The sequence below is a fragment of the Lates calcarifer genome, linkage group LG4, assembly GCF_001640805.2.
Source record: "Lates calcarifer isolate ASB-BC8 linkage group LG4, TLL_Latcal_v3, whole genome shotgun sequence".
Classification (NCBI taxonomy): domain Eukaryota; kingdom Metazoa; phylum Chordata; class Actinopteri; family Centropomidae; genus Lates; species Lates calcarifer.
In genome coordinates, this window is record NC_066836.1 from 23,231,290 (window position 1) to 23,375,468 (window position 144,179).

General features: G+C 39.2%; 1 protein-coding gene and 1 long non-coding RNA gene across 2 annotated transcripts; one reads left to right on the top strand and one right to left on the bottom strand.

Moving 5' to 3' along the window:
* Window positions 1-10,418: 10,418 nt before the first annotated feature.
* On the bottom strand, window positions 10,419-86,989 carry LOC108896679 (cadherin-12-like). Its single transcript, XM_018695906.2, is given in 15 exon segments — window positions 10,419-11,316; window positions 21,162-21,413; window positions 27,271-27,328; window positions 27,330-27,386; window positions 27,550-27,662; window positions 31,339-31,475; window positions 34,303-34,556; window positions 42,381-42,473; window positions 42,475-42,569; window positions 42,695-42,862; window positions 45,076-45,195; window positions 53,695-53,864; window positions 55,711-55,835; window positions 68,383-69,030; window positions 86,809-86,989. Coding segments are annotated over 14 exon segments (2,562 nt in total). The 5' UTR covers window positions 68,689-69,030; window positions 86,809-86,989; the 3' UTR covers window positions 10,419-10,702.
* Window positions 86,990-94,962: 7,973 nt separating this feature from the next.
* Window positions 94,963-114,636, top strand: LOC108896686 (uncharacterized). The gene is made up of 4 exons (XR_001963150.2): window positions 94,963-95,145; window positions 98,523-98,757; window positions 111,684-111,767; window positions 111,911-114,636. It is a non-coding gene; the product is annotated as an uncharacterized LOC108896686 (long non-coding RNA).
* Window positions 114,637-144,179: the final 29,543 nt, after the last annotated feature.

Genomic DNA, 144,179 nt, shown 5'->3' on the forward strand with positions numbered 1-144,179 from the left:
TGTCACGTACCACCCACCTAATATTGTCACAAACCAAGCACACATCCCTCCAATGGCAACAACACTCCCCAATGTCAGGGGCCTCCCCCAGCAGGATAATGTTCCCACCACACCACAAAAACTGCTCAGAAATGTCTCAAGGAACACGACAAAGCCAAAGCTGTTGACCTGGGCTCCAAACTCCCCAGATCCAAATTTCAGTATCCTTGATACCTCCCATTTATGTACAAAATAAACAACTGTGGGGTTATGCTTACTGAAATGAAATTATCAAACCTATTGATGAAGAGTTATTCTAATACCTCAGAGAACGGAGAAAGTAAAGACACAGGCCTGTAACTGGTAAAATTATGTTCATCCCCTGCTTTATACAATGGGATAACTTTAGCAATTAAATGGAAATGTACCTGTTTGGATGGACAAATTACAGATATAGGTCAGAGATGTTGGTGCAGCAGTAAAGAGAACCACAGACTGGCTGATTGGTCAGGCTGTGACATCCTAAATGCTCATACACTGTACAGGTCCTGGAAATAAACAACACTGCCATCAAGTTATCCTTCACAGGAGATGAGGCCATTGAGTCTGTGCAACCAACTTAGCTGCTTATATCCAACATGCAGATCTACCAAGTTGTTAGTATGGTTTAAAGGCAAACTGCCTACAGCGATGTGAGCTGTATGTGCACAGTCCACAACAAGCAACTGGAATGCCAGTGTTTCAGCACGCAGTATTTTTCATCCACTGTGTCACAGAAGGAATCTGATGTGGAAAATCCAATGGTGTGCAGACAATGGTGCGTGATAAGGAATGACCATGATTTTTATCTAAGGCTAATAGCCACAGATAAATCCAGGTCAGAGGTCAAAATGCATGCACTCTGTCAGACCACTGGTACTTTCTTCCACTCTGTGATTATATCCTACAGTATCCATTTGAGGACATCTTGGTATATATTGCACCCACTTGGCATATGGAAATTCAGAAAGGCGTGTGAGCTAGACTATGTCAATTTAACTTGTGAAACCAGTGAAACATGTCCAGCCAAGCCTTAAGTTCCAGTTTACAGCATTATTCAAGAAAATATCACTGCACAAGCTTTCTGGAAAGGGTACCCCAGCCTTTCAGTTGAGACAGACTGAATGTTACTATACAGTACTCAGTTACAACAATTTTCAAGTAAGTAAATTGAGTTAGAATGTTTGATATGCTCATTGAAATCCCACAAGATGTGTTTTAATTCAGATCAGGGAAATGTTTTTTTTTTTCCTACAGTAGTTGTAATATAAATAAATATATTTTAAAGCACTGTTATTTTATCAGTTACATAAATTGAGTTCAGGTGTTAATGTTATTATAGCAAATACGAGTATGATCTAACAAAAAATTGAATTGACAAAAACAACACTCCAACTCCTTATTTTAATTTTGTGTTAAATATGCAGAATATAATATCAGCATGTGTTACATTGTGTGTATTTAATTGGAAAAACAAATTGAGGAACATTTGTTAAAATTACATGAGCAGTATTTCTGTTACATGTGCTTAACACCTAAAATAGTGTTCTGTGAACTCCTTTTAAAAGTATATATATTTTGCTTTCAGATAGTTCTGTAATTACAAAATATGGACTTTGTGATCCCAGTGCCTAATAAGGTTGCGGCTGAATTAGTCACCTGAGGACGTTATCAAGTCAACACAGATTTCATTTTCCCTAAAAGGGAAGATGGACAAAGCTTTAACTGCTATTCCTTTTTTCTACTTGAAAAGCTTCAAACTGTATTCTGAAAAGGACTTTAAACCCAGAAGTGAAGGACCGAATGACTGAAAGAAAAGCCACCCAGATGCTGAAGTCCCATGAGATGACCATTAAGGTATGGAGGTTTGCCTTGAAAGGTACAAAACAATAGACATCAAGGCAAAGGCACTCATTGAGGATGAGTTGAGGATCCACTCATCCACCCAAACAATGTTGAGTTTACAGACAAATTTAACCTAATTTTAAAACCACACATCAATAGGACAGTAGAGCAGGGATCATAACATTATATTTCGTGAAATGAGAGACTGTATTTACTTGTCCATAATATTGGATTGCACCCCTGATGCTAGCCACACAGCAGTTATCAGTAATCATCAGGACTGTCAGTAGAGGCCAAACAAAATAAAGAAGCACTTCATGGGCTTCCCTGAAGCTGAAACATCAACAGGGAAAGATTTAAGACCTGAACACCCCCTTTGAAGACTGTAGGGGGCAGTGACAATGGGGCAAATATTCAACAGTGGTTGAAGGTGTACAGGCCAGACTGCTTGAGATAAACCCTTGAGCTTTATTTGTACCTTAAACTTGATGCTGGCTGATATAGTATGAAGCTCTGGGGGTTAAGGATCTACAGATGGGGCAAAAACAAGTGAGGCTCATCCGCTGGCTGAGGAAACTGGATCTTTCCAGTCTTCCATCTGCTCAGTTGTCTGGTATGGCATCCTCAGCAGTGTCCACCCAATGAGTAGGCCGATGCAGTCAGTTGCCATGCAGGTGGATGTGGCACTGGACTTGCTTGATAAGACAAGAGCTGGCTACCAAAATGAGTTACTAATGATTTTGTTGGGCAATAAATGCTTTCATTTTCTCTTTCAGTTAAGTTTGACTAATTTTGGGGTTTAAGTGTCCTTCCAGCTGGTTTCTTGATCTGCTATACTATTATTTATAGGAATGATGAAAACATCTGGGATCTGATTAACCAGAATTATCCTTTGACCCCTCTGTCTTCTGTTGTGTGTGAATTCACTCAGTTGTACTAAGCTCTCGTGCAGTAGTGTGTGATCTGACAGACATGTCAAATCAAGCTGTGGTCAAATCCGCCGTCATTAATTTATGTGCTGTGAAGCTTCAAAGACATAATTATCATAAATACAAAGTGCAATGATGAAATGTATGTGCAATAACAAAACAGAATAAGTATGTAACTAGCGAAAAACAGAACATAAGTCAAGAATAAAAAAAGCTGATTTAGCAAATAGTAAAAAACAAAAAATGGTGCAGTGGTGAAAGCTAGCTTTATTGTGGCTGAAGAAATCACCTGAGCTTCAAAGTTTTTTTCAGAAGGTGTATTTTTAAAGTCGGTGTATGCTAAAGGTATGTGAGCAGGTGTGCCCTGATCAGAGACAGAAAGAATCTGAGAACTAGTGGAAACTCTGGCTGAAGAACTGCAGAGTTCTCTGGCTTTTTCATTAACTGTTGATGAAAGCACTGACAATACTGATAAAGCGCATCTAGCCATTTTTAAGAGGCCTGAAGGCAGAGCTGTCTGTCAGTGAAGAACTCTTGGATTTGGCTGCCATGCACTGGACGACAAGGGAAAGGTGGAGAGGTGGAGAAGTCCATAAGTAAAATGAAATTACCCTGGGAGAAGTTGGTGGGGCTTATTACCGATGGCATGCCTGCCATGTGTGGTGAGAGAACTGGCTTGGTTGGACTGGTGAAAGAGAAAGGCATAAAAGCAACTGCCACACGCCGCTGATAACTTACCTTTCAAAGCTATTTATTAATTAAATTATTACCAAAATTAATAATTTATCGCAGAGACAGTTATGTCAGTAATATGAGAGTAGATACATTTATATAGTCTTACAGTTACAACTGGCCCTTTGAGGTCAACCACAATGATGTGGCTCGGGATGAATTTGAGTTTGACACCCCTGCCTGAGGGGATTCTTACCTTCTCTGAACATTACTCTTTTTGAAATGGTGTGCATATTTTTGAAGACTTACAGTTTATTTAAAGCTGAGGCTGTTTGCATAATAGTAAACCTCTGCAGCACTATATCACTGCAGGAGTTTTGTCTTTTTTGTTGGCTTCTACCTTTTCATGCAGCTGAGTGCACTGTGCTTCATCTACTCCTCAGTGAAGTCAGTCATTTTCAATATAAATCCAAAGGTATATCACATCCCATAAATCAGTCTTTTTCCCATCCTGACATGTTCTGAGTGGAACAATCATATTGTGGCCATAATTTACCTGCTAAATCAAAATGAACTCAGGACTGAATTGACACTATCATGCCAAGATGAGTGTTATCCATTGTCACAGCTGAGATCAAGGCTTGATAAAGTGAAGGTCATCTCCACTCTCTGAGGCGATCTGTTACGCCATAGCAATCAACAAAATCTATTTTCCATCACAGCAGCTGCAGAGGAGAAGATGGATTCGATGCACATAGACGGGTATTGATTTGGCAATTTCCAAGAGACAAACAAAATGGCCTCTCAACTGTTTAACAGTTTTTTTTTTAACTGTTGCCTCAGAGTAATGTCTAGGCCCCAGTGGGAGTTTCATACACTTTTTAATCACAAATGAATCCTCTATCAGTTTTTAGATAGATGACACCATCAAAGACTGTAAGCTGGAGTATTAGTGCAAGGAAGTGGAAAACATACAGTATATTTCTGAAATAACAATTCAAGTCATTAAAATAAGAGACAACTGCAAGCTAGTGGTCTATTCACAGCAGTCCATAACTGGTACTGCAGGGCATCTATGTTTCATTATTATTGCAGTGCAGTTGGTGTCTTTTCTTTAAATTGCACTGTATAAGTTCATTTTGTCAACCTTAATATCTTAAGTGTGGAGCAGTAGCAACTCTCTTTGTCCAACTGCTCCAGTGGAGCTGCTCAGTCACCAGTAGATAAAAGTGTAGATGTGCAGCCTCCAGGTGTCAATGTGAAACTGAGTGTGATCAGGTCGTTCCTGAGAAAGAGAGAATTGCTATCAACAGTACTTCCCTGGATAATAAAGGTTAAATAAATTAAAAAACAAAACAAACAAAAAAGTCACCTAGTCCAACAGTGCAAGTCACTGATATGTCACCATTAATTTTTGGACAACAATGGAGCTTTACAACAAAAAGAGAAATCAGGCTCTGGACACAAACACACACACACACACACACACACTATAATGTTAGTAGAATATTCAATGTTGGTTTGAGTCTTTCATGAGACTTAATAAGTACAGTACAGAATATCACCAGGCTCATCTGTGGCTTACCCATGTTACGGTGAGTAATTAGGCTTAAGTTAGAGATTCTTTAACTTTATCCACCAAGCTGAGCCCCATTGTCCCAGGAGGGGCCCCACAAACACAAAGAGGCAGGAGGATACGGTGCGTTGATCAAGAGTTAAGGAGTCAGTATTCTTGCAACCTGAGTAGAGACCAAAACATATCTGGCAAAACAAATTAGTAGATGAATCTGTTTCATTAGAAACAGTGTATGATAATTTCCCTATGTTGAACAGAACAAACATGAATATTTTCTCATTGCTAAGCACACAGACTACACTCAAACCTAAGTAATTGTAATGAAATATACAAATTAAAGTAGCCTATGCTAAAACAGGGCTGACTAGTCCAACTATGGTGCCGGCTACTGCATGCACTCAAAAGTGACGAGCATCAGGCCTAGCACACCCAGTGAGGCAGCTTAGCAGCCAGGCATAAGCGGCGCAAGCAAAGCAGTAAAGCAAAGCAGCAGTTTTTCTCTGCACTGAGCAGCTCTCCAGTTAAGAGTCTCTCAAAAACAATACGCTAAATTAATACAAGTAATGCAGGAATGAAAGCAAAATAATTAATAGCTGTAAAGCATACATACCAATCGGCAGCATACATCACCCAAAGGGGAGGTGTGCTCTGCACCAGAGCAGCAGTAGCGGTGGGAAAACCCAAACAATTACAGCCAGGGTAACAGCTCCCGATCCAACCGCGCCAGCATGAGGTTTGCAACACAAATAGCTACAAGCAGATGAAATAATATGCAATCAATAGAGAGTAAAAGCTACTACAACCTGTGGCAGCTACTGCTACATTACCTGCACCGGTGGCAACAGGAGCCAGGAAGCGAGACGACCAGGAAGTGGGCGGTCAGTGGGACCAAAGAGCAAGAGGGGGGTCAAGATGGAGATCGCACCGATTTATAATGTGTCCCCAGCTGCTGATTGGTTGATGAGCTGAAGTGAATGGAAAGGCAGCGAATTCACCTACATTAGGAGCAGGGACGAAACTCACCCTGCTACATAAAAATAAAAACACTATAAAAAATATATGTAATACACACACTGACACCAAACACAAAGAAAACATTGCTTTCTTTTAAGTACCAGATAGAGTATGTTACTCTAACATGAAAGTTACCTGATAGAATTTGTTATATTATTGTAGCAGGAAAAGCCATCATCTGCTCCTAGCGGAGGTGAATCGACTGCCCCTTTTTTACCTTCTTGTTAACCAACCAGCATTCTGAGGCACCTTATAAAGGGACGAGGCGCTCTTCCTGGCCCCTCTCTTGCTCGTTGGTCTCGAGTCCTTCTTCTTCTTCTGGGTTACCTCGCTCCCGTCTCCGGTCTCGCCTGGCAGGTAATGTAGCAGTGGCTGCCTCGGTCATGTTGTAGAGCATGGCACAATTCACCGTTGATCACCGCTCATTTTATTTGATTACAGCTGATCGGGCTGCAGCTTGGTGCCGGTGTAGTGTCTGGCAGGTGTGCTCTCTGCCATCTATCTGGGGAGCCTCGCTGCTGCCGCTCGGGTACAGAGCATGCCACCGCTGCTCCAGGTAATAGACGCCTAGATCGGTGTGTGTGTGTGTGACCTGGCTGCTCATTATGCCTGCTTTGTATTACTTCATTAGTTTCCTTTCTTTGACAGACTGAGCTGGGCAGCTGTTGGAGCAGAGAGAGGAACTGCTGCTTTGCCTTGGCGTTTTTTGTTGGGTTCCCAGTTTCATTGTCCCTTGTTTTATTATATTGTTTAATTATTACTGGGGTTATTTTCTGAGTTGGGATGATTTGTGTTGTTTCTGTTGCATTTGTGCTATTTCATTTTCCTTAATTAATCTTTGGTATATCTGGATTATTTAGGTAATTTGGTTAGGTCATTTGTATTTTGATACTAATTTGTATTTATGTTAATTAGTTCTTTTGAATTTATTTTCTTTTCTAATTGTGAATTTAGATTATATTGGGCAGCAGATTTTGTTGAATTCTTGAGTTTGTAATTATTGGTCTGCCCACCTTTTTTATGTTGATTTGTCTCCTTGGTAAGTTTTGCTTTATTTGATTTTCTTTGAGTATAACCCCTTTTTATTCATTTTGTGTTTCTTTCTCCCTTTCAGTTGCTGAGGGCTGAAGGTGGTGGTCCTGGGGTCCGAGGTGGTGGTTTCCCCTTCCTGTGTGCCATGTGTTTCCTGGGTTCCTCGTTCCCCTTCACTACCAGGTGCATGTGTGTGCTTGCCACGAGAGGCTGGGGTGATTCTCTTTGTTTTTTGGTTTATTTTGGGATTTCTCACCCCCTCTGCGACCCATTCTCCCCACCGGTAAGCCCCCCCCCCCATTTTCTTATAGTGCATGTGTGGTGGTTTTAGTGTTTCTGTTTATTTTGTAATAAAGTATATTTTTCTTACCCTTAGGACGGACCTGGGCACCTTATGGGCTCTACCATCACCAGCTTTTTAGTTTCAACTTTCCATTACTGGTTTGGTGTGGAGGGGAGGGGCAACCAGGTATATAAAGTAAGACTGATGCAAAACGCTCATGCACACACACACACACACACACACACAAATGACATTATCAGGAAGTTAAGAAAATGTTTCTCAGGCATGAAATAAACTGAGCTCAAGTTTAATGGGTGATGTATTTCCATGGTACTATTCATATCCAATTAAATGTGTGAATGTGCATGTGTGTGTGTGGCCACCCTGCAAAGTGATCCTCTGCACTCCTTAAGATCCATACTGTGCTCACTCACATGACACACAGTGAAAAAGTGACTTGATTTCACCAGGTGACCAATTAAGAGGAAATACATAGACCAGTGGGGGGCCATGCATTTCACACCTAGGCCTTCACTGGTGTCCTACCTGAATTAACCCACCTCTCAATACTGTAATCATGATGTTACGGCTGTAGGAACCATCAACATCATACAGAAACACAGTATAACAAAACTTTGCATCACAGACAGACATGTCATGTAGCCAAGATAAATGCCATTACTGAAGCAATGCTATAAAAACCCAATGAACACAATTCAACATACATTTACTCACCAAAACTGCTGATTATTAGACAAATAAAAACAGCTTGTGTCGAGTGGACATTCTCAGCCCTACAGTGAATTAAAACTTCTCTGAGAATTACGACTGAGCAGACTCGTCTTCCAGCGTTAGCCTCCATAGATAGAAAAGGACTTATTGTTGGAACTGAGACGCACAGATAACCTCTACAACAGTCACTGAACTCTTCCTCCTCCTTCAGCCGTTGTGGGTTGAAAAAACAGCTATTAAATCTATGCTAACGTGTTAGCTTGTGCTAGTAGCTATAGATGTGGTTTGCTAGCTCTGACCAGTACGCTCTCTGACTGTCCAATCAATGACATGAAAATGTTGACATTGTCATAGGCCTGTTAGATGGCCTTGGTCTCACCAACTCAAAATCTGATTGGTTAAAGGATCTGCGAGGCAATAGTTTCATTGTCATTCATTTTAGATTACAGGGGCCTGCACTGTTGATTCTGAAGGCAGATTTGTTTTAACTTGGCAACACAGAGCTGAAATCTGATTGGATAAAAGCTCTAACATAAACAGACTGTATTGGAAGCAGCACAACCAAGAGGAAAGCTGTGAGATGAAGAGAATAGACTATTGAGAACTATTTAATACATATAGTATGAATGGAAGAAATCTGTATATATGAACACAATCAGTGATTGTGACAGTGTTTAGACATCTGTTGCTCTTAGTTTTCTTAATGATGTTTTCTTTCTGTTGCTGTTGAGCTACATTTACTAACCTCAACAGGGACATGAGGGGTTGTGGCCTTTGAGCTGTTGGGAGGCTTTTAATGTCACCTACCTGCACAGGTTGTGTTAAGTTTCACCAACATAACTGATATTTTTTTTAAATAGCAAAAAAGCAGCAAGTGGAAAGTTTTGAGTGAGTAGCTCAGCCTGGAGGAGGTGGAGTACACATTGCCAGTCTATCACAGGGTGGTATTCCATGAACACATGAGAAGGACGATCATTTCCGTCTCCTGATTTGATTTGAATTTGCATTTAAACATTCAATAGTCAGTTTTTACAGAGCAGAAGCAGTGTATGCACATGCACAGTTATTAAATAATAAATGATAGTAGTTTTATTCCATATGTTGACTGTTGCAGTGTATTTATCTGTTGTAGTTTATTACTGTTATCCATTTTGTTCTCTGTTTCCTAAGGCAACTGTCAATTACATCCGCAGTCCATATGTATCCATCTGTCTGTGTATGTTTTGTTTTATTACAAGGGTACATTTCTATTATAATGTAAATTGTTCTCATTTCAGAGATTAATCTAAAAGATAGGACATAGAGTTCCTCTCTGTTGAAAAGCTGCAGTGAAAAATCATTTATTTCATTATGTAGCAGATGTGTTTCTATTCCTGACATTCCCAGCATCGTTCAACACAGGTCATCATTTGGCCCCTGCACATGGGACAATTAGATGTACAGTCTATTCCTTATATCACCAGGCTGCCCTCTCTTCAGTTCTCCAACACTCCTCCCTGACAAGCCTGATCAAATGAACTTATTCTCAAAATGTTAATAATTCTATGTTCTTACTACAGATGTGTTTAGGTAGTAAATGTTACAGTAATGTATCAGGTGCCCTTTATACTTTTGTCCCCGCCTCTCAGACAGCCTGTAAAAGTTGGTGGATGGAAGTTAAATCAGTCACTTCACATCATCACGTTTTCACAGTGTTGACAATTTGTGCTGAGCTCATTGCTGGTTCACCTCTCACTGGCAACTAAAACCCATAAATATCTGATGAAACCCATAAATATCTGATCATTCCTATAGAGGTCTCAGGTTCATGAGATTTTCTGAAAGGATGTGAAACTCTGAGAAGTCTGAGTTTCATTATGTGCCCATGCAAGGCTAAGGCATCTTGACCAAACAGGAGCAATTAGCGCACAGTTCACACATCAGTGTCATGTGACCTGTGACAGAGCAAGAGTTTTTTCAAATCATGTCAAGCCCAGATATTTTGAGCTCTATTTTAATCTCCCCTCTTCTGTTTTTTCTGGTGACTGACATTTCAAATATTATTACCTGAAGATTTAAAGCAGCTGCTGAGCAAATGAAGGTGTAAAACAGTTCACAGTTCTCTAATCTCAAACCTCATCCAAGAAAATTCAGCTAAATGTGTTAAGTGTCCAACACATTGTGGTGGAGTTGAGATCTACTGACCCAGTGACCACACACTGCCGCCCTAAATGATCCAGCATAGCTATAAAAACAGCATTTCATTTTCTGGTTGAACCACTGATAGGAAATCATTTGATGAGACTGAAGGATTTTATAATGAAATCAAAATTTTGGTTGAAGATATTTTTATTAAGTAACATGAATTAAAATACATGTAAACAAATAGTACCTCAGGCACTTTGAGGAGCTATCGCGTTTACCTTCTCACACACCTGTGGCTAGATTCTCTGCTGTCCAGTTAATTGGCCCACAACTCTACCTCACATGGACAACTTTCTATAAGGTCCTCACATCATTCTAATCAGTGCCTGTCACAGTAAAAAAAACAGTAAACATGTCTAAAAAAGGAAGCTAATTTCCACCTGGCTGCCCAGTGTCTCTCTGCTGCTCAACTTCCTCTCAGCTCTCCTTAGACGGAGTAGGTGGCTGTCTGTCCAGGATGCTGGCCAGTGTTTTGAAAGGCAGTCCCCAGTCACTGAGGGAGCTGAAATCCCCTGAAGTGTCAATTGCCAGTGACTCCTCTATGGAGCTGAGCGAGCCAGCCACAGAGCCATCACCCTCATAGGCGTAGGTTGCCAGAGAATCATAGGGCGGAGCAGAATAACCCTGCTGACTCTCCTCCAGCCGGTGTTCGATGAACTCCCGGATCATTTCAGCATCACCCTCAGTCACTCTGCCATGGGAAGAGAGCGGGACCTTGTTGTTGACGGTGACGATAACACTGGCGGTTTGACGATGAATGTCAGGCGACCTGACATCATCGCAGCGGCTGGTAAGATGCAGCAGAACCCCGTCACCATAGCCGTTTTTCTCCATCTTGGAGGTGCTGCTGTGAGTACTGGTGTGCTGTGAGTGTGTGTTGCGCAGAGTGCCCATGTCGAAGGCATGAGTGTCCGCCTCACCGCCACCCTCATCGTCGTAGTGGATGACATTATCACGAATGTCCTCTTTTGATGTCATCAGAGTCTCTTTCTCTTTGTGGCGCCTCTGGCTCATGTATAATGCTGCCATAACTGCAAGACACAAAGAGAATGAGGTGATGGGTTAGTATGAAAAACTTGTAATAAATCTGGCCCCATCTGTATTTAGTTCACACAGCTCAGTTTGTCAGGCTGTTTTGGAAGTCTGGTTTTGGACAAGAAAATGTGCTTCCTATACATTTCAGTTTAACACTCTGTTTTAAAACCCCAACGTACAGCTGTTCTATGTTGTTTTTATTTCAGCAGACAAATAAAAAAGCTGGTGGATGACAGATTCTAGTATCCTGATGGTAGGGTCTAACAGGGTGACACTCCCAGGTCAGCTCCAGGGTAAACTGCTCTGCTCTCAGTTGGAGTCTGCATGCAAGGGATACAAACTGCCAAAACTATGCATGAGCAGCTTTGAAGATAGTGAGAACAGAAGTCTTGCTCCCACAGATCTCAGAATTCCTCTTACGGGCACACATTAATCACACTGACACTAAAGTTCTGCTGTATTTGCTTTCCTGTCAATGCACTCTCTCACATTTTGCCATTATAATACGCAACCCTACAGATAATGTGAGGGGATGTATTGGGTGAAGCTCAACACAACACTGAAATGCCAGTCATCACCACAGAGATACCTACTACACCAAAACGTTCTCTTGTGTAGACCACTCTGATTTTGTTCTAGCATTTATGTAGATGTAAGAAAATCAAAATTATTGGAGCTAAGCACTTCTGACGTGTCATCAGTGTGACGAGGATGATGATATATTGATGTAAAAAAAAAAAGGCACCAATTCAATTCATTCAAGTTTTTCAGTTTTTGCAACCTGATATATAATTTTCTTCTAAAAATAGTTTATACAAAAATTTAAAATGATAGCAGATAAAATAAATAAATAAATAAGAAAATTACAGTTGAAAAATAAATTGTAATCCCATCGCATGGATGGAGTTCAGTCATGGAGATAGCTCAGTTGTCACAAGGTAGTAGATTCACAGAATCACAACTTAGCTACTGCCATGATAACTGAGTGAACACCATCCACAGAGGAATATCTTTATATGAGGTTGAAAGCCCTGGTAAAGATGGTAAGTGGAGTTTTGATTTTTTTTTTTTTTTCTGTTTGTACAGCCATGTCGTGGGCACAGGGCTTGGTCACTTGAATGTAAACCTGTCATTTCAGGCCATGTGCTAAGACTGTGTCACATGACTCTTCAATGTGACTCTTCAATGTAGCTTAATACCCATAACTGTGGGTCATAATGTGGTGCTTGCACCAATGACCAATGGGGTCATTTAATATGGGAGGACAGTCTCTTCTCTCAGAATCAGCTCTGCAGAATCTACAACTTTAATGTTAAGTCTGTGATTAATGATAACACTGTAGTAATAAAGTAAGTAATAAAGTTGCTGAGAAGTACATTAAGACAAACAATAGGAATGGCACATTTCTTTAACCTCTGCCAGTATTGCAGCTAATTGAACCATTAGAACATTTGAGAAGCTGGCTCATGTGAAACCGCCCCCAAAACAACCTCTGGTAGATGGGAAAGAATGTGGAAGTAAATCAGTAAAAATAATCTATTGGACCTGGAGGAATCAAACATTTGAGCATGTGAGAAAAGTTATAAAAAGAGCTGATTCACCCAGGTCAGTGCTGTGTAAAGTGTATAAAGATCCCTGAATTTAGATCTACATTGACTTAATTATTATAACTTTTTTGCCACTTAGAGCCAGTGGAAGAAGCTGTAAACAAAACACATTATTGAACAGTTATCATCTTATGAAGCTAATATGGCAAATATGGTGGCAAATAGTGTATCTGGTAATGTCAGTCCAGTGTTCACTCTCCTTTTTTGTTTAGCTTGGTTTCCACTAAGTCCTGATAAAAGTCTCTGGCTCTTTAGCTTCTAAATGTTGCACCGTGTCCACTAGTTACCCACTAACTTGTCTGCTGTTTGATGATAAGCAGGTAGAGAACAGATGGTTTGTTTGAGCTTTTTCATCTAAAACAGTTGAAGAAGGTTGATGAGAGCGCTGAGAGAGGGACACAAAACAGTAAAGTGTCAGTTGTAAATCCAAAACGATGAGACAGTGAAACAGGATGTGCAGAGTTGGTAAAACTTCTCTGTGTGTTCATCATATACGTGTTGTTGATTGATCGTGTTACAGTAAAAATACTGGTTAGTACAGCTTTAAATAATTAGGAAATGTTTTCAACACAAATGAAAAGAAAATTAACAGGAAGTCCAGATCATTAGTGAGTGTAGTGACAAACTGTGATTTCCTGACATACAATAATGTGTTGGTCTCTTGGAACACTTTTAGTGCTTATTTTATGGGACACATGGATGGTAGAAGGGAGACAACCTGCAACTTAGTTGTGGGTTCAAACCATAATTTGTTGGTGGGGAAGCTTGTTACTCATGTGCTACTGGTTCATCAGATCACCTGTGCCCTGAGGGATGGAACTGTGTAACATGAACATATGTGCTTTGCTTCACAGATCTTAATGTTTCCCTCACAGGACAACACAAACCAGTTTCTGTGTGTTGTGTCTTGGGATGATTTTTGAAGCAACAACCAAAGAAAAGCCACACAAACGGATTAGTGAGAACAGAGGGCTGCTTTAGAGACTGTGGTCTGTGTCAGATACAGCGCACAGAGCAAAACAGGCTGCTGTGGATTAGTCTCAAAACCTCGGCTCATTCAATAACAATGACCAATCTTGCTCATGAGGCATGCATGAATTTAAAGATAAGAACATTATACACAGCAAGTCAATATTTGACACAAGCTGGCTTGTTTCAGCTGCTTGGGATATGAAAATATATAATATGCCTGGAGCAGTTATAGAGGAAAGATACATTACCACCAAGATACATTACCACCATCACAGAAAACAGGAGTGTCATCTTTACATCCTCACTGACAATTTGCAACTTGCAAAAGAAGCATAAACCAACACACAGGTCATTAGTCCCTGGCTGTCACTTTTTCAAAAAATCAAGATTGAAGGAATTCAAAATGACCCCATAATTTGTTTGAATTAATTCGAATGCGCCCCCGGCCCCCACACACCCTAGCCTGCTCCTTCAAAACACCACATCATTATTTTTGTCACTTTATTAACTTGCTGCTCTGGTCGTCTCTGCTGCTTCCCCTGGCTCACTGGGACGGTAAGCTAGCAGGTGAGTCCGCAGATCCTCTCATTGCACACCACACACTATAAGAACAAAACTGTGTCTGTCATTATTTGTTGTCATGTATGTGGTCCCTCACATTTTCAAAATCGGGTAAGAGTTTAGTTGTCCTTTAAAAAGTCAACAAACAACCTTATTTTAATCCATGACTTTGCGATCCATGGTGCAGAACCCAAATTACTTCTACATGCTGCTTCTTAAGCATCAACTTCCTGATTGGCTCTCGCCCCATTCCAAATAATAATTCAGTGTGTGCTTGGCTCCCCTTGGTGTACTCCCCGCACAACAGGATTTTTGGTCATAAATATTGAACATGTCTTTTGAGCAGATCAGGGAGAGTAAAATCACTTTAAACACACCTCACACAACAGGAGAATTTGGCAAGATAATCTTTAGAACCAACCGATAATTGGTCCTTTGCTGACTTTTATCAGGAGGGAGGATTTGGGCCCGATTATCTTTTGGTGTGTACCCCACTTTAGATGATGTGATGTCGTGACGGCTCTTTTCGCAACAAAACAACACTGCACTACCATTAGCTTTGTTTACTGATGGTTGGATGCACATAGAGCCTGCGGATGTTTGAATTTTGAATAAAAAATGACAGCCCTAGCCACTACCCTTGGATACAACCCGCTGGCAGGCATACAGGAACTTTGTTGTCATGGTAACAATAATAAACGTGGTCAAAGAGGTGGAATAGAAAGTGCAATTCAGCAAGATATATCCAATCATCAAAATTTAAACCTATAATATCAAGGATAGTCATGCATTTTATGTTAAATAACATTGAGGACATCATTTAAAATTGGGAAAACAGAATGGGCCAAAACACGTCTAACTAGCAGCTCCTCCCACCACAGATAGTGTGGAAATTAAATATTAGAACTCTTCTTTCTGTCCTGCCTTTCTTTTCTCCCTTTAATTTGCTTACTCGAAGATCTTCTCCTCCACTTCAGATAAGAGGCAGATTTATTTGCCCACTGTGTGTCCTGTCCTCTGCTATATAATCAATAGGAGCAGGAAAACAAAGGCATCTGCTCTAACTAGACAATCAATGAATTTAACTGCCCTGTGAGGGCTCCCCTACCTGACTAATACTGCCTCTGCTACTGCTCACTGGAATATACCACAGCCCCATTAGGCAGCTGAAAACACAAACTGTTTTTTCCCCCTAAAAAAAAAAATTTAAGTCTTCAACAGAAGTCTTCAGCAAAGTTACTTACTTTGAAAATGTCTGGTGAAGAGCCAGACATTTCTTCCTGTTGGACATTAAAATTCTGGCACAACTTTGCATTTTGAAGATAGATGTACCTTGGTTGATCAAATGCTGTGCATTTTACCATCTTGATGATGTTCTAGACACAGATCTTGTTTCCTTTGTTGACATGCATAATTCCTGTTGTCTCCACGTCATAGCTAACACAGCCAGCAGAGTGGATTCTACAGAAAAAATAGTTATGCAAGCCTTTTTGGACTCTCACTTCTAACTCATGACGTGAGAAACAATGCTATGGTATGGAATGGTTTGTCAACCCATAAATACCAGAAATATTATCTGACACACACATTGTGTCTAAGTAAGGAATTTCAGATCCTTACATAGACTGACTTTGCTCAGCATTAATCCCATCACTCTAATCAACTGAGCTGACTAAAACATTAATACCCTACCTATCAGTCAGATGCTCAGCCAAAATAAGTTTTAATACCATGATGAAAACCATAATGAAAAGTAAGTACTACTGCTACTTCTTGCTAATAATTGCTGCCCCCAATGTATTAGTTATGTTTTACCCTGGTTTACCACTAGTCTCCACTTCCAGCATCATCCAACCACAATATTTAACACATTCTGTAGATCTTACTCATGCTCCACAAGTAAGATTATGTTATCTGAATCATAATTCTGCATGGTGTTGCATTCCCTGCAGTAGACAGAGTACAGTAATTGATTTAAGAAAGGACTGTGTATTGGACTAAGGTCAGTGAGCCAATAATCAAATGTGTCATGATCCATAGATCATCTTTTTCCCCCATCTGCTGCTGAAAGTTATCATTGGACAGCCTACATGCAGATGTGGTTTTATACCAATCCCCCACCCCCACCCCCACCCATTAGAAAACCAATCATGGGATCTGTGAAGCAGATCAGTGCACAGAGAAAGAAAAACAACAACAGCCCTTTGGGGCATGTGCTATAGAAACTAAACAAGGTCATAGTGTAGACTAGGGTTTGGGTTAATGGGGGCTGCTGGTATGTACTGGAGTATTGATGTTTCAGCATGTTTGGCTCTTTGGGAGACTTAATAGAAAACTGTCTTGTGTCTGCATCGGGGCTTCTCTTTTTTTTATAAAGTATTTGCTGTTGGAGGAAAGCAAAACTTACAGTATGGTACAACTGAGGATTGTTAAAAAAGCATAGCTCCAGAAATAATAATAGAGGCACTGCAGTGGGTCAGAGGGGGATTTGAATGCAAGGACACACAGTCTGCAATGTGAAAAATCCATCCACTGAAATCCATGCACTGTTTATTGACTCCCTTTGTTATTCCACTTACGGTCAATATTCTGGTTGCTGGAGCATGTAGGAAAACATACAATCAAATATACTGTAGAATAAAAAGGGCAGATCATTGTAAAATCATGCAGTAGTTTCTGATTCAGCAGGATCAGCAACAGTGCTGTATTGTGCTGCAGATGGAGAATAACACTGTGTTAGCATCAGAGGAGAACACTCTTACTGGATACTTATTAAAATCTCTCCAGGCTTTTATAGCAGAAAGCTGCTATCTGACATGAGACAAACATACAGAACCTTCCCAGACAAAGAGAGCAAGAAAAATATTTTCAATCTATTTGCATGTAGTTTTTGAAATGTATAATGTCTTTTTTTAATAATACCACAAAAATCTGTTTTAATACAAGAATTTGAACGAGTGTAATTTATATTTTGTATAATTTATACTCCACTGTGGTGCGCTGTCACAAAGCGCAAGCTTCCAATTCAACTTCAATTGCTGCAAAATCCTTTAGCCACCACACAAGAGCTAGCTGTTATCTGCATCAGTGCTAATGTATGTTTGAAGTGTCAGAGAGGAAATATACCACACTCAGAATGTGGTTTGGAGACCAAAGTCCTGGTGGCCATGCCAGCCACCCTCAGCACAGTTGGTCCGTGGTACAAACTATACAAACTTGGGAGTAGCACAGCTAAAAAAACAAAAAACAAAACAAACAAACAAAAAAAAAAAACCAACAGACCAGAACTCTCTATACTAGAATGTTCAGAGAGGGCTAATGTAATGGCACCATTGTTTATTGACAGGAGTCTCTGATTTTGTGCTCAATATCATCTCTGTGTTTTTTGAGATGTTAAATGTGAATGAGTGTGGGCTGTGCAGTGCAGCAAAAATAAAACGTACTGCTGCTCTATTTGTTGTTGACTGCCCTTTGGATTCAGTCAGTCAACCTTGAGTCTGCTCAGAACTAGTCTGATTGTTTTCAGGTCTCTCTTGGAATGTCACATATAGAGCCATTCATATATTCTAATTTCTACAGTTCTACATGGATGAAACAAAACTGCCCTGTGTATTCAAAAACCCAAGTTTTTGTACTATAGTACTGCAGTTTATATAAACTTGGGTATCACATTTGACCATCTTTTCCCTCAGGAAGATAAGGCTGTAGCACTGATTGTTGTTAACTGCTGAGATCAAGGAACTAAGTCATAGAAAAAAATTAGATGGGCCTTGAAAACACAAGCAGTTAGGAAATCAGAAAGGTTGTAAACCCCACAGAACATTGCCACTCAGACTGTTACTGACCCAGTTCCTGCTTAACTCTGACCTTCAGTACTGGCTGAAGATTTGAGCGCAGTTTTCCTCTGCCATTTGAGGCACCCACTTTCACGTTTACCTTCAAATGAAGGTGGTTTAGATTGTCTGGATAAAATGTTGGTTGGATGGTGGCCGCTTGTTCTTTTGTTTTTTTTTTTTTCTTTTTCTTTACCAGATCTCAGAAACTACTTTGTTGAGAAGAACAGTATTATAGATGCTACAAAATACAATGTAAAGTCAAGTTGTAATAAACCAAAACAGTGCTTTAGAGAGAACCTAAAGAACCTCAGAACCTCAGTGCTGAGTTCCAGAAACTATGTGTGACTCTATCTGCCCAATCATGGACGTAGTATGAGATTCAAATTTTAGTGTTTGATCTCAGGTAAGAGGGTTACTCAGTCTTATTAACCCCATTTTAAAAGACTAAAAAAATCAGCTTTGCCTCTTTTACTGTTGATCCAGAGAAAGGGCAGGTAGGCCATACCTCTTTAAGCTTGGGTTACTGTAACTTCAGCAGCTGTTGCTTTTTTTTTTTGTTACCTAGTCTTATAACCAAGACTAGGTAACAAAAAGTTACCTACGGTGGCGTCTTGATAACTTTAGGTTTTTGTCCTAAAGAGTCGCCAAAGTTTGGCCCCACTCTCTAAGGCCTTTCTGAGTCTGAATGTCACCTGAAATTCTTAGAGAACACATTTCTAGCTGTTTCATAATCCTGACAGAAAACCAAAGGTGAATTAATCAGCTTTTACATTTAGAGCTGCTTTGCTTTAAGTGCCTGCCTCAGGAGTCAGTCATCTTTTAAATCCCTGCTTAAAACATTCTTTCAAATTCTTTTCTGTCTTTTTGTCCAAGTTTAATCTGGTTTCTTTAACTGTTGTGGCTTTAATACTGTCCTTTTTTCTATTCTATCCTGTCTTCCATATAAGAAGCTCCACCACTTCACCGGCCAGAGAAATGATCACATCAAATGCTGACATGAGTTTAATAGATTTACTGACTGACAGAACAAAAAATAAGCAATGACTGATTAATCATTTTCTGGGTAATTTATCAAAGTTGGTCGTACAAAACAAGCAATGTAATGTAATGGGACTAATGAGTCCCATTACATTTCCCAGGGAATTATGATGGGCATTTTCACTATTTTCAGATATCCTGCTGACTAAATGATTCATCAGGCTGCTCTATTATGAAACAGGTTCCTCCTGATAGTCTTTTATTGTCTGGATCTTTTTTTCTTATCTTGGTCCTCACCACCGGACAGTTATTCCTCCCCAGCTCACTCACTGCTGTGGTGTTTTTGCCCTGAAGGTAACAAGAGCTAACAGGAAGTTAATAAATCAACAGGGAGTGCCAAGTCAGACCATTCCCTAAGGAGGACACTAAGCTTTCCACAAAAACATACTTACAACCTACTACTTTTGGATACACCATGTTAAAGATTGTAACACTTCATAAATAAACACCACTTCGTTTAAGCCTCCCTTCCTCTTCAAAGTGCTTCGCTGCCATCATGACATCTCTGAGGATATGTCTCTTTCTGAGGCATGAGAGGAAAGTGGATGTTATGTGTTAGCAGCTATTAGCCCATCCTCCCTTCTCTTTTTTATGTCTTCTTTCAGTTATTCAGAGGACACCAAAGAGAAGGCACAATGCCCTCAGGAGGCTGCAATTCTCCTCTGACAATCCATCACTCAAACACACACACACACACACACACACACACACACACACACACACACACATACACACACATACAAAACACAGGGTGAGTCAGATGTTAGGTCAGAACTGCTTTCAAACTATTTTATATGTAATTTAACATACATATGTCCTCAGAGAAATATGTGCACACACACACACACACACGATGAAAGCTGTTTACTGCAGCCCTGTTTGTTTTCAGAGTATCATTCTCTGTTACAGAGGCACTAATTTAATGACATGATAGAATAGAAAAAAAGAAGGAAAATAGGAATCAGATGCTCTAAATAAACACTTAAAAACCTCCCTGTGATAATTAGAGGCATGCCATGGGTTGTTGGTGCCCTCTAGTGTTACAATGGATTTATAAATTAACTGGTAAAACACCTCTGCCTATTCTCATCAGCTGTAGGCTGAACACCTTTAAAAATAAGAGTCTCAACCATAACAAGAATTTAAAATTCAACAGACAAACTACCAGAAACATTATCATGTCACATCATTGTGCAGTCACTCATCCCAAAAGGTGTTCATAGAAATTCCTTACAACACCAGGAACACCAGGAACACCAGGAACAACAGCAATACACGGCACACACTAACTGTTAAATAGTTAACGTGCTGACTGGCAGCTTTCATTTAAAGGTGCTTCCATTCACATCAGATGAACTGTGTGCATTAAACATTTTATACAAAAACTCACAGTTTCAGAGGACAGAAGGTAATTTGAATTAAATTATTTTTTCTCTTTTGGCCAGAATAATTCCAGAACAATAATAACACTATAAATTAGTTTCATGATATATGACATTCTCACAGCCAGACTATGAATTGGCACATAAAAATGACCCATCATCTATAATAGTAAATTATAATGATGCAGTACAGTGTATGCTTAAGTAAATGTTGTGCATTAACAGTGTTTAGTTTTACATACATGTCAGTCAGCAGTCAAAATGATGTGTCACAGTAAATACTCCTAAAATAAATTCCAGTACATCTCATCTCTCAGTTTGAGACTGAACCTTAGCTGAACAAAAATTGTCAGATACATTATATAACATGTTGGTTTTACTTTTATAAGCAGTGTTTTGGTGTTTGTATATACCACTGTGTTGTAGTCATGCAGAAGGAGCTTACCTATCAGCAGAGCTACACACAGCAGAATAGCCATCAAAGCTCCAGTGCTGAGGCCCACTGGCAGGAAGATGGCCTCAGCTGAACATGTGAGCAGTGAGCCTCCCGCCTCACAGGAACACACTCGGATGGTGAGGGTGGCCGTGCTGCTCTGAGCGGGGTAACCGCTGTCTTCAACCACAACAGGAAGAATGTACAAGTCCTGCAGCGTCCGCTGGAAGCCTGAACGCCGAGTCACAATGCCAGCGGTGTTGTCTGGAAACCAACAAAGGATGATGTAACATCACTGACAATATCCTTGAACTGTTCATTGACTGGCTGCCATCTGAGAAGTCTGATCAAACCTCAAAAATTATACCCACAGACTGCTAAATGTATAGAGCATAAACACTGTGTTACCCATGAAGGATGGGGCTGGTGTTACTTTATATGTTTCACATTGCCAAGAAATTTGATGGAATACCTCAGTACTGATTTTCCTATCTGTCTCCCTGTAAAAACGCCCAAATTCAGTTTATTTTATTTTATTTTATTTTATTTTTTTTAGAAAGCTCAGCTGATGAATGTAGTTTATATTAATATGGTAATTATACTTTTGTGAGTTTTTGGGGCATCAGTCAAAATAAAGTATCTACAGTATCTGTGTTCATGGTAATAAAGAAACATGTCATAGTGCAACAATGAAGTTCTACCACTGAGTAACAACATATGTATGTTTGTAGTATTTTTTTTGTTTGCAGTAAATATATGTCATTTTGGGGAATTTGGAGAAATGACTGATGACTCTGTCATTCTTCTTGAGACGACAGTCTCAAAAAACTGCGCTATTTCAAATATCAGCCAGTGTCTATACAACTGCACCAGCAAATACATTTTCTAGGAAACATAACTGCTGGATTATGTTCATAGGCAATCCTTAACAGACAAAAGAAAATGAGATTTAATGCACATTTTCATCTGCTCCTGTTACACAAATATTAGGAATTTGTTGAGATTGACAGCTGGTGGAACTAATTTGAACTCTGCTGAGTCCTGTGCTGTGTATGACTCCTAACATACTGTAGATGTAGCACTTTGCCTATAAACAAAAATACAGCCTGTAATTATGTTATTTATCCCATCATGATTGGGAAAACAGTTTAATAGTACATAAACATAATTTGCAGGAGACATAGTTGTAAGTTGTAATACTACCTTTCCAGTAGAAGAGTTCTTGTCCCAGACATTAAAAAGAGTTTCTCAGAGCTGAAGGTCAGTATATCCCCAATCTCTCACAGGCCTACTCTCCACCGTGCTACAGTATTTCACTGTCAAACTACTGCTTGTTCTGTATCTCCTCAAACTAATGCTTTCCCAGTAGGCAACACACCTCCATTTCTTAGCCTGAAGCAGGTTATTTAGATTTCAAGACACGCACTAACTGAAATAAGAGTGGTTAGAAGGTCGGAAGTGTTTGTTTAACATGAGATTTGCTCAGACTAAGGAGTATATTTGTAGAAAAATGGAAGAAGATAACAACATAATATATAGAAATGAATGCTTAACACTCTTGTTCTAGGATGGTGCAGGAAATCTGATATCAATAAGAAAATGCCTTACCTTTGTAATATTGGCAATCATTTGTATTGAACATGTTACTCTGAATGCTAAATATTTAGATTTGGTAACATGGTACAATCATTCTACAAGACTGACAACAGAAACATGACTGTAGTCAGATTAAACGATCTGATGGTTCAGATTGTTCAATACCTGAAAGTTTTTTCTGTGATTCTGATGTCTTCAAAGTATCTATGGCGCAGAGACAACCAACAAGAACAACAAAATTGGAACCGTTACTGGAACCGTTTATGTGCTATTTATTTTCCCTTTGACAAACGTGAGCTGTGGAAGGTGTGAAACCTATCTTAGTTTAGATGCAAACATTCAAAACAGGCACTGTCACAGCAGACAAACTGACAGAGCAGCCATATTTATATCATTTTGTGATATAAAAGAGCTTCTTTCATGGCAGTGATGATGTACCCCTTTTCTTATGTGACACACTGGAGTCCTGTATGATGTGTTAACATTTCATATTGGAGCAAAAAGAGGATGTACAATTGAGAAACTACACATTTAGACACTTATGTGTGTGTGTGTGTGTGTGTGTCAGAAAAGATCCATTCTACCCTCGCTGAACGGAGATGCAGTCTGACAAAGTAGAGACCATTAAGGCACCTTGTTCCTGTTCCACACACACATACACACACATACGCTCCTAGTTCCCCTCGGTGGCTGCGGGGCTGTGTGTCTGACCCTATCAGACGTGATGCTGTCTGTATAGGTACAAATATACAAAAATATAACAATGCTTGTTGGTGAGGTGTTGCAGGGGAAAACAGGAAATGTCAGGGGAGGACTTGTTAAAGCTGATCATTCCACATCAACATTCAGAGGCAAAACAAACACATTCTTCATGGAGCAGTGAAAGAAATGTGTATAAGAGAAAATGTTGAATAGCAGCAAGTATTTCCTTTTTGTTTCAATTAAACCTTATAGAAAGGCTTATTTGAGCATTTCAACTACCATAATTGGTTGTGCCCGAGAGAGGGAAGCTTAGAGAAGTTGTTATCCTTGTTGCTGCACCAGTACCTCCTACTGGTTTGTTGCGACCCCTGCATGTTAATTAGTGGAGCTATCCAACTGCTGAAGCTCATCACTGGCAGATAAGAAGAAAATGTGTTTTAGGCTTAGCGCACATCTGTCTGCAGTTAGCAGTGACACAGACTGCAGCACAGATGGACCCGGACATTTCAAACTAGGGGAGAAATGGAACAAATTGGTAAAATAATATATCACAAAAAGAAGACAAGAAATGGAAAGGGATGTACGGAAAACTCTGTGTTTGTGCCTGCTGACCCTCAAAGTGTGAAATTAGACAACCCAGTCCAGTGTGTTTCAGTGACCTATTTGGATTTGCCTCCCTTTCCTACATATATATTAGACCACCCTCTCTGTGAGTATCTAATCCCATAGCTCCACCCAGGGCTTGAGAGCTATCTTGCAAAGGTCTGTTTTTTCTTTCAAGCACTGGGCTCACTAGCATCATGTCTAATCTCAGAGCTAAGCATGGGAATTGCTCTATTGTTGGCTGCCTGTTGTTAACTAGCCTGGGTACAGTACAACACAGGACTGACTGCAAAACCTGTGCTGACAGAGGGATCTATACCAATTGTCTGCAGGGAATCTGCAGATGAAGGAAATGTAAGTATTTATTTTTTTATTTAGTATATGATTAGTTCCTTTAGTCATTTAGCACTACACTGTCATGCTCTACCAAATCAGCTAATGTGTTGAGTGTTTTTGCCAAAATGTTCATAAGGTCAATTCCATCTTATCAATACTCTTGAATTAGATGAGAGGAGAATGAGAATGACATGTTATGAATTATGGAGGGCATCTCATGACCTATAAGGGAAGCTATGCTTTACAACCACTTGTAATTAAGCAGACCAGTGTATTGTGCAGTATTTAGGTAGGTAATAAGATAAGATAAGATAAGATAAGATAAGATAAGATAAGATAATCCTTTATTAGTCCCACAATGGGGAAATTTACAATAATGTGTGTGTTGCTACTATTTTAAGCCTAGAGACATGTCTTTAAACAAACATGAGTATTGTTTAGGTTGAGTTTGATTCAGTTCCAGAGGTGCATATCTCCTGTGGTACTGACTGTTTAGGTCATGCAACTTGGGTGAACCAGTCTTGAGTGAACAGCTCTAAGTACTTCACTTCACACCTGGCATTAAAATGAGTCTCCAGCGACTAACTGTGATCTCACTTATTGCTCTATACGCAAATAAATGTGTATATCGTTTCTGTTAGCAAAGACCAAATGCATTGTTGTTTTTAACCAGAGGGGGGCAGTTGTGATGGAAATTGAAAGAAGAAGAAGAACTCAGAGCAGTACAGACTGGGTCTGTTCTTTGGTGTGTTCCACGCAAACCAAATCGTCCAAGACATTTGATACATCATCAATATATCTCTGTGGGCTTTTTGAAATGTTTATGTACTTTGACTTACACACAGGATGTCAGCTACGTAGGTCCTTCAGTGTGGCCCAGGACATATTTGCATACACACTGCTAAAAGAATGTGGTCATATGCAGAGACTAGCAACAGAGCTAACTGCATCCTCAATGCATCATAGGTGTATTCACACCTGTACTTAGAGCTGTCCACGTATGATCAGATCACCTGAGATGCATGTGAAGTTTGTCTAAACAGCATTTTGATACGCCACAGTGCTACTGGTAAAATATTTGTAGACTGATGAAGCTCAGATTGAATTGTTTGGGGAGAATATATAGCATTACATATAGTGTAAAAAGGGCTCTGCATTCCACAGTGGATGGAGCATCTGATTTGGAGGCTTTGCTGCCTCAGGGCCATAACTGAGGAGAAAATGAATCCCCAGTTTTCTCAAGGATAATGTCAGGGTGGCTGTCTACCAGCTGAAGCTCAGTGAAAGCTGGAGTATGACCCTAAACACTAACTACAGAATGACTTCAAACAAAAGAATGCACTGTATGGAATGGCCCTGTCAGAGCCCAGACCTCAACCCAACAGATATGCTGTGTAAAGAGCTCAGACAGCCATTCACACCAGACATCTTGAGAATATGTCTGAGCTGAAGCAGCTCTGTAGAAGGAATGGTCCAAACTTCCTTCTGAACTTTGTGCAGCACTGATCCACAGCTATTGAAGAGCTGCACTGTGAGGGGGTTCAACCAGTTATTAATTGTGTGATATTAGCTGAAGCACATAGTGTGTGTAATTGTGACCTGAATGCATATCAGATCACATTTTATGACCATATATCTCAAAACAAAATTGTAAAATCTTGGTCTTAGTATTTTAGAGAATTTCCAGTGGGATCACCTTGTTTAAATGGGACTCATCCCATTTGGAGAATTTCTGTTTTTTATTTCTTAAGTTGAGTTAACTGCAATTTAGGAACAGACTTGACCTCATTACCCCAAAGCTACTAATGCGTTACACCATACCTACCTACAGCGTTTGTGTGTGTAGGCTTAAGGCCACACAGTAGGCTACCATGTAGTTGTTATGCACTACTTCATAAATGTAACACTCTCTGTTTTCATGGCCAGCATGTCTGATGATGAGCTGCAGTGGAAGGACAGTTAAAAAAAAGGGAATTTTATACTAAAAACACAGTAACTGTGAGAGATTGATTTGCCTAATTCAGACAGCTTAAGTCTCACGTTAGCTTTAGATAAACTTTGAGATACATTTGGGACAGAGGAGAGAGACAAGAACAGGGAGAGAGAGAGTAGGGGAATGACATGCAGTAAAGGTCCAGCCAGAGTGGGAGGCGATCCAGGGACCAGCTGCTCAGGGCACTAAGGTCTATGTGATACACGCCCCAACCATTCAGCTCTTTTAAACTCAGAATTAGCTTTTAAACCACTAGTTTCACTCAGTGACACAGGGGCAAAGGCTCAGCAGCAGAGACATGCTCTGTAAGGATCATGATGACTTTGGAACTTCAAAGCTGCAATAACTGATTTTCTTGACCTTTTTGGGGCAGCAGAAACACGTTGTGAACAAACAGTGACATCACCATTTCAGTTGATATGGCAAAAAAGGTTGCTTATTTACAAATTCAGCTGTTAGAAACATTAGCATTTATTTGGAATCATGATTCTCCCTATCTGGTGATTTTAAGGCCAGTGTTCCATCTCTTTTAGCTCTGTTTTCGATCTCTACAGCAACTATGTTAACCAGCTAATCAATAGCTGTGTCTGTCAACTGTTTGGTGCTGAGCAGGTGTTGCACAGTGGGTCTTTAGAGGTTTTATTTCTGAGAACAGCCAAAAATGACACTATGAGAGCAGTGAGAGTAAACCAGAACAGTAAAGTTTTGGGCTGGACAACTAAAGAATTACCTGAAAATCCAAGGGGAGCTATAGATTTGGGTGCTAATTCTATTGGTTGCCAACCCCCTCTCACATTGTCATTTGATACGTCCTATTATAAAATATTATAAAATAATAATATAAAACTGTTTGTAACCATCTTCTTCCTTTTATTTCCCCATGAAACTTACTTCCAAAATCTCGAACAGTGAAGTTTCTGTTGCGGAGCTCCTTGGGGGTCTTGAAAGAAGAATCTCTGGCCGACAGGAGGAAGGTCTTTGTCCACAGCACTGACTGTCTGGATCACCTGGTCGGGCAACCAACAGAAAGAATAAGCATAGCAATCATAATGCAATCATGGTACCATAAGTACCTCAGGTAAATATTTAACAAATAAAGGTGTAAAGTATTCCACACATATAATCAGGAGATTCTGTCCAACCGACACAGTTCAGATTACCTGTCCAGACTTTAGAGTTTTCACAGACGAAGGTATCTGAAGGAACAGCCAGCTGAGGAGGGAACTCATTCACATCCAGGATGTTGACTGTCACTGACACTTTGTTGAACAGCAGAGGGTTGTCTGTAAAGGTCAACATAAAATCATACTGTATATGATTATACAGTCAGTGGCGCAGTATAATGTATTCATCCAACATCATGATGGACTCTCATAATGACGTTTAATTAGTCTCAAAACCTGCTCACAGAAAAACCATGCATGTGCACATGATACCAGTGCACAGTTTAATACAGTGAATAAATGTACAGGGGCATGAATTTTCCATATTTTTTCATGATATGACTGATATGACTTTCAAACTCATGTATCTGAATTTGCAAGCTAGTGTCATAGCAGTCCATGAATTAGTCACAAAATGTAATATTCGTGTACATGGGTAGTAATTTTTAATTGTTTTCTTGACAGTAAAATATTGGCTTTTATTATATATTACACTTGTTTAGGGTTATGTTTAGACACAGACAGCAGTTGGTTAAAGGTTAGTGAAAGACTGTAGTCTGGTTCAACACAGAAAAGTTCCCAATGACTTCAGACACAGTGTTTTTTTTTTTTTTTTTTTTTTTTACCAAAACCACCATATTTTACTAACCATGACCAAAGTGCTTTAGCTGCCTAAACAGAACCATTGTAGATGCAAACCCTGCTCTTTCAATTTGTAGTGTGAAAGTCAGGCTCACTGTCCATGTCCATGTACACAAATCACTAAATTCAATTTCATGCCTATTTCAGGACCTGCCTTTAGAGTAGGTTGGAGCATGGCCACCTAGTCCAGTTGGTGGCAGTAACACATCTCTACAAAATAGTATTAACATGTATACGACTACTACTAATACTGGGGTACATTCTGGACAGCCTATGTTTTCCCAGTGACTTTGTGGAAATCCATGCAAGCCTCTGTGCTATTTCTCAGTTTTCCAGTGCATTATCATTTTCTGAAGCAAAATTTCATGTGTTGCACAGCTGTTTCAGCCTGCTATGCTGGTGACGGTATCTCAGCTTTTAGTATGACTGACACATGTTACAGGTATTTCTATGCTGCTTGTGATGAAACAGAGGTCATCTTAGATAATAAAGAAATTGAATCAAGAGATTTGAACACAGATATACCCAAAACAATGTGGCACATTGAGAGACTAAAAGGTACTTCAGAATGAAGCTTTCCTCTGAGGGTTTGGGTCATTTAAATGAATAATAAATGTATTTTTGTTCTCCTCTCCCAGTATTACTGGTGATGTCATCAAAAGATTTACTGAAAGGGTGGACTGTTATGAACTGTTATTTTGAAGCTTCTCTGTATGAAAGCTCAGTACAAAACAAGATATGACAGTAATGACTGGATGGTAAACTGGACTCAGTAAGAGCATGTCCATGCCAAATGTTCAGTTCCTTGTTACCACAGAGCTCATCCCTTGATTTTTCAGCTATATCAAGACTTGATTTGGAGATGCCTGTGCACTCTACTGAGTCTTGATCTTAATTAATGTGGAGGAGCTGCTGTTGCAGTGTTAAACAGTGTTATGTTACATTTGAATCTGTAATGTTAAGGTAATCTTGACAATTCAATTCAAACAGAGCTGGTTTTGGTAAAACTTCTGTATTATAGTTTATTGTTAACAGTCACTTAGTGTATTAACCACAACAATATCAAACACTTAACCAAGACATGTTGGGTTTTACCAGATTGGTTTGTCAGATATGTCAAAATATGTTTTAATAGCTTGTTTATTCACTATCAAATATAAATGGTTGTACATGCTGTGTTATTCAGCCAGACCTGAAATCCTGTTGCTGTGGTCTGCCTGGTTGAGCACAGTTGTCACATCACTTTTGGCCACTAGATGGAATCAGACACTTAACAAACATTTATATGGGTCCCCAGCTCTGGTGTGTGTGTGTGTGTGTGTGTGTGTGTGTGTGTGTGGTGTGTGTGTGTGTGTGTGGGTGTGGTGTGGTGTGGGTGGTGTCTGACCATCATCTCCAACACCTGTAGATAATCGTGTCCAGTCATTTTGCATCATCCTGCCATAAAACTCACACAATCTTGTTTCTCAGTCTATAACTGACTGTGACGGAGTCAGAGGATTTACCATTGTTGTTCTGTCTAATGAAGAGGGTTGGCAGATTTGTGGCAGCCCGTTGCTTCCTCAAGAAGCTTACAGGAGGAAATCATATGGTGCACACACAGTGTGGATGAGTTAAGCTGCTTGCTCAAATTTACTAAATTTAGTTTCCACCACAGTTACTACAGCTGCAGCTGCACTCCATCCAAACGTGCAGTAAAAAGGGGGAGAGAGGAGCGCAGCCAAATTCAACTGTAGTCAGAGTGGATCTTTGCATCTTTTAGCCCATTTACTACAAAACATCCTTTATTCACCTGCTGATAAAGGACATGTAGTGTGGTCAAAAGCTCCAGAACAGCTGTTAAATGGATCATGGTGCTGAGACAGTTGAGACATTTCTATGATAACCTTCTATGATATGATTCAGAGCTAAATGCTGGATGTGTTTTGTCTGTTTTCTGTTTCAGGCAGCTGTTGGTTCCTCATCATTATCTTCCTCAGCGCTCCATATTAAAACTTTGCTGTAGTTATGTGATCCATTACAGTGAATGTGTGAACAAATGCATTTCCTCCTGGTATTAAGTCAAATAATTCAATCTATATCTGGATATTTTACCTGGATAATATTAGTAAGTGCTGATGTCGTCTTGATTCTGCTCATGAAGTGTTTGAATCTCATAAGTAAATTTGGTAGGAGCAGTTTCCTTTGACAAGCGCTCTATAGATATTAATGGTGTATAGTACCAGTCATTGAGATCATGCTTGCTCAAGAACACATGAGAAGGATCAAGCTGCAGTGATTGTGGACCATGTGCTCTACTGCTGACACAGCATCCTATTAAATAAGTTTAGAAATTGAACTTAGAAAAAAACTGTGGAGACATTCAGGCCTGTTTATTTGTTTTGTCATTTTTTGGGTCTCTTTCATATAAACATGAACAAGCCTAAAATTATGTACTACTTTCACAGTTGCTCAACCTGATGGGTTGAGAAAATAGTGGTTGGATAATATGCAGATGGACAGGCGGGGTTAATTTCATTAATGGAAAATGGAAGATGAGTCGATGATGTGACGTCAGCAACATCATTAAAGACGAAATATGACCATATTAACATGTAATATCGTTGACAAAAAAAGTTTAAAAAATAAAAACTTTGCCAAAAACTTTTTCCCCTAACAAAAAAAGAGAGACAACATTACACAGAGCATTTTGACATGATCTAAATGTTCTTTTTTGAGCATGCAGGAAGAGAAATATGGAGCAATTCAAATCATTTTTCTGGTGATTCTGTACATTAGCAGAGTGACCATGAACACATTGTCAGCTGTGCCAGACTAGACCTAATTATGCATTTGTGAAGGGAAACGGACATGACAGCAACAAAATAATATAATATAGTAATAAAAGTTAAGTATGGAGTATTATCAGGAGAGGAGCCTGCAGCCATAAAATCCTTAGGGAGAAAACCCCAGACTGGAAGAGACACGTCATCCTCCACCACACAGAAACTGAGCTAACCTGACGTTAAGATGTTAAATAGTGTTACATAAGTTTATAAAGCTTTATCCAACATTATCTATCAGCATCTCACAACAACAGGACACTGCTACATTGCTTGCAGATGGGGTGTATTCTTGTTATGAATGCTCAGTCCTCTTGTTGTGGAATACTTACTGACTTTGGTTGCCACCACAGTGATATTGTGCTGAACAGCCGTCTCTCTGTCCAGATATTCATTAGTGGAAATGGTTCCCTCAACAGTGTCGATGTCAAAACAGCTGTCAGACTCTGTGTGCCATTCCAACGAATACCTGCAGAGATGAGACCAGTCCACGTGAGAGGATAACCAGTTAAAGTGGTGAGCTGTATGCTCTGTCATCTGAGCACCCGGGCCACAATACAGAAGACTTTTGTCACAGGAGAACCCATTAAAAACAGCCAAGTCCTAGATTCATTGTTTTAAGCACCAAAGTAGAAAAGCAGTTTGGTGTTTTGAGGATCAGTATGAGACGCCCACAACAATGACCCAACACAAGTACAGTTGTATTTATTTTTAAACCAGGGTTCATATGTATCAAACTTATAAGAATTACACTACAGAGGTCTCTAAGGCTTTGTTCAGACTCCCAGCACAAATCATTTTTTTGCCATATCCAGAATAGGGATAGATTATCGGCGCCGATATTCGGCATTTTGACGCATATCAGCATCTGCCTTTTTTTAATCCGACAGCCGATAGGAGATCAATTTAAAACTGGGTTATTTTGGCTCTGATGCAGCCGCGCCTCTCTGTCTGCAGTCACTACTCTGTCTCCAGCATTGTCCCGCCAACAGCACCATCTGATTGGTTACGCACAGACCCATGCACGGTACAGCAATCAGCAGTGAAAGCTTGCACAGTGCTCACACACATGGTGGAGAGGAGAAAAAGTTTTGCCTGGTGGAGAAGCTCTGGAGAGCAGATATATGTTTCTTTATTTACTGTAGAAAACTTCAGGGAGCTATTTATTTGTTTAAGTTTTCATTTAACTTTATAAGACATGCTGCTGAGCCTGGGAGCTCCCTGCACTTTTTGTATTTGAAAACAAAGATGTCTATTGTCTAAGATAAAAAAAAAACCTTTAACATGTTGCAAATCTGAAAAACTGTTTAATAAACATATGCTTAAAGGCATTTAGACAAAGTTAAGTGTTGGAGTTTGTATTATTCAAAATTTTGACGCCAATATTTTCACTTTTACTGCAAATGAATATCGGCTCCAAATATCGGTTATCGGCCTCCTTGACTACTAATAATCAGTATCAGTATCGGCCCTGAAAAAAACATCGGTCTATCTCTAAGCCAGACACATATGCAAAATGATTTTAGAACAGCCACATGAAATGCGATTTTTGCAAATCAGATCCAAACCACATTTGGAGGTTGTTTGAAATGTGATTCCAATCAGATCTCTACAGAAGGGTCTCAGTCCAGACGCTCAGATTTTCACTCATATTATGACACACAACAATGACATCAAAACCAGGACTCTGTTGACAGACTGAGTTTTCTCCACTCTGTTCTTTTAGTTCCTTGCCTGCACCATGAGCTGCTTATCCTGCCTCTGCCTCCCTGGTCTCTGCTCGCCAAGCTTAAGTCTCCTGTGCCATTCTCAAGAAGCACTGGCTCCAGTCACCTCTCCTCTGCTGCCCTCACCTTGTTCCCAAACCTCCAACCACAAGCCCCCGCCCCTCACTCCAGCCCCCTTACTCACACTCTGCACTTGTGTTCACAGAAAATTGTGTGTGTCTTTGCCTCTGTTTCTGCATGGTGGTCCTTAAAACAAAACCATGACACCAGGAGAACAGGAGGACCCCTGTCCTGGTTATCATCCAGGGAAAGGAAATGAAGAGTGTGAACTCCTACAGTTGAGATCAATAAATGATTTGTTCTTGTTCTGGTTGTCTACTGTATTAGTCTGTGAGCTCATTGAAAGAGTCAAATTCCTTTTATGTGTTGGCCAATAAAGCTGATGCTAATAGAACACAAAGTTGTAGCCATGATAATAGATAATACTTCAAATGTGTTGCTGCAGAAGCTACAAATTCCTAAAGGATGCTTCACACACATCTTCAGCCCAGCAAGGTGAGGACCGAGAGCAGAGTCTAACTCTGTTGCTGAGTTATGGCGAATAATCAGAGTCAGAGGTTAGTCAGAGGTGTTTTTGCAGAACATTATGATGTCACATTGAAACTGGCCTTTAACCTTTTGGATATAAAGTGTCATCACAACATTATTTTATCCTATTAGACATTTGTGTGGAATTTTGTCATAATTAATGTATGAATGTATGAAAAACCTTTGACCTTTGACCGCCAAATTCTAATCAGCTCATCTTTTAGTCCAAGTGAATGTTTGTGCCAAATTTGAAGAAGTTCCCTCAAGGCCTTCCTGACATATCGTGTTTACGTGTTCAAAACACGTTTGATGAATAGACAGCAGCACCGTCCCTGACTGCACACAGCAGACTGAAGCTATCCACCCTGTGCAGACAGTTGACAAAACAATCTCACCATTTAACTGCTCTGTTCAAATTTTCATTTTTAGAGCATTTTACTGCTGTTGTTCACTGTTGCTTTCCATATCAAGAATGAACTTTCAGTCTGTGGGTTTGGTTTGGTCTCACTATTTATTTACAATATAATTATAACTGATTACTGGTTACTTTTCCATCTGTCTTATAAACCAAGTGACTGTAATAGCCCTGAGACAGGGTGATTTACACCTTGAAAACAGGAACATATTTGGCCACCTACAGCAGAGCTACTTTAACTAACTATTAAATATTTAACAGAGTGCTCACATTTGTCTACTTTCAAGTAATGCAAACCTTCTGAGCTGGTTTGGGACAATGAACCCATTTTACATAATTGAAATCCACATCTTCCTGGGACCCTTGTTGAAGAAATTCTGGAAAATTAAAAGCTGGCATCCCTGACTGTAATCAGTACAGTCACAGAGAATATTTTATGAGGCCAGGAAAAAATATTGTTAAATATTAACACTAAATCTGAATTCTCCTGTGTACTTTGACAGCAGCTACATGCTGAACAGGGCGCTGTTAATATTGTTCCCACAAACTAATGAAGAGCTCGTTACCTGACAGCGCTGCTGCTGGCGTCCAGGTCGTGAGCTGTCACTGAGCCGATGATGGTTCCAGGAGGAGTGTCCTCGTACACATCCATAGAGTAGGAGGTTGTGGTGAAGACAGGAGGCTCCTCCACGTCAAGGACACTCACTTTCACTGTTGCGGAGTCCTTGAAGGGCCCCAGGTGGAGGAAACGGGAGTCCAGCTGTGCGTTGGATGCCTCGACCTTGAAAGTGTATGACTTTTTGGTTTCATAGTCAAGAGTCTGCAGAAACACAAGAATAAAGGAATGGAGAGACACAGAGGAATTAAACAAGATCATAATCATAATATACTGCATCTTAACTATCTTAAATAACCACATATACTTATTGAAATAAATGTATTTAACCTCATTTTGTTTCATCACATAATCAAAAGGTCTGGTCTAACAGATGATTTGCATCTCACAATACTTGCTAATTATCCTGCAAGAAGTTCATCATGTATGGAAAATAAAACAGTGTATGTCTATGAGACTTATACTACAATAGGTGCACAAAAACAAACAAATAAACAAACAAATGGATAAATAGAGTTTCAGGGGTCTGCACTGCGGTGGACTGACTGACTTTTGGTGCAAAAGAATTATTCAGAAACACTTGAGAAACCTGCACAACAGTTCATCAGGACTCTGACCGGCCTCTCTCCTCTCTGTCACCATCACATTCTACACACTCACACAAAAAAATCTATATTTTAATTTCTGCATTTCAAGAATGATGCCAGGATAACCTGCCTTATTGTTGCATAGCAACCATGACCGCATCTTGATGATTAATTCCTCACAGTAAAGACTTCAAAGGGCAGAATATTTGGTTATTGATGTCCAATCACTCAGATGAATGCACCACTCACTGATTGATTTGGACACAAAGAAGGGTCGATTTCCATTCTTCCCCGTGCTTATCTGTTTGTGAATGCACAGGAGAAAGATGGAGGAGACAGCACTTTGATATGGAAATGTAGCCGCAAACTGTACCAAGACACATTCATATACATATCAAACTCAGTTTGTCTCATGATGCTGAAGCCAATTCACATTCCTTCGCTTGACTGTTCTGTACTGTATATCAGAAAATACAACCACAAGGATGTTTTGGCTCCACTGGAATTCTACTTACTTGAAGTGGAAGAGTCAACTTGAAGATGAGCATCAGGCCGACGCTACTGCTATAAACACTGCTGAGGAGGCTTCTCAAAGCATCTTTACACACACAGACACAAACATGTGCACACACAATCCCCAGCCTACACTAACACACATTTGACTCAAGCTTTCATCTACTCACTCCCACTGACCTAGTGGGAAAGAAACATGCTGTTGTTTCCCACAATGAAGCATCTGTCTATCAGCTCTGTTGATAGATAATGGAAAGGAGGTGATGAGAATGTGTGGATGCGTCTGTGCATCCAAGTTCGTGCACCAGTGTGGATTGTAGTGTGGGAACCCTGTGCATCTTTGTGAATGTAAGTTAAAATAATTCCTGGTGTGGGCGCTGATGTCTCACAGCAAGAAGGTTCCAGATTCAGACCCCAGTTTGCCCGAGGCTTCTCTCTGCGGAGTTTGCATGTTCTCTGTGTGCCTGCAGGGGTTGTCTTTCCTCCCACAGTTCAAAGACATGCAGGTTAATTGGTGACTCTAAATTGCCCCTAGGTGTGAATGTGGGTGTCAATGGTTGTTTGTCTCTATATGTCAGCCCTGTCATAGACTGGTGATCTGTCCAGGGTGTACCCCGCCTCTCACCCAGTGTCAGCTGGGATAGGCTCCAACTAATGGATGGATTTTTGGGGTGTTTTATACATTCAGATAGTTAATTAAACACATATAAAGAAGCTGTTGATGCATTTATATACTGTGTACTGGATATGAAGAATAACTGGATGCATCATTTGGACATACCTTGGCCAGTCATATTTTATCAGTTTCATACAGTATATTTGTCGACCAATAAGTAACAAGAAATATATAAGAAAAAATATGTTTGTACTAATTTAGAAGAGTAGTCTATTTTTCAGCTGGAAGTTGTGCCACTTATTTAATACACAAAGTTGAGTTGTTTTCATTTAAATGAGAAATATCTTAATGCCTTCTCTAGCTTGAAAAATGTAACCACTCCTGTGAAAAGACTCCACCCTGTCTGATAATGTCAAACCAGAGATTTGTGGGTAGTCTGACCAAACCCCCTGTTAAAACTAAAAGATGAGGCACGTGACAAGACGCCGGTCTCTCTGAACTAAACCTCAACACACTTGCTGGCTGTGCGGCTGCCAAGACAAGTCTCTAAGGATGCATCGTAGAGCAGCTGAGAAAGTTTCTGAAAAGAACCAAGTGTAGTGCTAATGTCCTTTGAAACGCAGGAGTGACTACCAGTAACACTTACTTGGACTCCTGTGGCAAAAAGAGGCACAGAGTTGTTCAGTGGATTTGAGTGATTTTGAGGGCTCTTAGCTCAGAGGCTCGTGCATTATTCTGTCTAAACCTTTCCCTCACTGAGAGTAGTAAGGGCAGATTAAGTACATGTTTTTTCTTATGTAAAACAATTAATGCCACAATGTAAAAATACTCGTTTCATTCAAAAATCTGTTATCAATACATGCTTTGTAATAATAATAATTCTATTTGATGAGATTTGATAGATTTGTGTGAACCCTTTGTGTAGACCCCTATCCCCTCTAGAATGTAGTAGAGGTATAAAGTTGCAGAAAATTGACAAATTCAGGGTTCAAATCCAAGACCAGAGCTCAGATCCTAAAGCCATTATGAGTTAAAAAGCTTCACTGCAATAAAAGCACATGATAACTGGAATCACTAGTTTGCTCATCTTCCATGAAAAAAGATGCCACCACTGACCACAGAGCTTTGTTGCCAACTGGGACATTTCCTACAGGTTGGGGATATGACTCTCCTGCAGGGTGTGAGAGGTTCATATGTCAGATGAGCCCAGCTTGTGGAACATGAACCCATTTTGAGTTTGAATTCAGTTTGGTCCAGCCACAAGAAAGATGCTCTGTGCTGGAGCGTGGACCACCGGACACGCATATACTTTAGCACTGGTCCCAAGGCAAGATTCTCACTTTGTGTGCAGCAGGTCCTGGATTCAAGTCCTGGCCATGCATAAAGTAAATGGTAAATGGCCAGCAGCTAACAGTGGCACATTTTCCTTCCCCATGCTTTCTCTTAAGAAACTGAGCAAACACTGTGTTTTTGCTAATCTTGTAATTGTGTTAACTCTCACTACACATTGTCCTCAACAATGTTGTCAACAAGAGAAAATGATAGCATGACTTGTGTTGGTCAAGACAACAGTTTTAGCCACAACATGAAAAATAATACCACAATATTTTAAAAACAAGCTCACGGCAGTTTATAATATATATGATTATATAAAGATCTTGTGACAACAGCCCAGACCATGGAACGGCTCAACCAGTCAGATGACCAAAATGTCTGACCTGAACTGTTGGTCATTTAGGGAGTTAATCAGGTGTCACCCTTTGCTAACATGCATAGCCATATCCTACTTTGACTGATGTTGTGTATGAGGTGGGGACTGGAGACTCGGTTCTCTTTCAAAACTTTCGATATAGTTTTTTTGACCATTTTTACCACTGTTCAGAATTGAAATGAGAGTAAAATGTGCGAGTGACTGTATTCAGACACTTAGTTTTTCTGAGCACTTGCCAGCTACCTATGCAGTTGTCATATATAGAGCCTTCACCTGTTTCTCATTTCTAATCTTTCATTGTGTCTGGTCTTTATCCTTCTCAACTCATTACAGTAAGCCAATCCTCTTAGAATGGGGGACTGCCTGACATACAGCAGAACCCCTTAACGTAACAGTGAAAAGACTTGTAGGAAAAAGAGCAGGGCAAAAAAAAAAACCTCATCCCAATGAATTTGCAAATAGCCCAGCTACAGAGGAATTAAGCGTTTCTTAACCAACCTGAATTCATCTAGTGTAGACCAGTGACTTGATTAAAAAAGGGGAGTTAAAACCTCTCCTGGATCAATAACATTCACTGTGTTTCACTTGGCTGCCAGAATGACTTGTGAGGTTAAGTGAGGGGAAAGGTAAAGGGAGGAGTGATGATTGGCAGCGAGGAAGCCAGAGAAGATTTAACTGACTGGCATCTTGCCACAGACAGTAGAGAGAAAGAGAGTGGGGAGGGAAGAGACCGAGAGAGGGGAGTAGCCAGCCAGAGATTAGTGTCTGATAGAGCTGTTATACACAACCTTTCACATTACAATAACTACAAGTTGTATTGGTCTGTGTCTGCAACCTGTGTGTCCATGTCTATGTTTTTATCCAAACTGCCTGAAGCTCTTTGCAGTGTTTTTTTCTCTGTGTCCTGTTGACATGGTCACGGTCCATTGGCAGTTGTGGCTGTCAAAACGACAGAGAGACATCTTAACAAACAGACAAGGAGAAATGTGCTGCATTTGTTCTAACTCCTGCCGTGGCTTTATGGATTTTGGCTGCTGCACCGCAGCTCCTGGGTTAAAGTCACTCTCTCTGACTTAAAACAGTGTTTCCCCAAATGTCAAACTTAGCTCTCATGTAATGCCATATCACCTGCATTAACTGATTTTGGTTTGCTGTGTCAGCTGGCTATTATCTTCTGTCTATCTGCTGTTTGGGGCTGAGCAGTTGGTGAACAGTGGAGGAGAGGAAGGCTGTCTTTGAGAGACATATTGGATAAGTAACCTGAAGCTGTCAGATTAACAAAGGATCAGTGATTGAAGTAGAAATATGATTTGGTGAGGTTTGGTGGTTCATCCATTGTTCGCCGTCATCGTCAGCAGTCATCCTGTCTGACTGGACGACTGCAGTAAACAGACACAATTAAATCTAATAACACAACCTAATAAATATTTAATTGGCTGCTTGAGTTATATCAGAGACACCAGCAGATATCACTGGATAAATAGGCCTGATCATCAGTTCAGAGTGTGGCCTGCAGTCTGATGTATCCTGTTACTCACTTCTGGAATTAAAAAAAAAAAAAAGCCTCAAAGATGATTTCATCCTTCACTCTGTTGTGTTCTTCTCATGCTTCAGTGATCTGCAAGTTAACTAGGATGATTATTAAAACTGATCACATTAATTCCCCCAAAAAACCTTTAGCCTGTGAAACACAAACCAGTATGTTAACCTCACCGTTAGCTGAATCTTTTTCAACGGTGACTGATGTTTTCCTTTTGAACAATGAGTCAACCAACAAATGACAAGTTCCTCAGGAGTTTAGTGCACATGAACAAGCTGCACATCCTCATCATGTAACCTTGTTGGATTGTCATTTTCTTTTTCTATAATAAAATTTCCTGGGGGAGAAATGCATCAGGTATGTCCTCAGAAGTCTGCGTCTATCTGTGCGCTGTGTTGCTTTGAATCCTGAGATCCACACAAACACAACAGCACTGAGACCTCAAATCAGAGTAGGTAGAAACACATTGTAGAGAATCTATATGAAAAGGCTTTTATACGGCATCAAACACTGTGAAGTCTATGTGTGTAAGTTGTGTAAAGTGTTCTCTCCAGTGTGCAACTCTTAGTCTCGTATCTTGAGATGACTTCAACATGATATTAAAAATGATAAGAAGCGTCAAAGCTAATACCTTTCTCTCAGTTATTCACAGTCTTGTCTATTACAGTTTCAACAGGCACATTATCTGCCTCTGACTTAAATGATTTTGTTGTAAAATATGTATACATATGTAACAACAGAGTCTCACAATAATCCACTTAATTTCTGTTAATCCACATGTGAAGTTACTATTAGGACTTTTACTGTCACTCAGCCTTTGATTCTCAGTTGGACCACTTCAGATGAAAACACACCAATACTATAATACAATTAGCAATGATGACAATGAATGTGATGTAAAGTAAAGGAGTGTGTTCAGCAGCACAGGTAGAGAGCTGTGGTTTAATGATTCATTCTCAGATGAAGAATGGATGTTAATTCGGTTGCTTTATGAGGAACTCAAAGAGACTCTCTGGCAAAATGTAAAGTCGTGGCCGCCATCAGTGCAAAGTGTTTACACAGTGTGTGTACTCTTGATATAATTAAGGCAGAAGATATGCACAGAGTTTTGAAAAACAGTTTGCTCAAATGTTTCACAATAGTGAGTCATCTTCTTTTAATGCTTGACAACTGCCTCTGTTTAAAACAATGAGCTGGGACAAAATGTCAGCACTGAAAGCCATGGACTTATGACTTATCTCATTTCTAAAATAAGAGACATAGCTGGCAAAGTTTGGTGCTCAGAAAGTAGCTGTCGTATCTGTTCTGATTTAGAGGACAGTCTGAAATAAAAGCCTCTGCAGCCCTGTGATGTTAAACTGCATGATGTGATATGACATGTCCGCTGTGTGCTCCAGTGTGTGTTTCTCTGTGGGTGTGTATGTGAGTGTGATATGAGATGGTATCCTTCTAGATGGAACATTTAACAGAGTTTAAGCTTTGCTGAGTCCTTAGATGACTCATTTTGGGAGAGCTGTTCTCTGTGATCTTATTTCTTTTTGAGGAGTTAAAATAAGTGAAACTGAATCCACCAGGAACAAGTATTGTATGTTTGAGTTAAGTCTTACATAAAAGAAATGCAATACTTCTGTTCTCCACTGTGTCTCTTTTCATACTAAAAACAGGAGCAGTAAAAATGTTCTGCCTTTAAAATCCCATTCTAAATGAATCCCCTTTTCATCTCTGTCCTCTTGCCTCCTCTCCTTTGCTCTTCCTGCTTCCCTCTTACCTTACTTTTTTTTCTCTCCGTATTCCTCCACAGATCTTCCATAATCACGGAACCCCAGTGGCTGACGCTGCAAAATGAAGCCTGGTTTGTGTGCACGAGAGTGTGTATTAGCATGTCTCTGTGTGTAGTCTAATAACTTGGTTCAATGGAAGGTTAAAATGCAGAATGATTGGGGTCAGAGCCAGATCAGCACATTCCTCCCACTCTTAGATCACTGACAGCATATCACAAGTGAAATGCTGCTGATTGCAAAATTTGCCTTTGTGTTGTTTTTTTTTTTTTTTTTTTCATCATGGGACAATAGAGACTGATTTTGAGAAATTAAAATATTTGTTGTTGCTTTTTCAAAGAAATGTGTTTTTTCTCAGTCACCCATCCCTTTAAGCTGTGGATCTGCAGATATTAGACACAGACATATTTTGCAGGCTGACACTGTGTCTTTATATTTGTACAGTAGATAATATAATATACTATAAATGTACCTTAGGGAGAGAGAACCAGGCCTTTATTTGAAACTGGATTATACTAAAGATTGGCCTTGAAGTAAAATTGATCTTATTTTAGTTATAGGCCTAAGTTTGCACTGCTGCTCAATAATAAAATCATTCAAATGGAAAAACCACAGGGTGCCTTCTGTTGTTAAACAATCTCAGGAGTCTCAGTGTAATCATTTGTAACTGACTGAAGTTAGTGCTGACAATGATCGTTAATGTAAAGAACATCGAACAAAACAACAGAGTGGAACAAGAAGGAGCAGTAACACTGTGATGTAAAGCTGCAGACCTTCAACTCCTCAATAAGAAAACAAGCCAACCAGCCGTCTTCTCTGTTGTATTTGTGAGTGTCGCTGCCCCCAAAAACTCTGGGACTTAACAAAACATACCCGCTGTCACCACCAGTATCAGGTGTAACCAACCAGAACTAAAATCTAAAAAAAAAAAAAAAAAAGTCAGCAACAGTGTGGCAAGTATAACATTACTGTGTTGTTGGACTGATTAATGGTGTGGAGATGGACATCATACTGAATTTCCATATTATGGTACAGATAATTCCACCCCTGGCCCCCTATGTGGGCTGTCCTGGGACCCCTCTCCTAGCCTCTTCCTCATTTCTCTATTATTTGAGACTTGGTCATTCTTTGAGAATATCTGACCCAACAGGTTATAATGTGCACTGCAGTTGAGTTTACATACAGTACATCAAAAGGTAACTGCTTTTGTAATTGACCACGTAGCTGCATTTGATGTATGTCAGCTGTGATGAGTGTGTGCAGCTGGTAATGAGTGTACATACCTTTTTCAGGACTACGACTCCCTCTTGACTTTGGTCATCAGAGATGATGTCAAACATGTTGCCCTCATCTCCTGGAACAATGGCATAATCCACAGTTTGCGTTACTGCCAGCATCCAGATCATGGGCCCGAATCCGACCCACTGCTGAACCAACTGATGCAGACTCTGGCACCCGTAGATGGAAAATACCTGAGACAGAGGAGACAAAGAGAGAACATGCAGACTAAGTTTATGCATCCATCTTCACAGACAAAGCAATCAGCGATTCACTGACCAATCCAAACAATCAAACATCACTGTTGAGATGTTCTTACTCTTGGCAAAGCGCGGTGGGTTGTCGTTGACGTCGCTGAGGGTGATGTTGATGGTGGTGGTGGAGGCCAGCCCCCCCAGCTGACCTCCCATGTCCTTGGCCTGGAGAAGAACCTGGTACTGCTCTTTCACCTCACGGTCCATGTTGGCCAGTGCTGTCCTGATCACTCCTGGAGGAGGAGGAGGAGGAGGAGGAGGAGGAGAGGGGGATGTAGAGGAGTGGTTCTTTTTAAATATTTAGCCTTTCATATAGAGAAATGGACAGACAGATATAAGAGATTCTAGTTATAGCCTTCATTAGTCCAACACATTACATTATCGATATTACAGAATTAGGCCTAAGTGCCTTGTGTCTGTCAGCAGCATTTGATGAGGACCAAACCAGTACAGAGATTAAAATTCAAAACAAGACACAAAGCAAAGAGAAGAAGGAGCAGCACTGGTTCAGGCAAAGACATTGCCAGATGCAGCACAGCAGGAGATAGGACTGAAAAATGTCCTAAAGGTTCCTGAGACCAGGTGAAGGACTTACTGTCAGTTGGAGCAAAGATTTCTTGGTTTCATCAAGTGACTGCAGATTAAAAGCAACAGTGCTCCGAGCAGCTCAACAGAGAGAAAACGATATACAACCCTGAAGTCCTTTAACTTGTGCTGTTTTTACTTTTTAGTGTAAACTTTATTACATGTGGATGACTCTACCAATGATGCAACTGAAGATGAAATATTGCAAAATTCATGGTCAAACATCATAATGAAATATTAAATAAATTGCAATGCCTCCTAACTGAGAAACAGTCTGCTTTTACAAATGCCCTAAGAAATTTAAAGTATTGACTTCATTTTGGAAACAAAAAACCACCATGGTCCATGGAACATGGTTATGCAAAACAGTGATGTGATACTCAGACTTGGAAATAAATTCAGTGCTGTATGCTGCTTAGATTGTGCCAATTTAAGGATTACCAGGAGAAGAGGAGTTGAATGGGATTGATTAAGAGACCAGTGACAATTTAACTGAGAGTACTTGGAAAAATGTCTGCTGGCGGCAGCGAGATGCCCTGGCACCTATCTGCTTTAACACACATGCTGCACTGTGAATACAAGGCAAAGAGATACTGCTGGAAGCCATTCAATTGTCAATTGTCTAAGTTAACATTAGCTAGTGTTGTGCAATATTGGTGCTGTAGGGGAGCAGAATAGAGGCACTGAGGCAAGGCACTCAAAAGTGTATGCAAAAAAAATGTCACATCCTTTGGAAAATTCATCCTTTACATAGAAATCATTATATATATATACATATATATATGGATTATGCTCCCACCGGACCCAAAGGATCTGCTACCAATCTCCCGGTGCCAGGAACTACAGGAAATCTTACCTTGGGCTCTTTGTCGTGTTCCTTGAGACATTTCTGAGCAGTTTTTGTGGTGTGGTGGGAACATTATCCTGCTGCGGGAGGCCCCTGACATTGGGGAGTGTTGTTGCCATTGGAGGGGTGTGTCCTTGGTGTGTGACAATATTTAGGTGGGTGGTACGTGACAAAGTAACGTCCAAATGAATGTCAGGACCAAAGGTTCCTCAGCAGAACATTGTGTTATAACGAGATGATCGATGTTATCCACTTCATCCACCAGTGTTCATAATGTTATGGCTGATCGGTTTATGTGTATGTGTATGTGTGTGTGTGTGTTCTTTTTTTCCTTTTTAAATCACTTCTCTGTCCTGAATGGCTCATTTTTTCAGTTCTAGTTCTCCACTGATTTTATGCAGATTCTGGCAAAGTTTCATGTCACACTCTGCCTACTCAGACGAGGTCAAAATGACATTGTACTTTTACTGATATTATGCATCTCTAACTCATTTTGAATTGAGAGATTAAAATTACAAACCGTGAGTCCAAGGTTAGAGGGGACAAGGTTTGGTGGCTTGTAAAGGTCCCAACAGGAAAGAGAAACTGGATTTCTTTGCTGATGGATTCCAACATTCTTTTCTCTCACCAGTAAAACCACCTTTGTTTCACTGATGCAATCTATACCCATCAAGAGGCTGGCTGGTGAGGCATGCTGCTCCTCAGGGTGAAAATGAAACATGACACTCCATGTTCGGGGTAATTATTGCTCAGTTGAGATGTCTGTTAAAGAACTGAAAATCTTTATGCCCTTTTCAGTGTTTGTTTTAGCATTCAGGTCCAGGGCTGAGGAGAAACTCTCAGAGCTACTCGCTGTGGCTCATGACGAGTTGAGTTTCATGCTTTCAAGTGAGTACAGCTGGGAGTGTAGGTTCATGCAGAAGTTACAAGTCTGTAATACTGTAAGAGCATCTCTGGCTTACTATGGAAAGTGTAATGGAAAAGATGTAATGTCACATGTTGTAGTCCTCTCACCTGTCTTGGGGTCCACAGAGAAGTAGGGTTGTCCGTGAAGGATGCTGTAGACGATCCGTGCACTGTTGCCATATGTGGGGTCATCTGCATCTGTGGCAGTCACCTGTGTCACATAGGTTCCTAAACACACAGACACACCACACATTAATTAGAGACTGTCCTGTAGAAAGCAACCCTATGGGTTGTCTGTACAGCAGCTTATTAAGTCTTATTTGCAGGGGATCTCTACAGGTCATAGTAATTATAAAGGAAGTAATGGAGGAAGTCCATTTTAGAAAGAGGTTGAAGTGTTGTTTCTTTTATCTATGACAGTTCCACAACCTAAACCTGTGTTTATTAATGTTACTATATGTTACACCACTCAGGCTGCGACGGTATTGGTGTAGAGAAAACGTTCACTTTTATTCTTCTCCAGCAGGACTAATGGCAACATATAGCAAACTGTCGAAACTGGGTCGGACACACACACACACACACTCTCTGGGCGCTGTCTCACAACTTCAAGAAAAAAAAAGAAAACTTATCCTCCTTCTTCTAGGCTGGCAGCAATTCACCACAGATTGTTTTTCTCTGCCCCCTACTGGCGGGTGTAATTGCACTCACTCTGACAGCAACTAAAAATGCCTGTATATTCTTAAGTGACATCTTAAATGAATAAAACTAATAACACTCAGGTGCTACAATCCTCCCCTGCAAAATAAATGTTGTCCTCAACATTGACACTAAGTTGCAGTACAATTTTAACTATGGGATATAATATCAATACTTAACTTATAACAATAAAGGTAATACTCTAGGTTTAACATAACGTAGTGACAACAGTTTTCCTTTGAAAGTTACAAATAAGTAAATGGTTTAAGTGCATTTCAATAGGTTTTACCATAAAAGTGCATTGCTATTATATACCATGTGATCACATCACACTCTACTCTTAACCAGCACCACAGTGTTTGAATTCAGGAATAATCTAACTCTAAGCAATTGTAACAATAGCACAGTACTACGTTAATGCTCTGAAACAAAAACATTTCTGTCACTTCACTATACACTCCATGGAGACTTCTGACTTGTATAGATACGCATGTACCAAAAATATTCCATTTACATTATTTCTGTGCCTTACTTAATCCCAAACTATCTAGAGTATAACTAGAACTTCCCAAATACCTTACTCAGATTTAAGTAACATCTGGAAAACAATTTACAAAGCATATTTTTGCTTGATTAACCAAGTAAATGTAAACAACAATCACATCACAGTAGTTAACTCCACATCACATTCAGTTCTCAAATTCACATTTGGGTTTTTTTTTTTCTTTGTTTGTTTTTTCCCCACACTTTGTTTATCTCATTAACTCTTATTGTCCCTTTACATTCATAATGGACAATGACCACTCAGTTCACAAACAGTCCATGTCACTGTGTCCATTCTTCACAGAATAATCTGTAACAGTCCATATTGTACCTCAGTTTTTCAGTAGAATCCGGCAGGGACAAGAGTTGGACAAACCAGATGTGTTCCAAACATCTGTGAAGGTAGCCAAGGCACACTGTATTGTCCATATACCGGTGCCAATGTATTAACATAAAGTGGGTTAGTGTGTAATCCCACCACCCGATGAGTAGGTTGGCCTAATGATTCATATGTCAATGTCTCCCTAGGTCTCCTTTCTCTCTGTGACCTGCGTGGTTGTGTGTCAGTAGGCGCTGGCTCCTGTGTGCTGGGCAGGTCAGGAGACTGAACAGTTTGTGTGACCTCTTGAGTATCAAATCCAGTTGTGACATTTCCAGTAAAGTCATTGTACACCAGCGTTTGTGCTGGAGTTTCCATTCTGAACTCCGCTGCTTCAGCATTCAGTTCAGGCTGAGGTTCTGTTTCAGGAGTAATGGGAGGTGCAACATTTTGCTCTTCAGGCTGGTGGTGATGGTGCCTCAGTCTACAAGCCCAATAGCATTCCTCTACATCAGAGCTCTCTGAATCCTCCAATGTTTTACTTGATTTATTCTCATTTAGTCTCTTTCTTTGTTGAATTTGAGGCTTTTGTCCCCCAATTAAGCTTTGAGCTGGTTCTTGAAGTTGCAACGCGTTACATGGCATCAACATGTTGCGATGGAGGATTCTGCCCCTCCCTGTGCCACGTTCAGGTTTCACCTTCTAGACTGGGCTGTCTTTCCCCTTTTGTGAAACCACAATGTGTATTTGGTCCTCCCAGTATGAGCGCAATTTTCCTGGTCCCCCGCGCTCTGACATGTTCCGAACAAGGACCCTGTCACCTGGGGAAAGTACTGAACTTTGTCTCTTTTGGTCATAATACATTTTTCCTCTTGCTGTAGTCTTTTTGATGGTTTTGGATGCAATGTCATATGCTTCTTTCATTTGCTGCTGCCATTTTTGAGCATATTCCTGGTGTGAATTACATCCTTCCTCCTCATTTATTCCAAAGATCAGATCAATTGGCAAACGGGGATTTCTACCAAAAAGCAAATAGAAAGGAGAATATCCTGTTGCCTCACTGGTTGTGCAGTTGTAAGCATGTACAACTTTACTCACATAGTCACTCCAGTTTCCTTTTTTCTCCTCATCCAAAGTCCGCAACATTTATAACAAGGTGCGATTAAATCTTTCAGCTGGGTTCCCTTGTGGATGATAAGGAGTCGTCTTCGAGTTGTTCATTCCAGTGTATTTCTGCAGTTGTCTGAATAACTGGTTCTCAAATTCTTTACCTTGATCATGATGTATTTTAGCAGGGAAGCCGAATTTGAGAGAAAAATCATTAAAGATTTTTTCTGCTGCTGTTTTGCCTGATTTGTTACGGGTTGGGTAGGCTTGGGCAAACTTAGTGAAGTTGTCGATAATCACTAAAATATATTCATACCCTCCCCTGCTTTTTTCAAGGTGAAGATAGTCTATAGAGACAATTTCAAACGGTGCTGTTGCAGGTACATGACACATAGGGGCCCTGGTATGTACAGTAGGTTTTTTCTGAATGTTGCATTTACAAACTTGGGTGATAAAAAACTCAATGTCTTTTTGCATACCAGGCCAATAAAACCTCTGTCTAGCCAGGTGTACTACACGTTCAACCCCCAGGTGTCCCATTTCACAATGAAGGTACTTATACACAACTGCTTTGTACTTTTCTGGAAGCACAATTTGAGTACAAGTTGCTGTTTTGCGCTTCAACAGACCCTCTTCAGAAACATACAGTCTTTTCCATTCATGTAAGAGTTGCTTGGTTTTATTTGTTTCCATACCCGTGATCCTTCTGTCTGGCTTTACTCCAGATGCTTTCAGTTGGAGTACATGGGATATAACAGGATCTTGAGACTGTGCTTGTAGTAACTCTTGCTGTGTTACTTTTATGTCTGGCTGGTTGTCTGCAGCGAAGTCCTGAACATGTGGGCTGCAGGTAATGGCTGAAATCCAGTCCATTTCATGTTGTTTTTGTGTGACAGGAAATCTGCGTCCGTATTTATTTTTCCTGGACGGTACTTCAGTGTGATGCTGAAGTCGGCAAGCTCAGACACCCAGCGATGTCCGGTCGCATTCAGTTTAGCTGTGCTCAAAACATAAGTAACAGGATTGTTATCACTGTAGACTGTTACAGAGGGGGCATAAAACAAATAGTCTCTGAACCTGTCTGTAACAGCCCATTTGAGCACTAAAAACTCAAGTTTCCCTGAGTGTAAGCGGTAGTTTTTTTCTGCTGGTGTCAATGTTCGTGAGCCGTACCCAATAACTCTGAGTATGCCTTCCTGCCTCTGATACAAGACTGCTCCCAGCCCTTGTTCTGAAGCATCAATATGAAGAACAAAGGGATCTTCAAACCTTGGATACGCCATTACAGGTGGGTTAGTCAGGACATCGACTAGATAGTTCAAAGCTTTCTGGTGACTAGTCCCTCCATCACAACCTCTGCTAGTTTCCCAACAGTTTCTGCCTGCCTCCTACTCTGCACCCTCTTGCCCAATGTGTGTCACTGCCGCACTTGAAACAATGATTGCAGTCCTTTTTGTCCTGCTGACATGCTACACATCGTCTCTTTGGCCTCTTAAAAGCAGTAGGTGGAGCTTTTGTTTGGTCGTCATCAACAGTCTTTTTTCCACGCTGGACAGTTTGTACAAGGGATGCTACTTGACCTGTTAGTTCCCTGATTGCTGTATTACTCTCCTCCATTTTTGTAAATAAGGGGTTCTCTTTAATCGGTTTGGTGGGCTTAGCTGCAACTGATCTCTAGTTGACCATTTTCATCATCATCTCTCTCTACCTGTGCTCAGACTTGCTCTATGAGTGACTTTATTTGTGCCTTTAATCTTTTGAGCTCTCTCATTTTCATTGTACTGAGCAATTTGCATTTTCTGCAGAAGCAGCTCATCACTACTGTTCTCATCCTGCAGATACATCCTCATTTCAGCTCTTATGTTATCATTTGACAAGCCTGTCATGATAGACTGAGAACATTGGCTATGAACTAGCTCTCGGTTATATCTTAAGCCTGACTGGGCACGCAGATCAAGTACTCGAACCAGAAAATCAAGTGCAGTTTCACCAGGTCCCTGCGCAGCTTTTGACAGTTGTTGGTACAGTACAGTTGCATCCTTTTCTGCATAGTGGGCTCTTAGTGTTTGTCTAAGAGTAGCTAGGGTGAGATCTGTTTTCCCCTCTAAATAGCTCCTCAATTTCAAGCCGTGATTTACAGCACGTATCACAGCCTCCATAATTTCTTATCCTGGATAGCCTTTCCTTAAACCACTTTCAATCTGGTGTTCAAAGCTGCTAAAACTCAAAGTGTCTTTTGCCGTCGACTCACCAACATGTCCATTTATCCTGAAGTCTTTTCTAAATCCATTTGAAGGCCAGCAGTTGTTGCTGATGGAGTTTCTGCCTCTGTTTTGAGCCCCCTCGTCCTGCGTCACCTCGCGGGTCACCGGTGTCGCTGGTGGTGGCAGAACCCGTGTGCAGTCTCCGTGTTGTCGCCCCGACACAGGCTGAGCCGAACGAACCGTCTCCTCCTCCGCCTCCTCGGCCGCAGGTGAAGAGAAGAGTGGCGCCGCTCCCGCGTCGTCGGTCTCCGCTGGGTGCTCCCGCAGGGCCTCGAGTGTGTCGTTTAGCTCCAAAAGCACAGACATGCCTTCGTCTTCCCTCTCCAGAAACTCTTCACGTTCACGTTTACAATGTGCTTAACGAGTGCGCGGCGAGTTTTATTCTTAATGTCCTCCGAGTCTTTTCCCGCAATTTTACAGTACTCACACACTCGGTGCAGCTCTTTCACAGTCAGTCCAAACAGTTCAGCCTTTATTTCCAAAAGGAACTCTTCTCGGTGCTCCGACATTTTGCTTATAACGTTGCTGAATCGTCGACACTTGGAAAAACAACAAAGCGAGACGATGTCGTACTAGCTAAACTTCAACTGTAGCTAACGTTAGCTCACGCAGTTGGCGCTACTCTCACACCTGTCCGACGTTACTGTTTTTTCCCGGAGTTGAAAAAGTCCTCTGCTGTGAAGTAACATTCGTCGTTATCTCGGTGGAACCTCCAAATTGTTACACCACTCAGGCTGCGACGGTATTGGTGTAGAGAAAACGTTCACTTTTATTCTTCTCCAGCAGGAACTAATGGCAACATATAGCAAACTGTCGAAACTGGGTCGGGCACACACACACACACACACACACACACACACACACACACACTCTCTGGGCGCTGTCTCACAATTTCAAGAAAAAAAAAGAAAATTTATCCTCCTTCTTCTAGGCTGGCAGCAATTCACCACAGATTGTTTTTCTCTGCCCCCTACTGGCGGGTGTAATTACACTCACTCTGACAGCAACTAAAAATGCCTGTATATTCTTAAGTGACATCTTAAATGAATAAAACTAATAACACTCAGGTGCTACATATACATCTGGTATATGTGCCTAAACATCCCCTGTTGTCCTCTGGTTGGAGGACTTGTTAGTTAACTATCTTGTTTGTTATCTTAGTAGTTTTTTTTTTTTTCAAGATGATAAGATAAATATCTCGTTTACATGAAAAAACAAATGTGTGTCTGAATCCCTCTTTGACTTTTCATCAGCAGTGAAATGTCTCGAAAACTATCAGATGAATTGCCATCTTTAGTTTATGATCAAATACCTGCTAAAACTAATGATACTCCCATCAGCCCCAGCTGTACTGTGTGTTTAGTATTACGCAAAGGTTTAACAGTGTGAACATTACATTATATGTTAATATACTATTTAGTTAAAAGTACCACTGTGGCTAAGTATAGCCTCACAAAGCTGCTAGCATGACTGTGAACTGTTAATTTCTTTGAAACTGGCTGAAAATGCTGTCAACACTTGGTCTTGACTCTAACTTTAGAAAATAATTACAATGATCATAGATAATGACTCATTAGTCATTGTCCAAATGCATGGCAGCTGTAAATAGCATGTTTCACACATGCAAATAATTGTAATTGAAAAGTCAAAGCTTAAACTGTCATTGACTGTCATTTAAAATTATAGAGGTGCCCTCTGTTTTTTCTTATATAGCCTATATTTTTCTCATCCAAGTGAAAGTGAGTGGCAGTTAAATATTGTGACCTTCATGTTCTGTTGGAGAAAGCCAAGAGGCACCTGAACAGAGATTTATGCTCAGCAACCCATTCTTGTCAAGAGACAATGAGCAATGGGGAGAAAGGGTTCAGTTGATGCATGTATGAGGAGAAGATCACAGCAAGGTTTGATTAAAAGCAGAAATGTGTGTGGAGATATGGGTATCACACACTCATCCCAGATGAAAAGCATGCCAAGGAGTTTTTTTCCTGTTATTATTACACAGCCTCTATTTACTGTTGATTTTTGTCAGTCAGTTATCGCCTCTGTGTATATAGGTTGTCTTTTTATATGTTAAATTGATTCAATATAAATCAAGACACAACACAACATTGCACTGCATTGCCCTGACAAAACAAATGAACGTGTGCAGTATGAGACACATGTTCAACGTATATCAGAAACTCTATGAAGAGTCAGCAGCACCACAGAAAACAGTTCAACCACATTCTTTTAACCTGTCTGCATCTATTCTTAGCAGTCAACTTCTCATAGATGGGATTATGTTCTTATCATATGGCTGCTTGTTTGCTACCATAACTAATCCACTATACAGTTTGTTGGTTTATTTCAGTGTAACAGAGACATACAGGGGTCAAGCTTGTGTTCTGTCAGAGCACTTTGGGCCTCAGCTGAAGCATTAACAGCTTAAGGCCTAAAGACCTTGACTGTTAAATTACCTCTCAGTAATGGTATTTAGCAGACAGATGGGCTGCTAAGTCTGGCTTAGTGTGTTGTGTGTGTGTGCTCACACACTTGTGGATGTGTGTGCCACAACTACAACTAACTATGTCCAAGCAGACTGCAAAGTGAAACTTAAAATGCAAGCTGAACAAAACAGCTTAGTGAACAACATTGTGTATATGAATTTCAGTTGATATGTAGTATAGTCTACATGACTCCATTAACTCCAGCTTACTTTTAAATACTTGCTGAGTCTGTTACAGGTGTTTCTTTAAAAAATACTTCATTTTGCAGATGCTAGTTCTTGTTACCTGCCTGCCTGTCCACCTGTTAGCTTGGTCTTCATCACTACTTCTACTAAAGTAACTTCACCGTTCTGCCTGTGTGTCTGTGCTTGGGTTGTCCCTGCAGGATACCTCAACAAATACCAACCAGATTCCATTAAATTTATAGTTATCATGGTACCATGAGGATAAATCCCAGTGCTTTTGGTGAGTCTCTGACCTTTTATCTAACACTACCATGGTACCAAATAAATATTGCTAAGAATTATTTTCTGCACAATCAATGCTTGATTTTTTCCACCTTCATCCCCAGGTCAAATTTTATACCTACATGAAATTTGCTGTGATATTTGAGAGAACAAATCCTTCTTTTTATGACTTTCTGATATTTCTTTTCTTTTCTTTCATTTTGGATTCATTGATGCCTCCAGCACCTTAGTAGAGCTGTGGTCATCCTGCGTATCTCACAAAAATGATCAAAATCTACTGAGCAAATTTCCACAAATTATAGAACTAATTTTTGACTGGTTTGAACTTGTGTTCTGTATGTGGACATGTTATCTGATCACACTTTGAATCTCATATGATTGAGCATTTATGTTACTGTAAAGCATCTTGATTCTGCTAGGATTGTGATTAAATCTCATTATGCAAGATGAAGAACTGGTGGAGTCGTCAACAGAGTCAAGGTCAGTTCAAAGGAGTGAATGCTGCTGTTTGGGCTTTACTAGATGAAGGATTTGTCTGCCGCTTTTTGATGTGGCAAAAGCAGAGAGATGACCTCTCAACTTCTTATAAGACTATGAAATACAGATGTTACCTACATGATATCCAGACCACCTCCAGACCTGGCCTCACAATGCCTTGCAGTGATTTCTTCACATATTAACACCTTATAGCAGGAACATGTTTTCTGTTCTGCTTTTTGGGAATTGAAGTGGGTCATTAAATATTTATTCTCTGTAGAATATAATGATACAGTAAAGGAAGGCTTTATGTAAGCTTAGTAAGACTCCTGTCATCATCTCATCTCAGACTCTGGCAGTCTTACCTGTTGGGGACATCTCAGGGACACTGCTGCTGTATGGTCCATCTGGGAATCGTGGCTCATTGTCGTTGATGTCCTGCACTTTGATGATGAACTCAGACTCTGGCTCCAGAGGGAGGCCAGTGTTGATGTCAATAGCCTGGGCTTTCAGTGTGTAGTAGGACTTTTCCTCTCTGAAAATATGATACACACACTGATGTTAGTATTCCCATGATGTAGTCAGGCATCTATTGCGTGATATTTAGGTGTCCACATGGTTTTGATGTCAGCTTGTGTTAATGCCCACACTGTAATGCCCACACAAATCATAAAAGACACTTTCTTAGTTTTCTGGAAGACCTAACAAACAATATGCACATACCACACTCACATGAGCACACACTTGACATAAGTGTATGTATGGTTATTCAGTGGATTGGGGTCAAAGGTGACAAGATTAGATAGTAGGACACTGGGGGATTAATTACATGTTCATATTGTCATGCTAACTCACCACCTCCTTCCTCTACTATTAACCATAAAGTCCTCTTTAGTGTGTTCACTGTTTTGTAGTGTTAATCTTTAAGATATATAACTGTATATCCTATAAAGGAGTACACCCAATGGTAATGCAGTGAAGCATAAAAGCAAACAAAAACATTTTTGATTACTTGATGAGAAGTTGATGAGTAGTAGTGTTGAATTTTTTGTTCATCTTAAACACAGTGTACTTGTGACACATACAGACATGCCTGAAATTGACACCTGTACACCTCACTGAAACAATGCTCTGTTCTTCCTGGGAAGTGTTGAAATTGAAAGCTCTTTTATCACACTGACCTGCATGCATTTCTATAGAATAAAACAAAGAAGCTGGGGGGAATTACATCAAATAATATGCCATTAACCTGCATAACTAGCTAATGTTCATCATTATACTAGTTGACTAAGTAACCTTAGTTTGCAATCTAGCCAAGGTTAGCTATAGAACATGCAGCATGTGCACATTATTGTTCTGAATTAATAACAATAATATTAATAATAATCTTGTACCAAGTTGTATTTGATGAGAGCCATTCTTTTAAAAGTGCAAGTGTGCGCAGAGTCACAGAGTCAGATCATCTGAATACAGATTGATCTATAGAAAAAAATTCAAAATGTTTGCACTGATCCATTTTTAAAGAGTGATGGCCAATAGGGAAACTCTAACACTTACACCAGCAGTGTAACTCTGGTAGAGCTGCACCAAAAAAGAAAGAAAAATGATTGACAGTTAAAGGAACAGAACCAGATCCAGCTCCTCTCAAAGAGCTGTAATTCCCACCACTGAGCTGAGTCACAGAGAAAGTGAGCAAATATGGGATAATAACTGTTTGTGTTATTTTGCATATTAGTACACTGCATGTAAAGTATAAGACCTCACAGAAGTGGAGACTTATTTAGTCTTATTTACATACAGCAAACAAAAATTGTGTTGTACAATTTCTCAGTCTTCTTACAGATGTAATGGTGTGTGGTGAAGGCCTGAATTGGTCAGACTATAATCACTGTGTTCATTTTAGATAAAGATGTGTTAGAAGCCATGAGGTGTTGCTTTGTGTAATGTTGTGAGAGTGAAATATGATTCAGAATACATATTTATAATTTCAAATCTCATCAAAATTTTATAGTACTAGCAGACTATCAGGGCTTTAACTAAGAGCACTTGAAAAGTGAATACCATTTGTCATTGTCTTCACAAGCAGTCATTGCTAGTGGAATAATTCACAATAATTCACACAGAATTGCTAATAACCCATTCAAAGACTAGCAGCAGCATGTGCTGTTACACACTCTGCATGAGGGGTGACTGATGAGTTTATGGCTCGAGGTAGACAAAGATGAGAGAAACAAGCTCCCAATACATGAACATGCAGTTCAGCTCTTTGAGTGGCCATGCAGAAAGTTTCAGTATTTCTGTTTTGGGTATTTGAAAATTGCAAGTCAGCTCTGTCTGGCCACAGTATTGCTGTATTGTTATTATCACTGATGAATACTGACCTGTCAAGCCCCACCAGTGCATGTATATCTCCTGTAATTTGATCAATGGTGAAGATGGACCCAGCTCCTTCTCCTGACAGAGTGTACTTCACTGCATTGTCTCCATGGTCCATGTCTGTGTGGAGCTGCAGGAGGAGGAAAATACAGATAAGACTCCAACTGTAGCAGCAATCAGTCACAATAAAACATAATTTAATAACAGGGTCAGTGTCACTGATAATAATGTGCAAATGAACATGTAAAACAGAACCTGTGTTGTTCGATAAAAGACTTCGGTAAAAAGCACACACATTCAGTTTACACATTATGTTGATGCTGGATACATGATATGTGAAAAAAATACAGTTTTATAAATTACAAAAAATAAAGTCAAGTCAACTTTTATTCATATAAGCGCCAATTCACAACAAAAGTTATCTCGAGGCATTGTACATATAGAGCAGGTCTACTCTTTATCCCCAACAAATCCCACCATGAGCAGCACTAGGCGACAGTGGCAAGGAAAAACTTCCTTTTAAGAGGCAGAAACCTCGAACAGAACCAGACTCAGGGTGGGTGGACATCTGCCTCGACCGGTTTAGACAGAGAGAGGGGGGTGGGGGGTGGGGTAAATTCAGTTGTCAATAATAATGTAATAAAACTCATTTTCAAACTCATCATTTGAAATAAATGTTATTGACTCAGAGGAGAAGACCTCTTTCGCTATCATTGGTGTCTTAATCAACGGTGAGTGTAGTGTAGTTACATACTGAGACTGTTACCTTGGCAGAGAACTATGTTTTTCATTACCTGGTCAAAGTAAAGCTCTTTTATAGACCTAATTATGGCTTATATATTTTCATGATCAGCTTCTTTCTTCTTTCTGCAAAAGTAAAAAATAGTTTTGTTTATTGCACATTTTCAAGATTGTCCTACTATAGGCAACCAGAGTCAGGTGATGTAATATAAAGACTGACTTTGGGAAGCACTTATTCCTAAACCTAACCTCCATCAGTTTTAGGGTTTGTTGTTTCAGACGTTCAGTACACCTGCCACTACACGGGCACTATTTCAGGAGACACTCCTGTGGGTCATATCATAGGGTAGAGACAACGTTATTACTACACAATGTGAGTCAGCTGTAGATATGACTCACACATGAATAAACATAAACAGTCCACAACGTGTAAGGCTCACCATATATATATTTTTCTTTTGTCTCTGGTTTCACATGCAAATTCATCTGCTCATCTTCGCATGTGCACACACACACACATATATGGTTGATTGTGAGATTGTGTAGTCACACAGTTGTGTAAAGTCAATTCAGGTTGGAGGACTTGTTGGACATTGTTGTTTGTGGTATTGTTCTTGCTTTTGTCACTGGTTTTGAGGTGGGTGGGGCTCCCAGTATCTACCCTGTATTTTCAGAAATACTGAGTAACACTGTACCTACATTTTAGCACCAATAAGAGCCAATAAGTATTTTACAGGCACTGGTATTATGGTGGAAAACACACATTGTTATCATGATTTTTAGTCCCTAGTATGGAAAATTTGAAAAAAAAAAAAAAAAAATAGACCTTTCACATCATAATGCAGATTCTCTCTTTAGACTTTCTGTTAAAATGTGTAGAAAGCCCAAGCTGAAATAACCCTGATGACAGTGAATCACTATCAAGTTTCTTCTCTCTGAAGACATTATATAACTGTTTTCACAGCGTGAGTAGAGCTCGTCCTAACTGGCAGACTTAAGCCTGTTGTGGGAGTGAATGTCTGGTCCCCCAACACCATACCTAGATACATAGACTTAGACTAGACTTTATTGTCTAAGTCTAAGTCTCTAGGTATGGTGTTGGCTGACACACACTATTCAGCAGGTACTGTAGTGTTAAGGAGTGGTTAGATTAACAAATGGATATAGATGAACGCAGGATGCACCAATCTGAGAGGTCCTACAAACTCTACAGTTGGCTGATGACACAGTCTGCAGTATAATAAAGACATGATCTGTCTTAGAGGCCTGAGCTCCTCAATACAAGGTATTAATAGCATTATACACCAGAAATGATATTAAATCACTGAGGTCTCTCCACTCCATCTGGCTGAGAGCTGAATCCTCAGAAATCATCAGCAGGACAGCACTCCACTTATATGATTTATTAATGAATGTTTCTGGCAGACATCATTCCCCAGTATGCAAACCAGCTAATGTTTAATCAATGTGAATGCTGTCCTGCTGGTAATTATTAACACTGGTTTCAGGCCCTATGAAATCATTCTGTTGATGGAATGAAAAGAAAAATACAAGAAGTCTAGTATTAATTATGGCATGCATTCAAGTCTTCCTTGAAATTGTAGTTGTTCTGTTTGTTATTATTATTTTTACATTCAATTACTATCACATTACATTAGTTTGGTATATGCTTTTGTCCAAAGCAGCATCCGGTCCTTGTAAGTGCTTCATATCCCTTCAGCACCTAACCTCATTAACTGCTCCTAAAGTAGAGACAACAACTTTCTGAAAACTTGAGCTGTCTCACTGAGGTGAAGAGGTTTGTAAAGAGAAATGTCTCTCAGTGTTGGGGGAACATTGAACGTCAATGACAGTGTCATGATCTGAGAGGTTTTCAACAAGCAGGTTTGTATCTTTATACCATAGATGATTATAGAGTTCATGATTTTTTATTTACGTTTTACCCAGCTCCTAAATACTATCTCCACTGAACAATACCATTTCTAGATTATGCAACACAATATGTAGACTAAACAACACAATTTCTAACATTAATCATATTGATCATTTAAAAAAATACTAATTAACTATACTCAGTAAGTCTTTACGTCCACAAAAGAAACTTCACCAGAAACAGTAATCTTATTAATGTGAAATTTCAAAGTGAGAAGATCCCCAACAGTGAATTCATTATATTTCTCTGAGAGGGGGTCCTAACACTGATGGGAAAGTTAACAACTAACTGACCAACAGCCAGTAGGATCCAGATACTAATGTGAACTGACCTGAATACTGATGTAATTCAATGATGATCCAGTGGGGCTGACATGCTGATGTGAAAGTTAATAAGGAACAGAGGAAGACTGACTGCAGGACTGACACACATTATAAGGAGCTGAACGTTACACAGTCCTCTGTATGAGGTCAGTGCAGAGGAACTGCTGTGAAATCAAAGTGACACAGTCTAACATTAGCTCATAACCTCTGAAATATTAATTGTTTAATATATATTTGAAATGGGAAAGCATACATCTGGGATGCAGAGCAGTGGTATTTGAGAACACAGTTAGTCATGTAGAAAATGTTTTTTACTGTCGTCAGGTCGCTTGACATTTGTTCTGCATAAGGAACTTGTGTATTTCCAGAGCAGGGCTGGGTTCTACAGAGGTCTTGGCAGAAACCTCTGTGCTGCTCTAACTTCAGCTGCAGACTTACTGACTGAAAGGGTGATGTTACCTGGTCACTAAACTCCAGTCAGACTACTTAACAAAGTCCTAGTGAAATAGAATCCACAAAGTCCAGTTTGAGTTACAGATCAGAGAATTTGAAAGCTTGTCTGATGTCAAAACACTCTGTATTAAAACACTAAAACACTATGTATTTCACTGGCCAGCAGAGCATCTTGTCAAATAATATGTTGCACTGCAGCAAAAGTTGAGCCAGGTTTCTTTTTATTTATTTATTTATATACTTTGTGTTGTCTGTATTGACTGGCCTCATTCAGGTGAATGAGGAGGCAGCAGTTTTCACTTACAATTACATTCCCTAAAACATCTTCAGGTGAAGATGATCATCAAATCTTAGAAACACACACACACACACACACACACACACACACACACACATTCAATTTCACTGGTGATTTGTGCAACAGTTATCCAAGTTTCTGTTTCTTCCTCCTCTTCCTCTTCTCTAATATCTTCTATGCCACTTTGCAGATGTGTTTTCAGTTTCCTTATTATTCTCTTTTTTCTAAACTATAAGTTGGAGGAAATGCCACTGCTTGATTTGAAGTTTAAATCATGTTTAAAAGTTTTCTTTTGTACAGAAACAAATAACATAAGGGGTAATGAGCACTTTACAAAACTCTCATTGTCATTTGCAGGCACTAGCTCTTTACTGCTGCTTTTGGAGGAACATATAAATTAAGAGAGTTAATAGAAAGGCTCATAACTTCTAAGATTTTTGGTTGTCTTTGTTTGAACACACACACATACCACAGGCACCTGCACACATGCAACAGCTTTTATTTTATACTGATAACCATAATCAGATTTGATATCTTTACTTAACTTGATATGTTTAATAAATGAGCCCACTGTACTTGGTGTGTTTTCACCTCGTTTATGATTCAGCTCATATGTCCATCTGTCACTAAAAAAAATAGAAAACCATTTCTACAGGGCACATATTATACTGCCTACTGCACTGAGTGTGTATCTAACCCTGATCTATTTGTATCCCTGTTCTATATTAATACACATAAACTAAAAGGCATCTGTCTCACGTTTTCACAAGTTTTCTCTGTTGCCAGCGGACCATGTCCATGAAGCAAATCCAAGTTTGTGAACTCCCATTGGTAAACTGAATTAGAATATGTAGAAATTATCTGTAGAGAAATTATAAATTGTCAAGAATTGTATATTAACAAATGTGTGCACGAAAAAACTGCATTTTGATTGTTTTAGTAATAATCCATTTGAATCAATGTTCACAGTAACTATATGTTGTAGCAGTGAGCAGCACTCCCTTTGACTTGAAAAGAGAGAAAGCTATGCAGTGATGAAGCTATGAAATATGAAACAGGGAATTAAATAAAGAATCTAGTTTAGTCAAAGACTAAAGAGGAGCTACTCCAACCATTTTCACACATGAAGATAGATACAACACATTTACACACAAAGTTTGAATTAAAACATTAATAAAAGATGTGGGTGGGGACAGGTGTGATGAATGATCAGACTGCACTATGCGACATGTAGATTTCAGGGTTATTTTTTAGGTTGACCCACACTTTAAAGTCGGCATATCTCTTCTGCTTGATTCTGTTTCTTTTTAAATCTGTCTTATAAGATTATCAACTACACCGTCAGTCTACTGCCTCTTTAAAGAAACACTGATAAGTTCATAGAAGACATTTATCATTTCTAATAGAAAGGGAGAAGTAAGACATTAAAATTAATATAACGTTGTGCTTGTTAACGCATGAAATGAGTTTTTTTTATATGAGAGGCGTCTTTCATAAAGACAAACCCACAGAGAATTATTAGCACACACTGCAGTTGCCCTCATCTTTAGGGAGATCAACTTTTAGCTCTTTTATTTATTTTTTGGCCAACAACTGCTCTTTGCTGTCATCATCCTAATTTCCTTTCACAACAAACATCAGTTAAACTGACTGTCCACTTCCTGCTTGTGTGATTTCAGAGACAAGTTCTGAAATTCCAAAGTCTTTCACTGAGCTGAGCTTGTTGCTCTCCTTCATATGCTGCTGTTGTTGGTTCTGAACCCAAATACTGCAAAGTTGACTTTAAGAGTAAGAGTCATGCTTACTTCTGATGAATGTGGATAACCTCACAATATGCTCCATAGTGGTCATTTTCTTTAGCAGTCATGCCGCACAGTGACAGATGGAGGTGTCACTGCAAAGGTCAGGCAGACATATGTAATAAGGGCAATGAGGAGATATATCTCCAACCCAAAAGGCCACAAGAGATGCACACACATGCAGCTGGCAGATAAACATGAGTTCTAACTGACTGCAGCAAATCAGTCAGCTCTGCAGTGTTATAAAGGGAATATTCAAGATGAAGAGAGTGAACTGAGCCATGACGTGACTTTTCACTTTTGTTGTTATGTTCCAGTGTATTTATGTTATTCCTGCTGTATGTTTACATAGACTGTCCAGTAAACATCATTTGAAATACAAGGTAAAGGACAGATTATAAAAAGATCAGAAAAGAATTAGTGTGCATACCTTTTTGATAATCAAAGAGTTAAAGATCATCCGTTTCAGACACCCATGGTACATTCTTCAACATGTGTGACCCCTGACAAGCAAAAACTAAGCATAGCAAGTACTGTAATTTAATAATCTAATAATTTTAGGTGTATTTTTTAAAATCATAATCAGCATATGAATTCTTGTTTTATTACCTCCAAAATCCAAGTGGATATTTGTATCAAATCAAAAGAAATTCCTTCAAGACATTCCTGATAGTTTCCCTCATCCACATCCCAGCATGCAAAGCACCTTTGGCTGCAGGAGCCATTTTGCTTGCAGAGTACTTGTACTTTAATCAGACTGAGATCAGATCACATTCCTACTACTCCTGACTGCTTCATATAATTACAACCTGATAACAACAGCCTGAATGGTCTTATTCATTGGTGATGACCAGTGATGAAAATCCACACACATAAACAGACACACACATATGTACACACATTTACTTTAAACCTTTCTAAGAGGAAGTTTAATCTTGTCACCAACAGTGACTTGAAAGGATAAGGGATCTACACACAAGCAAATGACCACAGTTTATACACTTTTACGCACACACACACACACACACACACACACACATACACACTCCTGCTAGACTTGCACTTTTGTCACAGATGACCAGAAAAGAAGAAAAATCCAGGGAGCTTCCACCTCAACCTAAGCCCAGGATATGTATTCAGCTGAGTGTCAGTATGAGCGTGGCATATGAGTTTTCACAGTGTGTTTCCTGTCACAGTAGAGTGAATCTGTTCTGCCTAAAGTGAAGTAACCCTCCCTGTACAGGTGTTTATGCAGTGGAAGAACAGTTCTGAGAGTTCTACATTTTATTCTTCACAGTTCTTCACCTCTCTTCACTCTTCTCACTCTGTCCTGCTAGACGTCACCTGCCTGCCCACTCATTCAAAATAGTTCTTTACTTTCAAAATGAAAAACTCAGCGCTTTGTTATGAACACAGGTACCTGCTTACTCATTAAATTATCCTATCAGGCAATTGTGTGGCAGCAGTGCAGTGCACAAAATCCTGCAGATCCAGGTCAGGAGCTTCAGTTGATGTTCACCTCAAACATCAGAATGGGGGAAAATGTGATCTCAGTGACTTAGACTGTGACGTGATTGGTGCTGGTGTGAGTGTCTCTGAAACAGAGACAGAGTTTTTACAGATACACCTTGCTGATGAGAGAGGTCAGAGGTCATGGTCAGACTGGTTGGAGCTGACAGAAAGGCTGCAGTATCTCAGATAACCACTCCTTACAACTATGGTGAACAGAGAAACATCAGAATGAGCAACATGTCCAACCTTGAGGTGGATGGACTACAACAGCTGACGACCACACCAATCAGTCATGGTCTGAATGTTACAGTCTGTCTGAGTATTGTTGCTGACCATGTTCATCTCTTCATGGCCACAGTTCACCATCTTCTAATGGATACTTCCAGCAGGATAATGCTCCATGTCACAAAGCTAAAGTCTCAAACTGGTTTCATCAACATGACAGTGAGTTCAGTGAACTTCAGTGACCTCTGCAGTCTCCAGATCTGAATCCAGTAGAACAGCTTTGGGATGTGGTAGAACAGGAGGTTAGCAGGTTGAATGTGCAGCTGACAATTCAGCAGAAATGACGTGATGCAGTCATGTCAACATGGAGCAGAATCTCAGAGGAAAGCTTCAACATCTGGAGGAATCCATTCTACAAAGAACTGAAGCTGTTCTGAGAGCAAAGAGAGGCCATGGTCAGTATTAGTATGGTGAGCATACATTACTCTGGCTGATATTGTTGTTATTGCTAGCACCTTTTACATGTGTTAGGTAACAGTAAGGTCCTTACCCACATTTAACTGTAGTGGAATATTTGTTTAATTCAATTAATGTTGTGGTAAATAATGTTATTTTGTTCAACACACCAATCAATACAACTAATTCTTTAGGGGTTTGATGTCAAGAGATGTCTTATTTTGCTCTATTATAGTCTCCATTATAGTTACCATGAGTCAGTAACTGTGCCTGAACAAATATCTATATGTTACTGTCCAATACTGTATTGAAGGTGTGACAGACTTTCAGATTTTAGACAATCACCTTCTTTGCTTGTGCCTGAAACAGGTACTGTTAACAAGACAGTTCAGGTGTAGCAGCTCAGACACCCCATTGGTAATGAGGGGAAACGATAATTCACCACATATGTAACATCAACATCTTGACAGCTTGAGATAAATTTACTGTGTGATGACCTGGCTGTGCTGTGGGAATAAGCTGAGCACTGAGCACACAGAGGAAGCTGGGTTCTCAAAGACTCGTGTCTTTCATTATGCTTTTATCACATGACTTGTTAACATTCACACATACACTCCATCTCCCCCACCTGTCACAAGGGAACATACACATCTATTTATTTATTTATTTATTCATAAAATTGTGATTTTATATGACCATGCATGAGGCGTTACATGTTTTTCCCTCCCAGTCCATGTCTCCTAGAAATTCTGTTTCTTAACAACTAAACTGCAACAGCACATACTGTGGACATTTAATCTCTGGCTGCATTATGTTCAGTGATATATGAACATTTGAAAGAATGAAATTTTACACTTTACACAGCAGAGTTGCTAGGATTTGGTTGGGGTGGTCAAATCAAAGACAGGGATTCAGATCCAGAGTCCAGTCTGTGGTTAGTTTTAGGCACAAAAAAGAGACTTTGGTTAGGGTTAGAGAAAGATTGTTTTTGGTGAAATGTCTGCAAACTGTGAAAAAACAGATCATACTGCAGTCACTACAAGTGGATATTTTACTGCTACATCAGATATTTTGGTGGAAGACTAAGGTGTTTCCATTAACATGTCATTGATATTCAGTATCAAAGTATTTGCACTTGCCAAATCAAGAAGGTAAATTAAGAACATATCCTCATCACGTTAAAAGAAAGCATAATGTGGTCGCACATTGGATTTTAGTTGCAGAGATGCACAGATTTTAGGAGACAGCATTTGCTGACTCAGAATACATATACACAGCTGATCATTTTGCAAACCATGCTACTGTGCTTACAGAAATTTAAATTTTTTTTTCTCCCTCCAGTGATATGAAAGTCTCTTAATCTTAATATTGATTTGTTAACAATAACAAAATCATAATAATGATAATGTCAGCCATATCCTTTAAGTTTGCATTCATATTTGTGACCATTACATTATTGTTTTAAGTGATATATAAATCAGCACTCTAACTGCATTTCCACACAACAATGATGCAATATTACATATGACATAAAGTAAGCCAGACTTAGTGCTTTACAAAATGAGTTGATTGATTTTCATGCCAAACAGTAATGATTAGAAACCAGTGGCAGTCTGACACAATTTCATAAACCAAAACTGTTTGAGCTGTGGTGTTCCTGTTCACCAGTCTAACAAGCAGCAACCAGTTTTCTGATTGGCTGTGATTGTGACACACTGTCACACACTGACTAAGGCTGAGTGAAAGAGATTGTGCACCTCTGTGAATACCAGAAAATAACATAAAAGATCATTTTCCTTTGCATGATAAAACTTTCTCTACTGAATATAATTTGTTTGCACAAAATCTCTATGCTCATAATATCACATTGTGCACTGAAGAATAAAACTCTACACATGTTCACGTCAGTTTCCTTTTCTCTAGATATTAGAGGATTTAAACTGACAAAAAAAAAGAAAGAAATGTAGTCACTGCAGGTTCTTGACCTTTGAACACATAAGGCTTTATATGACTTCATTACCCACTGTTTTAGCTTGTAGAACATCTGGGCTTGATGCAGTTCAGTGTTTTGGGCTATTATGTTGTTTTTTAAACATGCAGTGTAGCAGAGGTTTCAGTAAAAGATGTTCCTTTATGTGTGTGGCCTGTTTGCCATTAGAAGTAAATGGTAATTGATGAGACAAGTGTTTAGGTTGTACCTACATGGTCCCGGCAGGACTCTGCTTAAAGCCTCTAACCTTGCCTGCCTCCACAGATCCAGCCAAAGGTTTTAGCACTAAAACCTCTGACTGAAGGTCCAAGTGGTATAAGGTCATCTTATTCCTTCTGCCCCCCTTCTTCCCCACAGCTCTGCCTCATCCTGTGGTAATAAAGCTGTGACCCTGCTATTAGCACCAACAGCAGATTAATCAGGGGCCCCCGGGCACAAGTCCTCTCTGGCTGGGCACAAGCAGAGCCTTTATTATTTGGGTTGACTGCCTCTGACCCTCGCACGTGTTCTCCCTACTGCCTGTACTTATGCCAGCAGAGGACTATAGACCTTAGAGCAGTTTGCCTTAAGTACTCTTTGCATTCCAACTACCACAAATGTATCCTAGAGCATTTTTTTTAGTTGTGTGAAACTTATAAATACTCCTCAGCCTAAAGATCCCATATTTGTGTCATTTTTTGTGTTTAGAGATCTCAGTTCATGGTGCTGGTTCATCTGAAAAGTTCTTTTGATGAATCTTGGGGTTGGACCAAAACGAGGCTTCTCAAGAAAGGAAGCTAGTCCAAACCATACGTCACTTACTGCAATATGTGAGGGAATATTTTCTTTTCTTAGAGTGCTGTGTACAATATGTTAGGTGTTGCAGACTGCAAAGCTACGCAGAGATGCCTGTGTAGCTGCTCAGCTGTTTCTGTGTTTGCATTCAGTTGCAACAAGTGTAATGACAAACTGTCTGTCAGTTCATGATGCAAACATTATATCACTGATGCAGCAACAAAGTATCTAAAAAGTTTGATAGGAAAGGGGAAGTTGATCAAGAACAGAGAATGGACACAGAAATGTGTTCCACAATCCACAATGATACACAAATACTAAATCCACAGCTGATAACACCTTGTGCTTCTTGCCCTGTTGGGCAGGTGAGATGATAAGATGGTTTGTAAACAAAGTCACAGGTTATATAGATGAACTAAATCACTTTATTTGGGTCTGTGTTATATTTATTTTAAATCCTGAAATGTTTGTATAGTAATGACCATATAATGAAAAAAATGTTAAAAAGTATGAAAAAAGTATTTGAAAAATATGAATTCATTATTGATTCATAGTGTTGGTAAAAAATATGAGAAGACATCACAATACTTGCATCAGAACTACCTAAACATTTATTTTTTTGTTCTGTGTGAATTCTACACACAGTGTTTTTCAGGTGCACTGTGCTGAAGAAGAACAATACTGTCTGTTCCCCAGTATTTCATCTGCATCAGATTCACATTCAATTTTAATACAAATCAATTATTTAAGTTGTTTGGTAGAGAAAATACTTGACTTGAGAACTGTTATTTCTTTGTGAGGGTCATTTACCAAAAAGGGCGACATCAGCAGTGAAGGTACTGATCTGCTGATCTTGTACATAGAGAGAACTCAGCTGCTGATCAGACTCTGTGGACAGTAAGCAAACATCTGCTGTATGTTGTGAGTAGCCTTGGTTTTAAAGTGTTAATTACTGATTGTGGCCTGGATCATTGTGCTATGCTTGACAGGTATAGGACCTACAGACTGCTGCTGATTATGAGAGCACAGCAGAACAGAATAAAGCTTAAGTCACCTCTGTTTCAGAATAATAAACCTAACTTAGAGCTGACATTATCAGGTTACCTGAAACCTAATTTATACCATCAAGACAACCACAGGTGAACACATTTAAAGGGACACTTGGATCATTTTACTAGTCACGGTCAGTAGAGCTCAGTGTGTGAAAACACTGGTTTAATGTCTTCTGTGGCTCTGGGGGAGTTTTATCGAGTCGAGAAAAAAAATAACCCTGATGGTATATGATGAATACATTTGGATAATACAAAGAGAGGAAATTTACTTAAACTGGGAGTATGGGCTTTGAAGTACTTAGATTATGACCAGAGAGGGAGGATAGGAAAAAAGGATTGCAATTCTACATTTCTGAAGTACTAAACTACCAGATGTAGAAATACAAATGGACATTATCGTGAAAAACAGTTAATTCAGATTTTAGTAATCTCACAACTTAGAAATCAATTCTGCGCACAGAACTCTGCTGGGAGAACTAATCCACCCCACCCACTCAGCCATGAACAATATGAACAGTAAGTCAAATAAACAATAAAAGAAATACAACACAGGAGGAGGAGGGTGGGGTAGCAAAGCTCAGCAGTCTGCTATCAGCAGAGTAACGGTGAGATGTGTCTGGTTATGATGACCACTCTGTGCAAATGTATGACTATGATTGGATGTCACCAGGCAGCTGGTAGTCCTATGAAACAAGCCACTGATTGTGAATGAATGAAGTAACTGATGCCAATCAGAACCTGCATCTTCTATGCTCTGCCTGAATTAACACTATGCTCCATTAAGCAGCGCCATCACAACTAGAACCCTATTTTGTTCTGACTTGGTCACTGCTGTTGAACCAACTGTTGAAACCAACTCATCACTTCCAGTATATTACTTACATTAAATGTGTTTTAATGCAAATGAACTGATTAGTTTGATGGTTTGCCATTCACAAAGATGTAATTTACAAGAAGAAAGAGAAAGAAACTGCTGATAATTCTACCAATAATCTTTTCTAATAGGCTATGGACACTGTTACACTACAGAAAATATTGTACTAAGTCAAAGTGAGTGAAAACCTGGTAAATTGAATACATGTAGAGTATGAAAAGCTCAGATATGACAAATATGTTCCTACCTTTCCAACATATTGTGGTTCAGACCCCATGTACTCCTCCAGGACAAAGAACTGGTTCCACACCCATCCTCTTTTAATACGATGGACCCTCGACCTCCCATGTCTCCTCAGCCTCCCTCTGCCTTCTAAAGATGTCACTTCCCCCGCAGACCCCCTCACACTCTTAGTTCCAGTTGCTCCCCTGGGTGACATCACTGCACCCTTAGTTCTGCTCTGGAGCTGAGCCTGCACAGGGATTTGGGAGCTGTAGTCCAACATGAAACAAGAGCCCACCAGAAACAGAGTGACATATTCCCTTGTGATCATCAGGGAATATTACTGTTTAAAAAAAAAGGTACTGAAGAGTTCAGAAAGCTGGCTACGTCCAGGTTGGAAATGGACATACATCCAAATTTGGATTTTAATTCCAATATTCCAATATGATACAAGATGACGACAGGGAGTCTGTTAATGTGGTGTCCTCGCTGAAGTGTGTAAGCTAGTAAAGATCATTATGCTGGGTGAGAGAGTCTCTCCACACTTTGGTTTGATGTTGGCTGGAAAGGAGTTATGTTCAGAGTGAAGTTTTAAGTCCGGCTCTGTGATGTTGGAAGTCGACCCCAAACCTCTTCTCTTCAGCTCAGTTTTGTCAGTCGCCAGCTGAAACACCTGCAGGAAAAACAATGAAGATAATAATGTGTGAGTGTGTGAAAGCTCATCCTTGACCTTGAAAGTAGAAGTTTCTAAAAGAAGAGAGAGAAGAAAAATATTTTCTTAAGCAGCTGAAGTTCGCTTAGCTGCTTACTACCAAACATACCACCATTTGTTATCACATGAGCAAAATTACATTTTTGTGTTCAATTAAGATAGTTTCCATAACAAGTGAGTGGTTTTTGTTCCAAGAAAAAAAAAAAAAAGTTTGACCTAGTGAACTGTGAAATTAAGCCTTGCAGGCTCCATTTTATATTTGGAGAGCAGAATTAGAGGGCAGCTAGCTGACATTTTGGTCTCATAGGGAAGACATGTCATCTTAAGTCAGAAAACTGCCACATGAAACACTTGATGCAACACCCACTCCCCACATTATCATAATGAATGCAGGACATCTGAGAGGTGATGTGAAGTGTTTACTCAGCCTGAATGATTGCTCTCATCTCTGCAGTCATTGTCACCAACACATCAGGCCAAGGGCCAAGGACCTCAAATCAGATCAGAGCGCTCTAATTAGAAAAAGGCTTTAGCATGCAAGGTTGGCAGTCTTGCTGGATTAGTCTGACAGCTGATGCATGGTACTTGCACGTGCATATGCTTTGCTCCTACAGGGCACTTTTTGAAGGTCTCATTATTTGTATCAGTGACGTATCAGTTTAATTGGATATGATCACCTAGTATTGTGTTGTTAGATTCGGCAACAAAACTGCTTTGGTCTGAAGTCACTGTACTTGATCCAGAACATGGTCTTGCCCTAAGCTCAACCAAGAGCTGCGAGTGCCCAAACATAACCATTTAAAAGTTGAATATTACTGGAGTTACTACAAGTGAATAATGCACAGTAAAATCAGATAGTAACTAATGCAAATGCAACATGTAACATCCACATTACATTAGAAATGTGGATATGTTTGTGTACTGTTGCAGTTTCATTTCATATGAACGTAATCTCTAGGAGACAAGGTTATTGATACAAAAGGAAACTTAAAAACTTGTTGATTCTCAGGCAGGTTAAGATAATGATATCCTTGCAAAGTTTAAGTCACACTGAAGCTACACACTATGCAGATCATATGTGTGTGTTCAGATGTGACTGAGTTATAGCTCTGGGGAAGGAAAATGAATTTTGAAACTGTGCTGTACTAAACCTAATACTAAAACTGCCCTTTCTTATTGAGTGTTTCTTTTCCATGTTAGTTAGAAGAACTGCTCTTCCCAGTTAGGGTGTACAGGCACCTTTGCATTCCAAGTCAATCAGTCAGAGAGTTGAAAGAAAGACGCATTCACCACAAAATGGGGCCATACTGACATACCATCATTCACATAATAAGGGCAGAATGATTTTTCTCTCTTGTCAACATATTCTACAGTACTGTAGGTTTTTGCTGTTAAAGAATATATATCTTGTCTTGTACAGTGAGTAGACTACAGGGTTCAAGTGGAGCTGTATTAAGGACACTTCAGAGTAACTCTCAGAAAAAAATGCTGGTGCTGCTGATCCAGAGAGACTTGAGACTGAGACAGGTCACAGTTCACCTAGCAGCACTACAATGACCTGGAGCCAAGACAACACCAGAGTGTCTTCAGGTCTCTGACTGTCCCACAGAGCAGACTGAAACCCCACAGAACATCTGTGGAGAGACCTGAAGATGGCAGTTCACAGACACTTCCATCCAATCTGACGGAGCTGGAGAGGATCTGTCAGGAAGAATGGGATAAACTGCCCAAATCCAGGTGTTCAAAGACTGTAGAGACTGAACCAACAAGACTGAAGCTCTAACTGCTGCCACAGAGACTGAAAACAAACAACTGAATTAAGACTCTGACTTTATCCATTTACAATTAATTCAACAGCACAAAACATGTCCAAAAGTGAAGGAGTCAGAATACTCTCTGAAACCACTGTAGACCACTAAAACACATAACTAAGCTGAGGTCATAGTGGTTTTGGTTAAATATTGAAAAATAAATAAATAACTGTAAACTTTAAGGGACAGGGTTAGTTTGTGATCACACTTATCTAGTATCTCCATTACTTAAAAAACAACTCTGTCAACAAACAGAATTGTCATTATCAGACATTTTTGCAAAACCACTGACTTCCACTGCCAACATTAAGTGATCTGACTTTCTACAATACCTGCACATGGTATCTATAGTATGTAGTTAATAAAAATTTAAAAACTCTGCCCTCCTGCATCAGTGTCAGACACACTACATATCCATCCAGTATTCCAACCTCCACTCTGCAGAAAGAACAGACTTATTCCTCCAGTGGAAATATTTTGTCATGTTGTCCTCTACTAAATGAAATTCAAATGGTTCAATCTAGAATAACCTAACTTTAACAGTTTGAAGGCCTTTGAATTATCAACTATAAAATGACAGCAGGGCAGCCTTCCTCCTGTTTACTGTAGACCAGCTTGAAGATGGAACAGTGTTGAGCTCTGAGGTTCTTGTTTCCGGTGCAGTGGCTGTGTCACAGCACAGCATTTCTGCTACACCTGAGAGGAGGTGGGTGTTTTGAAGCTGGTTCACTGTTTCTATTCAGTTCAATTGAGCTATTAGAAACCAGAATCAGTATTATAGCAGATTGTCAGGTGGCACATGAGCAAAACGAAACTTGAATTGATGAAGCAAAATCACAGACAAACACAGAAAATCTGTTACAGAGTTGTCATGCAGAATAATTCTGTTACCCAAAAATCCCCATTCCTCTTTAGGTCATGAGAGACATTTCTGTGCTCTGCTGCCCCATACACCATCACACGACCAGGCTGTCATGGATCAGTGCTCCCTGAAACAAGAGATGGTAAAAATGCCTCTCGGGGGAGACCTCTGTGTGTGTGTGTGTGTTTGTGTGCTCTCCAGAGAGCTGTAAGCTTAGTCAGGCACATAACCTCAAAGAGTATTAAAATAATTTTTAAAGGAAAATGAAAGTGGAGTGGTGCTTCAGTGTAGATAACCTAGTTGCAGATCTCTGTGACCTGGAACTTTCAAGCATGGTGTACTGTTGGCTACACCACAATTACTGATGTCACATTTTTCACTTAGTCAACATGTAGAGCTTTTGTGCGCGTTATCATGGGAGATTATTGTAGCATCTTAACTGTTAACAATCTGCTGTCTAAAGACACAAGTGTGTTGATTAAAAAAACAAAAACAAAACAGGAACAGTTTTCCATAATATAGTACTGATATAGTTAACCTATGATGAATAATAAGCCTGTTTTTTTTTACTCTTATGAAAAAAGAAAAAAAAAAACAGCATACATTTAAGAAGGGGCAGAATTGACCCACATTGCAATGGATGACGTCATGCTTTGAAGTGCAAACATAAGAAGGAGAGATCCTGCCACACAGATGTAAGTCATGTAAGTCAGAGAGAAAGCAGCAACTCCCAGTTTTGAATGCATCAAGATGTTTTCACATTTTGTAACATCATAGGACACCAAGGGTCATATTCACAGAGCATCCTACGGCCACAAGTAGCTCCTAACACTTATCACTGAGGAAATAGTGAGGAGGTTCACTTAAGCATGACGTCATCCATTGCAGTGTGATTCATCAGTCATCAGCCTAGAGTTTATTCAACTGTCTATTGTGAACTGTGGGAAGAAACCCTGTACAGTTTTCAAGTAGATTCCTGGTGGATTTGAATCTTCTTGTTGAGCTTCACCATTAAAATGATGCACATATGTTAATGCATAATATACATTGTAATATAATGCAGGGGCCATTCTGCCACAGAATAGGAACTTTTACTTTTGTGGTATATACACAGTGATATGCTGCGTGTACTGAGGTAAAAGATCTGCATACTTGCATACCCTGAAAATATGGGGCATTTTTTTGAATCACAATGTTATACATGTGGCCAAACATTCAGTTTAATCTGGCATTTACAGCTACACTGCCAGATGATAGGACTGTCTCTGTTATATATGAATGAATATAAATATATATATATATAAACAATCAATACAGACTTTAACTGACTGAACGCTGTGGAGAAGCTGATGAAGACAATGAATGGGTGGTTTGTTTACTGCAGTGTGCTGATAGAGCATGAATGTGAGAGATGCCACCTGGAATAAGCTTCTTGGACTTTTTATGGTGAAAACTCTCAGCCAAACGGACAGGTGTCTGCTGTAATATTCCATGCACCACTTAACAATAACTAGCTAATTAATGACCCTGTCAATCACACGTCAAAGTCAACACCCATTGAGGAGCAGAACAATATACCATGTCTGGAAACTTTACTAAGTGTGAGTGTGTTTGAAACAGGAAATAATCTAATAATATAATTTAGTTTCATAAAATAACAACATAAATTAAGCTGATGAGGAAATATCAGAAAAACATGATCTCACAGTTTAATAGATCAAATGAAAGCTCCAAATGCTACTAAACTTATTTTCTATTGTGATCCAGGTTAATCAATTTTGAGTTGAGTTTAATGTGTTAATTATTTATGATGTTGCCATTCTATACAAGAGATCTTATCTTTTTGTATAACCCCCCCTTATTATACAGTACATATTAATAGGTTACAGTGTGGTTGCATGTTATAGATATATACTGCATACATACATATACACACACCATTTGGTGTATATCAGGCTTTTATACACTTACAGTACCTGTTAGTAGGATACATTCAGAGTTAGTTAGGGTCTTTCATGGGATTTAAGATAATCGTTTATTAGTTCCACAATGGGGAAATTTGTTGATGATAAAATAAATAAATAAATAAATAAATAAATGGATTATCGCCATACTTTCAGAAATGTGAATTTACAGTCAATGATTTGGACAAAACTGAAAATGAATGTGAAGTGCTCCTCCGTCTTTCTGTGGAAGGTACTAATCAGCAGTTCTTTATTGTGACTGACCCACTTGATGTGGATTGCTGTGATAAGCCACCAACTGGCCAACTGCTATATTTAGTTTAAATCCAGTCCAGGTTCTGGTCTCCCTGTTTTGCCATTTTCTTGCTCTCTTAACACTTTCCATGAGCCCTCAAGCTGATGATGGAAACTGTTGATGAGAATATTTAATTTTGTACCAAAGCAAACAGTAGATTCTAATTATTCTTTTATACTTTCTTTCTTTCTTTTTTTAAAGGAAGGAATTTATCCAGAACATGTGCTGTTTGAATGGAACATTTATGCAGGACTACCAAGTAGACTACAAAGCAGTCCATAATAATACAACTGCCTACACATTCAATAGCCCTACACACAACATGGTCTGGACACACAATATCAATATGAAATGTACATGTAAAATGTATGTAAAAAAACAGCAACACATTGAAAATAAAATTATTTAAGCAGCTCTAAAAATGTTAAGTGTTTTTTTTTTCAAAGAAATGTTATTGAGAAAGAGTATTTGAATTGCATTCCACTGCTGAGTGATCCAAACAAGTTTGTGATGGAGCCAAAAACATAACTTTCAGTTTTAGGGCCTGTAATCAATTCATACATTATAAGGAGCAGAATTGATCCCAATCATATTAAGATGTCAAGATGACCATTTTATTTATTTATAGTCAAAATAAAGATTTTTAAATAGCCTGTTTTTATGATTTATTATAATTTATACATATACAGTCTAACACATATTTCATATATAAACAACTGGTGCATTTTATTTAACACATCACAACTGATTTCAACACATCACAATTACCTGTGTGTGCCAGCAGACATCAATGTGTGCCATGTGTGTGTGTGTGTGTGTGTGTGTGTGGTGTTACAATAGCAGGAGTATCTAGGCATAGTTCCACTGCAGTGATCTTTAAAGAGCCAGACAGCATCACAGTGATTCAGACTCAACAGCCACCAGGCCACAGCAGCAATTTATAACTTTACAGCTAAGACAAAGGACAGAGAGAACTGCTTTGTGTGTGTGTGTGTGTGTGTGTGTGTGTGTGTATGTGTGTAAGAGTGCAGACATACTGTAGATTCTTCTGAGAATTTGCAGTTGCACTCTGATTTTTGTTGCATATTTCATTCCATTCTATATTTAGATTCTGCTCATGCTGCAGCACATCATCAAATGTGAAAAATGAAAAACAAAATGAAAAAGTAGATTTCATTGCATACAGAGTTATTGTTGTTACTCTGGAATATCATACTACAGACACTGATGGACGGACTACCTCTCAGACATGAATGAGTGCCATGTCTTTAATATAGCCCTATATAACATGATTGACTCAGCGTGATGCTGAGTTTAGCTGACAACTTAACGTTCATGAGCCTGCTGGTCCAAGAACAGAGAGTCCTGTCGCACCTCACAGAGAGGAGGAGGGCAAACAGTCTGCAGACTCCTCTTGCAGTGGACAGCATCAGTGGTGGGAAGTGGAGAACCAGTGATGCACTGGGCAACTTTCACCATCCTGTGCAGTGCTCTTCAGTCAGTTGGTAAGAACGCAATGATAGATAAGTTCACCAAGATCTCAGAGGACACACTCAACCCCTGTTCTATTGATACATATGGGAGGGTGAGCTGCTTTTAGTGTCTCTGACTATGATCACTATGATCTCTTTGGTCTTCTTGGTGCTGGGGGCCAAGCTGTTATCGGCATGCCACCAGGTGCTGGACCTCCTACCAGTAGGCCAACTCATCTTTATTACTCATTAGGCCAACCACTGTTGAGTTGTCTACAAACTTGATAATTATATTGGAATCATGTACAGGTGTGTAGTCATGGTTGAAGGGTGAGTAAAGGGGAGGACTCAGCAGCCCCTCTGAGACAGCAGTGTTCAGAGTGAAGGTTGATGAGATGTTGTTGTTTAACCTAAACAGACTGGAGTCTGCCAGTTAGGAAGTCCAGTAGATCTGAATTTGACCATCAGATTAGAGGAAATGCTGTTGAATATTTAACTCAAGTTGATGAACAGTATCCTCATATCGGTGTCCGGGTGGCAGAGGGTGGAGTGTCGTGCTGTGGAGATGGTGTCCTCCACCTTCCTGCTCTGGCAATAGCAAGTTGGAGGGCATTAAGTGTGGGTGGGAGGCAGGTTTTGAGATGAGCCATGATGGTGGAGGTGAGTGCAACAGGACGGACATCACTAAGGCTTGCTGAATCCTACCGGGGATACCATCAGGGCCAGCAGGTTTACATGCATTAGTCCTGCCCAGTGCAACACATATGTCAGTGAAGGAGAGTGTGAGGGGCTGGTGGTCTGCAGGGAGCACAGCCTTGATGGTCATCTCCTGCTTGTCCCATTCAAAGTGTGCATAAAAGCTGTTAAGCTCATCTAGGAAGGAGACATCTGTGGTTGGTAAGTTTCTAATCCATGATGGCCTGGATGCCTTTCAACATGCGCTGAGGGTCGGAGTTGTTATCTTCTCAAACCTTAGTTATGTGTTATGGTCATTCATTTTAATTAATTCAACTCTTGTTCCTGATAAAGCATTTTTTCCATCAATTTGATACAGTAAATAGTTCTACTGCAATAATATGCAGTGCAATCAATAGCAGTATTTTTCAGTGACACCATTAGTTATTAAGGTGAGGCTGAATCAGCAGCACCTGTTTGTGTTGAGGGGTTACCCTCCTTCAAAAACAAAAACAAAAACTAAGCCAAGGCTTCATTTGAATGTCTTCAACGAATGCCCTGTGAAGTAAAATATGTATTCTGTATGTAAAATGTATTCAGCAGTGTACAAGTGTCCTGACACCTGACTCCTGAGACTTATCAGGAGCTGATGGCACAGCTGGTGAAGCTGAGGATAGACCCAGAGGAGAGGCTGAAGGGCATTGTCAACTTCATCTTGGAGAAGGCCACATTGAGGCCAAACTCCTCTGGGCTGTATGCCAACACGTGCTGCTGCCTAGTGGGATTAGGTCATAAGGCTGTGACTTGCTGCAAATCTCTCTTTTTTTTTTTTTTTTTGTTTCTTTTGCTTCAAACATTATTTTTGACATCTGTTACTGTTTTGTTGCTGCTACCTGAATCTTCCTGCCTGTCTCCCTACCTGTAAGCTGTTCCTCCAACATCTCCTTATGTAAAGTCACTGAACTGTTCCTGCCTGGCTGTCCTGCATTTAGGTCCTCTTGCCTGTTGCTCTGTACTCTACTGTGACAAAATAATTTTATCCCAACTCCAGCTGAACAAAAGCTGTTAAAACTATTAAGTGCAACACAACTTTAAAACAAACCTAATATGACCCAGTGTAACCAGTCATTCTGCACTGTGGACTGTGTGTGTGACAGGGCACAAGAACCAAAACCCAGTTTGTTTTCTCTGCCATTGCGTTAAACAGGGAGTGAATCAATTTGTACTGATATTAGGTCAAACCACACTGAATTAAACCACCACATTCTAATATTCTCTATCAATTACTGATGGAAGCCTCTGTATTTCATCTAAAATGAAGTGGTTCTTTCTTTTCTGTCTTTGTCTTTGTTCTGTCTGTTTTCCCTGTTGAGTTAAACACATTGCTCTTGTCATGAACTTTGTTGGTCAACCACTCCTGAACTTCCTCAATTTGTACACAATCTGTCCAAACTCTTTAGAGGTGGTTTTACAGTCTGATGAGTGTCAACAACTCTTTTTCTGAGGTCCTCAGAAATCTCTTTTATTTGTCATGGCACACTCACTCCTGATTGTTACCAGTTTACAGAAACACTGAATATATTTGCACTTCAATTAACTTGAAGTACTCACTTACAGATACATAATACTGAGTCATTTTCCTCAATAAATAATGATCAAGCATAATATTTTAGTCGCAGTTGTTTAATTGATTTTTTAATCTACTTTTAGGACCTGTGTGAAATCTGATGATGTTTCATGTCATATATATGAGGAAATAGAGACAATTCTAAAGAGTTCAGAAACTTTCACGCACCACTGTATATAATCATATCTTTCATAATGTAAATTAAAGCTATTCTGATAATTGTTTAATAATTGATTAAAATAATAATACCTTCCCATAGTGCATTATCACACCGTTGTCTTCTTCCTGCTCATTTGTTGCAGTAAGCTGATAAAGCTAATGTTGACATTTCCATGACATTGTTTCATAATGAATGTGTTTTAATGTGTAACAAACACGGCGTGGGCGTGGCAGAGGGGCATCAGTACCTGGGCTCATTAGCAACTATGGCACACCTGGGCCCTGTGTGTTAGTGATCCTTTTAAAACCCTCTTAGAGTTTGTGTTGCTGTACCACACAACACACACACACACACACACACACACCCCGTTTCACGCATAAACCCACCTACATTGCTGACTTTACTGATTACACATGCCACTGTTTTTTTCTTAGGTCTATTTGTTAACTGGCTTTATATACTTAAGGATAAAGGCATCTCTCTAATATAACCCTTTCCACACAAATGCCATTTTCTCTTTCCAGCTAAGTTAGACTGCTTAGAGATGCTAAATGGATGATGTTAAAATAAAGTGTTAGCAAACACATAGTGGAAAAAATTTCCAAACCCATTTAAAAAATACATTTAAACAAATGATATATTGTTACATTACGCAGCATAATTTCTAATAAACATTTTATAATGGTGAAAAAAGCAGCTGCACAGAAGGAGAGATAGCTTAGCATACTGAGGGAAGGACAGGAAGGGAGAGAGGGAGATGGGGGAGGAGACAGAGGAGTGGAAACAGGTGCAAATCCCAGAAAACCCAGAAGTCATCAATCTTCCACTGAGGTGGAACAAGGCGGGCTGCCCCAGTTGGAGCCACACAGAAACTCTCCATGCTGCCAATGTATTACTCTCATTCCCATCTATCACCAGCATTTCCTTTATGACGACAAGTGCAATTTGACAGGAAATATAGATGGGATTTTTATTTATTTATTCATTTATTTATTTATTCAGGGTATGATTTTTTCACACTCCTTTTTTTGCAGCCATGATTTAAAATTGATTTTAGGCTTTCAATTTGTAATCTACATCTGAAGGACAAAAATACCTCAGTATGTATTCAGACCCTTCGGCATGACAAGTTTGGATTAAATGCATGCTGTTTTCTTTAATTTTATTTCTGATGTCTCTAGAACTTGTTAGAGGTTCATCTTATTTTAATTAACCACTGGCCCTGTCAGATTTCCAGGAATCCCTCCATAATCTTCAAGATAAAACTGAGTTGAGATCACAGAGACATCAACAGGAAGCCTCCTAACAGACACGAAGCGGGTCTCACCTTTAAAGCACAAAGACTGACTGGAGAGAAAACTCCTAATCTGACACAGCTCCAAATGATCAGAAACATCAGAGCAGTGTAGGTACAAACCCTGCTGAATGTATAATGTATTTTATCAGAATCCCACAAGCAATTGTTGTTGCTAAGGCAACTAATGGGGGCACAGATAAACAGTAAACAATATCCAGTGCCAGAGTTGTGTTCTCCCAAAATTAGGAGAAAATTAACAGCTCTGTGTGTGGAAAGTATTGAGAGCATTTCTGTTTGTAAAATAATATGAAGCTGTAATTATACTGTTTGTTTGTTTGTTTCTCACAGACCACAGCCAACCTGCTTAACAACATAGTTCCTCTTTGGTGTTTTACAGTGGCAGGCCATGCATTTCACACCTAGGTCTTCACTGGTGCCCTACCTCTACCCCCATCTCTTAACTAGGCTACCTTAATACCTCAATGTCACGGCTGTAGAAATCATTAGCAATATACAGAAACACAGTATAACAGAACTTTGCATCACAGACAGACATGTCATGTAGCCAAAATAAATGCTATTACTGAAGCAATGCTATAAAAACCCCATGAACACAATTCAACATACATTTACTCACCAAAACTGCTGATTATTAGTAGACAAATAAAAACAGCTTGTGTCGAGTGGACATTCTCAGCCCTAAAGTGAATTAAAACTTCTCTGAGAATTACGACTGAGCAGACTCGTCTTTCAGCGTTAGCCTCCATAGATAGAAAAGGACTTATTGTTGGAACTGAGACGCACAGATAACCTCTACAACAGTCACTGAACTCTTTCTCCTCCTTCAGCCGTTGTGGGTTGAAAAAACAGCTATTAAATCTATGCTAACGTGTTAGCTTGTGCTAGTAGCTATAGATGTGGTTTGCTAGCTCTGACCAGTACACTCTCTGACCTGTCCAATCAACGACATGAAAATGTTGACATTGTCATAGGCCTGTTAGATGGCCTTTGGTCTCACCAACTCAAAATCTGATTGGTTAAAGGATCCGCGAGGCAATAGTTTCATTGTCATTCATTTTAGATTACAGGGGCCTGCACTGTTGATTCTGAAGGCAGATTTGTTTTAACTTGGCAACACAGAGCTGAAATCTGATTGGATAAAAGCTCTAACATAAACAGACTGTATTGGAAGCAGCACAACCAAGAGGAAAGCTGTGAGATGAAGAGAATAGACTATTGAGAACTATTTAATACATATAGTATGAATGGAAAAAACACATAGAAAAATATAATTCAGAACTTGTGAAAATGTTTGGGCCTTGCTGGCCCTGACAGCCCACCACTGGTGTTTTATCAGTGCAGTTGCTGGTTTTCATCAGAAGTAAAATCCTCATTCCCTGAGCTGCTCTCTGTTTTCTCTTTGTTAAACATGTAATAAAATACATTGTGTCCATGCACCGTTTCAGAACAGTCTCTTGTCAACAAGTGCAAAATATCAATATCTATTTTTAGAAAAAACTACATAGCTCACTGTAAAGTTGTTATGTTTTCATACTTTTGTTTTACTGTGTCAGAGGTCATATTCAGGAGGTGGAGGAGTACCACTTTAAGTTGTCACTATCAGTATAATGATTACTGCCAGTGTTATTTCAAATAATAATAAAGCAAACAAAAAACGATGATGATGCTTTTCATCAATGAAGTGTTGTTTTTTAATCTTATCTTATTTTACCACTGAACAGATCAGGATTATTTTCTTCACACTTGGTTTTATTCATTTTGAATTCCTATTGGAGAGACGAGGTGTTTAGTGACTCTTTTGTAAAATAGTTGATGTCAGATATTTCCAACACTGATCAGAATGTAACAATATCAGGTTCATACATACTACTGACTTAAACCACTCTTACACAGTACCAATGAAGCAGATTAGCTGAGGTTCAGAATGTAAATTTTTTAATTATGACCATGTAAGTGTTTTCCGTGCTTATTTTAACTTGGTGTGTGTTAAGTCACAGATAATTAATATTATGAAGAAAAGATTTAAAATGTTTCCCTGCACTTTTAGATACCTGGTCTGTATCTATAAAACATAGTAGATACAGCATGACCATGACACGTCGTATGTTTTTAACATTTAAACATAGTGCTGCAGGTAGACATGATCTGATGTACTTACATTACAGCAGAGGAGATAGAATAAGTGGAGTGGAGCTGAGAGAGATGTGTTCTTTGAGAGGCGGTTAGCTAAGATGCAGGCCATCTCTCTATGCCAGGCTGGGTTTTTCCCAGGAGCTGTCCCAGTTGTTTTCTGTAGCCACAGCTGAAGCTCCAGTCAACCAGCAGAGCTTTAAGAGATATCTAGTGATTTGTGATTTGACTGTTTCCTCTAACAGAGACTGGCCCTGAGAGGCTTGACGCTGCTGCTGAAGGTGAATAAGAGTATTACAGTAGGTCGTACTCTGTTATTATTCGCGATGGTAAATTGTCTTTATCGAACAAAATTAATTCCATTATGAATAACTGCCTCTGTTGCTGTGGGCATATACTGCTGAATTAGCAGCAAAATCACCACTGTTCACATCTGGCTTGTTCACATCTGGCCACTGGGGCATGAAGTCATGACCAGAATCTTTACATTAAAGCTTTGTAGTGTAGACACTATAATAAAATACAGTGTGTATAATTTTATTTTCTTTCACTATTGATATTGATTAACTATTTAATTTTCCCTGATTTTCTTTCTCTACTTAAAACTCATTAGCATCATTCCGGTTATGTTTAAGCCGTCTTAAAAATTGGAGTACACTTGAATGTTTTTGCACAAATCTGACAGTGTTATTTTGTGATTATGAACTTGGAAATAGGGAAAAAGCCACAGGGAGTCAGATATTTTCAGAGCAGGTTTGAGCCATGTTTTGATATCTGCACATGACTTTCATCTAAACACACTTTCAGATTTTTTCTGGTCATTGTACAATGAACTCACCACGATCCTAAGGTAACAGTACCGGTAATCAGTTCAATTTTATTTATATAGCGCCGAATCACAACAGAAGTTATCTCATACAGAGCAGGTCTAGACTGTATTCTTTAGATTATTATAATTACAGAGTGAGAACCAACATTTCCCACCATGAGCAGCACTATGTGACAGTTGCAAGGAAAAACTTCCTGTAAGCCCAGACTGAAACCACGGCTCCTCTATTTTCCTCTTCAGCTTGTGATTTATTCATTGCAGGTCTCTAAATATGCCTGAGAGAGCAATAGCTAAAATTGGTATTTCTGCCTGCTATGCATCCATTGCAGATGGTGATTTGCCTATGTGGTCTGTGAACATTGCTACGTTATGTGGTTGTTTACATTGCTGACTCTTGCAATGACACTTTTAAGTGTAGGACAAAGAGTTTTTGTGTAAAGGAATGAATCCTAAAAGAATATGGAAACAGGTGGTTAGACATTAGATCGTTGGTGTTAACAGAGTAATCACACTCACTAACAGTCAAAGAAATGATGGGAAATTTTCGACAATAGTGTTATATTATTTATCCTTTGAAGGTTGGAGCCAATCTGACATTGGGCGAGAGGCAAGGTACACTGTGAACAGGTCACCAGTCTATCACAAGGCCAATATATAAAGACAAACTAATTTGTGTTAACATTTTGTGTTTGTCCTCTTCCTGTGTCAACGTGACAGTGTCCTCGTACACAAAGCCAGGTCCATAAGGGATTTTTTTCCCCAGATTGCTGTGGAGGAAACTGACTGGCCTGCACAATGCCGTCTAATACCTTTGGGGTAAACTGGAACTCCAACTGTGAGTCAGGCCTTATCGGTCAACACAGTAATTCTACTGGACAAAAAACAATCCCAACAATCCCAATCCATTTACTGCACATGCCATCAGCTCCGCCACAAAGCAGACTGTCTCCAGGTTACAGATGACCTCCAGACTAATTAATTACATTTCGAAACTTAAGAGACAAATGTACATCTCTCCCATGAGCACAAAGCTTTGCTCTGGCTCTGCTGCCACCAACCTTACACCACTGGCTGCTATCTACCATTATGATATCCAGTGCATTACTACAGACAGCTATCACACTTCTCAGTCAGTGTGTGTTGACTTGAAGTTGAGGATCCAAGTGTATTCATGACCATAGAAATAGTAGTTTGACAAACACACCCTAACTTAAAGTCCCTTATTGGCTTTTTTCAAGGCTTTCAGTTAGTTTTTTAAGCTAACATAAGTATAAATTAAAGTCCTAAAAATGTGATGGATGAAATGATAACTGAGCTTATATGTCAACAGATCCATCTCCATGGCAGAGAGGAGAAAACTTCATTTGCTGAGGTGCAGAGAGAGAGATATGGGTGAGAGCTCTGTCAAAACAGAGCGTGAGTTGGATTTATTTGGGAGAGTAGAGGCTGGAACAGCACTAGGATGATACAGTGCTCATTGTTTTCAAATGATAAATTCAACAATTACACAGTGTTGAGTACTTTGTGATACTCACACTCAATGCACAGGCTGCATATAACCACAGCATTTCCCATAAATAAAACAATGCATTTGAAATCATAATGTCTGGGACTGGAATCTTCATAATCTTCAGAGGTCATTTGAGGAAAGTCCACCAGCTCTAAAATCACCTCCTGAGTGCTTTTAAAAATCAGGGCCACTGCATTCCCACTCCAGTTTTGAGATTTTATTCAGCACAAAATTTCTGGCAGGATCCTTTTCTTCAGTGGGTAAAAGTCAACCCTGTTAGTCACAGGTGTATTCACAGGATCACCAGGTTGATACAGCACTGCCTTATGTAACACACTGCACCAAGTTTAGACAGAAATATACTGTGAAAAAGTACTGTACACTATGGCATCCTGAAGAAGTTAGGCACGAACACATGAACTTTATCAACAGACTGACAGAAAGCTCTCATTTTAGATGACTGTGTATTGTTTGGGGTCACCTGTTGTTATACAGTTAGCTACTGTAAAGCAGTGTGGTCAGAGTGTAAGTGAAGCTGTGTGGCTTGATGGTTTACTGCAGAGTCAACGCTGCAAATATGACAAATATGATAAGCAATACATAAGTACAGTATATGAAATAATGTTGCTCAAACAAATCATCATTATTTTCATTATGAATCAGTCTTTCAGTTATACTTTTGATCAATAGTTCAATCTGTAAAATGAAAATCTGGATCCCCAAAGGCCCAAAGTGAGAGCTTTAATTAACTTATGTTGCCTGTCAAACACAGAGTGTTTAATCTGCAGTGATATAAAACAGAAAAGCAGCATAACATCATTATTGCTGGACAAACAGTAAATCAACTGCAAGAACTATTGATAATTTACTGTTTGTACATGTAATTTAAATGGCTTACGGTGAGACTGTGGCTTCTCAGGTGTCTCTTGGCTGGCTAACTTAACAGAGTTCAGTATGCAAATCAGAGAATTTGACTCACTTACATCTGCACTCAAGAAAATAACTGACTCAGTTTGTAATACAAGTTACTTTCATCTTGATTCAAACACAAACACTCGTCTGTGGAGGGGATGCAGTTGCTGTTTGTAACAGAAAGACCGTGAATGAAGTTAATTTCCCCTGAACAGAAGAAAGACATGAAGTGAGTTTATTAATGAGGCCTATCTGACTTCAGCATGTGTTTGTTATAGATGTGGGGACTTTACAGGGGAACTTCAAAGGAGTATTCACTGTTCAGTGATGAGGTAACTGTCTCCTCCAAAGACAAAATGAATAATGAAATGTTATCATTTCATTTGATTTATTGCATTTGTGCAATAATACAATTTTTGTCTTAAATGTCAGAAAGACATGTAAAGTGACATTAGAGGAGTCTTGGATATTTTATTATTCGTTTGTCCTGAAGATCTGAGGAAAATGTATTGTCTTGTACACGTTGCATAGAGAAATCTATTGTTTACATATTTGATGCCCTACCATATATGGAATGTGAGAGCTTGGTTGTGCCAAACCCACAGTAAAATCATAACCAAGCTGCAGCTAAAGCTATATGAAATGTTTTAGCACCTTAAGCTCATTGTTTTGGTCTTATGACCCACAGCTTTACTCTTTTGGTTGAGTCTTTCGTCAAACTACCTGCCCAGTACCAAACAACAGTCAGACAAAGTTAGCAACAAGCCGGTGAACATCGTGGAACATTTAACCACTAAATAGCTAATTCCTTGGAAGTCCACTACAAGACCAAATCAGAACTAAAAGAAGAATATTAAACTTCACCAAATGACCACAAACACAACACACATACTAATGTTGCTCCATGTCTGCTGGATGTGGAAAAGGTGACTGTCTTGCTCCCAACTGACCTATAAAAAAATAATTAATGAAGGTGCAAAACAGAACAAAGGGAAACATGCCTGAGTCAGGTCTAAGAAATGAAGCTGCTGTATCTTTGCTTATTGCCAGTTTCTAACAGTATTGTGATATGTTCTGTTCTCTATAGTTGTGTTCTTTGTTACATCAACCAGTTTATTTACTGGTTGGTAATTATTTCCTCAACCTACTACCTCCCCAATCTTATCACTGATTTATATCCATAAGGACAGACTCCACTGCACAGCCAGTGATTCCCCATGAAAAACAGTGCACTGGGAAATTAATCTCCTCTCAGAAACAATGAGAATGTTACATTGACTCAAACAATCACAGACATCTGAGCGCAGAATAACATTCCTCATTTGGAAGGTGAGTCATTTTAAAAGGTTGTGATGAAACCATCATTAATATTTCAATATGATAATGATTGCAATGCAATCTGATGAGCTACACCTCCTTTCTTCCTAAGTAAGATGACAGATAATGTAACAATGTGAAATTACAAAACATTAATTACAATAATTCTGAAGAATTTTTTTATGACATTGCTGGGAAATAGAAAAGATTGTTGAAAATGCAAATGTATTAATGATACTGTGTGAGTTTAAAGACGCTTTCTATAAATGTGTGTGCCACACTTCCCTGGAGCTGTCTAGCAATGATTTCAAGATCAACACAGTTCACAGTCCAGTCATAAAAACTCCAAAACAATCAACAAATTAAATAAAAAATATATCTAAATATATCCTTAAAGGAATGCTACTGCATTAGTGAAACATTTAGTTTCACTTTTAATTTCTTAGAGGTTGACTGTTGTGTATTGACCAATAAATCTGTTCCACTAGAACTTCTTTAAACTGTTATCGAGCTTCATATCACAAAACTGACCAAAGAGCTTTAACCACAGGCACGTGCTTCCACAGAAAGTGATCAGGCTTTCCTGTTTAGGAATGCGCAACATGTCCAGCTTCTCTACTGTAGCTGTCACTTCTTTAATTGATTTAAGAAAGCCTGGAATCTCCCCAACCCCCCCTCTGGCTTACTGTCTCACCTATCTCTTTAAATACTTAAGAAATAACCTTGATACTTGGCAGTGCATAAAATAAACTGTCATTAAGATGGACCTCATTTAAAAATTCAGTTGTAGAGTCAGTGCTCTTTTGTGCATTTTCTCATCAATAAGCAGTGTTAGGAGTGAAAAGCGGAGCAGTTACCTCACACAAGCCTCTCAGTGTCCCTCCGAGCTGCTGCTCAGTAGATTCAGTCCAAATATTTCACGTAACTCTCTCCGAGTGATTCCTCTCTCTCCTTCCCTCCGTTAGTTCACCCTGTTGAAAACCACGCTCTATCAGCCTTTCTCTCTCCTCCCTCCTCTCCCCTTCTGTGTATATCCACTCAGCTCTCTCTCTTCCTTTTTCCCTCTAAGTCCCTCCCTCTCTCAGCCTCTTTCTCTCCCACACATCCTCTGACCCCCTCCCTGTCTCTCCCCCTCCCTCTCTCTCTCTCTCTCTCTCTCTCTCTCTCTCACTCTCTCTGTCTCACTATACTTTCATCCAGTCCTCTCCTGATTCTCTGTCCCTCTCATTTACTCTCTAGGTTTTCTTTTCCTCAGAATCAAATGTTTTAACAGCAGAGTTGACTACTGTGGTGATTAAAATGTAAAATAACTTTTAGCTAAAATCTGAGAAAAGCACATATTAGTTTTCTTTTTGACAATGAAATGAAAAGATTAATCTTCTACTCTGTTCCCTGGAAATACATTTAGCCTGTACAGCTACTTTGCAACAGCTAATACATTTTGAAGGAAACATGATCACAGATTACAGTTTCTATTAACAGACTGAGGATATGTTGTTCCTTTACATATTTGGTTAGTTGCAGCTTTGTTGATACTGATCAGTGGTATTTGCCTCATGGTGCAGCGTTTAGCAAAGTAACAGGGTGCAAACACTGCTTGAGCTGGACAGCCTCAGTGGTGGGGAGAGATGGTACAATGATTAAAGTCTCGGACACAAAGACCTCCTTGGATCTCCTCAAGAAGAAACCCTTCTTGACCAAGAGTCCAAGTGAAGTTGTCAGAGATGTGGACCTCTGTCTAACTGATACACATGGGATGGTGAGCTGCTTTTGCTCTGTCTGAGGTCCACTATGATCTCTTTGGTCTTCTTGGTGTTTGGCCAAGGCTGTTATCGGCATGCTGCCAGGTGCTAGACCTCCTCCCTGTAGTCCGACTTATCTTTGTCACTTGTGAGACCAACCACTGTTGTGTTGTTTGCAAAACTGATAATAGTATTGGAACCATGTATAAGTGTGTAGTTGTAGGTGAAGAGGGAACAGAGGAAATGACTCCCTAGGACTTCAGTATTCAGGGTGAGGGTTGAGGAGGTCTTGTTGTCTAAACTAAATAGACTGAAATCTGTTGGTTGGAAAGTCCAGGATCCATTTGCAGAGGGGGGTGATTCCCACATCGCTGAGTAGGCAGGTTTTGAGAGTGGCCAGAGTCATCTCCTCATTGATGCATTGTTTGACAATGGTTACCCCCACAGACAGTCTGGTTGTCAAATCATTAAATACCACGGCTACTTTTGTTTTTTTATGTATTTGGTACAAAGTAGAACCAGATCCAACCAAACACAGTGTTAGACACTTTAGTTGAACCAATTCAATCAGTGTTAATACTGGAGGTTATTTAGATGTGACTTTTAGGACACCTCAGTCAGAAATTCATAATACCAGTTGGAATTACTACCAGGAGGCTGATGTGAACTGGTAACAGTCTGTGTGATATACACAGTTTACTATGAAGACTGGAGTCAGTTGGACAGAGCTAGCTCACACTGTCCAAAGTGAAAAAAAAAGCCTGAATGTGAAGCATCAAGACTACATGTGAAGCAAAAAGACAAAATGAACACTAATTCTCCCTGAGGGCATAAGGTATGGACACAACCACCAAGCTGAGAAAACCAAAAATCAGCTCTTGTCCTGAGGTTTTATGACCACAACTTATTCACAAGAGGGAGTTACTGGTAATGGCCCTGTGATGGACTGGTGATCCGTACAGGGTGTACCCCGCCTCTCGCCCTATGACAGGTGAGATAGGCTCCAGTACCTAAGACACTGAGCAGAAGTACCAGGTGGATAGATGCTTTTTTTTCTTAGCATGAAATAGCTCCAACATGCAGCTTATGTTAAAACAGAAATTGTAATTAATAATAAAAGGAATACTAAGAATTTGTAATACCACTGCTTATGTGTGGCTTCACCAAAACAAGATACAACATATTCATCAGTAAGCATTAGAGGTAGCTTTCTTTTTTTTCTTCTTTGATCAGAGCTAGCTGAGTCCTCTTGCCACCCAAGGCTAACCACATCCTGACTCCAGCTCTGTACCTCACACAGATACAGCACTGATATTAACCGTCATCTCACTCAAAGAAAGTGTATTAACCAGAAGGAAAGAAGAGGAAAAAATGGCTTAAACATTACTGAATTATATTCAAAGCCAAAAAAAACAACCTGAAAAACAAATAAGCAGATCATAGTCCTAAACAAATAAACTGATACCTACGATGAGACAATTATCAATGTAACATATTCTCTCTGTCTCACTGTGTCTCTTTCAGCACATTCTGTTGTTGAAAATGTCACAAATTTATATTTCTCTCTTCCTCTGGCGGAGCCTCTCCCTCTGCCTCTTCCTCGCTTTTCACTTTATCTTGTTCCCTTGTTCCCTCCCTCTCCTCTGTCCCCTCCAGTCCCCCTCACACATCCCTCCCAGTAAAGATAGTTCTGAGTTGTTGACAGAGTATCAGTCGAGAAGGTTCCAGGCAAACGGTCTGTTCCTCTGCTGGCTGTTTTTTCTGTGTTGTAGCTGAGATGCTATCTGACTGCATCTCCCCTGAGTTTCTCAGGCAAGGCTCTCTCTCTGCACTTAATCAAACACACACACAGACAGACACACACACACACACACACACACACACACACACGCACACACAGTCTTACAAGTATGCCTGTTATGACAGCCAACAGTGACTCCTGCATGAATATGAGCACAAACAGAGGATGAATTTACCCACAAGTGTGTTTGTATATGAAAAAAGCAATATCATGTATGTACAGAAATACACACACAAACACACATTGGTCTGATCTGTATTATCTTATCCCAAGCTTCACTTACCATGAAGCTAATTCTAACCTGAAACTTAAAACCAAGTCTTAGCACACACACACACACACACACACACACACACACACACACAAAAGTAACCCATGTGTGACACGTATGCAGACATGCACACACTGAAACATACTTGTGAGGTGACCTGCATTCATGGCCAAACACGCAGCAGGTAAACACACACACACACACACAAGGACTAAACTGTGGATTAGCATCCACCCCCCCACTCCCCCATCTTAAAGCCTGACCCTGCAGGGGTCTCTGGTGTGGTAACCAATTACAGACTTAACATGTGATGAGATGCTGTGTTGGAGCATGTGTGTGTTTACACAGAAGCCTGGCAAACACTGCTAATACATTTTTATAAGTATGTGTGTGTTGTGGAGAATCTCATGCAGCCTCATTACTTGACAACATGCAGCTCAGTCTCTTAGGCTGAGGAATTTGACAGATGATCAGAAGCATTCTATGTGTCTTTAATCTAAGTGCTAATCAGAAAAGCTGCAGCTCTTGCATTTTTGATCGAGCTTTGATGGATGAATGTCCCTCACTGCTGACTGACCCAAATACAAACACTCCAATCTCTTGTACTGCTCCTAATATTTTTCTGTCTGACTGTCCTTCCTTTCTTCTTTTATCTCACTGATGGACTATTGTGGTGTCCCCCACTTTGTCTCTCTCTTATCTCACTCAGTCCCTGTCTTCTTCCAAATCTGATGACAAGTCAAAAACAGGTTAAAAGGAGAAATATACATCTTAAGTGGAATTATTGATCTCAACAGTAAGTCAAGAACTGGTGATCTCATGATTAAAATAGTTATTATAGGGCGATCGATCTATTTCATATGTGTGTGTGTGTCCATAATCCATACTAAGGCTAAGCAGGTTTTGAGCATGTAATGTGCTAACACTGGGAAAATCACTAACTGTGACCTGGGTTTGGAACCTCAGTACAGTCTGAGAACCAAGTGAACAAATATTCCTTGATTTAAATGATAATTGCTTCATTAAAGGGTCCCTGTGGAGTGTCCTCGTAAACAAACAGAAGTTATATTTACATTCAGTGTTGGTTAGCTAGCATCAGCTCTGAACATTTTCAAACAACACTAAGCCCTTTCATTGTATAATATTCTATTCAATTCAGCATTATTGAGATTGCACAAAATCATAACACGTCTCAAAGCACTTTAGAGAGTAAGATCAAGATCTTACAAATATTATAATGAGAAACCCAACGGTTCCCACAGTGAGCGAGTGCTTGATGACAGTAAAGAGGAAAAACAGGAATAAACCTCTGACAGAGCCGGGCTCAGGGTAGGCAGCCATCTGTCTCGAGAGGTTGGTTGAGAGGAAAGAAATTGGGTCCTGAACAAAGTCCTGTACAAACTGTACAAAATACATATATGACAAATGTATATTTTGCTCAATAAAGCATTGGCTAGTTTTCATGAAAGGCTGAATACATGTAAGACTACTTGATACAACAAAACAAGTCAATACAGTGGTCAGATGTTGTATTTAATATAGTCTGGCATAATGCACTGGATTCTAATCATTCAGTGTGTCTTGTCAGTGCTGATAGGATACACTCAATTGTTCGTACACTGTGTTGTTTCACACTGAATTGATTGTGTAGTAAAGTAAGGGGCAATGTTAATGAACTGACCTTTGTTTATTCAATACTGTATTATCAGTAACTGAATGATTGTATTTTAATATAATACTTTTGTATTATATCATGTTTACAATAGCTGCTTCTGGATCAGCTATGAATACCCCCTATCTTCCTCCTTCAGCAGCTTGTCTAACAAATCTAAGACCCAAAATTTGATCTGATTAATGTGTGACCTAGAAAAACATTTCTAACATCTCTATGTCTTATTTGGGGAACAAAAACATGGCTTTCACTTTATTCAAAAAACACTGCCCCATTATCCAGACAGCAATAAGGTTTTCCCACGAAACATACTTGATTTTTATTATTCATTCACTCATCCATTCATCCATCCATTCATTCATTCATTATCTATATTGCTTATCCTTAAGCTTCGTGGAGGGGCTGGAGCTTATCCCAGCTGACACCAGGCAATTGCCAGTCTATCGCAGGGCCACAAAATAAATTAATGGAATATAAGTGTAATTTCTAGGAGGCAGGGTTGGTCTAATGCATTTTGCATTGCTTGTGTATTTTCTATCCAAGCTTGTATAACTGTTGCTGGCTTATGCCTTAGGGAATGTGTATTAGACCCACATTAAGTGATTTCTGTAATCAAATAGTGATTCAAACCTTTGCCAATAAGATTAGGTTAGCCTTGTGTTCCAAACTGTCTGTGGCTGAACAAATAACCTTTCCATCTCCTTCTGGAAATCTTCAGGGACTTCATGACTAATGAAAAGGGGCTTGGAGAAAAGTTCTACATGAAAGCTTTACTGCTCCAGTCCGATTTAACACTCTTCATTGTTCTGAAGTCCCTCCGGTAGCAGATCCCAGTGATCATCAGGAGGTTTCTAAATTGGTCTTGCTAGTTCCCCTAGAGAAAATCCCTACAGGCATCTTTTAGCAGACCCTGTAGAAAGCACCTTGACAACCACTTAACCAGTGTTCCACTCCTGGTGAAGATCTATTGGGTAGGGTTTGTGTGCTCTATAAGGCATTCCTCTAAAATGATCAGTCAATATTAGGAGCTGTATGTAGCTGGCCATGTGCTCCTGAGCTTTAGGTCACTCCCCTGGTTACAAAAAGCTGCATTCAAAAGCTGAATAATCCTCTGGGACTGTTTGAATCAGGCAGGAATCTACAAGAGCACTATAATTACTCTAAGATGGACAAAAAAACAACATACATACAAATAGAAGCCTTGTTGTTCTTAGGAATTATGTACATGTTCACACATTTTATGTCTAATGCTAATGATGCCAAGGCAGGAAGTAATGCCCTTTATGTAGTCAGGTGAATAGTAAGGGTGTAGTGTCCAGAATGGTGGGTGGGCATGTAGCCCTTCATGCAAGAGACCAGAGTTCATAAACACCCTAGTGACCAGGATTTAAGGCCCAATAATGAACCACTCAGGATCCAGTTTGTGTTCAACTGGCGGACCTTTGTTGTATGTCATCCCACATCACTCTGTCCTGATTTCATATTGTATCTCTACTTCTTTCAACTAATAAAAGCATAAAATGCCCAGAAAGTAAAATAAAATTGTGAAGAGTGCACAGCCTATTATAGACCTGCTTCTTCATTATCATAACCTTAACCATAAATTCAATCTCTCCCTAATCTTAACTGTACTTAATCCCCCATGTGCAGATATTGTGGGAAATGGGTACTTACAAAACACTGGTATTGAGTGTAAAAAAATGTTGTAAGTGTCATAAAGTCACTGTTTTGCAGATCAGCCAGTAATGATATTCCCAGTAGATCCCAGTGCTAGCTTCATTTTAGAGCATAGCATACTTAAACAAGGGGTGAACTAGAGAGCACTTACTATACCTACAAGGCTGCATAAAGTTCAGTCAGTGGCTCAATCCCCACCTCTCAGAGAAACACAATGCTAGCTTTCAAAGCAGCTTACTTTTTCTGTTTGAAACACTGAACAAAAACACTGTGTTGACGACATCTGAGAGTTGCAACCCAAAAAGCTGATGTGATACAGGGAACATCAACATGCTCTCAAGGCCAAAAATTTTTACACAAATGTAAGCACAAGCATGTTTTGATGAAAAACTTACACAATAAATGAGGGGAATGCAAATGAGGAGGTCAGAGGTCTCATTTGAAAAGTCTGTTTTTTTTTCCTAGTTAATAGTCTAGCTGTCAGTCTGTCCCATATTTTCTACTGTTTTTGTTGCTAATTAAGAGTAATCCCTCCTCATAATTAGGTCCAAACTCAGAGGGAAAGAGACCAGTGTGCTAATAAATACTAATAGCTGTCAAAGAATGATATACTGTTTTTTAATTAAAACAAATAAAAATAAAAATACAGACATACACAGTCAAGCGCAGAAATAAGTCATCGTCTTATACAGTAGGTATTAATTCATGCTGCAGTACAGTGGGTTCTTGTTGCTGGCAGAAGCTTTATATATCTCTGAAAGGCATTAGTAAATCAAATACACTCTCTCCTCCATCAGCACAAATGAATTAAAAAGCAGTTTGTAGCACAATGAAGGCACATGTGTGTGTGTGTGTGTGTGTGTGTAGTGTTTTGGGTGATTGGTGTATATGTGTAGCATTTAGCATGCAATCATGACCACAACATGCATGCTGTTGTTGTCTTCTCTGCAAAGTCAATTAAGATGTACTACAGTGAAGTGTTTGTGAGTAGATTCAACACTGCTGCAGATATATATGTGTGTGTGTGTGTGTGTGTTCGTTTGGTCAGCCCCTGCACAGATGGTATGGCGTGCCCCTTTAGAGATGCACAACCTAATCCTTCAAACACATGGTGGGCTTAAGAGATGTGTGTGTGTGTGTGTGTGTGTGTGTGTCAGAATCAGAGAAAGAGGGTGTGTAAATGACACAAGACAATAGTATGTATGTGTGTGTGGGTTGGGGTGGGGTGGGGGTGGTATTGGGACAGAATGTAGCACACAATCTAGCAGTAATGGCCATGAATATGAAATATTAATGTTAGCATTCTGCATGTGAAACGAGTCCTCATAAACATATTAAAACACACACTGGTATAAAGTTATGCTCTTTTTTATTGAAATTACTTCCTTTGCGTCTATACTCACATTCACACACACAGCTTTCCATAGGTAAAAAGAATAAGTTTGTTTTTCAGTCATCTAATATTTAAAAGCCTCCAATTTGGCATAAAACTGGAGCACCAGCACCTCCTGATCCAGACAAAATACCACCAACTTTGGTCTCAGAATTCATTTTTAGGATTGTGAGAAAAGAGCAGAGGGCTAATATATATGACCTATCTCTAAACATGCAGATTTTCCTAATGAAAAACTGTAAATGTACACTGAGATACAGTAATCATAATATAGTAAGTTATGGAGGTATGTGTATGGATGAAGCTTGGATACTTGAATAGATAGTGAATGACTGTAGCTGGTGAGTTAATGGCTAACACACTAGTCAGGTGGGAACATGCCAGCACTAGACAGTCATAACTGTGGTCACAATAGTTCTCACTATAGTCATAGCCTAAGCTTGCTGACTGTCAGTTAGTCAGCTTGGTCCCCAACAGCACATTAACTTTATACTGTTTATTCCACAGATATATTTGTTCCACCAACTCCAGTCTCACAACTGTCTGCAAATGTTTTAGCAGTTTGTACTCAGAAAAGTGGATGTCGAAAAATATCTAATAAGCTTCAATAGCTTCCTCCATTTTGGACTCCTTCACAGGTAAGCAATGTTAAGACCACTTTCAAATGGTCAATATAAGCTAATTTTGCATTGTTTTGTTTATGAAAGTTAGTACAGGTTGTGTCCTGATGGTGACATAAATTTTTCTGGTCATCCATCCAATAGTAAATGAACTGATGGATAAACATCAAAATGCTTTAAATCCCAAATTAATGCTATATTCACAGTGTCTCGGAAAAATAGCTTTGGACGCTTGGGTGGACTCATTGACTCCATTATGGTGTAGGTGGTGTAAGTTGATGGTCCCAAGCTGGACTGACCTTTGCGACTGCAGACGATTTCTGACAGCTACTGCTTATACTGTAATTAAAGATGGAGGATGAATTAATAAGAACCATTTCTACCAATACAGTAACAAATCTAAATCATATTAAGTGAACCTCAAAGTGTTATCAGCCATCATCATACCATTTTATTTTCATCAGTGATTTGTAATGGTTTTTAGAGGGCACAGACAAATGATATCACCCTGTCATTGGTAACATAAGATCAGTAAATGAAAAAGGTGACACTGGATCACTGATCACTAGCATTACTAACATTGATATGATTTTCGACCTGTGCTTTTCCTGTTATGGCGGTCAAAACTGTTTTTACAGATGACACTTTGTTGATTGTGACTTTTGGATTCTAGAGGCTACTTTGTGTCAGTTTCAGTTTCATTCAGAATGTGGATGGAATTATTTTAAATATGACAATTTATCACTCACTCACATCATCTGCCTGATTGTAATTGATTGACTGACTGATTGATTCTCAGTTAGCATATACCTGTCGGAGAAATCAGCTCTCTCTGATCCTTCATCCCAGTTACAGCTGCAGTTTAGCTGACATTTAAGAATCAACTTACTGGAGAAAGCCATTGGAAAAATGTCATGTGAGAAGGTGGTCTAACACCAAACGACTGATACCAGCATCATGACATAATGAGCCAGTGCTCAGTCCAGTGGCTGTTAGATATGCATGTTGCAGAGAGGATGGCTTTTGCTCAGTCTGTGTTTGGGGAGCTGGGTATTGACACCTTTGGGTGTTGAGAGGATGTTACCTTTGTGTCATACTGTGCTTTGGCACTTTAAAAGTCCAGCTTGTGTTTGCCATCCTCTGCTGATGTCCTCAGTCAGTCTCTCTGTCAAATCTGCCACTCTAACCTGTGTGCTGTGAGAGGCTGTCACCTGTGTCTGTATAGCTTTTCACAGAGGAGGGTGTATATCAGAAGACTGACACCACCTGTTACTTAGCAACAATAAGTTGAAGTCTACTGCTACTCTCTTATGTTGGGATTGTTTTTTTTTCCCCCCCAGGGCTCTGAGTCTATAATAGACTCTTTAGATGTGTTCACATAACATTGTTTATAGGACATAACCAGTGATGTTTATAGCCACAGATCACGTGGATTATCTTTCTTAAACTATAGCTAAAATCAAAGTGAGTTAGTAGAAATAATAAGAGTGATACTATTACATTATAAAATATTCAGGGCAACAGCAGTTGAGTGTTTTGCATGTTGCCAAAAGGTCTGCAGAGACAATTCCAGTCAAGTGGCTAGTGCAGACATGGTCACAACAGCAGCAGGACAGGGACATTTTTTGTGAGCAAAGACAACCGCTAAAAAAGTAGAAAGATGGCATTAGAAGAGAGTGTGGATTGATGTCATAGATAAGGGAGAAACCAACAGTTACAGTGATGAAAATATTAGCACTGCAGTGATAGTAAAACATGATGGGAGCTGTAGTTTTTGTATACTAAAAAGTTCATCATAATGTAACTGTTAAAATCACAAAGGGCCCGTACTTTAATAAGAAGCGCTGTGGGCCAGCATTATCAAATCCAAATATGCTGGTATTATGTCTTTTTAAAATGTAGATTCTTCAGTTACTGTTTCTAAGGACATAATCATTTCCCACTTCTATTCACATTGACCTGTGACTGGCAGTTACTATTGACTTGTGTGTTTTTAGTCGTGTGTGCTGAGTGCTATTCAGGAAGGAGAGTAAATGCTCCTTTTCTCAGCCTAGAACACGATTTCTTCCTTTTCCCTTTCATGTTTGGTAAATCTTCAGAGTATTTGTCTACCTCTCTCTTCCTATCTGTCTTTCCAGATTTCTCTGGTCCTCTGTGTCTACCTCTCACTTGTCTTACTCTTTATTTGTATGTCTCTGCTTCTTGACCTGAAATGGCCTGCTTCCATCCCAGCAAACAGAGTGACATCCTGATGGAAGAGCTCTCTCAGCTCTTATTGTGCTTTGTGGTGCAGACAGTCATGGAATGAGAGTAAACACACCCTTTATGCTGTTATGATTCAGTTGTTCATCACGCTAGACAGAGTTATATCTTATTTTCTTGAGCTCATACTCCACACAGGTTCACATTTCATCAGTCTTTCTTTCCCAAAAGTCTTTTCAAGTGGAAAAAAAGTTGCTTGACTTTTACCTTTGATGCTTGTGCATTTTTTGTAGTGTCTTTTGTATGTGGAAACAAAATGTCTGGAGAGAAAATTAGTATTGTCATTTATCCAAAGCACTGCAGGAAGAAAACTAATGCGCGCATGGAAGGCTAATGTTGTCTCAACATTAGCATGTTACATGTTACAACTATACACACAGGTTTGTATGAAAAATGACCACGACAGTTTAGAATAAACATTTCATTCAGCATGTTGGAGGCATATCCGTGTTATTCATATTTACATGATAAAGATCTCTTTGTATGCAAGATGTCCTTTAGTTCCTATGCAGAAAATATCCAGGCACAGTGTATCTTTTTTCATTGAACTAATCTTTATTCCTGCAAGTTCTTCCCATTTCGTGATTTGTTTTTTTTAATGGGGGGGTGGTCCAACAGGAGCACTACTCCCCACACCACCAACCAACAAACAAACCCAGGTTGTACTCCTTAGCCATAACTTTCTAATTCTGCAATTCCATTTTCTCCAGTCATCCCTTTTCTATAGGCCTAGCCTAAGTCTTAATATCATAATTACAATTATAATTTAGATTTAATAGGGCTACATTTGGGTCATATACATATTTTGTGTCAGCCCATTCTTTTATTGGATGTGGACATTAAGCATTTTAATAATGTTTATTTCTCAAAACACACTGTAGTTTTGACAGCGCTAACTTCACCCCAAATTATGTGACTGTAGAAGGGCATATGAGTTACAAGCATGGTTGGAGGTTAGTTTTGATATCACTGAGGTTGGGTCCCCCCAGTTCTTCCAAAGATCCAGACGAATCATCTCCCCATAGATTTCTGTTTTTCACAACCTGAATGTCCTTCATCTGATTTTCGAGCTGCATCAGCCTTCCCATTAGTTCATCTTTGCATTTTTATCTCTCTTGGTCTCCATTTTGCAGAGCTTGCTTCACAACACTGAGAGCCAAGGCCATTCCTCCTGCCACAGGAGCCTTTCTTTGTCCAGGTCTTCCTGGACCTGGGTCATCTTTTCCATCAGGCTGATGGTTTCCTGTTTTTTCTCAGCCAGGAGATGGGTCCAGTCTTTCTCCCACTGGTATCTGGACTTCCCAGGTTGAGTTCAGCCTGGACCAGAGCATTTTCAAGTTTGGACATTTCCTCATCCCTTCTGGCAAGGTGTGTCTCAGTCTCCTCTCTATTTTGGTCTTATCTTGGAGAGCGCCCTCTAGCTGCTGTATCTTTAGAGATTTTCATGATTTCTTGATTTCTTCTCTGCTGGTTCCATTGTTCTTTCAGGAAAAGAAGGATAGGTTTGTTTGATAGGTTTCTTTTTCGCTGTTTGCTGAACTTCTGTTCATATTGAAAAGAATTGTACAATTTGAGATAAATCTCTCACTTTGAGGTTAAAGTCACAGGGAATTATGACATTAAGTGTGAAAGCCATAATCTAACAGTAAGTGCAGTTTTAAAAAAATGGAGGAGACACTGTTGATTTTCTCGACAACCACTCATTCAAAAAAACTTCACAGTGTATACTGCACTTTTGTGAGGTCCCATGGTGGTTTTGTCCTCCATTTCTCCTGACTGTTCAGGTGCTCCCAGTGCTGTCAGCATGTTAAGTCTCTCACTGTGTAAATTAAACAATCATGCTGCTACAACTGCAGTGGACAGTGCTCTTGTCTAATGAAACTGTCAAGTGTTGACGTTATGCCCACATCATTTGGAGGGTTCACAGTTTACATCTTTTTGCACCAAATATATTTACTATTCACCAGCTGCCTTCATTTTTATTTTAGAATGTAAAATTAATAGCTCTAACACATGACAAATCTGTCTAAAATGCTATATAATACTAAAGTAAACAAGATATTAGATATACACGAGTGATGGGGCTGAGATAAAGAAAAACAAAACATTAATTTAAGCCTGGATGAGGATACAGTGAGTGCCTACAGAGAGCTCTTTATTTTCTTTGTCTGTGCTCAACTTGAGATGCATGATTTGACTTTAACAGAAGGCTGGGATGAGAACAGATTCAGTTCATAGAGAGAGCTCTCTTCTTTCTCTGCCCGAGATCTAGAAAAGAGACAAAAGTTGCAGAAATCTAAGAATTATTTTAGAGCTTGCTGAGATCTCTTTTGAAACTTAACAAACATGCAATGCTCCACAAAAGAAAGGCCCAGTTGGTTCAGCAAGCGTTTGAGAAGGTCTTAAACCAAAACTGCACAAATGAGTGGAAGGACACCATTATTAGGGGGTTCAGCACCAACAAGCTACATCAAATCATGTTTCAGTGATGCAGTGTAGTGTGTGTGTGTGTGTGTGTGTGTGTGTGTGTGTGTATGTGAAAGAGAGACTGTGCTGCACTTTTTGAAATTTGAACTAGGTTAGTTTGTTGGTTGCTGAACCAACCATACCGTCATCACTCTATACCCTCTACACCTGACTGCTGGCTGACACAGGAAAAAGAAAGTACATAATAAACTGAGGAGAAACAAACTAAAGCCAAACTTAGCAAAACTCCCTATGCCCACTCCCCTCTCTGAGATGTGGTTCAGCCTAACAAGGTGATTTAACATTGGCTGCAGGCCTGTGGTTGCATGCTCATGTGTGCACTCCATGAACACACACCCCCTGTAAGTCGAGAGAGAGGTTAGCATGATCTTTCAAAATAAAATACATAACCACATCAAAATAAACTTCCTGTATTAATCCGTAGTGTCACCTCAGTGAGGGGGAAGCTTGTCAGCTCCCTCACAGATGTGTATGTGCTTTATGTAAGATTTTTACAGGACTTCCCTCTGATTTTATGAACATGGTTGTAAGTATTTAATGGAATAATGACTGTTGATTGGTCAATGCTATGCTGCGGCAGCTGAATGTTGGTTTGATCAGGGGTCAGAGAAGTCCACACTACTCACTTCTTTAAGTGTCTGCCATGTTGTTTCAAGTTAGTCTCACGCCAAACTCAGCACTTTGTTAAGTTACACTGTAAGTTATCTAATAATCCTTTCATGGAGTGGACACTGGTGTCATGTGGGTCTACTCAGCACTCATGGGACATGCATTAAACTCAGTCACATGTAGCAGCAGTCGCCCAGCTGCTTCTCACTGTTACTACAGACCCCAGTCTGAAGACTTCACTGTTTCACTAAATAACATCAAACAATTACTTGATAAAAGTTAAGATTCTTAGAGTTAGGATGTTCCCTCTGTGTCTGTGTGGGTTCTCTCCAGGTTCTCCAGCTTCCTCCCACAGTTCATAGGTTAACTTGTGACTCTAAATTGCTGTAGGTATGAATGTGAGTGTGAATGGTTGTTTGTCTGTATATGTTAGCTCTGTGATAGACTGGTGATCTATCCAGCTGAGACTGGCTCTAGCCCCCCAGTGACCCTTAGGGATAAGGCTTTAATAGAGCCATTAATACTATAACTTTGACAAACTCACATTAAAAAAAAAAAAAAAAAATCCTGTACAGCTTTTGTTTTGGAGGTATTTGAGAATAATAATCAGAAACTGACTGATATGTTAATTAGCTGATATTAGCCTCACAGGCATATCTTTATTCCTAACATTCTACCTTGAACACTGACTGTCAGACTTGTTGTGAACATGTGGGATCAAACAGAGTCCACATGTCAAACACCTCAACAGATATAAACGTTGTTTTCCTCCTTCTTATTCTCTCTGTTCACCTTATCTACCCTCTGTCCACAGCAGCAGGCTGAGAGAAAATTCATTTGTTGCTAAGAGTCAAAACAATGAAAAAAAAAATTAGTAACAATTTAGTTCACCATGGCTACAGAAATTACTTGCTCATATTTGTTTGCATCCATTCCTTAAAAAAGGATATTTAGATACCAAAAACATGGTTTTGGTAAACTGGGTCTTAACTAATGCACAGGGCACACTCAACTGCAAGTAACCATAGCAACAATATTTGACTCCCACTGGTGAAATTAAAGTAAGCCCTTCACTGGTACTGCTCATACTACCTACATTTAAAATGCATTTTGCTCAAATAGATTAATTATTCTTTTATGTATTTTTGTTTAAGTCACATCTGCCTAAAAAGTGTTAATATTTCATCCATAAAAGTGCTTGAATCATGTCTCTGTATGAACACAGACAGAATGTGTTTGAACTTGTTTCACTGGCTTTGCACTGGTCAGTTGTACATGGAGTCTCTAAGGAATTATACTCTATTGAAGACACTTAAGTAGTCTTTTACAATGTTTTAATTCAAGTTTTAGCCGAGTTGTAGGGGTAACATGACAGAGTGAAGCTGCAGGCATGTCAGACACAAAGCAGGCACAGCTATGTGAATGAATGGAGTGTTATACCAGCTGGTTGAGGATTTGCAATCTGTTGAGGGAAAATATATGTGTGTATGCTCTTAACACTGTACCATTTTGATACAGTTTGCTGTTGTGATGCTATTCACAAGTAGTGCACTAGCATTCTAGGGCTAACATAGCTTTAATGTTCAGACTTACACACTCTTGTGAGTAGTTTACTCACTTAAAAACATGAGTCTTAGTTAAACATACATTATATTTATCAGTCAGTCTGCTTTCATATTGTTGCACTATATTTATTTACAGTTAATACAAAGTGTACATGAGTTTGTATTCAACAGATACTTTCAGAAAAAAGTTAAATTCTAAATTGAACCAAACTACTAAAATGTTGACTTTAAAGTTTGTGTAGTGCATCAGCAAGCTCACTGTGGAACAATTTGTCAGCTTGCTTGAGGCCCTCTGGCTCGTACACACCAGAGCAGCCTTGAGGGCAGATGGAGACTGACAGAAAAAACCTGAACATACAGTCCTACGTCTGTCACTGTGAACCAGACTTGGATGTCTCCAGGTGTGTCTTTGCAGAGCTCTGGAGCAGCATTGGACTGTACCCGCCGGTGATGGGAGCTGGGTTTGGAGTTGGTCTATTGTGATTGAGCCAGTAGGGAGGGTGTGATCAGAGATGGAAAGATATTATATGATAATGCTTTCTTTTTGATCTCACCCCATATCCTGGCCATGAACATATCAAGTGTCTTTGCCACACACCAACACACTGGACAAGAGCACATTTGACTGAGATCTGTGCCACACCACAGGGCTCATCAAAGTAGAGTAGCTCGCAGCTTACATAGCTAGCTAACGTAAATCCAGTTTTCTATTCAAGATTATCATCAATTTAAGTTTATACTATGCTGTAAATAGCTGAGTCAGCTGAACACATTTAGCTGATGTTAGCATTTAGCTCAAAGTGTGACAGAAGCACTACCATGAGTGCAGACAGTCTAGTTTATAGGGTTTATAGGGACAAACATTTCATTGGAGAAGTTTAATGTAGAAAAACTCTCAAGTATCTTGTTTATTGGCCACTCATAAATAATTCACCTTACTGAGTGGTCTGTGAAGACCCTGTACACCCACACAGGCATCTTCACATTTTCTGGTTCATTAAACTTCAGCTCAGTTTGAAACTGGCTGCCGTTGTGTCGTAATTATGTGAAGGTGTCACATCTTCCACCCATAAAGATAAACCAAAACTAATCAGTGGATCAGACCGATGTCAATCAAACACTGTCTGTACACCCCCACACAGTCCTCAGAAGAGATCTAATCAAGAAAATGCTTCACTGGCTTTATTTCATGCATTTATTAAATTTACTGTATCTCATAGCATCAGATATTTATGAGTCAAAGTGACAAAATGTCCAAGAGAGCAACCTCCCTTATTTATTTATTTTTTTTATCTTTGCTTTGTCACCCTGGTACTTTCTAGCATCAACATCACTAAATGAATGGAACTGGACTTGTTTCAGTCCCTAAACCTCACTGAGAAGCTTCTTCGTGTTTTTTGGCAGTGTAGTGTATGCTGATCCACTGAATGTGTCGTATCACGTCTTCTTTAAAAATAGAGGCAAGCAGACTGCTGCATCATGTAATAGGTTAGATGGGCACAGGTGCAAAAGTGCACATCCAGTATCTCCTTCACAAACAAGTATACACTCCCTCGCTCCCCTGATGCCAAGAGAAGAGTGGCTGACCTCAGACTACAGAGGGCGTCTGAAAGTCTCTTTGGTAAAAATGTTCATGCATGACTGCGGGGGGTAAAAAGTGAATTAAGCATTTCTTTTGGGTTTTTGGGTTAGTACTCACCCAACACTGACCAAACTGACAAAGATACATCTATTTTCCCGAATGCCAAAGATATGGGTGATTATATGACACAACCAGTGAAGATACAGTACATTATAGCAAAAATAGATCTTGCTACTGAACCATTATTAAATCCAAACACAATGGGAGGTTTTGTTCTGGCTTGTCAAGATGAAAAACTTATTATGACAGTCTGCTGACTGACTTATGGCTTGTTTGCAAAGTAGTCATAAAAATAATAAAATAGTCAATAGTAGAATGTCAGTTCACAACAATTAATACAACAAAATAAGAAAAAAATATATTCTTCAACCATCATGATCACTAACAGCTTCATAGACAGAGAATGGTGCAGTAATTTTGTACAGGCATAGATGGACTATACACTAAAAAAAGAGCTTTAAAATTTTGTATTGTTAACATGAGAAGGCCACTTTTTTTCAGTATAACAATGTGTAATTAAAACTTATAGATGTGCACCAACTCTTCACTAGAGACCTTTCAAAATAGCCAGTTCCACAGGTTAGGCAGTATCATTCAACCATTATATAACCATTCCCATTATATTTGGTATATGCACATATTCATGTCTCCCTATGGATGAATTGATGGATGAAGTGATTCCCTAACTTTCATGCACTGCCATCATCAGATCAAATTTTCACTGTTTCCAATGTTTTGGTTTATGATTAAATACCTGCAACAGATCAGCCTCAGCTGCTTATGTTTCACACTAATAAGCAAATGTTAGCATTCTAACATGCTTATGTCAGTTTTAGTCTAAATAAACCAAACATTTGTCCAACTCAACCCTGTCTTTTTGCTTGCTAACATTTAGCCACTGATACACCTGCAGTCTGGGTTATGTTCAGAGCTGGAGAATGTGTGAACAGTAGGAGTAGAGGCATTTTGCTAATTGTCAGTAAATATGTCAAAACCATTGTTGTGGTTGTTAAACCACCCATCCGCTCGGAGCTGGTCAGTATTCATTTACTGAGACTTACAAAGGTATGCACTTGCTTTCCTATCATTAATCATTGTATCTCATCTCCAAATCCTCCGAGGAGCCTTAGTTTGGTGAGTAGTGATCTTTTCCTGTTGGACAAAATATTGTCTGAAAACCCGAGCTGAGATAACCCTGATAACATCATCAGAGTTAGTTTCTCAGACTTTAAAAAGAGCCACACAGGACATGTAACAACTGTTTTGAAAGGCTGAGTGGCATTTATCATGACTGGTAATCTTAATGTGTAAAATTAAGTTTATCTTTGATACTGAGATAAGAAAATTTAGATTTATAGTGTTAACTTTATGTCCACTAAGTGTCTAGATAATATAAAAGCCCAGTCATTAGTCTTAGGCAATCAGATCACCTCTGCTTTTTCTTTTGAAAGTGTTGCACTTTCTACTGTGGTGCTCTAACAGTTTTGTAATAGATGAGGAGACCAGGCAGGCTGCAGCAGAAAAGCTTTTCCCAAGAGGGAACTGATGTCCTTGGATGCAGATGGCGTGTCGCCAAGGGCAGATGATGTTCTTTTTTAGTTGAATTCATATTTCTGCAGGCACTGAATTTCCTGTCATGTTTTGCATTATTTTGTCATTTCCCTCCAGTTTGTTTTACATGACTGATTAAAAAGGTTACATTCACTTAATCCCTGGTGACAATAACACTACAACATTCAATAATACAAGGAAAGCCAATTGTCAGTTTAAGCTACTTGCATAATTCTGTTAATTTAATGATAACCCCACTTTATGTTTTTATGATTATGATCATAATGATAAAATGTTCTGGTTTTGGATGAGGACGTGGAGGGAGGAGTGGTGAGCTGTAGCACTTCTGTGAAGTTGAGTGATGCTGACTGGGGAGGAAACTGTGAAATGTCCTGAAGGTCTGTGATGGAGCTGTGTGATATCCTGTGTCTAGAACATCTCACTGATGTCTGGTCCATGCTGCTGACTCCTGATCATTTCACTTTATACATTTAAATGCTGTGTGGAACACTAAGTTATTACAAGGCAGTTTGAAGTTTCTAATATCACAGAAGTCATTTTTGAGGATCTTGGTTGTTTTACCCACATAAGATAAGAGTTATGCATCTGTAGGAGCTTGTAGGGGTTACATAAATCTAAAAGGTACACCATTTTACTTTTAACAGTTGTGGTGTATGCAGTCATTGTTGGTTGCTGAAACACTTAAAATGACCAATATGTAGCCCTTCTTTTTCAGCCAGAAACCATGAAACTTGTTAGTAGATTTATTTGTGACATCAGCAGATTAACTTGTTAGGCAAGAATTTGTCTTTTGACAATTCTCCTAATGTCCACACTGACAGGAGAGAAGGTGGTGGCACAAACACATACATAAGTCTGGGTGGAACTGTGACTATTCAGCTGCCTACCATCTTCATCTTTGAAACTTTTCCACAGCCGAATCCAGCCAATTTGTGAGAGGCTGTCTGCTGATCATCATCATCATCAAGTCATTGTTAGTTTTTTGAGCCTTTCAAAATTCTCCACAGTACAACATAATAAACTAAGAGTATGTAAAATGTCTTGTACCCAGGAAGCCATGTAATAAAATGTACTATTATCATTATGTAATAATCAACCAATCACTGTCCTAATCAGTTGTGTTTTTGTGATACAAATTCTTTTAAGTACTTGTAGTTCCACAACAGCTCTGTGAGGCTGGGCTAAGGCACAGCAGACCTTTGAGCCAAATGCTACAATGGTCACAATGATGGTATTATTGTTAGCATTCTGATCTTTTGGCAGTGCATGAATACCATTGCCGCCTTCTAAATGTCGCATATTAGCCTGCTAACATTGACTAATTAGCAAAAAACACAAAGTACAGCCAAGGCTGTTGGGAATATTATTAGTTTTGTAGGTATATACAAAACATTCCACAGTTTAAAAAATTGACCTGGTGATGGTACTACATGGAAAGTTAAGGGCTCAACAAATGTATCACAGTTCTTGAGGGGGACATGACCATTTTATGTATTTCAAAGTAATCCATCAAATCATTTTTGAGATATTTCAGTTTGGACCAAGGTGGTGGATGGACTGACACTGCCATGCTGCCAGTGCGGCTATAAACAAATTGGCACACAGTTAACCTGAGGCTTTGGGGAGCCCTGGGGATCTGGAGCCTTTGGGCAGCTGTGCTGGTAATCTAGCCATGACTTCTCTGGCTGCTGCTTTGCCTTCTATCGTATCATTTAATGTTTTCCCCCGATGCAGTTCCTTCCTTCCTTAACTGTCAGGCTACTCCAAATTAAACACCATGTTCAATCCTCTGTTTGACTTTCTTTTTAGTTTTTTTCATCTTTGTCATATTCCTATTTGTTCTGACATTTCAAAAATCCAATGAACCTGAGTGGCGCTCCAGATGGTGGCTTTGCATAATTAAAAATAGAAGAGGTAAAATTAAATTAAATTGAAAAATATATAAATAAAATAGAAAATATATGTATTTGCTGTAGCCTGTAAAACAATATATAGAACAAGACTGTGATGAAAAAGAAGCTGGGATATTGAGTTACAGTGTTCCTATGTACAAGTAGTGCTGTTGGAATACATACATACAGGTTCAGTGTTATACATACATACAGGTTCAGTGTTCTGTAAATTTAACAGTGATTTAAATGTTTCTTACACTCTGTCATACATCTCTCATCTCAGCCCTGCTGTTCAGTATGTGTGAGTGCTCTCCCACTTCACCACCAACCTAATCCACCACATCCCTTTGATCACCCAGCACTTTGTTCTTATGAGAGAAATCGACAACATGAGCTGTGACAATCACATTTAGCTTCCCATTGTTGTCTTCTTTTTTTCTTGCACCAAAGCAGGCATAGATTTGAGATGTGTGTTGTTTTAGTTCAATGGGGATGTAACTGGTGTGTAAGGTAGTAGTTTCATTCTCTGTGTATTATCAACATATCAATTGTTCTACCTCTACTATGTACAGATGCTTTGCAACTTGACACAATGCTTGTTTAAAAAAAGCATTTAAATAACCCCCTATTCCTCATTTGATTAGTCTTTAAATTAATTACAGTTTTTTTCTTAATGACTGAAAACATGCAATTTTCACTCCCATCTTTAAATCTAGAGACTGTCATGAAGCCATTAATTATAGACCTATAAGCATACCACCAGTACTTTCAAAGGTTGCTGAGAAAGTTGTCACAGAACAACTGACAATATATCTTAATAGCTGTAACCCTGGCTTACACCCCCTTATTGTTAAGTCATTATATCTTAATATATATAATTTCCACAGTATTGTCATGGAGTGGAGTTACAACTGTATGCTGATGACACTGTTTTATACACACATACAAAAACAGTTGAGTGAGTAGCTGAGAAACTAACTAATGCCATGAAAGGTGTGGTTGAGAGGCTTGATCAATCCTGTCTTAGCTTGAGTATTAGCAAGACAAAAGGTATGCTCTGCGGTGCAGACTTTAAATGTAGACATTCTAATTGAGAGTGAACATGCTGGTATAGTGACTGAACTGAAATATCTTGCCATTATATTAGGTTCAAATGTTAACTATTAAAGACAATTTGGCAAATTAGTAGAGTTAGAGTAGAGTAGATCTTCTCATTATATGGCTGCAGCCAAGATATTTATGCATGCTCTGATTGTTTCCTCATATTTCTTATTGTTTTACCATTTTTATCCAGGAGCAGGCCAGTGGAACAACAATTAGACCTTAGCTTTGAAAGCTTTGAGAATTTCTGACTTGTCTAGTCTATAAAATTGTGTGTGTGTGCGCATTACCATGTGTGATACATTGTTTATCGTCTATATGTTGGATGTCAAATTGTGACCTGCCAGGGGAATGCAGATGTACATTAGCCTGTGGCTAACTCTGGTACAGTGCATCAAATGGCAACAATTATGTTTAAAATTGTTTATGGCCCCTAACAAATAAAGAAATAGAATAAAAATTTAAAAAAGGGAAAAATCTCAGAACCTTTGGCTGGCATGTTTTTCTGTTAACAAAGACAGCAAACTTTTCTTTCTTTTTCTTCCTTCTTCTTTTAATGACAAAAAAGGTTCTTTTCTCCCCATCACCAAAAACATCACCCAATTAGAGTTGCTTTACACATCACCTCTGTGCATAACAAGATCCACAGGGTCTCCTAAAAGAGATGCAGCATCATAGCCCTCAGCAGTTTTCAGTTTGTCACAAAATAGAAGGGGCTATTTGAGATGACACTCCTGCATCAGTGTATTTGAAGTAAACAGTACACTTTTTAAATTTGAATCCACAGTTTGCTCAACTAAAATCCAAATTTGAATCCTGAGAGTGATTTCTGCTCTTTAACGCACAATTGAATTGTAATTGTGCACATTGCACAGATACATTTTACATTTAAAAGGAATGTTTACTTGGTGGATTTGAAGGTTAAGATATCCATACAGTTCTGTTGTTCATTTCTGATAGAAATCCCGACAACCTCCAAGTTCCAAACCCCAGATTTTATCATCTGAAGTATGACCAAGGTCGTATTGCCCTTACTGGAATTACCTCTGATGTTTTGGCAACCAACCCTCACCTGACTCCTGGAGTCCCAACAAGGACTTCCACTGGGAGTTGCTCACTCTGTCACTGAGCTCAGCCTCCCTCCAAAGGAAACTTATTTTGGTTGCTTAAATCCATAATCTCAGGCTCAGCCCCCTCTTCACTGTGACAGTTTAGTATCATGCTAGCATTATTGCTGAAACAGCACTGGTCCACCCGTCAGTCTCTGGTTTCATCTCAACCAAACACATAAACAACAACTGGAGTTGTTGGCAATGTTCCTGTGAGATTGAATATATATTTTTATATTTCTTGGAACTGATTTTTACTCAGCAGATGGTGGGCTGATTGTTACTGATAACAAACTGGGCAGTTAAAATTTGTCTTGTAACTGAACAACAAGATAGGGCCGACCTTTTATTTACACTCAATCACTGCTTATCAAACTGTGTGCATTTCTCTGGCATGGGAATTCATGCACACCCTCACTGTTATTCAGGTCATGTCTTATGTATGTCTTATCTGCTGCCAGTTAATAGATAGATAATAGAAATCAGTTTAACAGTCAACAAATTAGCTTTGCATAACTCACCTGAGGAGTCATCATAACTAATATTTACTTTTATATAATACTTTCACCAGTTCATCTTTCATGTTCATCTTCATTTGTGTATTTCTGTTTGTTTGACTCTTTATTCCTTTGCCGGTGAAAAACAAATGTTGTGAAGTCTAAAGTACAAAATGTTTTCATCACATAAAAATAGCAAATGTATTGATGTAAAAAGTAAGTGTACTTAAAATAGAATGGGTAGAATTAGTGCTTAGACTTGATAATATGTAACCTTATGTTTGCTGTGAGGAAACTAGGCCGTTGCAGTAGCAATGGACAGATATTAGCATGCAAAGAAAATTCAGGTCTGACTAATTCAGAAAACAGGAATTACATAAACATACTGAATTACATTTTTAACACTGTGGCCTGGATTTACTTCATGTGTGCAGAGGAAAGAGCATGCTACATCACCGGAATGATATCAGAGTGCTACGACTCTCATGGCATTCACTCACGTTAGCACTGGTCAAAAAAATTAAGACTATTTGTGGTTTACGTGTTTACGTGTATATCATGCATATACTGTGTTCTATGTAAAGTATACGTAAATATCAATATTTTGTCCTGATTTCTTTCTTAAATGAGGCTGTGCAAATTTAGATTATGTCCAGTTTACTTAACTCTTTCCAAATGTAACTCCTCTAAGTAACAGCAGTGTGTATAAAATCATTTTTTAAGGTAACACAAAGGCTGCACAAAGATTAAGCATCATTATCAGTAAGTCAGGCAAGTGAAGGAGACAGTCTCCATGCTAGAATCTCAGATCACATCAGTGAACGCTCCAATTACAAAGGGGCTTAAGGGTGTGAGGGTGCCAAGCCTCTGTGAATTACAGTTACAGCTGAGGCAATTTGTGCCTGCGATAGGTGATGAAAGGTCTATTTGCCTGCATGCTGCTCATTTAGAGAGCTTGCTTGCATGAAAACTTGGTATGCATTTTAATGTATATCAAGTTGTCATCACTAAACTCAAAAATCTGTGGCCTTTACTAAAAAATATGTGGACTGACTTCTCAACACAGTCTCAGGTGATCAAACACACAGGATTAAAGCTGCAGACACTTCACTTCTGAACAGGTTTGTCAGGATGTACCTGTCTGGTTATGATGCTAGTGCTGTCTAAATTCATCACTTCAGTGAATGATATATTTAGAGCCATTGACATGTTGATATTTTCACTGCATACCAACAATGACAAAGAGGAGTTGTGTAAATGAAAACATTCCATTAAAGCTATAACCCTTTTAAGCTATTTCTGTTTTATTGGCTTTTAAAGAACACCACTTCCTACGCTAACCATTGACTCAACAGAATGAAGTTCTGAGTGTATGGCTGAGTCCAGTGGCTACTACTGGTTCAAACATGTCTGTACTAACAGTGGGACATAGATGACTATTATGTGGTTACAGAAGAAAAGTTGGTAAACTGACACTAGAGAAGAGTGTTGTTGGATATCATGGATACTGTAGAAAACAAATTAATAGTAAATAGATTGAGTGGATTGGAAAGAGAGAGACTGACAGAAATCCAGCTTCCATTTCAGAAGGAACAATGTTTAAAGAAAAATGTACATATTCCTTGTAATATAGGGAAATAACTGATCATGTCCAAATCAGGAGGAGATAATGACTCTTTTTATGCTGAATTCACTTTTTTAGACATGTTGAAGATCATGCTTTACATGCATATTGCCTGATAAACATGTGATGTAGTCTTATTTTCTTCTCTTATTTCTTGTGCGCCTCTCCTCCCACTGGTGTGGATGGTGATACTGAGCTGGTACAGTCAAAGAAATAACCTCAGTCTACTGCAGGAAAAGTCCAACCTGGTACTTGCAAGGTGTACCTAATAAAGTGGCTGGTGAGTGTAAGTCCAATATTATCAATATTTTTGTAGCCACCAACTTCTGTGAAAAATATCTGGCTCTTCATCTGCTGAATTCTCCACTATGATTAACAACTAATTGTTGACTTTTTCTGTCTGTCGGGTTTCTTTGTTTCCAGCAGCAGAGAGCAGCTGTATTCACTGACAAACCTCTGATTAACCCACTGCATCCCACCTATCCAACACCACAGTTGATGGGAAAAAAAAGGCTAAGCCATCCAGCTGAGGGGGTCTGCTGATAATTTTCCCTAAGAGAACTACTACGTAGGAAACCTTTTGCATTCACTGTGGTCTAAAAAGGTATTTCAGAACAAAAGTCAATAGAGTGTCAGTAGCAGCAGAACAATTGGAGATGGAAAGACCACATGAAATGTTGTATGCACACTGTAAGACGTGAATTATAAATGAAAAACAACATGTATGTATACTGTGAAAGTGAGGAATATAGCACAAAGAAAAAGTGGCAAGATCACATCATTCTGTACATAGTGTGCATGCTGTTCTTGACATTCATAATTCATAACCATGTGGTCTTATGTGGCTCAAAAAGGACAGAGTGGCTGTCATCCTGCCTGTGTGTGTTATGAGTGAGTGAGTGTGTTGGGGTGGGTGGGGGCAGAGACTTAGATTCCCACTGGAACCTCCTACACTATAAATATAAGCACTCATAGTGGTGAGAGGCAGTGTGTATACAGTTAAAGGGTCTACCAAATGGCATACAGCATGTTACAGTACTACAAATGTATATAACTGTACATTCACATATCCATCCCTACTGACACTTTCTCCTGATGACCTGCAGAACAGTGGTACTAACTGATATATTCATCCTCCGACTGGGGTTGTGATTATTTTTCAGTACATCCAAGGCCAGTACAGTAAACTTAGACTCCCCCAGCACTTTATTAGGAACACTGTACTAATTGGAGGCTGAGGTGGTAAATTAGTATTTGTGAAGAGTGATGTGAGAGTAGCTTTGACAATGTAGCAAAGCAAAAACGTTGCAGATGCTGGATGGGAAGAGCAGCAGAGAAAAAAAAAATAATAATGGTAGAAACACACCAAAATACAAAATACTGTATGACAGAAAAGATCTTCCTCAATGAACCTCTGCCAGCAAGTCAAAGGTATTACTGGTGACATCATGTCTCCTAGCAGCATGAACATACACATAAAGTTATGTAATAAACACACAGAATTAACAGACACGGTCAAGTACATAATCACAATTTACACTTTAGTTCATACTGTGATTCTAAGTCACACATTGCTTTTTGCACATTTGCATTTGTACTTTTTTGGTCATTTTATTACACTGACTGCAAAAATGTTTATGCTACAAGATAAGTGTACAGAGCCATGACAGCAGACGACAGCCTTTCCCTCCAAAGCATGCAGTGCACTGCACCTGCTTTAGTTATCAGTGTTAAATTGATTATTAGCCAACAACTGATTACATCAATTTAAGATATCATTTATTAATTAGTCATTAATCATGAGGAAGTAAATCAAGAGATAACCTGGTCTGCAAACTGGTCCACACTGCTTCACCTGTGTGTCTACCTGATGGAAATGCTGCAGGTTTTTAACATGATCTCCTTCACTTGATGCTGAAGCTGTGGTCCACACACCGGGCTCTCCTTCATCTAGGCTACTTGCTCTACAGGATAAGGTGAAGGAGAGCTGTCACTATATTCACTCTGCCTGTGATTCTGTGATTCATTGCCAAATAAATATAATCTCTTTGAGTATCTATCTATCTATCTATTTATCCTTTAATTAGAATTTAAGTAGCATTTAACCAGTTGTGCATGTGCTTTGTAGTGGCTTTATATCTCTGATACTGCCTCAAATCTTTAATAGAGCATGAAATAAAGCAACATGTATGAAGCATATATTATCAGAATGTGGCCCCTGAAGATGTTCCAGCTATTGGAGAATCTGGAACAAACAGACTGATAGGAGGCAGAAGTCTGCCATCTAGTGATCTATGCTGAAATGGCTTGTAAACTGCACTGTGTTCGAATCTGTTTAAATTGCATTAAACCGACGTGTCAGATATTTCCAATATTCTCACATTAATGCAACAATGCACAGTTGCCATGAGGGAATGTTCTTTAGGAAGTACTCTTGGCAAGACAGCTAGTGTTATTTTATACTATAAAAACAAGTGTACAAGGGTGGGGACGAAATTCAATGACTAACCTTTGCTATTACATGTACTGCATGTGTTAAAGACACAGCAAGTTTACATCATGTCTGTTTTCTTCAAACTACAAACCATGCATGTCAGGAAGTTTTAAATATATTAGTTTGTTTCTCTAAAAACTGTTTTATGAACTCTGCATTTCTGTCATTCTGCTCATTATTTCAAGTCAAAACACCTCAAGTTAGAACGACTCATGTAAAAAATTCTGAAGTGGTATGAAAGTAAAAACTAGAACTTTCACGTTGAATTCACCAGTGAGGAAATATTAGATGGTTAACTTAATTCCTGTAGGATGTTTTGCAGTGTGGGGCTAGATAGTTTGTGACTATTACCGACCTATCATGGAAAAAGTAATAATACTGAATGATGTAGTTTGACAGTGCTAAAATGATGATGGTACTGACCCCACATTAGTGGTACCTTGGTAAGAACTATGGCACCGCTGATTTGTTAATGTTAGTACTTTTCTACCGTCCCAACTGGCTCTCTCATTCATGGTATTATATTGTTGTACACCAAGTTATTGCACTCTTGCAAGTTAACATAGCACTGTTATCATAGCACTGTATTGTTACTCTCCAATTCCCATAACACTTCTTTCTAACACTTCCTTCTAAATTCAATTAATAATTTATTAGTAAATTTTAATTTTTTTTCTTAGTTCAAAATACTACTATCACTATTAATACATCTGACTGTGTAATGTTGAAAGAACATGCTAAACAAAGACAAAACAAGTTATAGGGGATTTTGCCACAAAGTTGGAGGCGTACTGTTGTATAAAATATTAGTGTACATTTCATTTCACTGGAGTCAAGGGGTCAGACCAAACCAGGAATAGCCCAAAAGGTCACATAAGGTCACAAAAGTGGACACTCCAGTACACATTCATGTGGTTACATGTGTGTTCATGGCTGTATTATCTCACTGTGACCACTAGAGAGCTCCCAAGCTCTTTACCAGCAGCCTGTCTACCCCTGACAACTTCTTTGTTGCCACAGACACAGTCCAGCTGGCACAACTGACACCAGTGATTCTGATTGGCTAAGAGGTATGGACAGTGTTTATTTGTAAGTTAAACTGTAGGTAAAGACCAGAAGTATTCAGATCCACATAAATTCAGTTTTAAATGTTTTGGATGCTTGTGTCAGTCTGGATGTCCAATGCCAACCACTGTTTGTGCTGAGTGGATTTTAGGCTGCAGTGGCACAGTGGTACTGTGGTTAGCACTGTCGCCTCACAGCAAGAAGGTTCTGGGCTTGAACCCGATTTGCGTGGGTCTTTTCTGTGTGGAGTTTGCATGTTCTCCCTGTACCTGCATGGGTTCTCTCCAGGTTCTCCAGCTTCCTCCCACAGTCCAAAGAGATGCAGGTTAACCGTTGACCTTAAATTGCCCATGGGTGTGAATGTGAGTGTCAGTGGTTGTTTGTCTATATATGTTAGCCCTGTGATAGACTAGGGTGTACCCCGCCTCTTTCCCAATGTTGGCTGGGACTGACTCCAGCTCCCCTGTGATAATGGATGGATGGATGGGTTTTAGGCTCTACCTCATGCAATACAATCATGGAATGTACAACTTGTCAGGTATTATGCTTCATGTGCCCTGGAGGCCCATTATCTCATAATCTGCTCTTGCTTGCTTTTAGTTTTTGTTTGTTTTTGTTTGTCAAGTACAGACACAAAGAAGACAACCAGCATTTGTAAAACTCTCTGATTAACATGTTCCGTTTTGTTTGTTTAATCCATACATCGAAATGTGAAAACTACTAGCTATGGTTTTGTGGCCTGGACAGATCAGAGTGTGTCAGAGATTTGGAGTTATCTTTGAACAGAGAGAGGGTAGGTAGCTGTTTCCCCCTTGCCTCTTGTGTTTGTGCTGAGCTAAGCAGCAGATAGATGTGCCTTTATATTACTATACAGACTGAGAGTCTGTATCAATAATCTCATCAATAATTACTGAGAAAACAAAAAAGTGTTTTTCCCAAAACGTTTAACTATTCCTCTTAATAAGCAACTACAAACAGGGTCAAGAAGTCCCAGTCTGTACGTCTTTGCTTTTGCTCCTGTTACTGAGCTTCTGTTTTTTAAAGCATGTGACGTTTCACCATTTTACCTTCTATAATCACAAACACGAACCAAACAAAAGCATGAAAAATATCCCTCACAGTCCACCTCAATAAAAACTCTCAAGTCAAGCTGTTAATTTCAATATTGTGTTGTTCAGTGCTCAGTGGAGCATGGGAGACAGAAAAAGGCACAGAAAAATTATTTTTACAATGGGTATTGTCAAACATATTACCTGCTGGGTTATTGGTTTACAATATACAAGAAATTATCACATATTTATATTGTAGATTGTGAGGTAATACAAAACAGGTTATAAGTGAATAATTAACACCTCAGTCACAGTTTTGGACCTCAATTACATTATGGGTGATACTGAAGACCAGATTTAATAGAATATTATTCACATTAAAATCCTCACCCAGACAGTTTACTTTTTCACACCATTCAGAATGATACAAAGATCATAATGATACAAAGATAATATTTTCATGATACTAATTGATATATAAATGTAAAATTTGACAAAATAATGACATTTTTAATTAGATTTTTTTTTTCCATATACAAAGTCTCCAAAAGTAATCAACCACAGACATGTATCTCCAAAATGTCCAAAAATGCTTTACCTGAAGAACGCAGATGCCTCAAAGATTGCTAAAACCCAACATTCATGTAAAAACACAGATGATATTACCTCAGTGTCCCAGTGATAGCCATGTCCCTATTTTGCAACAGTTGGGGGTTAAATGCCTTGCTGAGGGGCACCACACTGAATTTTCCCATTTTGTTATTCTGCCCAGATCTTCCAGCTGGACTGGGAATTGGAACCAGTGACATTTTTGTTCTTCAACCTGCTGCTCTGCCTCTAATTGACAACCTTGTAATGCTAAAAAGCGTAAAGAAATGCTGGCAGCAACATGAGATAATTAGTTGCACCCCACAGGAGGATCATGTTTATTCTATTGTCATAAATGTAGAAAACAACTAATGAAATGGAACGATGAAGCCGGCCAGGCTCACCTACTTTCTCCTGGCATTCAACCAAATTGTGGCCGTCACAGCTGTCAGTCGTCACACAGTAATGGCTGTGCCTTCACAATATTAGCCAGGGGCGTTTGACAAATTACATCCCTTCTTAGAATTGGCAGCAGAGAAAATATCAACATTTTTGTGGTCTGCCTGTGTCATAGACAGTCATTATCCAGGTTAAAGTTTATACAATCTGTTCAAGTAACATCTACTACATTCTAATATAAATTAAAGTCCATCTTGCCACGTGACACAATAGTTGTTCAGCCAGTGCCAGCAAAGTTAGTTCATGAGCTGTATTTAGTTGGTATATTCTTGCAAAAACCATTTCACACATAGGAAGTGATGCAAATTATGTTTAGCAGTTTGTGTGAAACATACACATAAAAATACCAAGAACTGATATGTTGGTCAGTGAAGCCATGAGTGCCTATTGCAAAGGTCTTCATATGTATGTGTGTGTGTGTGTGTGTGTGTGTGTTTTGTAATGATGAATTCTGAATAAAGCCTTTTTGTCTCATGAGCAGTGTGGATGATGGTCCATCCACACCCTTTTGATTTTAAAAAAACATGGTCTTTTACTCTAGTGCCACCCTCAGGATGAACCTCACATTTGTAAGCCCAATGGCACTAAAAAAAAAAGCAGGATAAATCTGGTCAGTGTTTTAATTTACAGTTTTCTTGCTGATTACTTCAGGTTAAAAACAAACAAACAAACAAACAAAGCAATTTAAAATGATAGGAACAAACACAGACAAACTGGGACAATTTATCAAAAGTGGACCCAAAGTATGGCATGAAAAGCAAAAACTAATCACAGAGACATGTCAGGATGGACCGCAGAATAGAGTTACCCAAGAAAGACGAGGTAGACGATGATCAAAGAGGGTCAGAGGATCAAAGTATGCCTGGTGTAAGAAAGAAATATCAGGCAGACCTAATCCAACAACAGATGGACCAAAGTATGACATGTGGTCTACAGTGTGACAGGTGGGCTAAAACTTCTCAGGTGGTGTGAAAGGAAAACTAATATGAATCATTAGTTTATTATTTGTTCATTTTATGCTTTTGAGGAACGAAACAAAACCAGATGTTAATACCACACATTACACTGGGGGCAATTTGGGGCTCAGTATCTTGCTCAAGGATACTGCAGCACTAGGACCTTCTGACTGGTGGACGACCCACTCTACCGCCAGAGCCACAGCTGCCCCATAGGTCATGGCAAAATGATGGACCGGATTGTCTGGAAAGAGTGAACACTGATTGAGTTAAAATTTGAGCCTTCCTGATTGAACTTTCACAAAGCTTTGTGACATGGGGCGGTTGTGGCTCAGGAGGTAGAGCCGGTCGCTCACTAATCAGTAGGTCAGTGGTTTGATCCCCAGCTCCTCCAGTCTGTGTGCCAAATTCCATCCCCTGATGGCAAACCATTGGTGTGTGTACTATGTGAATGTGATAGAGTGCTCTAAGTGCATATACATAGAACAACTGCTGAATGAATATATGGATCAAAGTGAACCTGTAGTGTAAATCACTGAGTGGTCACATGGCTATATAAATGCAGTCCATTTACATAAAAAAAAAAAATATATATATATATATATATATGAGACACTAACACTAACCATCAAAAACTACATACTTGTGTTTGTATGTATGTATATGAGTTATATTATTTGATTGAAAAATAATTTCACAGATTGATAAATAATTGGAAGCAGATGCAGTGAAAGATTACCACACCTAAAACCACCGAGCTGTACAGACTGAAACAAGACAAGACAAAAAAGTCTAGGACTTTAATTGGCTCACAGCAGACTTTTCCCTCTCTTTAACTGCATGTATTTCCTGACAGACAAAATCCAGAAATAGGCTGATGCAACGACATGCTGAGGTTTGTCATGGAGGAATTTAGGGAGTTTGTTAGGGGGAGAAGGGGGGAAAAAGTGAAAGAGGAGAGAAAGGCCAAGCAAATAATGTGTTTCTGTTTCTGTCCTGTCTGGCTTGGGCTGAACCTTTGATGTGGTTTACAGGGTGAATCAAAGAGAGGAAATCAATACCAATATTTCTGCAGCCGGACCAGCTGAACATCTGTCTGATCACCTGTATGCCTGTTCACCCACCTTTCTCTTTACTCTCCTGTCTGTCTGGTGGCGTAAATGTATGTCTTAGTAACATACCTGTGTGTCTGATGGTGTCACTCACCTATCTGATGGCCTAAGATCCTGAAAATATGTTCAGTCACATGTCTGTATGATTGGTTGTCTGGATACCAATTTTTCTTACCTGTTTAACTCATTGTGTGTTTGCTTATTTATTCCTGTTTTCATTTGGCTGGCTGTTAAATTGCCTCCTGTCTTATGTGTTGCTTCGTTTGTTCTTTGTCAGCGATGGACTTGATGTTTGGGTGTATGATCAGCAGATCCTGTTACTTAACGGACTGTATGATGGTACACAGTGTTATATTTAGTTAATTAATTCAGGAAAGATGGTGGATCATAGTATGGTGGGTGGACCAAAGCCTGACATGTGAACTAAGGCATTGATGAGCTTTTAATTTGAAGTCCAATGTTAAGGTTTGGAAAAGATGGTAGTTTTAGTTAAATACTGGTCAACACTGACTGTTGAGACAGGACATCTTGACTTTTACAATATTTAATCAGAACCATGATTTTTTCCAAGCTTTAAAGCTTCACTAATTTATTTATTTTATGTTTATTTGTGCAGAGACGGGATCATTGCTGGGACCAAGGCAACAAACTACTGCATTTACAGTGTAGCCAAAGCTAAGCTAATTTGCAGTGTCTGTCCCTGTTCACTACCTGAAACAGCTTTGACAAAGACAACCTTTAAATGTACATTGTCACATCCCCTGTCCGCTGCAGAAACCATTTACTTCCTGTCCTGCCCTCCTGCCTGATTACCTGCCCTGCCCTAATGGGTTATACCTGTGTCCCATTTAAGCTCCCTCTTCCCTCCCTTCTGTGGCAGTTCATCTTGAGTCTTTATACCAGCGTTCCAGTATTGTCTTTGTAGTTTGTTATTCCTGGATTTAGACCTCACCTCTGTTTTATGACCTGCCCTTTGCCTACCGTATTTCATACCTCTGCTTGGATTTGTGTGATACCTCTTGTGCCATTAAACTTCTGGCTTACCCCACATACTGAGTCTGTGAGTGATGTATTTGGGTCCAACCTGTTGAGTTCTGGCAGTACATATTATTATTATTATTATGCTCATTTGTCTCTTTTGACGGTCTATGAGAACAGGTTTACATGTTTACAGGTTTATCCTATGTTCAAAAACCACATTATTTTTCTTATACTGTACATTGCTGTAGTGTCTCCTGTAACCCTCTGTCTGAAATGCTTTGTTTTTTGATTGGACAGCTGACCCACTCTGATAAGATCATGTGTTGGAAATGTCATGCCCCTTACTCTTCCAGAGTAGTTGTGCACACAGCAGTAGCCATGGTAATCATGGCTGTCACTGACCCCTTGATTATTTACAATCTTACACTGAAGGGTTATCACAATCAATATTTGAAGTCAAGAATGTGGAGGGATGTCAGGTCAGTGCCTTGTTACAGCTGGAAACAGAGTAAATAAATGCTTGAGAGAAGCAAAAAATGAATTAGTGCTTCCAGTGCAAGAACAGCTGCCTGTGGCCAGTAGGTTGACACTACAGATGTGTTATACAGTGACATAGGTGAGCTATGGAATAAAAGCCTGGAATACAAACAAGGTATTTCAGGCACTTCAGGGCAGTGGGAGAGAATAATAGAGAATAATAAGAAGAACACAGTTAGTCTGATAAAGTTTCCAAACAGATGTAACCAAAACACTAGATAATAAAAGCCTTTATCACCATTTTTTTCTTGACCACTACATGTCTTGCTAAAGTGGTCTCTTGCACCTCAACTTGTTTCTGCTCCAACATTAAAGGAACATCTGATGCTTTAGAGGAATAACCTACAAATGACAGACTGCAGTTTCATGACAGACTGAGGTCTTGTGTTGTATTCCTCCACTCTGGCATCCTGAATGTCAAAACCAAAAAGGCTTCCTATCAGAAGAAAGCCAGGCAGGAGACCAAAGACATCAGCAGGGGGGAGGAGAGGTGAGGGATCGGAGGCAGGGAGATGGATCGAGGGAGGACAGTTTTGTAGTCGGCAACCCTCCACTCCTTTCTCCTTTTCATCTTGTCCTCTTCACTCTGGTTGTCAGCTTCACTTCCCAGCACTGCTCTGTCTAATCTGAGTAGAAAGCAGGTGAGACAGGCTGATGATGAGACATCATGAATGCATGAGAGGATGTGCGTGTGTGTGTGTGTGTGTGTGGGTGGGGGGTGAAATGCAGGCAAAGAGACAAGAGCAAGATACAAGGCCAGGACAACACCAGACCAATCAAACCCCTCTGCAATCAAAACCAAAAACAGCTGCACCTGAAAGTTCATGTACTGTTCAACCAACACATTTTCCTAAAGGCTGGTGCTGATTACACCAACATGTTCAATGTGCTCAGGAAGAACATTCAGGCATCATGGAACACTGAGACTTAGGTTTAGTTTTTAGATTTGCTATTAAAATGCTGATTTACAGTGTGAAGAATAAACACTGTAATCAAGCCACTGTTCTGCTATAATATCACCTGTAAGGCCAGTTTCACACTGAAAAATCCTATCACGCATTTGGAGATCAAGAGCCTGTGTCCAACAGTAGATAAATCACTGTTAGGTGATGTAGAGACTGAATGACTGAAGTCATAATATTCATCTATAGGGGAAAATTACCACTTAATGTATCTGTGTTTTAATTTCCATTTTATCTGCTTGCATTTTAGAGTGACCTTTTGTATTTTATGTTATCTAAGGTATAGCTGAGCTTTTGATTCTTTGAAGTTCTTTGTTTAATGCCTTGAACCAGTTCTGACATCTCAGCTACCCTTACCTAGACCTGACACCTTAGCTGCAAAATGTACCACAGATATGTAGCAGAAGAACTGCAAATGATTTGTGGTGCAGTCCTCCTTTGTCAGACTGTCAGACCACTCACAGCCTGAGCACTCTGATCCTTTGCAAAGCTTATGACTCTGTTTGTTATTTTCTTAAATAAAACTCACAACAAATTTAGAAACAATTCCAGCACAGAACCCACTGTAACATGTTCTTTAAAGAGAAGTGAAGCACCACCCTTCAGTCTGTCCCTGCCTCCTGCAAACATAAAAAACAACCATTTATAGTGAGTATGAATGCAGCCCAAGCTGTTCGTGCGTGTAGCACAGAACGCACATGTGGGTATAGCTCAGCCCCATCCTCAGTCAAATAGACACAGACCTGCATCTGTTTATATATCCATGACACAGACAGAGAGCTGGGGATTGGCAGAGGGCTACACACCCACTGCCCAAAGTTTGCAGACCAGAAATGCTCTGAACACAGTAAAATAAGGGGAAAATAAGACAATATGGGCAGAGGGCAGGGTGTCTGCAGATAAATACACCATCACACTCTTCTCTAGTGGGTCATTCATGATGATTCTGAGTGATTATTTTAATATGAGTCTATACATTTTTTTAGGAAAATCCTGCATATTATACCTTAAAAGCCACATTTTTCTATTCTTTACAGTCACTGTGTTAAAGTGATTAATTTGTAATTAAACTTACAAATCTACACATCATGCATTCAGCAGACATTATATTACAAAGTTTTCAGATACTATGATTTCCTTCTCACAGCTCCTCTGACATTATTCACCTGAACAGTTTATGATGTTATGAAGGTGTTTCTGTATTATCATGTCCGGTTCAAGAGATATGATGCAGAATACATAAGCTGATTATGCCAGAAAGTAAAATGGCTGCCATGGCCACCATTTCTGAAAATATTTAGTGTGGTCCATGAATATTTCATGCTTTTATGAAAAAGTAAATATTTCACCTCGAATTTGGCACATATCACTTGGACTGTATGATTTATTTATTTCTATCTGGATACATTAATATAATTATCCATAAACAATGTATAGGAATGTGTTAATAGTTAAAAACACAAGGTATTTAGTCACTCTCTAAGGTCTTATGTTATTAAAGCTATGCTAATCAATATTTTCATATTAACAATCATCACATCTTTTAGTTTCTAGGTGAGAATCTCACCTCAGATTCAAGCTGGTACAAGCTCTCAGTCCAATATGTTGCTGGTCATCATGTGATCCTAGATTAGACAAGTGACTTCCTCCCTCCATCCGTGTGTGTTTGGCATGTCTCATGTTCTTACAACCCTTTGTGTGTGGATAGTTCGATCATCTCTCATTCACTTGTTGTAAGAAAATAAGGTTATTAGTACTCAGTTATACACATAGGTGGTGTTTTAACAGCACCGTCTGTTTTTTTCTATGAACAGAAAAACAAAAAGCACAAGTGAGTAACAGACATAGACTGGCAAAAACCCCATGACAACAAACAGCAGTATTTTCCAGGTGAGTCTGCACTAATTTCACTAAGAAGACAGTTCATTGGCATTGCCATCTGGATGATAAGTTGCGTCCTATACTTTGGCTTTGACAGTTCAATTTACCATTGTTTCTTTTCGAGATTACACCCTCCTTTGTGTGATAGTCAAAACACTGCTCTCTGAATGATTGCCCTGTGAAAGCCTCAGTATAAATCTCCCCATACAGAAGCCTCACTGAGCGATTAACTGTGTAGCTGATATGAGGTAGAAATGTACTGTCTGTCTTGCAGTCTGATGATGGATTTCTATACAGAAAGCTGCTCTGTTATTGACCATCCATATCACTATAAAGTCATCTGCTGGTGATGGAAAGTTCAGAGATTCAATAAAATACATGCTATGTTGCCAAATAGTACTGAATGTACCTCCTAGATTCTCTCTCATGTCTGCTTCTTCTGAAGATTGCTTATGAAAACAAGATTCCTGATAGTTTGGTATGGCGTGTAAATGGACGATGTACTGTAAAACAAGCGGTCATTGTTGGTTAGAGTGTAAGATGACTGTGAAAAATAACAAAAACATTGTCACCTGGATGTTTCCGGTCGTTCTCTGTCCTTGTTTTAAATCTGGAAATAGTATATCAGTAATATATCATATAGCCATGTTAAGAGCTGGGCTCTCTGATTGGCAATGTTAGTCTGTCATTCAGCCAGTCCAGTTCTTTGGTCCAGACTGAAATAGCAACCATGGATTGCCATGAAATTTTGTATAGACATGGATGGTCCCCAGAGGACAAACTCCTCTGTCTTTGGTGATCCCCTGGCTTTTCCTGTAATGTCACCATGAGATTGACACTTGACACTAGCTTTAAGTGAAATGTCTCAATACTTATTGGATGGATTACCATTAGATCCATCTCCCCCATCAAGTCATAGATAAAATGTAATTATGCCTCGTGCTTTGGTTGATGACCAAATACCTGCAAAACTAATGGCATTTCCATCTGCCTCAGCTGCACTTCAGGTTTAATTAGTAGGTGTTAGTATGCTAACACACTTAAAAAGATAAAGCAGTGAACATGAACATTATATACCAATCAGCCACACTGTCATTGTAAGCTTGCTTCCTGTTCAGAGGTGCAAAATGTGGAAGGACACAGAAATTCATACAAATAGCTGTTTCACCAGATTCATCACTGGGGCAGGAAACTGTGTCATTACATGAAATGTGTGGGAAAAGCAGGTGTAAATTCTATGGTGAGAATTGTGAGAATATAGTTAAGTTGAAATGGTGAGTGAAAGAGAAAGGCAGCGAGAAGGAGAGAGGGAGAGTGAAAAACAATTTGAAGGAGCCACTATAAGTCTTTATTCAGCAAAACAACACAAGAGCAGGAGCAACAACTTATGTTACACAACTTTTCATTTCTGGTTCTGGCATTTGCTTCTGTTTGTTTTTACTGACTTGTAATGGCTCATAGCAGCTGTAAAGATGATTGAAGTGACCAGTAATACTTTTATTTTCTAACTGTTTCTAATTACTTCCAAGGGGCTTAAAAGTTTTACCATAAATCTCCCACACTTGAACACTCCCACATACTCACTGATCTTTTTGTTGAGCTGACAACGTCAGGCTGTTTAACTAATATTCCCTCACATAATCCTCCTCTTTAAGAGTGAATACATGGCTGCAGTTCCAAATATATCTTCTCCTCAAGCAATAACACTACCTCGCTTTCTAGACATGTGCAACACATGTCAGAACAATCCGGTATCAGATCTTAGTGGCATTTATAAATAAATCAGAGGAAATGATTATGGGTTATTTTTTAACTGTAATCTTAGTTAATACCCAATTAAATAAAATAAATAAATAAATAAATGCAGTTTCACAAAATTTTGCATCCCTGATGGATTGGTATTTTGCATCAGGCTTAGTAAATATCCCAATTATACACCACACTTTTCATGATTGCCCTTATTACACTTTTTATTGATTTTGGCTGAGGCAGATACGTGGGCTGACATTTCTCTATCCAGTGAGAACAATCCATGTTGGTCACGTCTGCACTATCTGGAGCCAAAACCCACTTTGGTGACTGGCCAGTGAACAGGGAGCAGTGAACACCTCGTGATCACGGCATTAAAGTGAAGAAAAGCTCAAACTTATGCAAATATCCTCTGACACAGTGTGAGTGACAGCTAACTGAGAGCTAATCATATAGATTCAAATAATTTTGAGCTTGTAAAGTAACTTTCACAAATGATTACCAAATAATAATATGAATGTACACACACTGAATTTGAAGGTTTTTTGGGGCTTTTTTCTCCTTTATTCATAGGACAGTGAGAGAGACAGGAAACAGGGAGAGAGTGGGGTAATGGCATGCCGTAAAGGTCCGGCCGGATCGGGAGTCGAACCGGGGTCCGCCTGCTCAGACCACTAGGGCCCCACACGCTGAAATTTTAAACACAATGTTTACCATTATTTTATGCAGCATCATTAAACATAATTAAATCCACCACCATCTTGAAAATATACTACACCGTTCAGGGGATGAAGGCAACAAAAACACCTGCCCTCATAATGGACTCTGCTTTGTGATTGGACTGTTGTGTGTGTGAGTTTTCTGCTTCACACCTGGACACAGATGTTCACTAAAGTACTTCTTTTTACACAGATCTCAGTCTCTCTATCTGTCTCTCTGTCTCTCTCGCTCACTCTTTTCTTTCCTTTATTTACAAATACTAATTACACATGCACTATACAAACTCATTCCTCATGCAGGCTCATTTTACAGGCTTACAGTGGTTGATTTGCTTATTTGTGAACATCACAGTTTTAACCTATAAAATAACAATCATCTTGAGTGAGAAGCTGAAATAGAAGCGCAGATGTTTGAGTTACAGAGTTATTGTAACTCCACTCCATCAAGGAATTTTAAACTATTTTAACCTCAAACAAAGTGAACCTTTTAGTTTATGTTATTCTCCTTATGTTATCATGAATAACGTTTTGTTAACTCAGAAACCCTTGAGCCGTGTGATACTGTTTCAGCAGAGGAGCACTGTCAGCTATCTCTGACAGACAGGTTTTGTGGAAAGCACAGTTAACAGGAAAAAGCAACAGGTTTAAATTTTCATTTTCACTGCATTTTATCACATTACTAAAGTAAATTTACTGTGTTCCATCTCATTTACTTTGTTTCACTGAGTGCTGGTTGGTCTCTGAGTCTCAGGGTGTATAATGAAGGTGCCATGTAAAGTTTGCTGTGAGCACTGGATTTAATGGGTATTTGGTGAAGTGACAGAACACATACTCACACACAACACGGAGAAGACTATCAGGGTCCAGTTTTGAGTAGAGCTGTCAATCTGGTCACCATCAAATGAAAATTACACCAGGTCTGAGATATCACCTGGAGAAATGTGTCTGAGGTGCCTGTCGTAATGTAACCCCTTACTTTAAGATAGTGTTAGTTATCAAAGTAGGAAACATGGGTTAACCTCAAATCTGTCTGTTAAAGTAAACCTGTAACATCCACCCCAAATAACACACACAACATCCGACTGGTGACTGTAAGGAAAATCTATTGTAAACAACAACAACTTACCTCAGGTCATCATATGTCAGAATGCAAAAGTCATTAGAAATATGGTGAAGTGAAGGAAAATAATGCCCGCTTGTACTAAGCTAGCAAATTTCTCTCTCCACCCTTGTCAGATAATGTTAAACAACAGTAATAGCAATTATATTCCAATAATAATAATTTAAAAAAGACATGGATTCACAGAAACCTTTCATGAATTAGAAAAAAAAAAAAAACTTCTGAGATCTTGGGGAAAACGTTAAAACATAAAAATAATATTGATAATAATAATATGGGAAAAACGAAAAGATGAGTGCACTCAGAAAGTCTTACCATCCGCTTTTACAAGTGATGTCCCTCATGAAGGTCCAACGTGCTTACTATGGTATTGGTAGAGTAGAGGTGTAGATGGAGGTGAGACAGCAACCAGGATGGAGATGTAGATGAATGACAGCAGGTAACAGTAGATGGACGAGGACTGCGGTTCCAACTGAAGAGCTCCAAAAAAAGTCTACACAAATGTGCAGAATAATTACTCATTAGTGTCTACAATGAATGTCCAGTTAGACATACTTCAATAGTTACTGCTCCATAGTGTCATTTTTAACTCAATATTAACTCAGAACCATAGACTGTACTGTCTATGCTCAGAACATGCTGAGCTGCATAAAAATTTGTGCTAGCCTAACACACGTGCTATATCCTGTTAGCGAGCACTAGTGGTTATCGGACATCTCAAACACAGTAAATTACCAAATTTACAGACTTCAGAGTAATTAAACACAGTTAACACATGAGCAATTTTACCTTCTTCAAAATCATCCTGACTGGTTTTGGTAAGAGTTTAAGGCTCATTCTTTTTTAAGTTTCAGTTGCGCTCAACACTTCAACCCAAGTCACAGCTCCTCAACTATGTCTTGCACTAAATGTTCAATTTCTTTGTCAAATTCCTTTCTTGTGTCTTAGTTTTTGTTTAGCTCACCTCAAATTTTTCCTCTGTGTCCACACAAACTGTACTGCAGTTGAGGACAAAAACACAGATAATATCACAGTAAGTCCTAGCACATTTTGGGCACCAAAGCAGAGCACTGCAAACTATCCATCTTACTTAAAGGGACAGTAACACAACAACAGTCTGAGGTTTAACTTTGGCTACAGTTGAATAGTCAAAATAATTTCCTTTCTAAGCCACTTTTCCGTGACCTCAATGGACAACGTCATGAGGTGAAGGAAAGGCACAAAGGAGAATTGATAAGGTATTAGAAAAAGAGAACCGCCTTATTTAGAGAACCCTAGGTGTTTTTTTTTTTTTCAAACAACTGTACTTATAACACAAGGAAGACATACAGTGACAAACTCAGTGCTGTATGCTACAATTCAAGAAGGTTTCCTGTCCAACACTAATAATATAATATAATACTAATACTAATAATATAATAACATGAAAGGAATATACAAGTTGCAAAAGTTGAGCCATTAAAATAACGATAAAAAAAGGAATTATGCGACAGGTCCAGAGTAAATTATGATCAGGTTAAAAGCAGTTTTTTAGCGAAGGGGAGGATTTTTAGAAGTTTTGGATTGTGTCACAAAACATAAAACAGGAGCTCTGTTGTGTCTACAAGTTCATGGATTTGCCGTGGTGTAATTGCAATGGTATGTTGCTTTAAACGCTACTGTTGCAAGGAATTGTGAGATGGCATCCTCTCCTTTCCTTTCGCAAAGGAAGGTCCAGTGTATCATGTGATAAAGGAGGTAAGATAGAAAGCAGTGAAGCTCCTTTCCTTAACATTTAGAGAATTCGATCAGCTCTTATCGTGGCTACCGCTGAGATACTTACGGGTCATTTCACTCATTTAGGAACCTTCCTAAGCAAAAAGGACTATTCGACCACAGCCCCAATATTTTGGAGGTGAAGTTTCTCTGCAGCCAGCCTAAAATATCCAGGTTACACCAACACACAGTGCAGGAACAGAGAATTCTCTCTACATTTAAAGCTTTTATAAATATCTGTATTATTGTTTTCAATGGAAAAATGTTGTTAAATTTAGTTAGTATCCCAAGTGTAATAATTAGGTCTGATTTAGTAAATGTCTGTAAAGAGAAAACAGGACAATTCAACCAAAATGACCAAATCAGTATTCATGCTATTCAATAACCATGAACAACGGGAGGAAAAATGTTGAACATTCCTGCTAAAAAAAGACAGCATCTCTTCACCTATACTGAAGATATTGTTTTTGTACAGGAGACCATGCAAATTAAGATTTAACACGATCCACAAAAACTTCACACAGGCAAGGCAGACAAAGAATGCAGAGGGTTTTCTATTCTAGTATCTCCCATCGCTCCAATTATAAAGGGACTGTAGGGCACAGGGTCCAGCCATGCTGGATTATATTTACAGCTGAAGCAGGTCGTGTGTGTAAGCAGGGATGAAGAGGCTATTTGCCAACACAGACTTCTTTTACAGGGCTTGTTTTTATTGTATTTGCATAAATTTGCTGGTAGTGTCCAGACTTTTGTCTGAGATTTGTCAAAGATTTTATAATGTCCTTTGGCAGAGTGACCATATGTGCAGGTTACTTGTTCGACCCAACACATAATTAAATTAAACTGCTGCTAAGTTTATGACTTAAAGTTCACAAATTTTACTATAACACTTATAGTAGGTATATCTGTACCTTTTATGTGTGTGTAATGGTCTTAACAAAGAAAAAAAGATCACAAAAGCGCTGATATGATTTCCAGCTGTTTCTCTGAAAGGCCTTTTTCTCTTTTTCAGCCTCACAGTTAAATGCTAGGTGGAAATAATCGTCTGCTATTCACCAGCACATGCTCTGATTGGCTTATCACAGATGAACTTACAGGAGTCAATAAGAGTCCATCAACCACATCAGGACAGACTGAAAGACTTCTCTTATGTTTCCCTGCCTGAACTCTTAGAAACAGTATCTCAAATGAGAGTGTCTTCCTGCCCTCCAGATATAATGCCATTGAGGGCTTTATTCAGAGTTATGGAACCTATGGGGCAATCTGCGTTCAGTTTTTAACAGTTCATTGTTGTCTGGTTGGGTTTCTGATTACTTTGAAATCACTGGTGATAATTCTTCAAGTTTTGTGTCTATTGTTGTTTATTTCTGCTGTGGAAAATAATTTCTCTTTTTAAAAGTCTGGCTTTTGTAAAAACCACAGCACAGGGGGGACTCTACTGAAGGTTACCAACAATCTCCTAATGGCTTCTAATGGAGGCATGTGCTCTACTCTTGTACAGCTGGGCCTGAGCGTAGCATTATGACATGATAAACCACAATATTTTAATAGACAGACCGAGACGCAAGATATGCCTCAGGGGTCATTCCTAGGTCCACTTTTATTTTCCCTGTACATGCTACCCCTGGGACTCATCATTGTAGTCAAGGTGTTTCTTTTCATTGTTACGCTGATGACACTGAGGTGTATCTCCTTGTCCAACCCAGTGACCCTGGCATGCTGAATTCCCTGCAGGACTGCCTACATGATGTCAACAGGTAGATGTAACAAAAAAAAAAAAAAAAACTTCACCACCCTAACACCCATAAAGCAGAGATCCTTCTCATTGGTTCCCAACACTTTACAAGACACATTCTGCCATCTACTGATTCTCTCCAGGAACTGCTCAAACCTTTTGCAAGAAATCTTGCTGCTGTATTTGATTGTAGAGTTTTGAGCATACCACAAAACTGGTCCAATCGTTTTTACCATTTTAGAAATGTGTCAGCACAGGGACCACTTTTATTACAACATCTTTTCTACTGTCCAGACTGTAGATCTCTGCTGCCAGGCTTACAATTACTTTAAAAGCTCTCCCTGTTATATTTATGACCTTTTATTACCACATGATCCAGTATGTTGTTTGAGATCTACAGGCAGAGGTCTTATTATCTGTTTCAGAAACCTGGCTGAAACTACCTGATGAAATGACATCTTATAAAGCCCTTCTTAAAGGGTTTTCACTTACTTGTTGATTTGTCTTTTTATTCAGTTTTATTTCCATTTTTTATCATATTTTTTAACTTGAACTGAATTGGTTTCACCTTTTATTTGTTTATCTTATGATATTGGTTTATTTTTGCTGCCCTTTTGTAGCATGCTGTAACTTGATTTAGTTTTTAGTTTGCCACTTTAGGAATGTGTGATGTTAAATTCTCAGTAAACTGTGGAATAATGCAAGCATCAAATGTTGTTCGGTCACCAAATAGGAAAGTAAAACCCCAGGTGGATCATCAGTAGACAATAAGGTTGATATTAGATGAACTGATATTAGACATGAATTGTGCTGAATGACTGTTCTTGCCTCATGCAATGCCTACAAATTGCAACTAGCAACAGAAAAAATCCTAGTTAAGTTTAATGAAGAAGCTCTGTGATGGGCAGGGTAATGCCTCCACAACCTTACTCTCTGCCTTACTCCTTGCACTGGTAGTCTATGAAGGAACTGGATGTAAATTGTGAGGTGCAGAATTATGTATTACCATTAATATAGACATAATTCCAGTAGATACTGGGCTGGATGAATGGGGACTGTGATGAACATTTTGATACTGGCTGAATACCACACATTTATGATTGAAGGCATTAGTAGAGTATTGCTTTGACAGAACTCGTGTCTCACTTAAAAACCAAAACAGAGCCACCGGCTACAGCACAGAGAAACTATCTTGCTGTTGTTGTTGTTTTTCCTCTGGATTGGTGTGCATTAGTTGAGCTTGTACGCTCTTCATCATTCCTAGACTTTATGGAGACTTCCATAGCTGAAATGGCTGCTAGCTTTCTCCAATCACTGGGGTGACTCATGTCTAAATTTTCTACTTGAATCACTCTGTAGACTCCCCACAAATTTAATTAGATTTTTGTGTATTTCTATTGTACCAATATACCACTGTAAAATAAAAATAAATAAAACCATCTCAAAGCTGCTATGATGAAACTAAAGTAGTTTCATCATGGCAGGTTGATTCAGAACTGACCGGCCAAAATCACATTCTCACCTGGGGTCCCTGCTTTTGAGTCTCAACAAACATTGCTGCATCTAATGATCTTTCACTACACAACACTCTGGTCACCTGGTATGCTATGCATGTGTGTGTGTGTGTGTGTGTGTGTGTGCGCGTGCATGCGTGTATGAGTGCGAATATACATCTATGCATATATGTGTAAGGTGTTGTTTATGTGTGCTGGATGTGAGTGATGATGGCTGGCTGAGGAATTATGGCTGTTGCCTTTGACAGGCTTGGCAGACTGAAGAGTAATTGTGTCAGTCCTTCAGCATCTTTCAGCAGGGCATCAGGTGAGGACAGGAAGCTTTAATAGAAAGGATGAGATGAGAACTGAGTCCAACAGCTGAGGCCTCTGCCTCAAATGCTCACGCAATCCAGACTGATAGGTGGCGATGGCTGTCATAGAGTCAGAAGGAGTAGAATGGAAATGCCTTGATTAGCCTGGCTGTGTGCCAGCAAAAATGCATGTTCTGCTTAGTCCTTTCATATCAGAGTTGTCTAAACCTCTCTCTTAATGTTGATTTGTGAAGATGTTCTCATGCAAGCACTTGCTTGATAGACATATGGCTGCCTGTTCAGTTACTGTCTATGCAGTCTGAGCAGGATTCTACTCAGCCGTCAGGACAGGAGGCAGAAGCTATCAATGAATTACAATGAGAACACTGTCATTCTCTTACCAGAGTGTCAGGAAACATGAAGGTGTGTGAGAGGTTCAGCAGTGCTTAGAGGAATTAAGGATTGTAATTTGACACCTGCATAAGGGAAGTAATAGCTTGCCCCTCCGCAACAGGCAGGTGTAAAACAACCACAAGAGTCAAGCATAGTGAAGTACAAAGTTGTGATTCTAAGAAGCTAAATCAAAACAGTAAATCTATAACCTGTTTGGTACAGTTCAAACTCTGGTGTCATCACTTGTTTGGTTTGATTTATTTGGTCAGTCTACTTCTAACTGCAGGACTGCATGAGAGTAGATGTATGATTTTAGCATGAATTTTAAAACTGAAGAAAGAGATCTGTAAACCTCCCTTTAGTCCTTGTTCTACTTGGCCATCATTATTTATGATACATGAGGTCCTGTTTCAGTCTTTACTAATAATGCATTTTTTCCACATAATCTATGTACGTATATATATGTGTATGAGACACCAGAGAAGATAAATAAACATATATGGTGAATACAGCATGGCCTGGTCAACATGAACACAAATCAGAACAGGTGTTTCTTAAAGCTGTTTTATCAAGGTCTTCTCTTTACTGCTGCTGGTATAGATAATGGATGAATAAATAGACCCATTGCCATATTATGTCCAGAACTATATTATACAGTTGTAGTAATATACACTTATACACCATACATTAAGCACTGCATATTAAAATCTGAGCTTACTTTTTTCAGTGTTAAAAGTCTGCATAGTATTTCAGTCAATGTATGTGTTTGGGCCAATATTAAACTTTGGCCTACAAGTGTGCCTTCAAACAATAAACATGTTTACCATTTATTCTCCCTAAGAATTTTGCTTAAATAGAATCAAAGAAACAAACAGCTGACAGTTGTCAGCTTCATCAAAGGTCCCCTTAAACACCTCCTAACTTTCCTAATCCATACACTGTATTTAACAGAAATACAGTGCAGTACAGCTAGAATTAGAAAACAAGACACTGCAGGCTGTCCTACAGTTTGAAAGGACTGACCGACCATCCTCCAGCTAGTGAAGTCTTAGTGATAATTCTTAAAATCCAAAGACTGATCTTTACATTTGTATATTCTCTGTGTAAACTCTGTGTCATGTACTGTATATGCAGTGGTCACTTGTTCTAAGTGCTTCAGTTGTGGCTGCATGATGTGTAAAACGTCTCCTTTATGAAATACAACATGCACAAAAGATCAAATCTAACTTAGGAAGTAACATGTGTGATGGCTGCTATATGTGCTCTTCTGACTCCCATAAGCTGTGATGTGAATGATGAGTTTCAGGATGGTTAGCTGACATACCCACTGAATAGACTGCATTTGCAAGAGGGACAGACTGAAAAAAGACTGAGCACTGTTTGTGTTAGTATGAGATGTGAGGCTGTGGAAGTCGAATGAGCAGTGTGTGGATTCCACTTTTTTCAGTCTGTTGCCACAGGGTAGTTAACACTTGTTAGCTGTCTGCAGATATCTGACTGATGTAGGGGAATGACATGCAGTAAAAGTCTGGCTGGATTGGATGTTGAACCAGGGATCAGCTGGTCAGGGCACGGAGGCCCATGTGGAGCAAACAAGGGAAAAAGAGGAGAGTGTGAGGATAAGGCCATGACACATTTACCAATACTAACAAAAGGCCAGTGTCTTGCTTTAACAGGTTGGTCCCAGCCAGAGGAATATTAATTCATGAAATTAGCAAAATATCTCTATAATATATCAAATAGTTACATTCAATCATGAAATATAATAAAATGGAAATTCACTCTGGTTGTCTGACTAATATGAGCTTCCCAAGGAAAAGTATTTTTGCACAATACTTTTGGCAAATTTTTCTTTGGCAAGTTGACATTTTGACAGAAGGCAGAATGTCCATTTTGGTATTTATTTCCAATTTCATTTGAGGGGAAACAAGATTTGGATAAGTAAGAAATGAAATCACCAAAGATCATTTAATTTTTACCAAAACGGCACCTCAAGAAAGCCTTGTAAAGATAGTGTCAGCCAAAAATAACTGTGCCTCTCAGGGAGACCAAAACAGGCTGTTCTAAGTTGGATATCCTTTCTTTATGTGTTATACATTGTTTACTGTAATTGATTACACTCTATTTCCTTTGCTATATCCTATTGGTTCTGTCTGAAAAAAACTGATTTCCTCCCCAGGAATCAATAAAGTCTAATCTCATATCCCCATGTTCAGTTTGTGCCTTCACAGTAAAACTCTTCCATCCAGACTGTGAACCTCTGATACTGCCATGGATGTTTTAGCTAGCTGTTTGTAGATTTAGCCTGAGCCATTACAGTACATCTTCCTCTCCATCTATCTGAATGGCTTTCTAGAAAGCCAGCTCATCAAGTGACAGGTTATGAAATAAGAAGCCATCCCTGGCCTGTCACTCCTTATCTACTGTCACTGCACTGGTATGAAAGGGGTGAATGTGTTGCTTTTTGTTCTGGATTTGACAGGTAGGTGGGAAGCCTTGAGAGATTTAACGCTAATTACTGTAGGCTACAAGGGTGAGTAACATCATATTGCCTTTACATTTAAAAATGCAATGAAAATATAAGACAGAGAAACTGAAAAGCAATAACAATAATCTGTTAAGGACTTGTTACAAGTAAGAACTTGTGAGTAAGTACAAGTACTTACAAGTACTTTAAGGAAAGGATATGAGTACTTCTTCCACCACTGCCTGCACCTTACAATGTTTGTATCACTGGAGGGTGTTTAAATCATACATTTTATCTAATCTGAGTTTGTTTCATTTTGTGACTGTGCACTGTACAGGCAGGAAGACAAAACCTGTCCCAGGATCCACTGAGGAGACCACAGTGGGAATACACGTCATCAAACACAGAGATTCCAGTGATAAATCCGCAGATACTGGGATTGTCCCTGAGGGCCTGATGGTATTGCAAGATCTAGATACTGTCACAGTAGCTGTGCCACATTGTTTAGCCTAATGCATGCTTTGAACTTCAACTACCCGTCTGAACTCTGTTACACCCTCAAAGTGCTCCAAGAGCCTATTTAACTCATTTGTTCTAGTTCTCAAAATTTTAGTTGTTTATGTAGATGGTTATAGGAAAGATGAGCAAAACTATAACCTAGGTGGGCGCTTTTGCTCTCAGTGAACGAGGGAATTTTCACCTCAATTTCGAATGTGCTTATGCAAAGGAAGCAGTGAGAAATAGATTAAACTTAACACTGTCTAAATGGCAGTCCTGCACATCATTCTCTGCTCAGTCATTTATGAACAGCTTCAGCACACTTGATTAACATACAGTACATCCTCTGTGTGCCTGCTGGCACTATATAATCTCTGAAGGAATTACACAAGGAATTGGCATTGACATTGTTCCCACCACAGCCCAAGATTTCACACAGTTTGTAGGCTGCCATAAAGAAAGTGAAGTTGGTTTTAATCCAGTAAGATGTGTACATTTATTTTGAACCGGTAATCCACTGTCATCTGATTATCTACTTTGTTGAACATAAATTTTGGCTCCAGTAAAACCAAAAAAAAAAAAAAAAACAAAAAAAAAAACCAGAAAACCTTACACTTCTTTTGAAGTGAATCCTTTGTCTGAATGAATGTGAATTTTATAGCTGCTGACATTGATTTCAGGATTTGAGGCATCACACCAACAACGTTTCTGGACAGACAAAAAAATCTTTCAGCTGTTCTTTTCAGTGACTGCAAGGTCATATCTTCTCTCATACTCATACACAGGTTAATGGAGGTTAAAGTATTAAACCGCTCAAGAAATTAAGACACAGGTTACTTGGTCAACATGCAGACCGTGCAGCTTTCATCAGGATTGTTGCAGTCTCCACACCCACACACTGTCTTCCTTCTGAAGACAACTTTTATTTCAGTCAAATTTGGTTCTGTTTGGTTCTCTGTATTAATCTATTTTAGACCTAGAATAAGAGAGCCTGTCTGTCTTCTCTTCCCTGAGGAGAACCATGGTCGACAGTATATTCTCCACACCAAAAATTATCTAAAAGCCACTGAATGACTTTAAATAACACTTTGTACAATTAATCAAAGTAAATGAGTTAAGAAAGTTCAATTCAAATTATCCATCATCCATTATCTATATCTTATCTATATCTTTATCCATTAAGGAGCCTAAATTCAATCATCTCACAGTGCAATTTGCGGAATTATCAAAGCTACAGTAAAGCAGCACCAGCTTCAGACTTTCTGAAGAAAAGTACAAATTGAAATATTTGTTTCCTTACAATCTGCCTGTATATATATACATACATAAAAATTACTGTAGTTGGGAGAGTAATAAAAACAGGTTCATCAGGTTCATGTAGTGTGTGGTTTTCCCTTTAGCTTAGCACCTCTAACACAGTTCCTATCCTGTCCACATTTTGTATTCACTATTGTGCATTTGCATTACTGTAACTATCAGAGAAGATAAAAGGCAGAATATTCCATATATGTACAAAATGTAGAGTCTTCTGTCGCTGGAGTCAAAGCTGAGTGTACCAAGCTGGCAACAACATCATTAGTGTGGAGACCCTCAGTGCATGTAGCCACACCCAGGTAACTAATCACCACCCACCTAGAGACTGGCCTTTGCCTCCTGCATCCCATGTGTTATTATGTTTAGGCTAATGAACAAGCTTAAGAATGTGAAAAGGTACTCATTTCATTAAATATTTAGAAAAATGCAACCTGTCTCATGTTTCATTTCAGCTTCGACCATTTCAATATTTAACCATGACCATGATATTTAACTAACATTAGCCAAATGCTCTCGACTAACCTACACATAATCATGAAAATGGTAATTTTGCTTTAATTAATCTGAAGTGAATACTGTAGAAAAAGTGTAACACAGTGACAATGAACATTTTGTATGAGTAATATAATCACAACACAGCCATAGTTAACTTATGTTTTGAAACAGATATGTAGTTAAGTAGCAGCTAAGAATTTATTTCTTAGTACTGTATAATAGTTTTTCTATTCATGAAGTGAATGTCTGCAGCTCAAGCGCGTGAAGAGTTCTCCATCCACTTTGGCTCTTTGAACTGAATCAAGCCTCCAAAAATCAAATTCAAAATCTAATGATAACAACAACACTGTGTTATTTCCCAGGATGCAAGTACAACATAATTGGCACCAAGAAACATATTATATATCATTTTCCACTTGTTAGTCTTACACCCCAGGTGAAGATGTGGGGTTTCAGAGTGGATAGATAGAAGAAGATGGATGTAAATACAGGCTGCATTTCTTGCCAAACAGAGTGATTAAGTGACTCACCTGCCACCAAATTCTCCTTAATTGCTTATTTTGCAGACTTGGGTGCTGATCATTACTAAACTTGAGTGCCAGCTTAATGTTTGGAGAAGGCAAACAAAGGCACTATTGCATGATACTAGGCTGACACTGTATCATTATACCATGATAAATGTCAGAAAGAATGGGGATCATACTGTTCTGGGTGTGGGCTGAGTAATACTGTGTGTCAGAGTTGAAATATGAAACTCAACACAGAAAAACAATACAGTATCTACACAGCCAGTCTCTTTTTCTACCATAGCACTGTATTCATTCTGATGTCATTTGATGTGACCATAATCTGAAATATAATCTGACAGTCACTGTGTGACACATGATGGTTGAGGCTCTCACCATGATTTGCTAATAAGGAACAACATGATCACACAATTAAGAGTCAGGTGTTGTGTATCTTCCATCCAGCCAGTCTTCTAGCAGGTAACTGTGATGGTCATCTTCAGCATTTCCTGCTGCAGCCTGCTCACCAGCAAAGTAGCTTTCTGGCTCAGCCTGACCCGACTAAGAGGGTTACACTGGTGTTGCGGTGAAAGATGTTTCCCCATCTATTTCTGTTTAACCCTCATATGAACCTGAGGCCACCCTTTTCTCCCTTTGTGATCCTTAATGGAAATGTGCTTATTCACATTCTGGCCAAATAACGATACCACTCTTTTGCTGCATACACATATGAAGTTAGCAGCCAGTTAGCCTAGCTTGACAGAAAGACTGTAAACAGGGGGAAAGAAATTGCCTGACTCTGTCCACAGGTATCAAAACCCACTCACCAGCACTTCCAATGCTCACTAATTAATATGTGAGATCTTGTTTATTTAATCTATACAAAGACTCTTTCTTGGCTGGGCACAGTCACATCCTAACAACTGTCCAGTTTGTGTTCTTCCTTATTTTAACCTCAAACCAACCTTTTTCCCTAACCCCAGCCAGTTATCTCTGTGAAGACCCATCCTAACCTAGATCTAACTCCAACCTTTCATCTTTTGTAATGCTGTAACCCAGTCTTAACTGTAACCCCAAAAGCAGTCTTTGCAAAGACCAACCCTCACCAATGTTAGACTAAATTAAGATGGAATGTAAGCTGACAGAACTACTTTGACTGGAACACAGTGAATAACCAGGGGTGTCACCAGCCCTGTTTTACTGGGGCACATGCAGTATAGATTAGCTGTGCTCCAGTATAAATGCCATGATTTAATTCTCAACAGCAATAAATATTTCTCATTGCATTGTAGCGGACACACACGCACCCACACACACACACACATATATATATTTCAGACACCAAGAACATTCTTGTTGCAGGTTAAAGGACAGTCAATGGAATTTACGATTATTAGCCTGCCTCCAAATAATCTCCGATCTCAAGGATGTGGAAAAGACAACAAAACCTCACACTCTCACACCATATCAGATCTTAGCTATCTGAGTGAGACAGGAAGTCACCCCACACTCACCTCTAAGTAATACCTGTGTGTTATTTCTGGTGAGGAAAACAGACACTTTATCCAGAAAGAAGTGACCAAAAGGACTTTGATTATCATCAAGGTATGAACTTTCTATTGAAGCCATGGACTTGATTTACCTATATTTGCCCAACACTCCTTTCATTCCTTTCCACTCTAACTCTATCACAACTCTATGGGAGGTTCCAGGTGATAGAACCCAGGCCTCCTCCTTAAATTCATCCTACATTCCTGGTCTCAACTGAAATTTGGTTGACAACGTTTTACACTGATTTGAGATAAGGTAAAGTTTGATATGTGTAGGTTTGCTAGTGTTATTCTTTGACTGATTTCAAATAATTGTAACAACCATGTCTGTGAGTGCCAGGGAGATATATCTTAGTAGAATTTAAACCAATGTCTATCATGAAGCCATCTTGCCATCTAGTGTTTGCTTTTGATCCATCGTGCAGTACGTACCTCAATAACTGTTTTATGTAATCCAAATGAAATCCTAATAATTCCATCTTACTTTAATGTTTATCAACTAAAATGTTGGATTCTTTGTTTTTATCTTTGGATAGTTACTCCTCAGTAGCAGCTAAAGTTATTGCTTATATAACGACTCAGTATATACTCCTTTAAAAAGTCCTTGTGTTGTATTATTAATGACTACACTGCAGTGAGTTCTCGTGCATCAAACTGTTTGTTGATGTTTATTGGGTCATGGTGGTGATCGGATATGTAATCTCCACACTTATAGACTCAAGGCTGCGGAAGACATCAGCTGAGTCAGTTGCCAAGTGACCACGGTGCGTTCAGGGACCTTCCACCCGGATCCTGCCGTGTCAAACAACTGCAACCCTCGCTGGCCTGGCCTCTCACTAACCTCCACACCGCCGACTCAAAGTAGGCCCCAGTCATCTCTTTGGCTAATGACATGGGGTTGATGGCAAATAATAGTAATTTTAAATCTTAGAAATTAATCTTTAGATCGTCAGTTACACATTTTAGACTGTACAGCTATATTTCGCATCCTATGCACCACCACTATACAATTCATTATATTCATATTCATTCCACTGTTTGACTATCTCATTTAGCAGGAGTTTCAGATATTAGACTGATAAAAAATTTGGTATTAATCTTAACATTAATTATTACATTAATATTACAAAATGGACAGTGGTGCCCTACGAGTGCTTTGGTAAATCTAAGTTAACTTTTCAAGTCTGCTGCAGCATTAATTCAGATAATTACGGCATACTGACAGGAAAAGAATAGATGTATTTCTTCTCAAATGCATAGTAAGAGTGTTGACTTCAAATAGAAGCTATAGCCCACCTGTTTGAGGTCTGGTAATGTGACACAATGGCAGTGTTTACATTGTTTTGGCAGGGCGGCCCGCGAATGCGCACAGGAGCGGAAGAGCTGCAGAGCAGACAGGCTGACAACTTACCAGGTTAAGTGTAGCTGACATTAGGAGAGAGGCAGGGTAAAACCTGGACAGACTATTCCATCACAGGGCCAACACATATAGACAAACAACCATTAACACTTGCATTCACACCGATGGGCAATTTAGGCAGGGAAAACATACAAACTCCACACAGAAAAGCCCTGGGGCTCAAACCTGAGACCTTCTTGCTGTGAGGCGGCAGTGCTATGGTGAATAATACCCAATAAATTATACATTATTCTTAAATAGCATAATTTGCCTGTAAATGCTTTAAATAGTATAATACAATCTATTGTGCATATTGTTAATTGAAAAGCATTACATATGTGTACACATACTATACATTTATACATAACATAGGTATAGAAATTACTTAATTTTATCTTTTTGAGATTTTCAGGGTAGCTATCTATCTGTTGATCTATTTTGGTTTTATTTTCTTCAGTTGTATGGTATGTACCTCTATACACATTGAAGAAAAAAATAGGGTGAGTTGAAACCATATCACTGGTCTGAGCTGTTTTTGAAATTAGCCATCTTCACAGTGCCTGAGCATGCTGGGCTGAGCATTCCCCGTCTCTCCTCCAGAGTCCTTGGAGACCTACGCTGAGGGCACTTCATGACAGACACTCTCTGCCGCCATGTTGCTCCTGTTTGCATCACTCTGCTGCTTTCCCACAGTTGTCCCTGAAAAACTGAATTAAGTGAAAATGGTTAGGAGAAAAAGATATTATTTGTTTCTGATGGATATTGCCTCATATCAAAGGCCAGTGCAGATGTCTGGTGAGCAGCTGTACGTGGTGACCAGGCGAGAGGGCAGTAGCACAAAAATGGTTTGGACAGATATAAAAGACTGGAGCCATGTAGGCCTACAAATAATATACCCATCATTAAACACCCTTTCAGGTTTCCAAAGTCAAAGATCTAAAGGAAATAATGGAAAATATTTCATGCTATTCTGAAATTACAGTAACTGTGAAAAAGCAGTTCAGACGTATAAGAGCTTAACAAACATGTCAGAAAAAGCTAAGACTCTCAGTCTTAGATTATCTGTTTTTTTTCTGTCTCTGAATACGGGATGACATTTATTTTCCTAAAATTATCCTGTGTTTTAGCACGGAACACCTTGTATGGGTCCCTGGCTGTCTAAATGTATAGAGACAGAAGACAATGCTTTCCCACTGACAGCTAATGCATAAGAATTTCAAATGTGGCAAATTCAAGAACAAGACGATGTCCTTGAATCAAAAATATCCTCTTCAAAACTCATGCATAACAACAAGGTTATTATGATGCCTGTCATACCCATCAAGGTATTGTGAATACAACATAATCCTTTTAATCCCTGCAGCAGGCCAGAACCTTGTTAATCTCAACGCCACGGGAAGAAATGTTTTTTGAATAAGCAAAATGTTTGGGTGCCAGAAACATGTGGGCTTCAAAACCTTAATTTTATATCTGCAGTGTAGTACTCAAACATTAATATGGAGTCATATTTAGAAACTAGGCTGTATTGTGTGTGCAGAACATGGACGACTTTAGAGATAGAGCTTCATATATATAAATACCTCAAATGAGGCTTCCCAACTATCTTTTCTGCTATTGTTACCTGAGCCACTTGAACTCACCAGTCATCTATACTTTAATCAGTCCACAGAGACGAAAATACTTACTTCACCTTACTTAATGCAGATATTAAAGTAAACAAGCTTATGATCAATAATAAAAACATTAATGGCATGCTCTGAATTTACACACAATGCCCCGATTTTAAGCTGATTTTGAGTCTGTGGCGTGTTCACAAGTTGAAAAGTTCTCAAACCAGAAACAATGCATCCTAACTATGGTTGCTTTTGAGTGTGGTGTCAGTGGACACTTTCTGGACAACTGAATAGGCCTACAGTTAAAATAAACTGGTGGTGGTGGGACAGCCCCAGAGAGAACATGGAGAACAACAGAACAGTGAAAAAAAGGATCAGTATAAAATCTTAGAGGAATGGACATTTTATTTTAACTTATTTTTATGAAGAAAATGTTGATTGTAGAATAATGAACCATTTTAGTATAGATTGGTTCCTTATGAGCCTTGCTTTCACCACGTAGAATAGAATGTGGAAATTCTGAACTGCACGAAAAAGTGAGTTTAAATATACAGAAAGAACTAGAATCATTAGAGCTGATTCATTGTCATTCCTTGATTCAGACGTTCAATGACAAGAAAAGAGAAGAAGAATAGCAATAACAGGTAAAATTCTGTATTGAGGTTCAATATTTCATACTTGGACTTCTAATAGGTCTTGCATTGTCCTGCTCCCAGGTGACAGAACTGTCTTCAACGCCAAGCCCAGCATTATGAGGAATCCAGGCCACAGATGCTGTTATCCTATTATCCCCTCAGCTTGTTAAAATCCATCAGGAAGGAGCTGTTTATGCAGGCAGGCATCCAAGGCTGAACATCAGAGCACATCCTGTGCCTTGACCTGACCATAAGTCTCTGGCAGTATAAAGGTCTGAGTGTGAGTGGGACAGATGTGATTTTTGTGTGTGTGGTTGCATGCTTTGTTCACTCAAGTGAGGTTTGTCTAAGAGGGGAGGGGAGCTGTAGCTCCTGCAGCTATTCAGTTTATACTGTTGAATGCTGTGAAGTTGAGGTGCTGAGTAGCATGGCCTCAATGCTCACATGCAGGAGCAGTGATTATGTTTTTTTTCTTTGTTTGTTTGTTTTTGGACAAAACATGTATATATTCTACTATTCTACAATACAAAACCATTTGGTTGGTAAAGAGCTGTTCTCTGACTCACTAGAAAAGTCTGCACTTCATTCGACAAATGTGTTCATCACAGTTTTTTTCACACTTGGTTTTAACATGATCACCTCGTTGACTGGTGATAGATGCTTTCATCTTCAGCAAGCCTGAACCAGAGGCCGTCCTTATGCCAAACCAACTTTTTTAGAAAGAAATAAATATGCTCACTTATGGTCAAATTTCACTCTTATTTACTGCTGCTGCACTCACATTAGATTTCAATAGCCTTCTGTCTGTATGGGAAGTAACAAAAACATTTATCAGGTCCTGACTGAATTACTA